The following is a 119,602-nucleotide window of genomic DNA, read 5'->3' as shown; positions in this document are numbered from 1 at the left end:
GATATTTCTGCGTCACAGCAGCCACAGTAATATTACAATAAACAACAATAATATTAAAAAAATAAACAATATAATAAAAAGGTAAGAAATAGAAATAGTCTCATATACACTGGATATACATAATATTGTACAATATTGTTATTGTTATTTCATATAATTACTGCTGTTATTAATTTATTGTTGTTAAATTGTTATTAGTATTAATTTGCCAGCCAACTCATTGACGTTCTCCTTCATATTTAAATTTCTTATTTCTAATGTTATTTTCTAATTTTATCTCCGAACAACATGAAGGCGTGTAGAAGGTTTATTGGAGAGCAACACGTCAGGTTGTCCTGTGGTCTGGTTCATCCACGCACAGGAATCAAAAATGTACGTTTAAAAAGACACGAATTGATGCCCGGGGGGAGGCGGCCATCTTTGCAGTCCATTAGCTTGTTGCACTTGGCTCGAGGCCGGGACTGTGACCCAAACTCTTTGGCTTCCGGCCAAAATAATCTGAGGCCGCACACAGGAGGCGCTGACCCTCCACTGGAAATGACCCGACTCAATGAAACTTCATGACATTGTTGTCAAAGCAGTTTGTCCAGGCATGAAATAACTGGTTTAAAATGAAATTCGATCTAAAACATCTTAATTTATGACACTGTTCGGTCCAAGATGAATGACAAATAGAAAGCAGGCTATATTCATCTTCTTACAGGGGTGCATGATGATCCATCTTCAGAGGTTGCCAATATATCTTGTAAATTAATCCAAAATGTCTAAAAAAATATTTTAAAAAGGCCAGTAAAACTAATGCACCAGTTTATAATAGATGGCGTGCTGCGTTTAAGGACCATAGTCGTTATTGATCAATATGCGCCAACATTAAAGGAGCACACAGTTTTGGACATTTCAAGTCTGAAATGTAATATTTACAATACTGATGAATAATATGTTTTGTTTTGTTTTTCCCATGACTGAATACTCCCCAGAACACTGTTTGAAGCCAGAGAGGTGGCAGGGTCCGCCACATGTAACAAAGTAAAACAGTATGAAACTGTGTTGTCCTCTAGATAAATTAGTTCAATTAATTTATTGATGACTAAAAATTTAAAAAGTCAATGAAGATCTTTCTCTTCAGATTGTGTTTTACTTTTTTTTTTTTTTTTTTTTAAAAAGGGGGGGGGGGCAAGATACTTTTACAACTTCAAAAACTGACGATAAACTAAGATAGAAATATTATTATATGCAATATTTAAGATTGTATAGATAAGATATTAACAACATCTGGTCATCTATCAATATCTCATCTTTGTGGAATGATGACGCATTTTCTCTTAAAACAAATCACTGAATAAGGATGGCCAAATGACAAACAAAGCAAATAACAAATTGATTCCTTGTTATTAAAAAAAAGCTCTTCAGCGTCCGTATATTCAACACCATGTCAATATAAAACAAAGCCAACATCACACGTAGAAAGCAGGCCTTCCATGTGGATTTATGTCAGCCATTTTCATCTGTTAACCATTTTTACGCTTTTAAGAGTGTGGTGGGGACATAAGTCTGTTGTTCCCAGCATGCATCACACCCACCATTTATGTTTCAGTAAACCTGAGGCTTGAGTTCACATAAGTATTAATGTTATTTCTATTGTTTGAAATCAGAAACGTGCACTTATAAACACATCGCTATGTGGCATAGCTTCTTCTGATCTGCGCTGTTATCGTGCATATATGTATTTCAGGGGGAATTAAATGCTGCCGGTTATGTGATGCGTTTAGCTGCATAAATAAACACGCGTGTTTTGCGGGTCCACAAGGGGTCGGTGTGGGAGATGAGATGACATCGACAGGTCACCTCTGAAAGCATCCATCAGGCGGTATAAAGCCTGCAGATACAGAGGTGGAATTGTGCTTCCACTCAGCTAAATAAATAAATGGATAAATAAAAATAGAAATAAATTAATACGTTATAGTTACGGGAATGTTCGAGTCACTCTCCACAGATAAATGTTGATTAAACTCCTCAGGGTGACGAAACTTTTCTTTCAAACATACAAATATAACGCCAGAACGCACATTTACATAATTTTTTACCTGTTTATATACAATTTTATATCTTTTTGTCATTATTCTAATTCATTAGTATCAGCTATAGTGGATCACTTTAGGTCATTAGGTCTTTGTTTTATGCAGCCTAGACAAATAATATTAATAATAAGGATATTATTATTATTATTATTATTATTATTATTATTATTATTATTAATGATAACAATAATAATAATAATAATAATAATAATAATAATCCTTCTGCTCTAAGCTCGGTTGAATCACTTCCCTCAGTCTTTGATTCATCCATCACTCTACAAGGACACGAGTCAACATCTTAACGTGATGTAATCAATCACTATCGATCCATCGGTTCGTTTGACCGGCTTGGCTTGTTTTCATGCTGCCATCTCGTCCTGGGTGAAGAGAGGAAGGAGGGAGGGAGGGGAGCTGTTGTTTAAAATCAGATCTGTGTCCTTTTGTTTAGTTCAAGTCCGCTTTCGTTTTTTGTTTTTTTTTCTCTCTCAAGATTTTTTCTTTTTTAAAGTCTCCAGCTCGATGGTTTTGGCTGGTTTGGTTACTTCCTCCTCCGTGTTTCAGCTGGATTCACCACCACAAGGCTTCAAGAACAAACGACTGTACACGACCAAAAAATAAAGAAATAAAAAATGACGACTTTAATGTAACAGTTGGCATTGATTTAATAAAATTCGCGTGATTTGGAATAAAACGAATCAAATCCGAATTAAGTTAAAAACTGATGTTTTAAAAACAGGCACCACAGGCTCAACAAGGCTGCTCTCCTTCCTGTTGTCACAACATGGTGCAACAACATTTACATTTAATTCATCTTCATTTTGGTGCCTAAATTCAAGCCCTTATTTTCAAAACGTAGTTGGAGAAAAGCTCTGTACAGAGGCTGGTAATTAGGTTTTATGCAGAATAAGTGCAAATAAAAACACTATAGCAGTGCTGCGAAACGAGTAAATCAGAGGATTGTGGGTAAAAACACAAGAATATCACGATTTTTTTGTGTTTGGTTTTTGGTTCAACCCGATTGGGTCCCTTTCTACACATTTGGGCCCTTCCATCACTCAAATTATGCAATCTATACCTCGGGGAATATAATTGTGAATCACGTGGACGTGACCGAGCGTGTGTGGGGGGTTTCGTTGAGAGGATGAGAAATTGGTCACTTCGTGTTGACCAACAGAGGTGACCACCGCAGGACAGAGAGAGGAGAGAGAGAGAGAAGCGGACACATAGAAGACAGAAGGACGCAGCAGCAGCAGTGAACACTGGGAGCAAACTGGCCCTCAAACATGGCAGAAGGTATGTTGGGAGCCTTTGTGGAAGTCATCTCTGGGAGTGGTTTTCTGGATGGGGCCGGGTGTCCTTGTATTGTTTTTTAGGTTTTTACAGAGGAGGGGGGGGGTTCTTCAGTTGAAAAAAAAAAATCGTCCCTGTGACCCCCCTCCTCACCCCCTCATTGTTTAGGGGGAATAGGTTGCCAGCCCCCTTTTGTTTACCTCCCCTCTCCCGCTTTCCCTCTCGCTGCGCAGTTTCTGCTTTTCACTGCATTTTGCATGAAAGTGGCGATCTGTGAGGATTACCCAGCTTGAGGGCAACACAGAGAGAGGAAAGAAGAGAGAGAGAGAAAAAAAAAGAAAAAGCGAAGAGGATACTGTAGCTTGGGTGGCTTGGCTGATTTTGACTCAAGGCACAAGTGAAGACATGGGCTCCGTTTCAAACCAGGAATTCCCAGGTGGAGTAACCAAAAAACAAGACGAAACTGACGTTTCGCTTTTTTCTTTCTTTTCTTTTTTAAATTAAGTTGTCTTGTGATGGAGTGTCTATCTGATTACAGGGAGCATTTTTTTTAAAGGGCATTGTTCACACACGTGATCCGTGTGCGCACCAACGCGTTAATTTAACTATCCTGCAACCTGCAAGATTATTTTTGCGCACAGGAAAGACGACACTGTGTTTATCTGTTTTTACAATAGCTCAGTCATGATTTCATCTCAGATTAAGCTGAACAGCCTCATCTCGTCGCTGCGTTCGTCTCATTGATCCATATTGATTGGTGATGCAGCAACGCGAGGAGAAAGTTTACACACCTAGTTGAAATTACGCACATTTTTGGATGCGTTTGTATGTTGTTTTAAAACCTTATCATCGTGTTGGCAGAAGTACGAACATGTTTTGTTTGTTTTGGGTTTTTTTTTTCTAATTGCGTACACTTTCCCCCCCCTTTCTTTCTCCGTGCAGGAGTGTGTAAGACCGAGGAGGATGAGGGACCGAGCACCGAGGAGGACTCGCAGGCTTTCCGCGGGGTCGGCGTGTGCAAATGGTTCAACGTCCGCATGGGCTTCGGCTTCCTGTCCATGACCAGCCGAGAGGGAGTGCCCCTGGACGAACCGGTTGATGTGTTCGTCCATCAGGTAGGACCGCTTTCCGCCCTGAGGGCAAACACCGATATGAAGCTACCTGAATAACTTGTGCAAAAGTGTCAAAAAGTGTGTAAAGAGTATCGAGTGGCCTATGTTTCCTCACCAGCCCACCTGTTTCTAATACAGCTTGATTAATTTAGGGGTTCCTCCCTCCAAGTCTTGGAAAGTACGCATGAATGTCTCAGTAACCTTTTATAAAACCCGAAAAAATACGATTTGCATTAAAGACTGCAAGAGCAACCCTCTATCAGCGGCTGTTGTTGTACACTAAATGAACATAGATACGAGCAGTTTGCACTGATCCAGGTTTGGGTGCCTTTTCTCTGGCAGCAGTGTGGTGGGTGTTTCTCCCTCAGGGGGAACACGTGTTGCAGCCAGAGGAAGAGCTGCGGGGCTCCCTCATGGCGGTGCTCAGAGGGACACTGATATCATTAATGTGATGGAGTGAGGTTAGAGCCAGCACATGTTTTCAGAAGACATGGATGTTTTTAAAATCATAGATAAGCTACAATATAGTGTGAGCTGCCTGAATAGAGGTCCTGTGAAAGAGGGGGGGAAAGAGTAATTGATCCCCTTCTGAAGCATCCCAAGAGAGATGTAGTTTACCTGGCATTAGAAAAGTTTTTTTTTTTTTTTAAATGATCCAAAAGGTTTGGGCTGACTTTAATGATTATTGATCTCTGGTTATGGTTAAAACACCCTCATTACACGAAAAATTCTGTGTTTTTTTGCCTTGGAAACCACTTTACTTGATGTACTTACACCAGGTTACCTGCATGTTGAACATGGTCACACGTGTTGCTGCATAATCATCTTTTACTTTTTCTCTTCACTTAAACAAAACTTCATTCACCTTCTCATGTACAACTGGTGGTGGTGGTGGGAGGTATGGGGGGGGGGTTAGCATTTCCCCCTCCTACTTTCTCAGTGAGTGCCTCCATTGCTGTCTGATAAGATAAAGACTTAACATGTGAATGAGAGGAGTCCCCGCTCGCTGCTCATTCACCTCAAGGTTCCTGTCATAAAGAGATTAAAGGCTCTTTGCTGTCTGCTCAACCCCCTCTGAGCGTGTGTGGGGCGCCGCGTTACACCGGCTTTGAAGAGGAAAGGGTTGGCTTGTGTTAGGTGAATGTCCTCGTCCACACCGTGCCACCACTCAGGTTTAACTTTATTTGCAAGCACTATACATCCATGAAGTCGGGTCTAATGTCCACATTTCATTCTTATAAGCCTCTACACTTGGTTGAGCTCTGAACGCTCGAGCAGCTCTTACTCATCTCTGTCTTTCAGTTGTTTTCTTTCTGCTCATGATGCTACAAATGGAGGGATTCCTTTGTTCCGAGCAGCCGTTGTAACCGAAATGTTGTTTGACTGTACACAGGAAGTTAGCGGCAGATTGGAAACCAGAAAATGAGTTTAACGGGGGACAGAAACAGTTTGGTGTTCCAGCACAGAGAGTAAAAAAAGAAATAATATAATGCAAACTGTCATCATACCAGGCTTTAACAAAATCAAATTCAGTTGGAGTGCAAGTTTGAATGGATTAGTTTTCATCTATTTAATTAATCACCATCTATTTTGATAGTCGATGATCCATTTAAATCAAATTCTCTAATTTCTGTTTCTTAAATGTGAATATTTTCAGGTTTCTTGACCCCTCTATGACAGTAAACTAAATATCTCAAACACGACATCTGAGGACATCCTCCTGGGCTTCATGAGACCAATTTTCTGACATTTTATATACTAAACAACTAATTCATCGATCAAGGTTAATCCACAGTGAAAGTTGTCGCAAGTTGCAGCCCTAATCCAGCATCCAACCCCTGGTACCAGGTCAAAGTTGCAACTCTTACATCATACTTCAATTTAATCCACAAGAAATGCTTAGCCAACAACTTATTTCCCTCCTCGTCCCTATAAAAAGGTAGACACACGCGTGTCAATGATGGATGTTTAGGGGTTATGGCACCGTAAAGGGCCTCAACCCTAAAATTAGTGGCCGCGTGTCAAGGAAAATTAACTCCCAGGGTCCTTTGGCCTTTGTGCAGGTGGACAATAGAGCCATACATCCGAATGAAGCACCCCTCGGCCGTGACCGAGCCCCTCTTTGTCTCAGCAGCGGTCCCGCTATTGTCCCTCGCTACTCTGATGTCTTTCTCTGCCTCGCATGGCTTCCAGACACATTCTGGGCAGCGTTTACAGTAGACCACGCTAATGACCCCTCAACATCAGGTCCTTGAAGCGAAAGGCCCCACCCGGGTCTGTACCTGTGTTTGCGTATACATGAGAGAGAGAGTGTATGTATGTGTGTGGATAACGTGATGTGGGGCATGTGGCTGCTGAGGGTCCGTTATGGGGGTGGGGAAGGTCACACATGGGAGAGGAAGTGGGTTAACGGTCACCAGGGCAGAGAGGCCTGATGGGATTGGGGCTCTGCGTACGTCCATGTTGCCACTCAAATGTCATGGCTCACCAAACCCTGTGTCGTTGCTGCTCAGGAGTGTGCGGCAGATGCTCAACGTGGCAGGATTAGAGAAGATGGTGCTTTTGTTTGTTGTTGTTGTCATTGCAGAAAGCGTTGCTAGTATTCATCCCACTGGTGCTACTGGCTGTTTTAATAATGAGTCCAACGTACACTTTGAGGGCTTAGCTTTCCTTCCTTTTTGGTTGATTGATCCAAAGCTGCGTCTTTGTGAATTACTACCTGTATTTTTTTAAATGATAACCTATCATGAGGGAGTCTCCTGTTGGCTTTTGTTTTCCAGCAGACCCCAGATTTTGCTTTGAGAAGCTCAGTTAGATACCTGGTGGTTTTGGCAAACACAGAGCGCAGACTGTTATTCATAATGCGCAGATAAATGGGGGAAAAAAAGGGATTAACCTCTATCAAAACAAACCTACATCACGGATCCGTCTTCCCTAAGCCAACAGTCTGCTATAGTTGTGATAAGTTAATCACACAGTCGCACCAAGGGAATTTTAGAAAGGGGGTTCCCATGTTGTGTTAGCCACTCACTAGGTTTTATTCATCAAAACCGCACCACACCTTCCCTTCCATCACCTGTCTGTCCTAGAGACGGAAATGTTTCTGGAAAGACGCCAGTATAAAGAAGAGCCTCCATGAAGGTCATGTCAAGGAGGTAAAAACGAGGTGGAGAAGTGTTTACTCTGAGCATATCTGAATCACCAGTTCCATTGTTTCCTCCACTGTTGATTAATTAAGCAAGCACGCCTCACAAATGTTTCCGTTCATCCGACACACCACAAAATGAAACCATCATGTTTCTTTCACAAAAACAGATGTCATGTATTCAAACACTGGAATCAAAGGGAGTTATCAATCATTAGCGCTTTACCTCAACTTTTATCTTGGACGTCTTTCTGCCAAACAACTATCCAAGGAATGTCACCCTGACCCCCCAACCTCCCAGAGAAGCCACGCTGCCTTCTCACCCCACCCCCAACCGTAGTACTAAGCCCTGCATCCTGCAGTTTAGGGTTAGTGGTGGTGGTCAGTGTGTTAGTGGAGCTTTGTGATGTGGGTGGGAAGAGGGGATGGGGTGGGGGCAGCGGTGTGGAATGCTGTTCCTCTGGAGGGGGGGATGGGTTGAAGGTTATCCTCGTCAGATTTACCACTCAAACACAGCAAAAAAAAAAAAAAAAAAGACAAAGCAGCCTCAAGGCATTAGTGGCTTTTATGCTGGGCAGTATGTATGCTGACTGATGGGTAGAGTGGGAACCGCAAGCTTTGTAGAGCTTGTTTGTTTATCAGGTGAGACATAATGATCAACTTAAAATTCCACATACCTGATAAGAGCTATCAGGCTCTGATGGTATCAAGCAGTGAAGAATAGAGGGGGCTTTCTCTCAAGGGTCAAAGTATCCACAAGCTCAGTGTGGAGGTGATTTGGTAACTGGTCGTGTATTATGGCAAGTTTTGGGAAATCAAATTTCATTACATATATCCATCTAATAATTATCTGCTGTCTGTGTGTGATGGGTACAAGAAAACATTCATTTATCCCTTTGTGGTTTTAGTCTTCCTGTCTTAATTATTAGGCCTTAAGTCAGGTTAAAACTGGAGTTCCCCAAACTCCAAACAGTAATTTTGACGTGGAACCCTCTCCCTATGTCGTCTTCCAGAGCAAGTTGCACATGGATGGCTTCCGCAGCCTGAAGGAGGGTGAGGCGGTTGAGTTTTCCTACAAGAAGTCATCGAAGGGCCTGGAGTCGCAGAGAGTTACTGGACCGGATGGCATCCACTGTGTGGGCAGCGAAAGGAGACCCAAAGGCAAGAAGGTCCAGAAGCGACGTTCAAAGGGTGATAGGTAAGCAGAAATGGACTGTGAAATAACGTGGAATACATATAAGTGTTGTTTTGGTGTAAAGCAAACTGTGGGAATCAGTGCAGTGCAAAAATTTTAGTGCAGAATTTCATTGTGGGGTTCAGGGTTTGTACAACATCTTGAAAGTTTGGATAATGAATTCCCATATATTTTTTGAAAATGCCTGACTGGTGTTTCATCTACTCAATTGATTATGTAAACCAAAAAACACTTTCAATATTTAATAAAGTGATATGGTCTTCATATTTGTTTGTCTCCTGGTGCTCACACAGGACGTGGAGCAAAGGGAACCAGAGCTAGATTGATTAAACATAGTATCAAAATATGAACACCTGGTGGACAATACAGATTGATTGTGTAGATGTGAAAGCATTCTTCCAACTTTATTTTCTGCAATGGGATTCATCGAATCAACTAGATGTGATGGTAAAGGCTTTGAGAGTCAGGAAAATTTGGGTAAGGTACCTTGAAAGTGCTTAAATGTGCTTGAATTTTACTCTTATAAAATCTGTAAGAATCTACAGAACACTTAAATGTTCAGAGATCATTGGTTTTCATTGGACAGTGGAAGATTATGCACCTTTTTACATTTAGGTGCCCAGAAGCTTTATTTTCAGTGGTCCACAAACGGTCACAGTGTCCACTTTGGAACACATGAACAATGATGTTTTAGTTGCTCCCCATTTTCCTTCCTCTTCCTTGATCCCAACCCCCACCTCAAGCACTAGCAAGGGTCACACCAGCAGGCTTGACGTGTGACCTGGATCAATAACTGTTTAAATCTGCTGGCCCCTGGTGAATTCACACCCACTGACTCCCTCTTCCTAAACCTCGATCTACCAATGTAATATGTAACTCCAAAGCCAAACTAATAACTACAGAAATCACAATGTGAAAAAGTTTGTAGGTAATTCTAACACCGTTTATGGTTACAAATGTTGCCAACTCAAAGTGATAGGAGCAGCCATGAGCATGGCATACTACTGCAAAAGCAACCTGAACCTGTACATAATCCTTTGAAAAGAGCTATTTCCTCAAGTTATTAACAATGAGCGAAAACTTAGCAATCTATCTGCAATTACATCTTTTTACTCAAACATCTCTTCAGAGGATGTTCTAGAGTTCCATGCCAAGGACCAATGTCCCTCCCTCCACAAAACAAGGACCAAGAGGGCCTTGATTTCTTTTTTGGTAATTCTTTGGATAGCAATATAGCGCGGGGTTAGAGGTGTATCAACTTCACCCTCCTGTCACTTGTGATTAGAGCCAGAGAGTAGTCAGTGTGAGAACAGAGATCATTACTGCCTCAAAGAGTCCTGGGAGGCCTGCTGTGGTTCAATAACTCTCCCTAGGCCACACTGATCCATTGATAAGATATCGTTCCCCTCAAGCGTATTCATTATGCAACACTGGATGGAGATTCATTGGGTTCGCACATGATTGATTGATCAGATTTATAACCAATAGTCAGATATCTTTAAGACAGGAGTGAGGAGTTTCATTCCAGTTGTTAGTTTCAGTCTTCATTTTATAGACCACCTTCTTGAGTGTGTGTGCATATATACGACTGAGGTTGGGGAAAAAGCTTCTGTCCATTTAATTGATAACAGATGTAAGAGCCTCGGCGAGGGGGTGAAAGGTCACCGTTGTCATAGCAACAGTGTATGAGTAAATGCAAGAAGGGTTGGGGGCTGGGATGGGATTGGAGGTTATAGAAGTGAGGAGAGGGGGGGCAGGGTTCAAAGGTCATTACTGCAGCTTTTTTAGACAAAGGGACCACTTCCCTTTCCCTCCTGATGGATGCTGATGTAGGGAGCTTCTGTGATGTGACGGTATAGACCTTGACACCACCCCAACGGCCACTGCCACAAAGCCAAACTGACCCCCGGGCAACCGCACTGTTCAAACCTCATCTGCCGCCACAATGGTGGCAGCGGGTCCGCTGTGGCACAGGCTGATCGCCCCACGCCCACCATCCATCTGTCTTACGCCCCTGCACGCGTGGCCATTCTATAGCTGATGTCCAAACAGAGGTGGCCGATGGCACCCCTTGATGGTTCCTGCTGATCCCTCACGGTGTGCATTTCTAGTTCAATGGCAATGAAAGGGATGTTTTACTTTGATACAATGGAGCGCAACGGGAAGTTTTTGGCAGTGACAAACTGACAAATAGCACAAGCTGTTCACGATACCCAGAGATAATGAGTCGTGGGCGATCTGAGGTTTAGATTGGGAATGATTTTGAGCATATCGACTATGTTTTTCTGGCAAAGTGCACAGACTGATGCATTAGATTGTTTGTTTCTTAATTATAATATTGAACATCAAATATTAACATGTAGATCTGTGCTACATGAACATACCAATTAAGAGATGACGCTAAGTAGCTTGTTATGTTTCTTTGACAAATTTGCTTTATGTGGCTCTTGGGTGAAGCACTGTAAAAAGTGTGAGTTGAAGCTAGCAACATGGAGGATAAGGAACTTTGGGAAAAGACCCATCTTCAATGCAGTATTGTCTTTTAATGGTACAAATGGAGAGATTTGGTATTTCAAATCTGGCTATAGTTGACAAGGCATTTCCAAATTGAGAGAAAAGGTTGCAGCTTGCGTCGGAAATGAAATTATGTAAATTGTGATATTATTTTTTGGGCAGATTGCTCACCCCCAGAGCCATGGTTACCATAACAATACAAGAACCATGGAAAATAGGAGCCCTCCAACGTAATTATTGCGTTTCTGTAGTCCACTTAACTTTACAGAAAGCCCTACTAGTGCAAAGGTTGATCAGAAGTTTATCTAACTTGTGGTTGTAATTTTTGACCATCTAAGAAGCACGGTATGTTCTGAGATGTTTTGACCTGGTGTGTTCTTCCAGAGAGCAATGTGGTTGGTGTGTGACCTGGAATGCCCTTCCTAGATGTATGACCAGAGGTAACCTAAGTATTCCAGGTGAAATGTTGCCATCTAGTGGCAAACAGATGCAATTTAAAACACCCTCAGCCTCTCAAATGTGCTTTGCTATCTAGGACTTCATTTGGATGTGTTTTCTTTGCCATTCATGACAATAACTGAAGAGTTTTGAATTTTTGACTATTTGCTGGACAAAAGAAGCAATTTGAAAGGGAACGTTGGGAAGAGCCTTTTCTTTTGTTATCAAAATCTACTCAACCTAAAAAATAGTTGGCTCTCTGGTGGCCAACCCAAAGTGTTTCACATTTGACGACCTGCAAATGAGACTCAATAATCAACTATCTTTCCCTAGAATTGTCTACTTAAGCTGTAACAATTTAGCAATACACAACACACAAAGGTAATGACCATTTGGTAAATATAATTGAGTGTCAAGCAGCTAAAGAGCCAGGTCTTTCCCTGAAGAGTACTTGCAGCCCCTCCAAAAAAATCAGTGACTGCAGACTGAAGGTTAAATCACATCTGACTGAATGTTCTCTACTCGTGTAGGTGCTACAACTGCGGAGGCCTGGACCACCATGCCAAGGAATGCAAACTACCACCCCAGCCAAAGAAGTGCCATTTCTGCCAGAGCATCGACCACATGGTTGCCAACTGCCCAATCAAAGCACAACAGTCCTCACCAGGTTCTCAGGGAAAACCGTCCCCCTCGAAAGGAGACGAGGAGGAGCACAGCCACTCGGCACCGCCTCCCGAGGCCTCTGATTAAACGAGAAATCGGGCAACACTGACGCCGGGGAAGCACAGAGGCCAATCATACTGCTTTGATGGAGAGATGGGACACACGAGCCCCTTCCTCCCGTTGAAGCTGCTTTGGGAACTACCTCAGGTTAAAAAAAAATTGCTCATGAAGAATGTTGCTGAAGTTTTTTGTTTGTTTGTTTTCATTTGGTGTAACACTCAGGAATACTGCTGTATTATTGCACTCAGGACGCTTTTTAAATGTTTGAATCACTGCTGTTCTTTCAGGGATATGAGATTGTAGTGAGCAATGCCATATCACGGATTATCTTGATGAGTTTTTGTAGGATCTGTGTTTTCTGTTCATGTGATACTTTGCCTCCCCTGTGGGCGATGTACCTCTGGCATTATTGCTTAATACTCAGTGCATTTAGTATAGAACTACACTTTTGCTGCCTTACCATTTAGACTCCTTCCTGACTGTTACACCTCACTATCCGACAAGACAGAGACGTGACAGTTGGTACCTCTGTAATGAATGTTAGTTTGCATAGATAGAATGGGGAACGGGAGGGAAAACACATGGGATGGGTTTTAGGATCGAGCTATACGGAATGTATTGGCATCTGCCAATATTGCAGTTGACCATCCAGTAATCCTGGGGCCAAATGAATGTCAGACCAGAAGTGATTTACAGCTTTTGGTCAGAGTTATTTTTTGTCATTTCATTATTTTGGGCCAGATGTTTTGCTGGCTGTCTACCTCATCAGTGCATATTTGGTCTGCTACGAAAACCGTCATTCTAACCATTGATGGAAACCAAATATTCTCAGAATACAGCTATGGAGATTGTGATTTGAATTAGTATTAAATCATCAAATCCTTTTTGCACTACAGTATTTCCACAGCATCACCGTTTAACAAGCACCACAGCTGGATGTGGTCGGGTGTGGTCTGTTGTTCTTGGGGTGTGTGGTGTATCATGGTACTTTAACTCCATGTTACATCACACATCTCCTCAGACTGCCGGAAAAACACATCGTCTGGCGGCGAAAACCAGATCATTTGAATGATTGTAGGAGAAGGCTGAACCTGGAGAGGGCAGCAAAACATTGTTTTCAGTCTGGTGCTAAAGAAGACCTCATTCAGACCAAATCAGGTGTTGCAGCCATTAGCTGAGAGAACACAATTGGAAGAATGTCATTGTTTTGGTCCTGGATAGTACCTAGTTTCCTGCAACAAAATTGGGGTAAACAACTCTTCAACTGTTGCAGTGTTTCAGGCACCAAATAACATTACAATAGAGCAATTCAGTGGACCTCTGACCCTTTGTTCAGGTGTCTTTTTTTGGTCTATATAACTGAATCTCTTTCAGCTAGACACTGTCACCAAATGTTTTTAAGAAAACGTGACAAACTTCCATTGCAAGTATCATAAGTGTGGGCTATATTTACAGTTTCATTTTATACATTTAAAGTGACTTGAACAACAATACTGTTGACCAGCCAGTCTGATTGCCAGCTTAAGTGATTGTCCACTATACAGTGACACTGTGTTCACCTGATTTGATCTGAATGGGACCTCGAGTTACTCTTTGACCTCACTGGCAGATGAAGTGTGAGGTCGGTCCACTTTCCATCGACAGAATATTCTCATTTTATTTTATGCTGTGTGAAATGCTGCTGCTTTATGATTACCTCAACCTGGATTTGACAGAATTCTAACCAACATGATACTAAAACCAATACAATGTACATCACCACCTATGATAAGATAATTGAATGAGTTGAGTCCAGCTAGCTCTCCTCTTGATACTTGAATAAAATGAGGCAGAATCAACTATGATGTTGCCGGTGGGAAGGGCTGGTGTTTTTGTTTATATCCACTGTGATCCATTTCTAGGTAGTTATTTAAGACATTACCTCCCTATAACCCCCAGTAGGGTGATAGTTCAGGAACACCAAGCCTGCACGGAGGAGCATGTAGAGCTAGCTAGCTAATCAGCATTTTACTCCCGTTTTACAGGAGAAGCTGACAAGACTTTGTCACCCAATTAATATATATGTAAAATTATTCTAAAGCCTTTTTTAAAAAAAATCATACTACTTATTTATTTTCATCCAAGAGTGCTGCCGCTTCCTCTTTCTGCTACTGCTGAAGCCTCTCAGCAATCAATGGTAGACATCATAAAACTGCCAAACATCACTCAAAACTCCATATGACTTGAGAATATATTTGGGTAAACCATTTTCACCATCAAGGTACGTGTATTACTTTGTACATATGTGCTCGATAAATCAGTCACTGTCCTTTTTAATTCAATGCAGTACGAATACAGTATAGATTACAACCCAGGGGTAACAATATACAGTACATACTGTACAGGTACAGAGTATTATGAGGACTGACGAAAACTGTGAGTTTGTTTTATTTTCTTTGCCTTGTATGATTTCTTTTAAATTTTGTTTTGTTATTCTTATCTATGCCAAAACCAATGCAATGTTACTCTGCACTAATCATGTGTAAGATGCATTAATCTTTTTTATATTCAGTTTAATCTCTTTTGAATATATGTTCCATATTTTATATTTTATATATATTTTTCTTTTTACATTTTCATATACCACACAGTCAGTTGCTGGTCGGAAAAAGAAATACCTCCACTCTTTGGCTCATCTCAGGAAATGCCAATCTGAAAACTCAGGGAATACTTCAGATTGATTTGAAGGAGTCGAGGAGTGATTACTCAACACAAATGAGGGACAGAATGCTCGTCAGCATGACGTGAAGCATAGGAGAAAGTAAAATGCAACGGTTGTTCTTTTTACTTTTGAGAAAAATACTAACATCAAGGCAAAAAAGGCGATGATTACAAATGATGTGAAACAATTAAGTTGAGATTTTCAAGCTTTTTGAATCATATACTTTGTCAACTTTCCATGCATCCAGCGTGATGTTGATCTTTATATTTTCTCCTCTTTGACATAGCTTGCCATGATATATGATGTGAAGAAAATGTTCCACTATTATTGTATTTTTTCCTCTATAATCGTTGTAGATGGGGACGTAGTAGAATATTGTTAAAAGGGACTGGGGCTAGTAGTATATAATCCGGGGGTTGTCTCATCTTAACACATGGCCGATACGTGGTGTTTCAGACTATCAATGCTTTTGACAAAACGAATGTGTCGCTGATGACTCAAATATTGTTTCACACTTTGCCGTCTGGTGGTGTTTATACAAGTTTAAAAGTTGCAGAAGCAAACACTGTTTTGATAAATTCCACTCAGGATATGAAAGGATGAAAATACTGTTAAAAAGTAAGTGCTCTGATTAGATAGGATGGATAACCTTTCTGTGTATTTTTTTATGGTGAATTTACCACACTGATTGCATTGCCAGTGTTGTTTCCTCTGACTTGAACATTTTCCTTTTCACTCCATTTAAAAAGGGAAAAACATGAATGATTTATGTTATCGATCTTTAAAATCCATTGGTTTTACTCAACTGTCAAACACTTCACTGGATTCTGATACCCACTATTTAGATAAAGGTTGAATGAAAAAGTGTTTGTCTTATAATGTTTGCAATATTCTGCTGTACTAGGTGATGTTTTCAAAGTATTATTTGGAATCTAAAGTCCATGGAAAACATTCTGATTGCAACAAACCTGTTCGACCCCTTCTGTGGTGTGTTATTGTGATACGATTGTCGGGTGCTAGACGGGTTAGAGAAGACCTGTAAGAATATGTGCTCAGGGTAAAATGAAGCACATTAAAGCATCATGTACATCACAGTTTGCTTTATGTGATGCATCTTGTTTGTGACCATCAGCCATTAAATTTGTGATGTTGTATCTGATCAGATAAATGGCTAGAGCTACTTCCAAAAAAAAATGTGCATTTATTACTGATGAATGTATCAATGTTGACTGCCATAAAACTACAAACATCTTGATCCGTCTTATCTTGATTTAATGACTGTAGTTTGTCATTGATGAGCAGCATGTAGGCTTTTCAAAGTATTACTGTGATTTCTATATGTAAAGTTCTGCTCCATTTCCTAGTAAATATGTCAATATTCATGTGTCTTTTTATTGTCTTCCTGCTCTCAGACAAAGATTGACCACGAAACATTACAACTGACCATTTTGTCCCTTTTTCTTAGGCCAATTACCTTCAAAATACAAGTTCAGTGTCGTGGAGAAAGAGTTTACAATCATAGCTGTAAAAAAGTGAAAGGGAAACCTGATGCACAGGGCCAAACATCTTCACTGGATTATTCAGACGATATTATCATAGGTGTATTATGAACACGCTATCAATATTTCACTTCTTGGTAACATGGTTGTGAATATCACAATAATGGCTCATTACAAAGGATACATATGGTAGCAGACACATGCTCTTCTAATACTTGTCAAAATATGGTTTCCTACTGTTAGATAAAAAATATCTCTAAAGTCCTAATAAGTTTATTTTAATATGTATTATTGAAGCCTTTTCTACAACTTATAAACTATTTATAAAGTGGGCTCGATTAGAAAATAGTTCCTAGAATGTTAATGGTATAGTTGGTCAAGGTGAAGTTAATTCTACATGAAGGCATAGTTTAAACGCTCAACAGCTATATGTTTTGAATGTAAATGAGTTACCTATAATGAATCTAAAATAACTAGTACATATAACATTTAAATCTTTACATATATTGCAGAAAAAATATCAGCATTGTAGCTCTGTTGATTAATTGATCACTCAATACAAAGAAAATGAATTGCTAACAGCTGGTAGGCTAATAGATTGCTATTTACTGTCAAACAGATTCTCAGAAGATTACCTGCCTTTTTTGTAAACTGGAAATCTTTGAATTCAGGACTAACAAAACAAGACAACTGTGAAGATGTAATTTTTAGACATTTCCTGATAAACAAATGAATCACTAATGAAATATATGTCATTGCAGTACTACTTAAGTTCAGGAAAGTGGAAGTACAGTACATATAAAGGACATTTATAGTCATGCTTTGTGTATGACTAAGAAAGAAAGGTGGTGTGAATGAGAAACAAAGAAGTTCACAAGCTCTCAAAATACTATGCAGTAAGATGAAATGAAATACCAAATGAACAATCAGTTCCTCTTTTCTCTGCCTAGTTACCCTGTGAAATGACACATTCTTTTGTGAAACCGAAAGTACACCGCTCAAAACGGGTGCATATATGCACGTGCAAGGGATGTTAATGATTATTGGTGTTAATGTCTTTAAGCAATTAATCGCTATTAAGAATTTAACCGATTAAAAATGTCTTAAGAGATGGGCACAAATACATCAAAAAGCATCTTAAAATACCAGATTATAGATACTTGTTTTACAAATATATCCAAATAAAACACAAAATACTGATATAAGATATTAATTGTAATTTAAAAAAATACAAAGACACATGTTACACAAACTGACCACATTTTAGTCATTTAATCGCTTCAGTATTGGTTGGATTTTGTTGTCAGTTGTTGAACAGTGACAGATGGGCGATTCGTGATTGAAATTGAAAATTATTTTTTTTATTATTTTGTGTCACTTCATTAAAAATTCAGTGACTTTACCTTTATTTGATCTGTTCTTTTAGAACAAATGAAGCCAACCATTATGTCACAGCAAACATAGATCATGTCAGTGGACAAAACAGTTTTTTAAAGGAAAAACGTTCAACATATTTCACGTTATTGACGATTAATCGATTATCGATTAAAGAAATTGCTTAAAAGTTGCATCCCTAAATGAAAGTCAAGTGAAATGAGTCATATATTTGGGGACACACAATAAAATTTCAGATATGTCACAGAATAAACAATCAAATGAAACACTAAAATATCCCTGATCCTCATGTTAAGGTGTACACATCACCATGGTTACAGCTTAAGGCTGCCACTTCCGGTATTCATCCGCCGGGGTCGCTGTTCTCTGTTTACGTTTCAATGACACAACCTCATGGGGTAAAATCCAACATGGCCGCACATAAGGAGGAACGCTTTCACAACTGTCACTTCAAATGACAAACTATCATCGAGTTGTGGTTTTGTTTTTTTATAATTTGAGGTTCAGTCCGGTGTCGCGATGTGGCTGCCGCTCAGCACAGTCTGTTTAAGAAGCCCGACGGTCCGCGGAAGGAGCGTCGTCGCTGCCCTTTTAAAATGTTCAAGGCACAGGGCTAATGCTAATGTTTCTCTCTTCAGTCATTCAGCTGGACTTCGAGCGCAGACATGCACAGCTCTTCGCTACAGAAAACACGGGGACCCTTCTCAAGTCGTCCAGTAAGAGTCCCAGTCTAAATGAACATGAAGTGTGTTGTGTCATTCATGTACTGTCTCAACGTTAAAGCTAAGAGAAGAGGCTAATCTTTAAAATAGGTCAACCGGACGTATGTTTGCCAACCCAACCGCTTAGTCTTTGCTCTTAAAGTAAGTTTTTCTTGCAAAACTAAAGAGACTGTTTCATAAACCGTATAAAGCATTAAACTCACCCTTTTGTTGCTTGTCAATTAAGTTTTCTTCTTCGTCTCATTATTTTGACGTTGCACGCTGTAATTGGCTGTTTACGGCTCATTAACGGCCACGTGTATTTTTTCGGTATTATATGCGAAAGGATATCAAGACTGTAGCCTATTTGGCTGGTTTTCCAAATGTAGCCTAAGTTTGGTTGAATGCGAACACCTCAATTTAAAAAATAGCACACAGCTTCTTCATTAAACTTATCTATTAAGCCATCTGGTACTGTGTTTTATATGTGCCAGAGTTAGCCCTGGTTCTCCGATTAACAGTCATCACCAACTTGTTGATACATTTTGATTAATTAGATACATACCTATATGTCATGGTATGTGGGTAAATTAGGTGTTTCTAAAATGTCCCACAGCCACATATTTCACATTCAACATGTCCAACCAACTGTTTAAAATCCAGAGGTAATCAATTTACTGCAATATTAAACAGACAAAAGGAATAAAGCCCCTCATTTGAACAAACATTTTTGCCAGAGAAGTTAGCCTTCACATTTGTTTTTTCTGGTTGCCAGGTTGGAGAATGTAGATCTGCCCCCCCTTGGTGCAAACGACGTTCTGGTAAAAATGCTGGCAGCTCCAATCAACCCATCTGACATCAACATGATTCAAGGTATTTGTTGTGTTAGTCACCTCCACACCAGAAAAACAACAGGAGCAAGATAGCCAGGAATACAGAATGTATTTCTTTGTAAGGCATGAAGATCAGCTGTTTATCTGACAGTGTTTTTTCAGGTACTTATGCAATCCTGCCTGATCTGCCAGCTGTTGGGGGCAATGAGGGAGTTGCTCAGGTTGTTGAGGTGGGCAGCCAGGTGAAGTCCCTCAAAACAGGAGGCTGGGTCATCCCAAAAGATGCTGGTCTAGGTAAACTACAGCTTGAATCACACAAATCATTCCATATTTATTTCTCTGAACATGAAACCTTACAGAGTTTGTGCCTTTGTGTGAGTAGGGACATGGAGGACAGAGGCAGTGCTAGCTGAGAACGATGTCATCTCACTGCCGAATGACATTCCCTTGCTGTCTGCTGCCACACTGGGGGTGAACCCCTGCACTGCCCTCAGGATGCTCTCTGACTTTGAGGATCTCAAACCAGGTAAGAATAATAATAATAATAAAGATGTTTTTTAGCAGGTATGTTTCAAATGACCACTTACAAACACAAAACATATGTGACTTACAGAAGAAGTCTTAACTCCAGTCAGTAAAAATTAAAGCTGCCTTTATCAGGTTTATGGCGTGAACTTGCGCTCATCAACAGAACTATACAAGCTGGATTGCGCGATGACACCACACCCAATTAAAGTGCCAATAAAATAAATATCTGAATGCAGATTTAATGACCCAGTATTCCTGCCTAAATGATCTCTGCTAACATGACATTCTGTGCAGTAATCTTAGCCATTGTGTGACAGTTTCCCCTGATCTGCTGTCCTTGCAGGTGATTCTGTGATCCAGAACGCAGCCAACAGTGGAGTCGGGCAGGCTGTTATACAGATTGCTGCTGCCAGAGGAATAAACAGTATCAACGTCATCAGAGACAGGTGAACTCTTCATTGGGTATTGTGGGTAAATAACTGACTGAGAATAAAAAGAAAACATTTGATTTGATTTGATTGATTGATTGATTGATTGATTGATTGATTTATTCCCAAAAGTGACAGCGGGAGAGAGTTTTGCATGCAAGAATTTATGACCGTAATGAACTTCTTAATTGTGTTTTCTTTTCAAAAGGCCGGAGTTCACACAGCTCAGTGATAGGCTGAAGGCCATCGGAGCAACTCATGTGATTAAAGAAGAGACACTGCGGCGACCTGAGATTAAGGAACTTTTCAAGGTCTGTGGGTCTCATGCTGGTTAAGAGATATGGTCATGTGGCTATAATCAATAAGGAGAGTCTCAAAATAACTTTTTTTTTTTTTTTTTAAAAAGATTTGTCCGAGGCCTAAACTGGCATTGAATGGAGTTGGAGGCAAGAGTGCAACGGAACTGCTCCGTCATCTGCAGTAAGAATACTGACTGATCTAATATCTGACACTGAAGAGAAATCTGATACTGAAATCACACGTTCCCACGTCTTCCAGGTCTGGAGGATCTATGGTGACATATGGAGGGATGGCCAAACAGCCAGTTACCATCCCTGTGGTAAGATGAAACCTCCTAATTTAACATTTCTCAGAGACAGTCTTTCTCTTAACACACCTAATAAACTCGTTCCCTCCAGAGCGCTCTCATTTTCAAGGACGTGAAGGTTCGGGGATTTTGGGTCACACAGTGGAAGAAAGATCACTCAAAAGGTGAGTCAGCCTGGACTCTTTAATACATCAAGAGACCCACATAAGTCTTTCATTATGAATTTAATGAGACTTTTCTCCTCAGATGAAAGGGCATTTAGAATAATGCTGGATGAGCTGTGCAACCTCATCAAACAGGGGAAGCTCACAGCTCCCGCCTGCACCGAAGTGAGCCTCCAAGACTACGGCAAAGCTCTGGACGCAGCCATGCAGCCTTTCACTTCCGCTAAACAGGTCCTGATCATGTGAATGCACTCATCGACTAATCACTACGCTGTCATGACCCAAGTGTACAAACTTTAATAAATGTGTCTTCACCGCTGGCTCAAAGTCCAGCACATGTCACGTTATGAGTTATGAGTTCACTGACAGTAATTAAAGGCTCATTAAATCTTTATATAACGATATGGGATAGCTGGAAGTCATTTAGAACCCAGATAATGCAGCTTTATCTGAAATCTTTAGTAACAGATTGAATTGTTCCTGTTAAGTTATATGAGTGCAATCGATGTGAATCAACAGATTTACTGTTGCGATAAAACTGGTATTCACAGTGCATTTATTCTTGCTGTTAAAATAGCATTCAGCTAATAAACGACTGCTTTAGACATTTCTGGTTTTATTACGTAGATACATTAGAATAGAAGGGAAAGCTTCAAGGAGAGAAACACTTAAGAGAAGTCTGAATTTGACCCAGAACATCACTTTTACATGCCATGTCCTTTTTCTCTCTTGAGCCACATGATTGCCACATAGTCTCTCTAATGACTGGAAATGAGATATTCAACCAGTACCAATAAACCACGTTAAAGAGGCCGCACCAATCACAAGATTGCTGAAGCCAAAGGTTGCTTTTTTTCCCCTGCTTAAGTACATCTAGTGCGTGACTCACTTAAATCATAGATATCATATAATTTAAAACGTGACTGTGAAATATTGTCATTTAAAAAAGAAATAATATTTACCACAATGCTTGTGACATTGAATGTCATTTTTTTTTTACCGATTGGCCAACACTAGACTTAAAGCCACAGAAAGGACAGGCAGCAACCCCCCAGAAATGGCAGCTGCCCCTGCCAGACACTTATTATACATGTCAAAGTCTACCTCTCTGGCTGCACACACGTGGTCAACACGGCAGTCACTGTCACACTTTGTCAGGTCATAGCTGACGGAGTTGAAGTCATAGTACTTCTGCAGGTAGCAGCCATCTTCAGCGATGCGCTCCAGAACCTGATGCATAGAGGCTGGGGAGGCGTCTGGTACTCTGAAGCTCTCTGTGAGGCGATACTCCTTCTCCCAGCGTCCCCGGGCTGCGTTTGCATGAGTGAGGTTAAGGTAATAGGTGACCACATCCTGAGTGTGTTCAAGCGTGTGGTTTAGAAAACAGAAACCAGAACAATAAAAGTGTTAAGCACTTTCAGGAGAATGTCACATCAAAATAAACCACATATAGCAGCTTAGAAAGGCTCCTTAACGTATCATAATAGAAATTAAACAAATTGGCCACGTCTTACTTTGACTAGGAGGGTTTGGGTGTCATATTCAAAGACACGGATCCCAGGGTTGTTGGCTCCGTCCTCGACTCCAGGAAGTGTTGTTTTCCACGGTGTGACACCTGGGCTGAGGAACATTGTACTGATAGGAGAGCCTATGGAAAACATCAGGTCTGATTATTACAGTATCATGTGTCTAAAGGTAATATTAGATAAGACAGGACACGGGGCATCAGCAGGTCCTTTTGAAAATCTGAAAATGTCTGAAAAGAGTTCAGTTTTATAGACATTAGTCCTATAAAAGTCCAATATGTTAGATTGGAAGTGTAACCGCTAACTGCAGCTATATGTAGCTGTTGTCAAAAATGAGTCAAACGCTTCTGTTGGACATTTCTGATGTTTCAAATGTTTAAACCTCCACATGGGACTGCATATATTTTTTTACACTTGCCCACGAGGCTTGAATGATTTGTCCAAAGATTACTCTGAGATTTGTCCAAACGTTACCTGGAAAAGGTCTTAAAAACTTTACAGTGTCTGATGACTGTAGCCACCTGGGACAGTCAGTTTAAACGTCACTGCACATCCCAGCCCAGAGTTTGAAAAATGAAAATAAATCAAGTAATTATCAAGTCACCAAGCTTTAGTAACAGCAGTAGTATTACGACAGTCTGGCCGTACCTGAGTTGTAGAACATTCTGAAGCTATCGGTGTGATGATGGCCAAAGAACTGTCCAAGTATGACTGAATGATGCTTCTGAATTAAATCCACGTATCGCTTGTTGAATGAAGGCGTGAACCACGGTTTACTTCTCTTCTTCTCAAAGAAACCTGGAGGAACATGGCCGATGATGTACACCTGGTGGGAAACCAATTTTGGAGTTAGCCAGCAGTTAGCAGCTCACGTGTTTGCAAGGCGTGGGTTAATTCGGGGCTGAAAAAGAGTGTCTGGTTGTGAAAGTTTTCCAGGAAATGATTACTAAGACAGGGGATGTAAACTGAAAGTATTCCTCTTGTTCACCCTGGTAACCAGTGTTAAAAAGAGGAACTAAGTATTCATCCTTGCAGTATTTCTCTGTAGCTTGCAGTTTAAACATGACAGCAAATTTTAAAAGAAGACGAGACGCTTTGCCTTTTCTTTGTTGTTGGCAGCCTCTGTCAGAACCTGGTCTGCCCAGCTAAACTGACCCGCTGGGTCCTCCAAACCATTGGTAAGCTTGTTCTGATCATAGTAGAGGTTTGTGTTGAGCACCAGCATCCTGAAGCCTGTTCGATTTAGCAGCTTTTCTGTGTAATATCCACCTGTGGAAAGAATACAATTGCAGAACATATATGAAACAAATTATAATTTGTGTATCATAAGCAATTTGTGTGTGTTTTACTGGTACTTAGAGAAGAAATTGTGTTGATATCAAAACAATGAATCTGAAAGTATCACAGGAGGCTCTGTCCACCTTTCTTAAATGTTTCTTGGGACTCTATATCCAGCCAGTCCTGCCACATTTCTGCTATCCGGTCATACATGTAGTTTGAGGCTGCAGGAAGCTGACTCTTTGGGTGGTAGTCATGGTTGCCCAGGGCAGAGTAAACTTTAATGTCTAAAGAAGGGAGGGAATGTAAATATGTCCTCATTAATATGAACAAATCAAAAAATACGGCAAATTCAACATTTCCATTGTTCTCTCCACCACTTACTTGGGAAAACCTGGTTGAGAATATGGGTGAGGTTGCTGATAATGTTGAGCACTTTCTCTTCTCCCAGATCCTCATTGGGCACATGTGGCGTGTCATCGCTGAGAAGCAAAACACATTAGGGGAGGAAGTGATGATTTCTCCGGCCCCAAAGTTAAACTTACTCATTAAAGCAAAGTAACAGTATAGGTACAGTCACTGTCATTTTAGTGGGACAATTAGTTCCAAGCTGTGTCCCTGACACATGATATCTCTTTTTAAACATTTGTTTTAAAACAATGATTATCAAGCAAGCATCTGTCTCTCTGATCATGGACTTGGGGCTGAAAAAGCCAGCATGGTTCATAAAAATTCTGCAGTCAGCCTAAAGCACATACCCTGTCCATACGATGAAGTCCGGGTCTGGTAGAATGTCCTTCATTGCATACACAGAGGAGTTAATAAGGTGCCAGGGCGAGTCACAGACATAGTCTCCAAACATCCCCGCATTGGCTGCAGGTCGTTTGCCGCTTGACGCGCACACAAGTTCAGCATCATCTGTCAGTTTGTATGTCGGGTCCCAGTGCTGATCCGTGATGTGCCAGAAGCTCCCTGGATAAAAAAAAAAAAAAAAAAAAAAAAAAAAGAAGGAAAGGAAAGGAAACGATGCGTAATTACGCACAGAAAGACATTAGTACACTACAGTATGGTGTTTTGAATACTTACCTGACAGCGCAGGAGCCTCTTTGAAAAGCAGATAAGAGAGTATCAGCCTGAGTGTGAACATGTCGAAGTCTTTGAAGAAAAGATACATCCGACAGAAGTCAGGTCCAGGTTTTAGAGGTAAGTCTATAAAGGGCAAAAGCGAGATAAGATACAGGTCTTCATGACGCGTCTTTGACCAGGAGGTTGTCCCTTTTTTTCCCTGCAGGTTCCCTCTGTTGTACAAATTTCAAATATAAAACAATGATTGACAGCCTGTTTGGTAGCCTACCATATGCAACACATAATAGAGAAGTCCAACAGTGCAATTTATTTAAGTAAAAGAAGAAGTAGACGACGTATTAACAGAGTTTTGGCAGCAGGCCCAAAACGCAAGTGCTGTAGAGTAAACAGGCTGTGGCAACACAACTCTGTAACACGTGGAAAGATTTCAAACAGAGATTGCAACCCTGTCATAGACAATATGAAGGCTATTAATAGATGACAGATTTGAGATTGCCAAAAAAGGCATCACCAATCCGGGTACTTGAGTGCCAAATCCCTCCATAATTGTTTTTATTTATTTATTATGATTGTTATTATTTAGATATAAAATCAGTTTAACCTACTATTACAGTTCACTAAATGTTTTCAACTACATTTCAATGTGGTATATCCTTGAATATAAAAAGGCAGAACAGGTGCGTATGCTGCCTTCGCGTGATGCTCGTACTTGCTGTAGAACAAGAGTAGATGATTGATTTCTTCAGAATTCCTGCAGGAAGCAATTTTCTTTCCACGCAGTTGAATTGTGACTGTATGATGTTAGTCAAGCAACACAACATTTAAAAAGTAGAAATTAGATGGCCATTTTAATAATTCCCTCATGTTTAAGATTGAGGATTATTCCTGCGGTTATTTTATAAATATACACTCATTCATATGCCTATTTGAGACATCGGGTGTGTGAGGATAACGACATTATCATAACATCCACGCAACAGCTGCCATGAATGCAGCATGGTGGGACATCTGTGCGCTTAATGTTTAACAGGACTTGAAGGCAGCAGCGGCCGGCTCTGGCCCGGAAGCTTTATGCCCTGATCAAAGCCTTTCAGGCACTATTTTTCTTTCTCCGCGAACCGCCCCTAATAAGCTTTATGAGCCTGTATTTTCGGTCAGTTGACACCAACTTATATGAATATGGCCATCGTTATGAGTTTGGGTCGCTAATTGTAGCGACAGGGGAGCACAGGTTGCCTGACAAGCGAAATTTAGGGCTTAAAAATCGTTTACACCCTGTGTAGCTTTCGCGGGACTTCTGTTACGCGCATGCGCCGTACATTGAGTTTAGCGCGCGGGAGTACACAAGGAAGAAGTGAAACGTTACAGTATAACTTGCGGCTGTTGTCTCTGTCTCGCTGTGTCATTCACATTTAAGGCTTTATTTTACTAACGTATCAACTAGGTGCCAACATGTGGAATCAGGGTGAGTTTAACATTCACGCTGTTGTGTTCGTGAAGTTGTCCCATCAGCGTGTTGACGTGTTGTGGCTGCCGCTAACGTTAGCTTGACTGCTGGCCTCTTTGTTGTTGTGTCTCTGATATTAGCGTCAGTTGGTGAAAATGTGTGTTTTAAACTGGTCAGCGTGGAGAACAAACGTCTCCTCATCGCAGCTGTCACTGTCTCTTTTTGCGTTTTCAGGAGGGTACAGTGAGTCGAGCATGGTTGGAGGTTACACTCAGTCTCCTGGAGGCTTTGCATCACCTTCATTATCCCAGGGAGGAGAGAAGAAAGGGGTTTGTACTTGATACTGATTTATATATAAATCACTGGACACCAAACATAGATGTAAAGCAAATACAGCTGAGTTAAACATCAGTCAGAAAAAAAAACATACTCATCTTATTCCCTCTTCCCTTTTCACACACGTGTGCAGGTATTTATGATTAACGTTACTGAGGTACAGGCTGACAGTTGGACAGTAAAGGCACAGCAGTCAACCAAATGTGTGTTTGTTTTGCAGAGGGCCCGCGCCAATCAGATTATCCCCTGCACAGTGTCACAGCTGATGTCTGCCTCCCAGGCTGATGAGGCCTTCAAAGTAGGAGATGTAGAGGTTGCCCAGGTAAGCTGAAGCAAAGTATGTCTTAGTAATGTCTAGTTATGAAATTGCACTTGGGCTTTAACTTATGCCTTTTGGAATTATTAGTTGGTCTACACATACTTTTTGTTTTTTTAAGAAGACATGACGGAAAATATGTTAGAAAGTGGTGACACTAATCACAACTTCCCTGATGTCTTTCCAATGGCCCGTTTTGTCTTAAACCCAAAGATTTGCAACTATGATCGAAAAGAAAAAGCACCAAAATTGAAATTTTGAAAGCTATAGTCTGCTGTCATTATTGTTTGGGGAAAAAAACTTTAATGATCAATCCAGTATAAATGTTCTTGCTGAGCTAAAATAACTTATTCAGATACTTGAGAGTTGAGCAACAGGGGAAAGAAATCAGCAACTGTTGCAATATTTGATTTGATACATCTTGGGTTCAATTAATCAGCTGCTCGTTACAGCACTAAATTGGGCATAATCTACAGGGGACTTTTATTGAGTTTTTGAGCAAGTCACAACTTCCCAGTGAATTTAGTCGTTGTCAGGCCTAAATATATGGGTATAAATACTTACCAGTTGCTCAACAGGGTGTTAACAATGACAAAGACCACAACGAAAAATGACAGTTGGCTACCGTGGGATTAAATAAAAAATTGCCCCAAAAACCAACAACTTGCATTGATTAACTATTTTTTTCCTGAAGAGAATGAAAAATATTAATTGTTTGATGCCACATGTGGGAACTTAAGACATGATACACTGTAGCACAATTGACACCGTTGTATTAACAATGTCACTGTTTTAATTCCTTGATCTCAAAGTTTGATAACACTTCATGTTTTGTTTAATAGGTAACCATTGTGGGTGTCATCAGGAGCACGGACAAATCCATGACCAACATCCAGTACAAGGTCGATGACATGACAGGTGCTCCCATGGACGTGAAGCAGTGGGTAGACACAGAGGTCAGTGAATGTGATTTCACCATTGCACAATCATTATCTATATAGTGCGCTGTTGTCAGTCACTAGTGAGAAAAGAAAAGATGCCTTTTAAAAAACAAACACATAATGCTAAAAACTATACAGAGAAGGCCACAGTGTTTGTGGTTTCCATTTATGGGTTGGATTATTTTTGCATGTACCATCATTTCACATAAAAGGCTGCAGTTATACTTACTGACCATAATTTCTGGTTGACGAAGAATATCACTTCTCAACCTCATGGTTATTATTAACCTTTTAGCCTTATTTTTTTTTTTCCCCTGCAGCAGGTGTTAAACACATTAGATCACAGATACAGTAGTTATGACAAACATCAGAAAATACAAAAGATACAGAAAAAGTTACTGAATAACTATCAACACATTTGTAATTATCTTATATCTGTTTTCTTTTCTTCTTCTTTTTAAATAATGTTGGTACTTTTGTAGCTATCAGATGCAGCTGTTGCATCGATTTAAACCTGCTGTATTGAAAAGTTGGATACTTTTGACAGCAGTAGTGCAGTATCTACAAACCATTGCAAGTATAGAGACACTCTTACAAGCATTAATTAAGAATGTAAGATAAAGATACAAATGTAACATGTATTAATTACTCCTTTTCAGAGGCAAAGTCATATCTTTATTTGCGAACACTGTTGTTTGTTTTTTTTAGGACCCCGGTGTTGACAGCACCGTCCTGCCTCCAGGTACATACGTCAAAGTCTCTGGCAATCTGCGATCATTTCAGGTGAGTTGACTGTCCTAAAAATCCTCTCCACACTACCCAGAAACAAAAAGAAATTTAGCGCTATGATCTTGGCAAGGTTGCATGACAATGTGCAATTGAAGTTGCTGGTAGATACGATGAAATAACATTTACATTTATAGCATTAACACAGAAACTTTTCTCCAAAGCAACTTGCGTACATTCATTCATACACTGATGGTGGTGGCTGCCATGCAGGGTGCCTACCAGCACGTGAGGAGCAGTTTTGGAATTCAGTATCTTGCCCAGGGACACTTCAACATACGGGAATCAAACCAGCGACCTTCCAATAACAAGACACTGGCTCAGCCCCTGAGCCACGACTGCGAACATGTTGTGCTCTGAATGTTTTGAATGTGTTATACAGATTTATAGCACATATGATTTGACCTGCCATTTGTCTGAATTGTACTTGTTCCATGTGACACTGACCAACATAGTTTTTGTTTTGTTGCTGAAAAATACACGTAATACTGAATGAGGAGGTTTTTGGAGAAATCTCACCCATGAAGTTCCTCTGTGCTTTCAGTAGCAGAATGACTGAGTGTGCTTGGGTTCTTTGTCTTCCTGTCTCAGAACCACAGATCTGTTGTAGCATTCAGCGTCAGGCCCCTGGAGGACATGAATGAAATCACCTCGCACATGCTGGAGGTTGTCCAAGCTCACATGGCACTCAGCAAACCTCAGAGCACGGTGAGAAATTTTTAAGCGTTAACCTCAGCAGCCTTTGAGCACGGAAGGCAAGTTTGCTACTAGCTCTGAGTGTATGACAAAAGAACTGACATTTGTCATGGTTCCTTCATGTGACACTGTTGTTGTGTTCCCGTAAAAGATTTCACATGTCTAAGTGTTAATGTTTTAGGATGTACTATGTGCCGTTACCAGTTCAATTTTGTTTCTATTTCAGTCTGGTGGTGTTGGGGGAGGAATGAGCAGTAACGTCACCTCCATGTCGCGGTCAGGCATGGATAACATGGGAGGGAGCTATGCAGGTGCTAACGACATGACTAACAATGGGTTAAGTGCCAACCAGAATCAGGTGAGCCAAAATATTCTATGATAAATAAATAGAATTTTATGGGAAAGGGGAATTCTGGGATTTTAAAACCCAGAACCCATATTTACGCATCTGGCTGTGTGCATGATTCATATTGGCAGCCACGACATAGCTGCAATGGCAGCGCATTCTGTGAGAATCATTTCCATAACACCAGAGACATAAAATAACAACCTCAGCCTGTCAATGATGAAACAAACACTTTTAGTGGACTTAATTTTGACAGTCAGAGTTGCCCCAATAGGTTACATTGCAGCTTTGTCAGCTGGACTGGTTCCAAAACTTTTGATAAGTATGAATAATTTATATAAACATGTAAATATAAGGCCCGAGTTTAAAAATACCAGGATTTGTGCTTTAATTTATGGACTTTACAATGAATTACATTTGAAAACTTTTCAACAAATGCAACAAAAAAAGCCATAATATTTATATTTAATATATTTTTTATATATAATATAACTTTTAAAATATGATTGTGGGCGACACATGAACCAGATCTAAAATTTGTCAGTGACCTTTCAAACCGAAAGTATTTTTTTCACATGTGCACAGACGAAGAGGCACCAAAAATGTCCACAGTCACATACTTCCTGTCCCTCCTCTCTATGAAATGAATTGGATGAAGAGAGCTTACCCAGAAAAAGTACTCATGGTTTTCATTTATAGTTTGAGTGTGTGTGTGCGCATGTTTTGATATTTCATTGTTCCTCTCTGAAGGTGCTGAGTTTGATAAGAAGCTGCCCAGACGCGCAGGGCATCAGTATCCAAGACCTGAAGCAGAGGCTCAGTGGCATAAGTCTGACTGTCATCAAGTAAGAGACATTTGGCTTCCAGTCCTTTCTGTAAACAAACATTTTTGTGGTTTTCATACATTTGGAGAGTACACCCTCCCCTCCCCATAAGCTGGAAAGCAGAACTTGAATTATTGATGTCATTGGATGAAATTTTTTGAGACAACTAAATTTGTGGTTTACATTGTGGTCTCAAAGAATCTGTGAGTGCAGCTCAAGAAGCGACAGAAACTCAGCCATGTAGAGCCAAGTGAGGTTCATATCCTTTTTATTTACGACTCATAATTTTGACATTAGCAGGCTTGACCACAGATATCCTAAGTGTTCACTCTTAGCTTAATATGTTTAAGATAATCTATTGCATGCTGCCTCAACTCAGAATTTAACTTCTTAAAGAACATTCTGCAACAAACACAACAGAATGAGTAGCCTTTGTGATCAGCAGAACCCTGTTAAACTGAACACTTTAGAGGAGGTCCCCCTTTCTCCTGTCAAAGATAGGAACCTTGTAGCTTTGTTTTCCCTACCCCAAAACTAAAGCTGAAATTAGCACAGGTTGTTTGAGGCCAGCAATCACAAGTATCCAAAGTCTGCACCGTCTAAATATGTGCATTAAGTCTAATAGGAACAACATTTTATATTAATAACTTTTGTTGATGTCATTTCCTTCTTTAATTTGTCTCTGTCAAGTTTTGCTCAGTGTAATAGTTCCTTCCGTTTGTGTCATTTTATAATAACTAAAGTGAGAAATTGTGACTCATTGTACAACAGTTAGTTCCGACCACGTAATTTGATTGGACAAGAGGTATTCCATGAGTGCTGATATAGAGTACAACCACACCAGGACTTTTTACAGACACATCACTCTGCTGTGCAGGCGTTCTAATTACCGTTAATTAATGTTACATCAGTTGCCAACATGTCAGCCAAGTCTCCCTTCCAGTTATGGAAATATTTGTTAATAATAATAGTTAATTAATAAATGATTAACTATATAAACAAATCATAATTTCTTGTGGTTTACTACTGTTAACTAATAAAATGCGCTTGTAGAACTGTTGTATAAAAGCAATGACCAAATCGCACCAGTGCATTTATACAGTTCAACTGTGCTCCCTCTCGTGTGATATTCATTAATTATCAAAACAGTTGGCATTTGGTTTTCTCACCATTGACCAATAACAGTGTCAGTTGTGTATCTGTCAAAGATAGTAAAAGTCAGATGTCTCAGACTGTGTAATAAGCTGGAAAATATTATCTGCATAGCTTGAGATTTATGTTAAAAGTGCAATAATAAGTGCTTTGAATTAACTATAAATATTTCTCTTTGTCCTCTTAACAGGCAAGCAGTGGAGTTTCTAAGCAATGAAGGTCACATCTTTTCCACCATCGACGAAGACCACTACAAATCTACAGACAATGATGATTAAACACCTTCACCTATCAAGCACCTTTGGAGTTACTTGTGTGTATTTACCCTGACACAAATTGTTAGTACAGGTTTTCTAACTGGAAACTTGTCTGACATTCGCAATTCCATAAGGCTGAGTAAAATCCTTTTCTCTTTTGGTAATGTGGTTCATGATAACTGAAAAGCGCATGGGTCAGTGTTCTGAGAACTTTGGTTCACACATCCTTTATTCCTGAGCTCACTTCTGCTTTGCAAGTCCCAGAGGTGTTGCCGTTTAAGAAGCTGTTGTTAGCAGTAAATACTGTTATTCTGTATCCGCCCTCTCTCTTTTGTAAAGCATTTTGTAATTTTAAACACTTTGAATTAGTCAATTTATTTCTGTCTATGTATCTTAAGTCTGCTAACATTAAAAGATTATACAAAACACAGTGGGGGTCATCTACCAGGATATCTTTTGTTTTTTTAATGTGCTCATAGACGAGGAACAAGTAATTTATTAAAATTTATTACGAGTGAAGACCAGAAATACTTCATGTACATGTGTGTTTGCACCTTTAGCTTCTAGATGCCACAGACTTAATATAGCATTTTCTCACTTCACAATAAATGTTTGTCTTCGCTTGACTGTGTCCATCTGTTGCAAACACAGTTGAGTTGGCCCTGATGCAGAAATGCAGGCACTATCTGTCTATAGGGTCCCAGGAATGGACATAGTAAAAAAAGGTATTAACAAAATATTAATAAGTTTAGCACAAAGTCCATTACAAGGCAAAATTACTTGCAGTATGTTTGTGATTGTGACAACGGTTACAACTTTAAAATAACTGGACATGGTTCACATAATCAACTTACACATCCTTAGACAAGAAAAGATGCAAAACCTACATTCATTTTTAGGAGAAAGCGGTCAATCCAAAGTACTCAGTTAAAAAGTAGTCTGCTAATTCAATGATAAATAAACTAAACACACGTATGTATAGTGTGACAAAACATTTGGCAACTTTTCATACTCTCAGATCATCAGTTTGCTGTGACAGCTGGAGGAAGTTCTGCTGCTGCTAGCACAAGTATTCTTGACCATGCAAGAAGCCAAATGTTGTCTTTGTGGTTTGGACTGTGCCAGTAAAGACTAGTTTGAGCTCTTTTTGTTTAGAGTTTCCATAAATGCTATAGGAGTTTGAGTTTGAGCCAGCAATTACTTTTTTGATGCATCTCAGGTCGTTTTTTTTTTTTTTTTTAAGGATGTTTACTGTATCATATTAGGCTACATAATGTAATTGCACGATAAAATGGTGTTGTAGAGAAAACTACAACCTACAGCCCCTGAAAACCACCATGAAGCTGGATCAACTATTTTGCTGACGAGTTTGAACAAAAAGTATAAAGGGACTGTCATATTTTAACAAAATACTACAACGACAAGTGCGACAAGGGTAGTATTTGTTCAATAGAAGTTTGAGGATACCGTATGAGGCACATATACAGGCACCTGCAGTCTGGCAGAGTAAAGTGGTCTTAGCGAAATGAATGGTTGGAGAGGTTTCGCTGACCACATGAGAAGCAGTGGTAATGATGTCACCCCTCCACGCTTTTGCCACAGTGTACATGAGCGTCTGATAAAAAACAAGGTGACAGGTTTATCAAAACGCACTTCTGTACTGTGTCACTACAGCCTTATATATGAGCAATATCTTGTCAGGGAATGTACAGTTGAATCATTTCCTATCTGACTTAAATATCTAACCAGTTTATTTCCAGCGTTAATTTTAATGCAGGAGCTCATGAACAGATTGTAAAAGTCTCACAATACCAGACTATGCCTATGTACGCCGGCATAACATTCAAGATGGGGGAGCTTAAAAAGAAGTGCAAGCTGTGTGAATTCAGTTCCCACCGCACGCATTTGATGCTGCAGCAGGACGTTACTTTCAGTAGAACATGACATTCTCTTGTGCTGCCTTCATCATCGTCAACAAAGTCTCGTCCACAGTCTCGTAGTCGTGTTCGCTGTCCTCATCTGCTTCAGCTTCACACAGTGGTGCTGCTGAGAAAGGAAGGGTTTGGTTTTATGTGTTAGAAATGTTCTAATTTTGCAATATTTTTCTTTTTTTTTTTAAATCAAGTTTTAAGTCAAAACAAGATCAACAAATAAAAGGCAGAAAACCCAGTGGTTCTATTTAAAGTGTCTCTACTTAAACAATGTTAAGATATCAGTCATAGGAAACTAATAATAATTGACATTGGGAAAATAATATGATGAAAAGATTGTAAACTAATAGTTTGTGTGTGTGTGTGTGTGTGTGTGTGTGTGTGTGTGTGTGTATAAAGGCTATGTAACTTAAAAATTTGGGGAACTGTTGTTTTTAGATTTTTTTGTTTGGCTCTATTTTCACTTGTGGATTAATACACATTTGGTGTTTCAGTAAGTATTTATAGCACGGGGGGGGGGATCGACTCAAAATTAACCACAGTGTTCACATTTATAGTAATGAAGAAATACATTGAAACTCGAACTTAATTGGTTCATTGTTCATTTTTGTCTTTTTTTTTGGTTGACAGTAACTATTTTAAGATTTTTGATATTTTGACATTTTTTCACATCAATGTTGTGACTGTTTCTGTGTATCTATATATGTAAAACGTAACAATCATAACAACAATAATATCATAAATACTTCTTACCGTCAACAAATCTAATGAAAAGACTGACTGTTTTTGTATGTGTGGACAAAGCCTGATACAGCTCACACCTTTGTGCCACTGAGCTCCATTTAAATGAATTTCGCTGCATTTCTTTATTACTACAAATATAGACATTTGGTTTATTTTGAGTCAATCCCACGCGTGCACACACACATACACACTGTCCTGGTGCTATAAATACTTACTTAAACACCAAACGTGCATTAATCCACAACTCAAAATAGTCCCCAAAAAAGCCCTATATGCATCTGCTTGAGTGACATTTCCTAAAAACTGCAGTGCCCCAGTTTTTAATAAATTACTTGGTCTTTTATTGATTAACTATTTGGGACTTTTTTTGGCAAATATTTACACAGGAAGTGGTATTAATTGGCTCGGTGCTGAGTGGCAGGGAGGGATATGGGGAAAGTGTTGCTGGTTTGGGGCTTTTCAGAGAATTTATTAGCAATGACGAAACTAGGTTAACAGAAGAACAATTCTCCAAATTTGTTGTCTGGTTAAAAAATCCACGTGATACACTTCTCAGAAAGAGCCTCACTTTTTTTCTTCGGCTCCTCCATTTTCACGTAGGTGTTTGGCAGGGCCTTGCCTGATGTCTTGTTGGCCCCTGAGGACTTTCGGGGTACAATCGGCGGAGGCTCGTCTTCTAAAATAGCCTGCATGATAAGACGAAGAGGAAGAAACGCTCAGCTCTATAACTGACTTCTACACCACAATAAAAAGAGGAAACTCTATATTTTTGCATACTTCAATACTTCTAGCTGGTTTGCGATTTCCTGAAAGTGATACTGTGAGAAAATACAGTCAGACTGTTTAACAGAGCCATGATGCAAATACATGTTCAAGTTCAAGTCCTAAGCAGCTCTGGGTAATACAAAGACATACTTACCGGAGGGGGAGGAGCCGGAGGCCTCTTTTTGCTATTTAAAGTCAGATCAGCTAACTTTTTGGTTGGGGCGTTCTTATCGGTTCGATGTTTGGATGTTTTCTTTGAGGCTTTTGAGGAGGATTTTTTGCAAGACGCCAAAGACAGGTTTCGCTTCGGTGGCCGGGGCGGAGGGGCTTCGTCTGAGCTCTCCAGCTTGCGGAATTCATAAAAGAACGTGTCGGTCACCTCAGTGACTCTGTCCAAGTGGCACTCGGGTGGTTCGCCACTGGGCCATGGCAGGGGGTCCGTGGTGAAAGCGACAGACATAGAGAGCCACCGGGTTGGGATCTCGAAACAGCGGTCTGACCTGTATGGAAAGCTCGCCTGGATGACGGGCTCTAACATAGCCGCCTCTATTCTGAGACATGCAAACCCAGCCAGCGGATCGCTCTCCACATCTGGATCACGGCTCACCACTTTCACATCGAGCGGCAAACTAAAGTCCTTCCCCAAGTCCCTGAGTCTGTACTTCTTCTTATCTTTCAGCACCTCACAAAAGTGACCCGGCATGTACAGAGGCAGGAGAACTTCCTGCCTCTCCTCGTCCTGCTTGACCTCCTCTTCGTCGTCGTCATCGTCCCCATCGTCCGGCTCCGGGAGACGATGACACAGAAGAGCCTCGACGGACTGCCTCTGCGCAGTGGGGCTCTCACAGGGCAACTCCATCCTTTCACAGCGAACAACCTCCAGTTGGTCCCCCACGCTGAGGCCAGGCAGGCCCTCCTCCTCGACCTCCTCGCAGTTCCTCGTCACGCTGACCTTCAGACCCGGCGCCTGCATTGACGCCACGTAGAGCTCGTACACTGAATTGAACTCTCTGGGCCGCCTCCGGAATCGCCCGCCGTATTGGTGAGAAACCAGGAAGTACTGCTGCGCCTTTCTGCTCTTCAAGCTGGACAATAAAATCATGGCGGAGGTTCCTCTCCTGTGGAAAACCAGCTGGCTCCTCTTACTAAGTTCTGGCAGCCAGCTGCACTTGAACGGAGAGCGAGAGTCTGGGCCCTCCAGGACGTTCACCACTGCAGGGAAGGATTCATCAGGCTGGGAGATGACCTCTGGCAGGCTGAGCGGGGTCACAAACTTCACATCCTGACAGAGCTCTGTGACATCCACCACATCCACCTCCAGGCTGGACGGAAACTTTAATATATTCTTCCTCACTGTACGAAAACATGAGAGCAGTGATGTTAGAAAATGGAGTAGAGGCACAAAATGAGAACCCTTGACAGAATTTTTAACAGTGTATTACCAGCGGAAAAAAAAAAATAGAAATCAATACAACAATGTAAAAATAGAACTCAGAACTAAAAGTACTTATGCAGAAAAATGGTCCCTGTGAGAGCTGAATTACACAATATCAGTGGCTCTCAAACAATTTCTGGCATGCTCACCTTCAGGAGCCAAAACAGTTCATGCCTACCCCACCCCACAAACTTTCTAAATCATCAGTAACAGTCCTGTTTTCTATTTTTCAGAAGGGCTGGGAATGTTTGGAATTGTACCAGAGCATTTCGACCTCATGAACCAGGGTCTGAATTAAGTCCAGGGTCATTATTTTGCTCCTCAAAAAGTTGCCCTCTCTTGAAAAATTCCAAGAAATCTGGGGACATCTCTGATTGGTCGGGTAATCACATCATTTTACTTCAGCCACCAGCCACTGGGTTATTTAAAGGAGCACTCTGTAGTTTTTGGGAAGGAAAATTTATGCCTAAACAAACTAAATAAACAAACTCTTCCTTTTCTTGGCTGAATAAACAAACTGACTTTAAAGGGCAACACGATTTCTTACTGTTTTACTTTATGTATATTTGGTGGACCCTGCCACCTTTCTAGCTTCAAAGTGTTGTGGGGACCTTATTTTCCTCTGAGAACAGCTTGTTTATTCAGTTATAAAGCAAAGAGATAAATATCCCCGAGTTTGTATTATTACCCTCATGAGGATTAATATTAAATATTCAAATTCTGAGTTTAAAATTCTCCAAAAACGTCAGAGTGCCGCTTTAATCTTTAACAACTCGTCATGTTTTTTTGTTTTGAGTGTGGGATCTTAATCTGCACACAAATAATAACTCCTTGTGGTTAACGTTCAGTATTTGCCTCTGAAATGTAGTGACGTGTGTATATATATTTTTAAAAAAGCCTAAACGGGAAACACATTTTCACACTGTTCACCCCCATACCAGTGGAAAGTCTGGTGATGTTTCACAGTCCACAAGACATTTCTGGAGCTGCTCAGCAAACCAGTGTTGCAGCATTCTCCCAAACAACTGGAGCAGATGAAAACAATGGCTCCAAGTGTCTGAAAGCAGGGTCCCACATTGATTTGAAAAGACTTCACTGACACCCTTTCGTAAGACAAAATCTTCACTGTAGCGTGCACCACGTCCGAGGTGGGTGCCCGAGCTTCTCACCACGGGTGGAAATATCTTTTTTTTTTTCTTTATTAATCGGGGATCTATATGAGCTGTATGAGATGTTTTTTCGCTCCAGAGATGCTTTGTGGACTCTGAAACTCTGAGTAGATAGTGGCTGCATTTTCATTTTTGGGTGAATTTATCCTTTAAGTACATAAAAATTACAGAACAGTACCTGAGTAAGTTAAAAGTCAAATTCCCTGGACATTTACACACAAATTACGGGGTAATCTAATTCTTAATTGTGTGTTAATATGTAAGAAGAATGACCATTTTAAAAGTAAGATGCAGATAACTTAAAACACTTTCAAAATCAAATTTTAAATGTAGGTTTTGCTCACAGTTCATGAGGGCGTTGACCTGGTGTATTGGACTGAGGACAAGTGGACGCTGACACTTGGTGGTGTTTTCGAAGCGAAATCTTCGACTGCGCAGGCCAGGAGAGGACATGATCTCCTGCAGCGTGTAGCACTCCTTGCTCTCACACTCAACAAAGTCCCCGCGTGTAGAAAGTGGGATTAACACCTCAGCAGAGACTTCCTGTTGTCCTTGAACGTGGCAGCGCACCCGATCCTCCTCGCCTTCACGCTGTTCTATGGAGAGCACTGTTAGAGCTTTCCCAGCCCCCAGCGTGACACTGTCAAAGGTCATCTTGGAGCGGCTGGTGAAAGTGAAGGGGAGGCAGGACTCCAGGCCCACGGGCCTCATGCTCATCATCTCCTCGACTGTGCTGAACGGCATCTCATCCGGAACAACCTTGAACAGACCTGAGAGACGGCAACAAGTTTCAGTGGTCAGCTATGAGGCGAGCTCAGCAGCTCACACCAGAGATTTTCTTGTCTACAGCTCAGACCAACCTGTGTGGTTGATGGGCAGCTCAAACTTGTCATTGTTGCTCAGGTCTTCGCAGCAAACTGACAGCAGCTCGAGGCCGATGACCTTTATGAGATCGCCAGTAGAGAAGCTCACTTCACTTCCAGATATTTCATACACTGAACCTAAAAGAGAAAGTAACAAAATAAAGCGTGTTGAGTAAAGAGGGAACAAAACACCAAGATCAACATTCAGCAATGATCAGACATGTGAAGCATAAATCAAATCAGCTCTCTATTCTCTGAACTGGAACACAATCTTACCAACTCAAATGCAAAGTACTTCTAAGTACAGTCTTATTCGGCCTCAATAACGTGTGATTTTGGATAAATACAGAAACCTTGACATGTAACGATCTGTATAACTGGAACACAATTTTCTGTACTGTACAAATAGACAAAATGGACACTTTATGGATACAAATGTAGGCGACAGACACAGAAACAATACAGACATCCAGACACGTAATCTCTCCAGATAACCTCCAGTCTCCTCAGCTCTGTCCTCATCTGCGCTCACAATCTCAGCTCGCAATGAATAAAGTCATAAAGGCCCACCTTGGAAGTACACTCCTGAGCACACTTGCAGAATTTTGGGCAGACAAGTGTCGTCCAACGATGCAATGAACTGCTGAAGGGGCAGAGCAGTCGCGACTGCCATCGCTGCTGCTTCCCTGAGCTGTGATCAAAAATGAGGGCAGACGACAAATGACAAGTGCAGCATAAATGGGGGATGCTTTGTGAGTCAGAAAACCACAAAACTGAATGAGGAAGTCACAGGAGCAGTTTGCACAATGCTTGCATTCACAGACTGAGGCCGAGCAATAAGACCCGAGCCTGGTTATTGTACCTAGAAGTTGTAAGAAAAAGACAGTGTCTGCGCAGAAGTTCTGCTGAGTGATTGCATCCGAAAGTCTTGATTTGCTATCACTCCAAGAAATCGATCAAGACACTTAGGTATATGCCTTTATAAGGAAATGTGTCACATTTTGCCCGTGTGTGAGTGAGAGTGTGAGTTTGTGCGGGAAGTGAAAATATTGCATTGTGCACACAACATTCCAGAGGGATTATAAACTCCTCTCTCAAAGGGACAAAAATCAATTATCCTGCAAAAATGTTTCAAAAATCTTGAAGATCCAAAAAAGCCCCATAGTCTTGATTTTGCATGTCGTGTAGACGGACAACTTTGTCTCCTTTGGTCCGGCCAAGCACAAAGTTTATTGCGTCACAAAATAACTGTGTGCAGCTCTGAATGTGGTATATCACACAGACAGACAACAACAATAATGTTTCATACTTAACAGGAAGGACAAACATTTTGCGCCTACAGGAAAGGGTTCCCTCTGCTCTTCCTCTTTAGTCGCTCTAACACCCTTCTCTCCAATCATATTCTCATCACAGTGGCCTTCAAAACCACGTGACACACTCTTCCTACAGGGCGTTTACCTTTCTTTTTTCTTTCACATGCAACGTATAAAGAGGCAGCACCCTCCCCTAACTTCCTTGTGCTGATCTGCACTGTCAAGTAAAACTAAGCGTCCTCCCACCTCTGTGACATGACAAGGCAGCCCCTCAGCTTCTCACAAAACCGCAAATCTTTCCAAATGAGCCCTGCAAAGGCCTACAAGACCCCGGCAACCCCCCGCCCAGTCTTTCCACGATCCAACTGGGTGATGAACATGTTGACTCATGATGAGAAAGTGTAAAAATCTGCTTTTCATGGCACCTCAGTAGGAGCAAGGCCCTCGCAAACAAATAGAAACCCCTGAGAATCTGTGCTGTTAGGGGTCACAACAGTCGCTCTCCACAACAACACGGACAAGATACATTTCAAAAACACTTTCTGACAAACTGAAGACTGGTGGATTTGGTTCACTCAGCTGCCAAAAAAAAAAAAAAAAGATAACGTATTTGAGGGGACCGGGGGTAATTTCAACAATATTGATTTTGATGTCATTACTCAAAAAACTCTTGAGCTATTTGGATACAGTTTGTATGTAGCTAACCTATCTGTGTGTTCTACTTGTTAACAGTCATCAAAAATGTCTACAAGCAACATTAGAGTCACAAGCAGAGGATTGTAACAACACCTATAATATTTTTTTTTTTTTACAAATACCAAGGACAACTATAAACATCCAAGAGTAGAGCTATAATTAAAAACAATGTAATCTCTGTCAAACTATTAATTCCAGTTAAAGTTTAAAGTTTCTTTGTAGAAATTTGCAGAGTTTATGAACTGTATAGTATGAGACATTGGTTGACCCATTTCTTGGACCTTTCTCGAGTTTCTTGGTTCTGTATCATTTCTGATTGTTGCATTGTTTAAAATCAGTACAAATTAAATGGCTTTAAACAGTCTGACACCAATGCTACACACTGAAGTGTGTTCACAGGTCTTGGAGTGTACTACTGCATGTGTGAAGGAAAGTTGCTACAGAAGTTGCGGAGTGTAATCTGAATAATGAACTCCTGCGATGCCGCTCAAGGGCCAAGTTGCCTTCTGGGTAATGTAAGCACCAGTTTTTGAAATCTAGCATTGCACTCCTACAACACTGTTTGACTCCGTATGGACAGATTAGAAACAAAGAATCAGAGATATCATCTGCTTTATTCCATCATTCTTCCTTTTCAAAATGGAGAGGTTACATTACCCACAATGCAACAGAGCCACTGAATGACATCACTTACAATAAATACATTTGTCACAAGAAAGAAACCAAAACATACTACCTTCACGGCCTCATCTGAGCGTCGCAGCTGCTATTTATCAAGGAAACTCTACATGCATAAGGGCCATGATTTAAGCTCAAAGTGGGAGTCATGCTATGTGGGGTGGAGTCTGAACAAATGAGTCTTGAGTATTTTGCGGATGATGCTTGTCATTTTATCAGATCAAATGCAACTTCCTCTAAATTCTACTGGGTTTCAATACTAAAGGCTGAAAGGGCCATTCAAAAATAAACAAATGGTTGAAAATATGCAGACTTTTAGCCAGAATGGAAGCATGTAAAGTTGAGACCACTGATGAAGATTTTAAAAACATGATGAATTGTCTTGGTGGCAACTGAAGCCTGCTCCCCAGACTGAGAGGCAAATGGTTTACCCCTGGATTATACCAAATATGACACATGATGACGAGAGTACATAGATGTTATAATCATCTGTGATGCCTCGACCTGCTTAGTTGTCCTCCTGGATCCGGACTATTCGCACAGGTTTGGTATGATTTACTTTAATCAGTGATTCTTACAATTAAATTTGTACACTATGATTTTGTTGTTCTGTTCTGTACATGCAACATCTATTGCATGCATGTCTGTCTGTCTGGCCTGGGAGAGGGATTCCGCCACCCCGGTTAAATGTTTTTTCTTTAATATGGAGAGTTTCTCCCCACTCGAACCGGGGGCCTAAGGACAGAGGATGTCTTTCAGCACACGGATCATAAAGCCCACCGAGGCAGTGCGACTGTGATTTTGGGCTATTTAGGTAAAACTGATTTGATTTGATTTGAGTTATCCTGCTGACTTGAAACACTGAAGGTGACAATTGTATCAAACAGACAGCAAATCAAAACTAGACAGATTTAAGGTGATTGAAAGGTTAAAAATACAGCAGAGCATTAAAACTACCCTCATACTTAAAACATTTTTTATCATCAAGTTATCATCACACACCATGTGCACACTGAGTTTAGCCAATGGGCACTAAGGTAACTTTGCAATTTCACCACAATCACAGGACATTTAGGTCAGATATGTGGGAGCTGAGGACACCTTGTGGTCTTTCAGGGAGCTCATTGTAGTTCTTGTTCGCTGTAAGTTGTTCGATGTTAGCAACTCGAGAGCATGATGAAGTTTGCACTATTTCAGTCAACGTGAGTGTTATAAAGGATTTTGCCACCTTCATTTGGGGGTGTGATTCTGATGTAGCTAACGCGTGAGGGTCGTAAGACTACAACTCCCACAAGCCCGAGGTGACGCTTACCCGACGTGCAGCGCGGCTTCGAGAAGATGAGGCAAGATGGCGACTAAAATAAGCAAAGAGAGTCCCCCTCCTTTTGATTGTCCATCATGGTGAGAAAACGCACATGTTAGAGTTGTAGCCGTGTGTTCGTAATGCAATGCCGGATGCAAATAAGCAATGCGACGTTCACCCATTTATATAATCACCTTTACTCGGAGAGAAACGTGCAGTTACTGTAGCTAACGTTCGCAACTAGCTAGCATGCTAACGCTAACCCCGTTAACGTTGCCATTAATTCACAGCCGCCCGTGGGGTGTTTTTCTGTTTTTTTTCCAGAAGATTCGTCACGTATTTAATTTTGAGTGTGCTGTTTACGAAGAGCAGGCCTTCAGTGATGTGGATAATCACTGCGAACATGTTTAGCCTATGTCTTGTTTTGTTAAAGCATCGCTCTTGACGAATGAAGTAAACGTTTCCATTTGCTGACTGTGGAGGTCCGTCCAAGCAGCACTGGTTTTTATGAATGACCCAATTCAGCAATATCAGAGAAACGAAGCAAGGATATTCGTTCGTCACTGGCGATGATAAAGTTTGCATGAATGCTCGAAATGTGGACTGTATGGATATTTACAACCTCACCAAACTGTTTTCTTTCAGGGCAGGCAAGCCGCCCCCGGGGCTCCATCTAGACGTGATGAAGGGAGACAAACTGATGGAGGTAACTGAAGGATTGGAAATGTTACTTTAGGGCACAGTGGCCTTACTGTATGCTCGTGTTGAAACATGTACTGGGTACTATTGTTGGGATATAAGCAAGTCAAACGCACCAGATACTAGCCTGACAGTCTACTTCGTCCCAGATGTCTTGCACACTGGGATTTTCTATGGCTGCATGGATTCAGACGGTGCAAGAACAGCATCAGCCCTGAGATTTAAGCTTTTCAGTGGGAAGCAACACTGTTGAGTTATGGCTCAGGGGCACAGAGGCATTGCAGACTGTTTGCAGACCATTTTTTTTTTTCACCAGTTGTTTCAATCGACAGGATTCACTGAAACTGTCTCTCCCTTTTTAGAAACTGATCATAGATGAAAAGAAGTACTACCTGTTCGGGAGGAACCCCGACTGGTGTGACTTCACCATCGACCATCAGTCATGCTCACGTGTCCACGCTGCCCTGGTCTACCACAAACATCTAAAAAGGGTCTTTCTCATAGACCTCAACAGCAGTAAGACATCACTCACAGTCACACCTGTATGCCTATTTTATGTTTAAAACCAATGACTGCAAAAGGTTGACACACAATGCTGTCAACCCACAATGAGTCGTTGTTTAATGAGTCAGTGAGGCACAAACTGCCAGTATTAGCTTCAACCATTTATTCTGGTTACGACAGAATGATTTTATGTCACCCACTGCCATTTTCGCACTAACAAGCTTTAGATAATTTGTAACTGTAAGCTACAAGTAATATCAATAGAAATAAAATGATAATCAATACTAAAGTCCAGAAGTGACTAACAATGTAAATTTACAGTAATAATAGCAAGTGGAATCATTTACTGTGTCTTAATGTATGCTTTGATAGGTTCGCTGAATGTTACAGCACTACATGCATTGCCACCAGGACTTAATCACATTTGATTCAGTTCCGTAACAATATAACACAACCTGTCCCAACATGTGCAAACCTCATTTGATTGTCATTGTTTTAGCACACGGTACTTTCCTCGGACACATCCGCTTGGAGGCACACAAGCCTCAGCAGGTTCCCATAGACTCTACAATATCGTTTGGGGCCTCGACGCGAACCTACACCATCAGAGAGAAACCGCAAACTCAAGGCACTGCTGGCACAGGAGACAGTAAAACAGGAGACGATGAGGAGCTGAAAGGACTGCTTGGGCTTCCAGAGGAGGAGACCGAACTTGAGGTTCATTTAGTTTCTTGATAACTGCTTACAGATATGTTTTTGTAGTTTAATATTTTGTTCTAATTCGCACAGATCATAAATTCCAATGCAAGAAATGCACTGTCAAAGTTTTTAGGAAAATAACTTTAATACAAGATCTAGTGATTACATGACTTATTAATGAACAAGTATTTGTGTAAACATTTCCTTCCGTTCTATGAACTGTTATTCTCCTGCTCATTCTGGTATATTATTGTGTTGTAAAGTAATAACATCTTCATATCAATGCAACCACATTTAACATATTTTTCTTTTGTCTATACCCTGCCAGAACCTGACAGAGTTCAACACAGCTCACAACAAGCGCATCTCCCTTCTCACCATTGAGGAGGGCAACCTGGAAATCCAGAGGCCTAAGAGGAAACGGAGGAACTCGAGGGTTACCTTCAATGAAGAGGACTCTATCATTAACCCAGGTACACTCCAAAGTCAAGGCAGTGTTACAGAAAAGTCAAACATCCATAGTGTAACAGAACTCTGTTGTTTTGACTGACTATGCCAAACCATGGTACATTTGTTGTCGATTGGTGTCATTTGTAAGTGGTTCAATTGTAATTACAGTATTCTTAAGTGAAAGTGCCACAGCATGTAATTGTGAAGGAAACAACCTGCACTCATCAATAATACTTGAATTTTGAATGCTTGCAGAGGACATAGACCCTTCAGTTGGACGCTTTAGAAATATGGTGCAGACCGCCGTTATCCCTATCAAGGTAAGCACTGATCATTTAATTCAAAAATGTCTCATTTATTTGCCATATTTCAGTCTACAAAGTGTTACTGTGTTGAGCAGTTTGGTTACAGTGCCATGTTTAAGTAAATTAATAAATGTTCCTGTGTGGCTCACTGTATTCTCAGAATAACCAAGAGTGTACTCATACAGTGTTGTTTAGAGCTTTGTTAATTAGTAGTGGGTTAGGTGTTTTGATATGTAGAGGTAGTTAAGGTGTAACATCAGCGGTTAAATGTATGACATGAAGTTAACAATCTTGTCATCCCTGCTGCAGAAACGCAGATCAGACGGCCAAAACACGTTGGGTCTTGACGACCTGACATCGAAACGCATGCATGGCTACAGCTTGAGCAGCGGTCTCTATGGGGACCTGCCGCCCACCAGTCATGAGAACCAGCCAACGGGAGCACCAGGAGGTGCTGCTATGCAGGGAGGGCTTCCCCTGCCTTTCCCAAATCCAGCACCAGAGGTGGACCTGGCCCCGGAGGCTCCCCAGCCCCCTGTCACCCTCAACCCCACCCCTGTCACGGCCCCCTATCTACCAGAGACCCACAACGAGCCACGCAAAAAGAAGTACGCCAAAGAAGCTTGGCCGGGCAAGAAACCCACCCCTTCACTGCTCATCTGATCGGTTTCGTAACACTGCTGACACTCAGGTTACCAGCAGATACATCAGGGACTGTGACCTGGCAGATGTGGAGTTACTCACTTCTCATTTTATTTTCTATTTGTTGCGTTACTCACTGTCATCACGAAAAGGCCCCACACGATTTCCCTTCAGTCTGCCGCAAGATATCATCTCTGTAACCAAGTAGCCAGAAAAGAGCAGAATCGTGTCGACTGCAAACTAAATACCAGTGAAGACTTGGCAGTGACAGGCTACATGGATATGAAGGGTCACTGAGTTATATTTTTGATGTGTTGGATGTAAGGTTTGATTTTTTTTTTCTTTTCTACTAAACATGTTTGAACATTTTTTTTCCACTCCTCTTAGTAATCTGATAACGCTGTTAAACAGATGGCAAAACAAGTACTTTTTATACGAGATATTTTAGTGTGAGAAGTTGGGGAAAGTCAGAGAATCGTAACATGAGGTCAGTTTCTATAAAAAAACACAGGGCTGCTTTTTATTTTGAAAAACCTATTGATATAATGTGAAGAAGTGTTATACTCACTGAAACATTTCTATTGCGTTGGTTAGACCAATATAACATCAACTGAAGTGTCTTGTACTACCCACAGGCCACTAGATGGTGACTTGTGCACAAAAGTTAAGAGACTTGTCTTGAGGTTTGACTGCAGACTGGCAGGTACCATTTTCTTTATGGCCTGTTGCACTAAAATGTTTAAGGCATCCCATGGAAGTGGTGCTGCAGTTATTCATTTGGATTCAACTGAAAATAAAAGCCATCTTCTCTGTCCAAACTGTGTTTATCATATATGTCTTTTCCCCAGTATATTGAATTATAATGGTTGGCCATTTTACAGTTTTCTATGTTGGAAATGAATAGGACTGTTAAGTGTGAGACACAATATGGCAGAACTGGAATGGCAACAGAGTGAGAAATACTAACTTTGCTACAAAATAAAACATTTGTAAAAACAGGAATGTTTGTTTCAGTATGTTTTAATGGTTACGTAGCTTGTTAACATTTTTTACACGCAACATAGTACAGTGAAGTTTATACAGAAACGTATATTGTTTAGATTTTGTTTGCCCCAGACTTGAGACATAGGAAACTGGCTTTACACCGCAGCAGAGAAACATGACAAGCCAGGTCAAATGAGAAATGAGCTGGCCTAACTTCTAATTGGTTGTGGTTGTGGTTAATCTGGCTCTGAAATCAAACACAGATGAGGTGTTAAAACTTTTACAAATTGAGCTGGTGACTTTTGACAATGTGGCCGTGTGGTATTTTGTAATCATATGACTGTAAATAAAAAATGAATTACTTTTGACTCATAACTTTTTGTACAGTTCTTTAACATGAACAATGCCCCTGCTTTGATATCATAACATTGTGGTGTGTTTATAGTATTACTGCATATGTGAAATATGTAGTTTGAAGCCTTTTGTGGCTCCATAGGAAACCACATGTACACTAATGCATTGTCTCCAGTTATGTCATTCAGTGGCTAAATTGCATTGAGGGAATATAGTGTAGTAATATAAAGAGTGTGAGTGATCCCTGGCTCAAGCAGTTGACCCCTTTTCAAACCCCAGTGCCTACATTACCCACAGTTACCCACTGACCAGAAACAGTTTTTCAGAAGACATGCAGCTTTCTCTGTATCCACACAAGGCTGTGCACTACTTTTCTACACAGGAGAAATGATTTCTAGGACCTCTTAACACGTTTGATGTGTGAAATTGGCAGTTACCCTTTAACTTCCCGTGATTCAACTTTATACATACTGCACATTCCAGTGACTTTTCAGGAGTAGAACACTGACTAGGTGTCTGTTTCCTAGCTGATTCCAAGCCGTACAGACAAACAGACACTTTCATCATAGATCAACATGGCTATTCACACAGCGGAAGAACACTTTACACTCAGAAATGAGGACACCTGAATACGTCATATTTGATCATTTATTTACAAATGAATGCAGGAAAATATTTTTTCCCCCAAACATTTCTTATTTATTAGAAACAGATTTAGTGCAACTGTTACCTGTTAAAGTATAAAGTGCAGAAATTTTTCAGTTTCATGAAAACCCTTTTTAAATGTGAGAACATGATCTTAAGTGCAATACAAATGCAACTTCTTTATCAGCAAGTCACTCAATATAATATCATCAGTATTTGTGATTCTATGACAGCGTGAAATATTGTCAGTGAAAGTACTCAAATTTTCCCATTACTGATATATTTTCCAGGTTAACAGCATTCCCTGTAGGCCTCCCTTTACATGTTTGGCTCGACAGATCTGATCTTGATGTGGATGCCGTTGAGTGAGCGCAGCACCAGTCTGGGAATGATCTTGGGTTTACAAGTGGGGTCCTCTATCAGCTCGTATCTCTTCAGTGTCAGGGCAGTCGCCACTTTTAACTCATTCATGGCAAAATTCTGGCCAATGCAGTTTCTGAGGAAGGAAACCATATGAATTAGCAGCATCGTGAGGATCATGACGATACGTTAAATGACTAAGTTAAAACAGAGGACAACAAGAGGACAACAACTCAGTACAAGAATTGACATAATATTAGAATAAAGTGGACAAGAACATATGTTAATTATTGTTATATATTTCTGCATCGTGAGGGAAGGAGATTATTTTATGCCAGCTTGCTTTTACACAGTTTTACAGCTGTTTTCAGTCTATGAAATAAAACGAGTTTCTTTTTTCCTTTTTTGCAAACTTCACTCAGATTTTACTCTTACTCAAAATCCACCATCGACATTAAAACTTTTCCGGGATTGTACGTCAGGTTCGCCGCCATCCCAAAATGTCTGTTTTTGAGGAGTTGGTAGGAGTATTTACTTTTTGGGGGATGTACTTTTTAAATTGGACAGATCCTAGATCGCACTGTTCTGCCCGTCTCATGTTTACTCTAACCACTAATAAATCATTTGGTGAACAAGGGCGCTGGTGCCATGTTAAACATTCACATGCAGTAAACAATTGTTGGTTAAATCAATAGTCGGCGAGTAGCTGTAAACTGAGAACCTTCTTTCCTAGTGTTTAGTGGGCTGGTCAGAGGGTATCAGGTGTATACAAACCTTGGCCCAGCAGAGAAGGGCACAAAAGCATGAGGTGACCTCCTGGAAGCATTCTCTGGCAGGAAACGCAGCGGGTCAAAGACCTATGTTGAGACCAAGTGGAAAAAACACTTAAGCCAGCGTGGCTCCAGCCAACCAGGACACACTACGATTATTAAATCAAGCACCAGTTTAATGACTATGTCACATCGATTATTTGACACATTTTACATAAAAGGTGTTGAGCCAGCATATCAAAGAGGGACACCATGCAGCGAGTGGGCACAGCTGATGCTCTCACTTCAGGAAAATTTGCTCAGAATGACATCTTGACTTACATCAGGGTTTTCCCAGACTGCTGCATTCCTGTGAACCCCATACACACTTGTTCCAACAAAACTTCCTACAAAAAAAACAACAAAAATAGAACGTGTGTTTAAGTTTCGGATTGTACAGATACCTTTATATATTTAAGTGTGATACAATTTGTGAAGGCACTGCTACAAACAAGCAACAGCCTGACTCCTGACCAGAGTTTCATTATGACATTGAACATTCATCACAACCCCACAACTTTGGGGATATGTGTGTGAAATTATGCAAAAGACATCTGGATTATCTTCATTTTATTCATAATGGGGCAGCCATAAAAAAAAAACAAAAACAAAAAAACATTGAGCCTTGGATGTAAATCTAACAATCTAACAATTTAATATAAGAGTTGAGTTAAACCCGCGAAACAGAATATAATGGTTCTGACACCATCAGACAAAATGCAATAAAATGGTTTTAACAACGTTAAAGCTTTTCAAAGGGAAACAGCCAGGTAAAATTGTAGGTCGCATGTTGTGCAAGACTGACATTGTTAAACCAAAACTAAGGCCACAGGTCAATTGAGTAAAATCAACTGAGACAAAAGTTAATATCTTATCTTTTACCGCTGGAAACCACTGCAAAACAATAATAACAAACCTGCTGGCAAAGTCCTTCCATCACAAAAGGTAATGGGCTTGGTGATTTTTCTGTTCATTCCTGGCACAGGTGGGTACAGACGGAGTGATTCTTTTATGCACATTGTAGTGTATGGAATCTTACTTAGATCCTCCCTTAAAATAAGACGGACACTTTGTGTTAGTTCTTGATATTCTAAAATAACACAGTGATGGCCTAAACAAGCTGGTGTGACTGACTCGCTGTGCAAATAACAATGTTTTCAACACGTAAGCCTACCACGCCATGGTGTCCTTGCCGTCTAAGGCTTGCATGATCTCTTCCCTGCACATCTTCTGGTGCTCTGGGTGGGCGGCCAGATTGTAGAAGATGAAAGAGAGGCCACTGGCTGTGGTGTCATGGCCCTCAAACATGAAGGTGTCCACTTCTGCTCGTATGTCTTCATCTGAGAGACCCTGCTGGTTCTCATCCTGAAAGAGAGATGAAGACAAAATGATTAAATAAACAAGGAATAAATAACTGATTGCTGAAGTGTCACTACTCCTACAAGTATGACTACTACAACAACGACTACAACTAAGAGAAAAATCTATTGTCTATTGTATTCGTAGAGCACTGAACTATAGAGCATAAAATACACAATAAAGATAATAGCTGTCTGGTTCATGTTGAGCATGGGACGTCTCACAGGTAACCCAGAATATCTACTACTTCACTAGGTCAAAGATGGAGTGGCAGAGACTAAGGAAATGAGAAAAGGAGGAGACTGGGACTAACTGGAAATCAGGCACTCATGTTTTGACTGACGAGATTTCATTAACATAACAGAGTTTCAGAGGAGATACTAGGTAGCGTATTGTGTCTTAATGAAAATTTTTACATTAACAGTTGTTGATGGTAACCAGTTAGTTTGCAAGTGTTTCTAATGTTTAAGTGGTAACATGGTAATGATCAGCCTTCTGAACAGGATGGAACAGACACTACTCACGAAACTGTAAAATTAGGCGAAACGTCGCTGTTTTCTTCTCAAATGTATTCAGAAACCTATTTTATCATACTGAATTTTTTTGTAGCCGCCCGCCACAACATCATTGGCCACCACATACTGTCTAAACACCTCTCTCATATACCTGTGGCACCCTGTTTCTCACACATAAACTTTGTCAGGCATGCTGCCCAAGTAAAGTCTAAAGTGTATTAAAAGCTGGCAAAGCATACCGGGGCCATTTTGTTTTTTAACCATGTGACAAAATGATACCATCCGTATCAATTAACTAGTGAACTCTCTCCCCTCGCTCTAACCCTCCGTACCTGTATCTGCTCTGATAATAGGGCCCCTTCTGTAAATGCAAACTGATCTCCTGTTTAACGTAGGCCTCCTTATGGTATTGTTCTGTTACCCTGTGGCTATCAATCTGTGGGAAACACTGACTGATATGCATAAAAGGTGCACACCAACATGCATGAGCACTATTACTCACACATGGCCAGCCTGGCTACTAAAAAAAGAGAACAGAGGGTCAGATTACGGCACAGATAGGCGTAGGAACAAGGCCACGACTTTCACAGCCCCACCCCTGCCTGGAGTCCTGTTTGAAGTCTTGCTGCAAAACCAGTTGCACTTAAGGGACAAATAAAGTTGAAATGGAAGTTTAAGTTGAGGACGCCTTTACTCAACCTACTTCTATTTACATAGAAAATAATTGTTTGCTATGAGATTTATGGTCAACATCTCATATGTAAGAACATTGCGTACTATCCTCGTGGGGAATAAATTAATGTGTGCCTTGCTATACTGACTTACCTTAATTAACATTTAATGCTGTCTTAACTTTATATGTGGTAAGAAAAAATTAACATGGACAGGCTTGTACGACTGCAGGAATGTTGAGGTAGGTCAGGCTGGGACAGCTCAGGGATGTTTGCAGTAAGCAGCTTTGTTCTATATTGCTGCTTCCTCATAAGAGGAAAAAAATCCTGAGTGTTGTCTTTGTATAACTAGCAATTGATATGCTGGACATGAGACAGTGCTCTTTGTTTCCCTTTGCACTGGGATTTCTCCACCTACGCATGTTTGCAGATTAAAGCCAAATCTCTAATACAAGCTTTATTATAGTTTTTTATTGTTCATCTGTGTTATTTTTCATTGCTTTTTTTTCAAATATATCATTTTTATTATTATACATGTCTGTGTGGTTATCCCTACTGTCCCTTTTGTCAGTGTGATGTTTTTAACCACATACTCTTGCCAAGAGAAGGATGTCCAGGAAGTCCAAGTTTCTCTTTGCCTGTATGCGGTCCAGCTCCTTCTCTTCCTTTAGTGCTTCTTTCCTTTTTCTTATGACTTCCCCTAAAAAAAAGACAAGATAATGAATGAGTATTTTTGGAGACTAACTCCTCACATACAACAACATGTAAGATATCGACTGTGTATACCAAAAGCTCAGTGCATGGCTGGGCTGTGGGTTGGATGTGAAAGATAATTTAGCAAATAGTTTAAGATTGACATTAATCAAAGTATATGCTCAGATCTTACTAGTGTGATTGTGAGTCACCGAGCATGCTTTTCTGAGCCTGTAGCCATGTGGGCTGAGGTAGAAAATGAGGTCACTGTGATATGGAAACGTCCTGAACCGCAAGTTGATCAGATTGCTGAGCTCATACACTGCTTTGATGTATGCATTTGTTCCACTGAAATGAGAATGTGGGAAAATTAATAACTACGTCTTCTCCGCTCACAATTCACACATCTGAAGTGGTACACAACTGTGAACATAATTATGAATGGTGGGAAAATATTTGTATGTGTGGACTCACCCCTCGGTCTGGCAGTTGCTGTCGTAGCTGAAGGCACACTTCAAGATGCTGTCCAGTGTCATGAGGCTCACGTGTTCAAACAACTCAAAGGACTTGTCGGTGTTTGCATAACGCTCCCACTTGTCCTGGCAACAGCAAGAGAACAGATGTGACTTCTCGGCAGGAGATGGAAAAAAAAAAACCTCCAATGCACTCGACACTAAAATATGTCATCTGGGTGACCAAAACCAAGATTTTTTTTAACTTTAACATCAATATCATGGTCTTTATTTTCTTATTATAAATTACGACTGTCACATCTAAACTGTAATTTACATACCAACATAGTTTTTGCAGAATCGGACATCAGTTTTATGTACGGTTTCAAAACATCATAGTGGAAACCTGGGGTGAGGAGCCTTCTGTGACGAAACCACTTCTGACCTTTCGACACCAATAAGCCATCCCCTGAACACAGAAACAGACCCCATGTGTTTGAGTAAAGCAGCTAACCAGCTATGCAATAAGCCAACATATGCTCTGGAAGATAGGGAAAGCAGTTTTACCAATCCAAGACTCAAGAAACCTATATGCAAGATCATCTTTGGGCTCTGTAAGGAAAGAAACAAACAATTTGTTACATTTATTTCTGAGATGTAAAAATGTAGTAAATGGGCCCATGAGACAGACACAGATAGACAGATTCTTATATGTTCATGCCACAGCAGCAGTACACAAATAAAACCAAACATTATAAAGAACAGTGCTTAAAATAAATAACTCTATTAAATATCAAAAACACACAAATACTATCATGAGTGTTCAAAGTAAATGTAAAGTATACAAAAAAAAACAGGACGGACAAAGATAAAAATAGTCGCTCACACACCTGCTGTTGCCAGTATGGCTTTCACGTAATCTGGATGGTGAATGTTGAGGATACAAACAAAGGGACCAAACCACAACGGGAAAGCATAAGGGTACTGCTCTGCCCATTTCAATAATGTGTCCAGGTCTGTCCCATCTTGTTTAAACTGAAAGAAAAATTAAAACAAGAAGTGTGACAAACACCTGTGCCTCCTGTTGTCTGCATGCTTTGCTACTCTAGTGTGCATTTACTGAAGTATTGTATTTCAGTACAATTTTGAGTTACTTTATCTTTACTTCAGTATCTCCATTTTCTGCTACTTTATACTCCACTTGTATTTCTTACTCCATGACATTTATATGATAACTTTAGTAACTAGTTACTTTATTATCGACAACCAGATTCTAAACAGTTGCAGGGACAGTGGATGGATTGTGTTCACCAGTTGTTGAATTTGTGTCAGGGAACTGGTTCTCAAGCACATCAAACACAACATCCCTGCCAGCCGGGACCCTCATGAGAATGCATTCAGAACAAACAGATCCAAAAAGGATGCCATATCCACTGCCCTCCACTCATTCTTCACACACCTTATAAATAACGAAAGCTTCATCAGGGTGCTGTTTGTTGACTTCAGGTCAGTATTTAATGCAATCTCACCCATGAAGCTGATTGGAAAGTTTAACCCTGTGGGCTTAAAACCACACCCTGCAACCAAATATTGGACTTACTCACAAGCAGAACACCACCACCAAGTTAGTGCTAAACACTGGAGCCCACCCAGGGCTGTGTGTAGTCTGTTATTGAGTATAAAGTCGACACCATCATCATCGGCTGCTTTGCAAAAAATGATGTTCATGCATGGCTCAGGACAGGAGGGCTCTGCAGCGGGTGATTGACACTGCTCAGAACTTCATTCACACCTACCTACCGAGCATCAGTGATATCGGTGAGGGGCGTAAAGGCAACACCCACCCCACAGCCACTTCGTGTTCAACCTGCTGTCATCCGACAAGAGATACAGAAGTGTCCGCTGCCACACCACCAGCCCAGCAGCTTCACTCCTCAAGCTGCTGGACTCCTACATTAATCCTCCAAATTCCACTTATGTTTGTTTTTGGATCCTTTTTCTGTAATGTACCTAAGAGGGACTCAAATTTTGTTTGGTAACCCTGGTGTTGTTATATGATAAATAAATTAGCCTTGTTAATTTTGTAAGTACATTTATTGCCAGACAGTTACTTTTGATGCTTAAGTACATTTAATATTTGATAGTTTATGACCTTAACCCGAGTGCTAATCATATTAGAGGTGTGGAAATGTCTCCATTATAAGATGCATCACGATGTGGACATGGAAGATTCTGCATCGATGCAGAGTGCATAATCGAGAGTCTGCAGCTCATGTTGATTGTTGATTGTACGGAATCAGCTGGACAATAAAGTTATGTTGCTGATTTGCTCCCATGCTTTGAATTGTGGGAAGACATTAGCCATATGTTATTTATGAAGGAGGGATCTCGGAGGAAGGCAGAGATCACCTGCGAAAGATAATACAAACTAATTTTTTTGAAACGAAGTGGACAAGGCTCAGGCTGAGCGTGACTTCTGCCTCACAACAATTATTAATCACATTAGCCATTTTCACCTGTAGCCAACGTCTGCAGCCACAAATGATAACAGCAAACCCAGCTAATCAGCCAAGATCTGAGGAGGTGCTGTCATCTCTGATGTCCAGCTCTGGGAGAGGTGTGTGCAGCAGAGTCAATAAAAGCCTTATCTTGAAGCTGCCATGTGAAAACAATAATATTGTAGATTACAACAAATGTCAAAGGCACTGCAGATGGATAAATGTTTAACTACTGAGGTACAGATATTGAAAAAGATGCAGTGATTATTGTGTAGACTGCTGTTGTCTGATTATTGGGAGGACTTTATGAATAAAAAGGGAGAATTTAAATGATGAAAAACTAGCCACATAAGGTAATATAATCACTGAGGATGCCATACAGTGAGATGCATCAAGAATCGTTTTGCATTTGAATTGTTGACAGCTGAATCGTAAATCGAATCGAATCGTCAGTTTTACCAAAGTAATACTTTAATTTGATGTCTCTACGTTTACTTGAGAATAACTTTTGGGTACTTTTTACAGTGCTTCTAATAAGCAGTTAGAAAGGAAGCATATCTGCTTACTTAAAAGTTGCAAAACCACAATGTACACACAACTGCAATTTGAAGTCGTACTTGACGTCTCCAGTAAACAGAATGGCTCTACAAAAAACAGCCAAATAAACTAGTGTCTAAAAACTCAAAGCAATCCGTTACTGGTCTATGAAAGTTATAAATAGTTCAATAAATACTTTTAAATGCGTATTAAACCCTTTATAAAGTGGAACAATAGGTCGTTACACTTTTGCACTTCATACTGCAACTACACTGTGCGGGCTTGTGTTTACTCGCTGCTTTGTTGACGGTCGCTAGAGAGACTGCAGACTGCATTACCTCGAAAACATGTCCAAAGAGCCAGTGTGAAGGTGGTGACGGAAAAGCTGCAAAGCCGCGGATCGTGTCCCTCTGTTTGACGAGCAGGGTGGTCAATTTGTAGACGACGGCCACGAGACAAAGTAAGGCAAACAAGTGATGCATGCGAGGCCAGCACGGCTGCAGTTTCGCCAAGGCTTCGGTGAACTCCATGACTGCGGTGCCTGTAACGGGGCCGGAGGAGAGAGCTGGAGAGAGGATTCCTGCTGGATGATCAACAGCGCAACTCAGCAAAGGCGCTCATGTGTGGAAGGCAGGAGCCCGGTTATGCGTATGACGTAATCGGCGCGGGGCGGAGAATCTGCCCGGTTCGGACGTGCTGCGCGTCCGACAAGTAGGCGGTGAAGAGGTCTTGTTAATTTTTTATTTTTTTTTCCAGTCAACAGACGGTCAGGATGTGACATTTAAAGTGACATGAAACTGTTTAATTTGAATAAAATGATGTGTGGGATTTTTTTTGATACATTAGAATATACAGTATGTGTTGTGAATGTGACAATGTATTTAAAATGTTTATATATAAGTATGTGTGTGATTTGGTTCTCAGTGTGAACAGTATACTACATTACAGAGCATACACAGGAGTGAGTACAAATTGTTTTGAATGAGAAATCATACACAAAACTCCCTGTCAAAAAAAAAAAGAAAAAAAAAATCACAATGTCAACATCTTGGCCAGAGACGACAGATGACCGTTTGAAAGAGGAGTAAAAGAATCCATCTATGTCAATCTGGAACGGCCATCTTTGAAAAGAGGAGGTGGCCCACGACAATACCTTTCAACCACCTACAATACAGTACAGAGCTCCCTCCCCAGACAGCTTAACAATCATTCACATCTGGGCTCACCTAGCCTTAGAAACCAACATGTAAGCGGGTCGGGTCAATGACCCGAAAGTGGTCTGAAACTCAGAGCTCACACATGACCTTAATGACTGTAAGGACACTCCCACACAAAGCCTGCAAACTCCCCTCCAGTTAGTTAGAAGTGAAGAAGCCTCTCAGTTGAGAGGTGAAACGTCTTTAAGAAACTGATTTATCTACAGTTGCCTATGATACAGCACTTACATTGACACACTTGTTACTGATGCACACGTGTTCAGTGTGCGCCATTTTGTACGTTAGTGATTCAAGATTTCAAGATTCATCCATTTGCTCCGAGGGAGATTTGTCTTGTACATACATCAAGAGACAGTACAAAACAATACAGTGTGTGCTAAACACACAACACCCCTCACCCTCACCATACCTCTGTCTTATGGCCTGATTTTAGGAGATTCACTGATATGGGAATGCATGAGCTTTTGTATCTACATTTATATAACATTTACATTTAGGGCATTTAGGAGACATTTTTGTCCAAAGCGACTTACAATAAGTACATCTGTCACAACAAAGAAACAACAACATATCACTTTCGATATAGAGTAAAAAAGAAAAACACAGAAACAATTTACAAGCCCTCATCTAAGTATAGTAGCTGCTATTCATCAAGGATACCTTAAGTGCATAAGTGCTATGATTTAATTGCAAAGGATAAGAACATACAAGTGTGTATATGTTTTTGTTTTTTTTGGTTCCTAAGGTCTGCTTGGGTAATGATGTTGCAATGCTGTTCATCAAGCTCAAGCTAGAATAGCACTGACTAGACCTAACATCCGCCCAACGCCCACCAGTCCCCTTTTGTACATCAACAAAAAACTGTAACAAGAAGAAGAAAAAAAACCCTTATCAGCATATAAATCAGAACCATCCTCGATTCAGGTTTCATGAAAATCCAAGTGGCACTTTTCGTGTAAACCTGCTGACTAACCAACCAACCAACAAAACAAATTAACATATAACCTCTTTGGTGGAAGTATCTACAATATGTATTTATTCAAATTCAGGACTGCGCAACAAGTCAAAATCAAAGCTCAAAAGAACGTTAAAATTGTACCGCATTAGTAAGCACGAGTAAGTGTTTTTGTGTGACTCACACATCGGAGTCATATTGTTCATGTCGTGTAAACTTTTGTTTCAGTTTCCAGACAGCGCGCTCCTTATCAGTGGTCTCTGTCAGAATGATCTTTGAACTTCCAGAGTGCTCAAATAAACCTCAAGAACAACACCTGCAGAGCATAAAACAATATTTCATGTAGAAAGCTGCCACTGCAAGAAACTCCAGTCACTTTTAAGCTTAGCTGCAACTATTAAATTTTTTGGTTTTACTCAAATAATTACCAAATATTCTCTTACAGTAGATGTATGAAAACCAGTGGGTACAAACTGACACTTTTGATATGAAAAACGACACTTGTTACTGTTGCGCATATTGTAATCCAACACCTATGCTAATGCAACGAGTAGAATAAAAGCCACCCAATCAGAAAAACAGTGTGGGTGAAAGCCACAGTAGATTTCCTCTGCACTGAGTGTTAGACCACTTTCGATGTGTCAGCTTGAACCTTGACGTTACACTCAGACTAAAACCCTGCGATGCGATTCAGAGCCTCTGATCTGTATTTTGAAGCGTACCCACTGAGGGGATGTTTCGATCGGTTCCTTATTTTCTTTATTTCAGCAGAAACGCAAGTGCTTTGAGAATGATGCAAAGAGGCTTTATTTTTCTACTGATTATATGGAACATACCAGTTTTTGCTGCAGGACACAGTAAGTAACTCAATGAATCATTGATATTACACTGCATTCACAATACACTTCTAGGGAGTTACTGTTGTATATCAATACATAATTCATATTGTAGAATTTCGAGCTACTATGAGTGTATAACATAATAAATGTATTTTGGCAGCCACAAATCACCTTCAAGTCATGCTGGGATGTCGAGCCGTGATACCATGTCAATGGAACAGAAGTGACTCAACCTCTTTGAAGTGGTTGTACAAGAAAGATGAATATAGCAAAAAAATCGATTTATTTGTTAAAGGTAAGAAAGGAGTACCACGCTATCATGAGCTTTTTCGGACCAGAATGACGGTGCTGTCCAACGGTTCCCTGCACATTCATCATCTAACAGATGAGGATCAAGGCATTTACTGGTGTGAAATTTGTTTTCAAGACGATTGTTCGGATAAACAGATCAAAACTATTCTGAGCAAAGGTCAGAGCAATTTTAATTGTCTTTGTTGTTCTCATAAAAACTGAAGTACCCACACACTTTGTATATTTAGTTCAATAATTTGTAAAAGTCCATCCTCAAACAAACAATACCTTTTTTTTTCAGCAATTCTGAAAGAAACTTATACAACAATCGACGTTGCTGCGGGCAGCAATTTTACTCATCCCTCCTGTCAAGGTCAATTGACGGAGTTAAAATGGACTTTTGAAGCACGTAACACGAATTCAATACAAAGACTGGAATCAGACATTGTGACTTCCAACAAATCTATACACATTGTAAATGTCGAAAGAGCAGATGCTGGGAAATATACGTGCTGGTCAAGTCGATGTGATGGACATTGGCAGAAGCTACTTACTATCAACTTGTGTGTATTTACAGGTAAGAAAAAAACACCACACACATAGAATGTCTTATGTCAAAAATTCAGCCCTGTAACTAGTGCCTGGCAATATATCAATATTATATTGTTATTTTGAGATGGCCTAAATGTTGTTTTTCCCTTGTTTTAAAACCTTGTAATTTTTTGAATGTACCAGACTGTTTCACTTGTTCCAGTACTTGACCCGCTTTGTCATTATATCCACATTACTAATGATGATTTATTGTTTACATTTTTTTCTTTTTGTTGTATTTTGTGGAAGTAATCCAGTAATCCATAAATACTGTTGAAATTGTGATATACTAAGGTTGTTTGTCGAAAAATGTGATATTTGATTTTGTCCACTGATTTTACCATTTATGAAGTGCTTTGGATGAAATTTCAAAATGTCAATATGTAGTGTACTCTATGACATGTATAAAAAAAATATTACAACATTATTTCAAGGCTGTATCACTGAACCCCAGGTGAAAAATTGTTGTTCCTTTTTTTGGCCCTTTTATAGTACACAGTGAGGAGTCCCCTGTTTCTTGTGATATGCTGTGTGACATGGATTTCAGTGACATCAAACCCAACGACGCATCAAATGTGAAGACAGAAACGAGGACGGTGACTGTAGATCAGTATGGGTCTTTAAACTGCAGCACAAAGCAGGTTTTTGATAGAAGCCATTCAGTTCACAGCACTCAACGACCATTAAAAGCTTTAAATACAACAACAGGTGGGTGAATTCGCCATAGCCTTCTTTAAGAGGCTCTTGACCTGAATTAAAGGCGTATCAATGCTTGTGTTTTTTTGTTTTTACAGATACACCTACAGAGCCTGGAAATCAAATTCTTATTTATGGAACAACTGCAGCAGCCCTTATGTGTCTTATTTTAATGGTACTTTTAATTTGCTTCCTTAGACCAAGATTGCGAGCAGGTAATGAAATGCAGCTCTTTGTCTTTTTAAACTTCCTGTTTAACGCTTGCTCAGTGGTCTCATGTTGGCTGTGGGTCCTGCCTGATTCTGTTTCTATTTCCATCTCTTTAAGCGTTTCCTATTCACCCGTGTTGCTGTGGCTTCAAAGGAACGGTAAGCAATATATGATGACGTAATACTGTCAACCATGCAGCAATAAAAGAAGAAGAAAAAAAAACGGTGCGTGTACGTTTTCTTGTTTGGTTGATGGCACTTCTTACTTCTTGCTGCAGGCAGAAGAGGAGACTTCAGTGATTTATTCATCGATTGTCATCAGGAGACCTGCCGAGAAAACAGACGTCCATATGACTTACACTGAATGTTTATATAGTGATTTGAAATTTGAGAAAAAAGGGTCTTAAATCAATGATGGTTCCCACCCCCACTCATCATATGATGAAGTAATTTATTACTCAAAAAAATGACTTCTCTGTGGTGGTGAAAATTGTTTGTGATTTCACCCACGCAGATCTCAAGGGAAAGTTTGAAGCATTGGATCTTTTCTGATTAGGAACTTTCCTATTTGAGTGAAGTGACCCATATGAGCTGTCTGCACAATAATAAAAAAAAAATGTACGTTATTAGTCTGTCTCTCCTTTTTTTTCTTTAGCCAACGAAACACATTCCTTTTAACTTCTGAAAATAGAGGGCACATTTCAGATGATCCAGAACAAAATATTGATATTGGTCCAGATGAACCTTGGGCTGGACAATTATTTTACATTCATGCACGTACTGTTGTATTTAACTACATTTTAAGGGTATATCGTGATTTATTTAAGGCTGCTTACACACTGTGCTGGAAAGCAACTCAGCCTATTCACTTAGTATTTCCATTTTATGATAATTTGCACTTCTACTTCACTGCCTCTTAGAGAGAAATGCTATACTTTATATTCCATTTGATTTATCTGAGAGTGGTAATGACTTTACAGTTTCAGATATTAACTATTATACCTATGATCACCTTCTCAAATATCATTGTTATTAAGATATACAAGACCACATGAAGTAGTCAAAATCATCTCCACCTCAAACAGCTACAACAAGGATTATGGCTCACATTTTAAACAGTAACAAGCAGCAGTAATAATTAAACAATAACGTACATGACAGATTTACGAACTGAAGAGCACTTTTACTTTGATTCTTTGAGAATGTGTTGGTGATAACTTCTGCATTTTAGGAAGATTTGGGATGCATCGCTTACACACTGTCTTACATGTGAATGCATCGTTAATGATAATGCCTACACACTGAAAGGGGGACGTTATAGTGTTACTATTTTACATTACCCACTTGGGGGGGAAAAAAATCGTGTGCAGGACTTTCATTTTGCATATGCAGCCAAGTTGAGTAATAACTAATTTTTCCATCACTCGCTGCCCATGAAAATAGCTGTGCTCGAGTCCAGCAGGTGGCTGTAATGCGCCTCAAAGTTGGATGCCAAACACCGCGAAGCGAACAAGAGAGAGAAATGTAGGATGCTTTTCGTTTGCCGGCTGTGCTCGTTCTTCCTCTAATAAATAACCCAGTAATTTGGTTTTCTTGGTTTTCTTTGAACCGGCTCTTTGTTCTCCCACATAGACTGGGTAGCACAGCTTAGCTTTCTCGTAGCTAACTAATGATATCAAACCGAGCTAGGTGTTAGCTAGCTAGCCGGCTGCATAGCTACCAGCGGTTTGTTGACTGAAAAAGCGAGTGAGGCCTACCGGATCCTCGGTCGTTACTGCGGAGGCTCTACCGACGACAGTGGACTGCTGCATTTTGATGTTCGGAGTGTTTCAGGTAATCAAGCGAGTCAGAGTTAGCGTTTGCTGTTAAACGAATTACGCTAGCTAGTTAGCTATCTCTACATTTACAGCTAGCTAGCTAACACCGGTCGCTAGGTAACGTGCTGTATTAAAACGTTGGTGACGGTTGAATGAAGACGCTGCCTCCGAGCCGTGGATGTAACGTTAAGCTAGCTAACACTATTTTCCTCCCCAGATATAAAAACCACTTAGTACCTGGGGAAAAGATGGAAGCTCCACCAGTTACAGTGATGCCTGTCACCGGGGGCACAATCAATATGATGGAATACCTGCTGCAAGGTAAGCTATGATAGAAACACCCACAGCTGATGAGATGAGATGTAACAATTAGACTCACCCATAAACAGATGGTGATGCCAGTGAAGGAATGTAACTAAATACATTTACTCAAGTACTGTACTTAAACGTGCAGTAGTTTTAGAGAAGAAATTCAAACTCTTCTGGATACAATGTCTTCCTCAAAACTACATGTTGCAATATTTAAGACACTTGTACTTAAGTTTTTTTCTATTATATTTTACTTTATACTCCAATGACACTGAATCTTGGAGGCAAATATTGTATTTTACTCCCCTATATGTATCTGATAACTTAAGTTACTTGTTACTTTGCAGATTGCATCCTGAATCAGAGCCAACGTAATACATTTTTGAATTAATTTATTTTTGTCAGCAATCACATAAAAGAAACACTTGTTCCTGGAATAAGAAAAGTGCTGACTGTCAGAGCTGATAATCTACATACATACATGCATACATACATGTAAATATACATTTAATTTACTTGTAGTTTTGAGACATCTATTACCAAAAAATAGTTATGGTACTTCATTACATTTACTATCAAATATTTTAATACTTTTATCTCAATTGATATTTTTATGAGTGAGTTTCACTTTTACCAAAGTCATATTTTGACATGATATTTTTATTTCTACTCCAGTATGACTTTTTGTACCAAGTGATACTAAGAAAAGTTGTGATGAGTAACAAGTTTTACAACACTACTATGGCATTGAAAAGGTGTGATAGAGAGATGTGATAAAATATGGCATTCCTGTCTTCTGAGAACAGTAATGTGGAATAGAGATGGGTGACAAAATAATGGGAATACCAACACAAAGTGCTGCAGTGAGCTGTTGGAGCACAAAAAGCTCCAAGAACAGCAATTTTGTTTTTTGGCATAAATATTCTCTGGAACTGTCATAGCAGGATGAACACTATTCTTTCAAAAGATATCTCTCGTCTGATATCTCAGGCATGAAATGATAGTCTGCCCACATTCATATAAATAAGGCAGAGAAGACATTAGAAAGTCATTAAAACGCAGCAATTCCCTATTACCATAAATTACAGTCTTACCATGGATTTGAATCAACACTTTTTATAACCTTCAGGCGGATGGGCTTTTTTTGCAGGACTGTTGTATTACAATGTTTTATGAGAGTGCAATATTGTCAGCATGGCAGGGGTCGCAAAAGATCTTAAATCTGCTGTGTTTGTTACAAAAGTCTATTTTCTATCTGTCTCAGCTTTAATGTTAGAGGTTTTGCAGTGTTCATAATGAAAGTGTATACTTGAATTACAGCTCTAAATAAAATATAGTATGTCGTCTAGATCAGTGCATCACATCGTTAACATGACCCTCATATATTCATGCACATTTTTCTCTCACTCTTTAATAATTCAGGCAGTGTGCTAGACCAGGCCCTGGAAAGCCTCTTGCATCGCCTTCGAGGTCTGTGTGACAACATGGAACCTGAGACCTTTACAGATCATGAATTGGTTTATCTTCTCAAGGGCCAACAAGGAAACCCTTTCATCCTGCGTGCCCGACGCTCCCTCTCCCACCCAACGTCTCCATGGCACCTACGCTACCTTGGCCAACCTGAAGTGGGAGACAAGAGTCGCCATGCTCTGGTGCGCAACTGTGTTGACGTGGCTGCTTCTCACAGCCTGCCAGAGTTTCTGAATGAGATGGGCTTCCGCATGGACCATGAATTTGTGGCCAATGGCCACATATTCCGCAAAGGTGCTATGAAAATTGTAGTGAGCAAGCTGTCGCGCATCCTTGTGCCGGGGAACACAGACAACACAGAACGGCTATCACTTTCGTACCTGGTGGAGCTGAGTGTGTTGGCTCCTGCTGGCCAGGACACTGTTTCGGAGGACATGCGCAGCTTTGCCGAGCAACTCAAACCCCTGGTTCACCTGGAGAAGATTGACCCCAGCAAACAGAGACATTGAATGACATCTTTGACTATGATGGACAAATTAGACTTCCATTTTTATACCATGTTTCCATTCTCCCTTTTTCATTAAATACATTGCAACTTTGACTTAAGTGCTACACTCCTGGTTGTTTGTTATTTTACGTGGTAATTGACTCTTGAGTGTCTACAAAATGTTACTGCATGAGTTTCCACCATAGCATGGTCACAAAAGTTTAGCCTTATTACAGTTTCACCAATGAATACAGCAGAGATGTGTTTAAAGTCATTGCTATTTAATATAAGTTATTAAATTCATCGTATATTCATAAGGGTGCACCTGCAGAAATCCTCTCCTGTGCAGTAGAGTTTGCTATGTGTAAAGAAGAAAAAATATTGCTGTGTTTGGAAATGAATAGAAGAAATGTAAGAAGATGGTGCCTGCAATGAGTGTAAAGCAGTAAAAGAATGCTTTGGTAAAATAAGTACTGCTAAAGTAATATTTTTGATAATAATAGGTTTTTTCCAACATGGTATTTACCGGACAGCCACATCATCATAACCACTGAGAAGTGAAGTGAATAACATTGATTTTATCAGAATGTAATGTTCTACTAGGAAGACTTGGGTTCCGGACTCTTTTGCGGATGCCCCTATATACGCACCAACCACCTAAATACCATTGCATACTAAGTTTACCCCCTCATGGCACAAGACTCCCTTATGCCAGGACAATGCGTCCTTCCTCACCTCAAAAACTGCCAACAGGAAGTGCAGTTGCCATGAGGAGGGGTGTTCTTGGCCTGCAAAGGTGTTTGGATGGATGGTGTGTCAAGAGGCATCCACACAAATGCCACGACTCAACGATTCACAGGTTTCTGTGTGTAGTTATTAAGATGGTGCCTGGAATTTTGTTTTCTTTATTTAAGATTTAAGCTGAGTTAAATTCTTTATTATGCTCTTAGATGAAAACCATTCCTCCACAGGGCAAAATGAAAGCCTCAAAAACAGTTTTACCTAATTATATATCAGTTCATATCAGCAACTGTTCTCAGAATGTTTATTGTCCGTACTAAGATGCTTACTTTAATCTGATTTGTGTTCTGTTTTTAAAACTGTTAGTTGTTTTTTCTTTTTTCTTTTTTTTAATTCATATGTTGAGTCTACAGCTTCTCATGAACATGCTCATTTTACTCCACTAGGGGTCTCTCTCGTTCTGTTGTTCAACTGGCCGTCTCTCCAGCCGAAACCCTACCTCAGATCATCTACAGGAGCTGTGGTTGCCATGGAAATAATTAGCTGTGAGATCTGCACATCTTTTCCCCCCACTCTAATTAGCTTTCTCAATTGCTTAATGATACATAGACCTGTGAAAGCCTTTCTTTCTTCCCCTCAACAAAAGCATTGATTTTCCCTCTCTTCCCCTCTCATTTCTACTGTTAACCCATTAGTGCCTCTTTCATGGGAACTTGAGCTGGGACTATTACACATGAAAGCCCTACAGCTGCCTCAGGTTCTTCGCTCCTCATGTTGTATTCCAAAATGGCCTGTTTGCTAGTGTGTCAACATTATGGCCAATCTGCTGCGGAGGCCGGAGTAACTAATGCACATCCTGTCAGTTATGATAATAATGTGGGCTATAAGACAAGAGTGCTTCTAATAATAACCCCACAGTGAGATGCATTCGCAGGGGTTTGCGATGTAAAGTGACCGCCTGCGTGTCTGGAGGGAGAGCTCGAGGGCAGATGGCTGTCTCTACATGTTGACCTACCTGCATATCAAGGGCTGATGAGGACAAGCTCGCTGAGGTGGAAAGGTGAGATGACATTGCTTCCACTTACATTTGCTACACCTTGAAATCCAGCCCACTGAACATTTGAATATATGTTATATTGACAAGCGGATTAGGGGTGGGTCGGTTAAGAATTTGATTATGAAAAGCGAGAAAGAACACCCCGCAATATGTTGATTGTGGTGAATCATCATTGTCAAGATAATCGCAAATTGAGATAATCGTGACTATCGTCACAGGAATTGATTGAATAAGGGTTTGCACATTGTACTCCACGTAAGTTAAATCAGCTAATAAAAATAAAAATACTAAAGATTTCAAACTAAAGAGTGACAGAGATTGAGTTACAACCATTTGTTTATCCTTTATTTGTGCGGGTCAACCTTATCATGTATTATTACTTATGTAAGATAATCTGTTTTTCACTCAAGAACTGTGTCCTTACTGTGATGGGATGAAAGATATTTGTTTCTGGACAAAATAAGTGATTCCAATAGATCTTTTTGTTGTTTATTTTATTTTGGAAAAGATTTAAGAAGATGATTATCTGAATAATACTGTGAATCGCACTTATGTCAGACAGGATAATCATATCATGAAGCTTTGTATCATCCTACAAGGGATTATTACCATTTATCTGTTTTATAGGCAAATCTGATCTGTGATCATATTGAGACAAACTTTATAGTACGCTACAAGTTTGCCTGTCAATGAGACCGGATTATCGGATAGAGACAGTTTTATGTTCCAGCAAACAGAGGCAGGCTACCGGCCCTTAGGACTAAAGCATGATGTTTCAGCTCTGAGTGAATTATGTATTAAAGAGGCAGATGCCTCGTTGCCCAAGGCTTTATGTGTCCAGCATGGATCCACTACAGTATGCTGGCTTTCTTCCACTTAAACTTGTGTTTAGCACGGTGCTCTTTGGTGATGAGCTGGACTCCCACTGCACCTCCACTCCGCATTGCCTGGAGAACAGAGGCATAGCTAGGCTAATCAGTGTCTTGGCATCAGGCCCTGCGCAGCTATTGTGCATGTAGCCAACCACTGACTTGCACAAGTGAGGGATTTAACTCGTTGCCAGAGGCAATATGATATTCTTCATGGTTTATTTCACAAAATTGAGAGTAGAGTGACAACCTCTTCCAGCACATGAATGCAAAAAAAAAATCTAGATAATTCTGTGAATGTGGATTTTAACAGGGGTTCAGGTTACAGTTTGTAAAAATGTGTTGAATGTGGGGTCATAAAAGCTGTATGTGTTTTGACAGCTGATCAATCCGTCAGTAGTTTTTGTTCTATTATTGTATCACTTATTTTAAATTACATTTTGACAATTTTAACATTCTGTGGTTTTAATTGTAAAAATTTCAAGACTTTTTTCGTATTCATTTCACTAATTAATCATTTTGTATGTAAAATATCTGAGACATCAAAAAACATGGACCTTACATATTCCCTGTACCCAGAGGAGGCAGTCACATTGCGTGTTGTTTTCTAACCAATTGCCTAAAACCCTCAAGATATCTTATTTAAAATTAGATGAATGAAGGAAATGCAGCAGATCCTCACATTTAAGCAAATGTTTTAGTTTCTTTGTTGATATCATACTTTAATAATTCCTCGATTATTCTGTAGACACCTGGTGAAATGGTAAAGTCCTAATGTACTAGTGTGTTCTAGCCTATACATGTAGTGCACAATCTCTTCCAAACACAGCTAACCTGACCACTCGCCCCCAGTGTCTTTTAAGCTATCGTTGACATCATCAGTTTATTATAATACAATAATGCTCCCTGCACTTTTGGATGTGAGAGCACCACGTGCTGATTTTCCTCTTCGGACTGTTTTGCTGTTCTGGGTCTTTAACTGTGAAATATAATTAATTGGCTAAGGCAGATAGTGTTAGTTAATCATATTTTGTTAGACCTCTGAAATGGGGATTGAAGCCATTACCTGCACATGCCTTTACTTTCCATTCCACAACACAGTCTTAATTAAAAGTCTTGGCAGCAATTGTCTTTGCCGCCTCTGAACATAATGTTCATAGTTGGCAGCGCAGATGCCAAGATGCCACAGAAAAGCTGGCTCTTGCTCGGGGCAGGAAGTCTCTAAGTCAGCCTACTTTGGGCCAGTGCCACGAAGGGGTGAAATCCAGCTTTCGCCTACTCAGGAACGTTCCCAGTACTTGGATTTGAGCCCTCTCCTTCATGTGTCATTGAGAGCCCATATGCTTGTTAGAGTGTGGGTTGTTTGCTGAGAGGGGAGGAAAAAAAAAAACCAGGGGAGGTGTCTTCCCAGACGAGCATCGATCTCCCAAGGGTGTTCTTGTGGCTTCTCCAGCTTCCTCTCGTCCTAATCCCACTGGGCAATGGGGCGCGGGGATAAGTTGCACAACATCATGAGGTTGCGAGGGATGTCTAAAGTGGCGGGGCCAAGGAAACGAGGATGGGCCCTGGCAGAAGTGGGTGGAAAAAATGTGTCCCTTTCCCCTATGTGAATGAAATTCTGGAGCATTTTTTTCCAGGGTGCAAATTGACAGGCACAAAGCTCTGCCTTGTTGTTGATGTGGTGCTCTGCCTTGCTTGTGGCTGGCTGAGGTGATTACTGCTGTGCAGAACATGCTGTTCCAGGATCAGCCACTCAGAGCCTGAAGCCAGCCACGCTGCCTCTGGAATGTCTGGTATGGGGGACAGCGTAGCAGTCAGCCTGGAAGGGACCGAACGCATACATAGCTTTTTAAACTGCTGCCTGGGCCTCCCACCTCTCCGCCTGTCTGAGTCCTCTCCTCCTCTTTCCTCTTGTCCCTCCGGAGATTCGGTCCTGCTGTGAGCCTCATCTGTCTTCTCGATGTTCACAATTACTTTTCTTTCACTTAATGTGTAATCAAGACACATTGTGTGATCTGGTGTCATCAAAATCCTGGCACTCAGGAGTGTGTGCTCAGGAGTAGCACCTTGCGTTCGAGACCAGAGGATGTGAAAGGGCTCGTCTCCCTCCAGCACTGGTTTGAGTTGTTTAAGTGACCAAAAGCTAATGAAAAATAACAAAAAACTCCCCATTAATCACTTGCATGGGACGGGCAGAGATTGCAGTCACACATTAACTATTGGGAACGTGGCATTTTAACCATCTGATCCCACTGATGCTCAGTCATCCCATGACACACGATGACGCATCCCTCCTGCATTTCAAGGGGTGCTATTTTTGACACAAATTTCTCAACATTAGTCATGTCTGAGCGCACGCTATGTGTGGCAACGTTGTGCAACTTATAAGTACAGCCTCCCTTCCATGCGCACTCTGTATGAAGAAGGCGGGGGACGCTCAGACAGCCACCTTGCTGCACAGGTGCTTGTTTTGGTGCTCACAGGCATGCGTCACTGTAAAATATGTCTTGAATTAGGTTTTCTGAGTTTTCGGGTCTCAGAGAATGCACGCCTCTGCGTTAGGAGACCGTTTATTATTCAGCTGTTGAATATTTTTGCCTGCAATGCATTCATACAAACCTGGCCTCATAGGTCATAGTGATTACCCATGGGCGGTTAAAAAACGCTCGCACGGAACGGCTGTCAGACTTCCGAATATTATCAGAAATTGTAGCTGCCTGCGTGTTCCTGCTCCTGTGAGTCTGTCTCTGTGTGTGAGCAAGTATGTAGAAGCAGGACTGCCTGTGAAAGTCCATGAATAAGTAATATTGTCCCCACAGCAACCATCAGCATAACAGGTGTGAATGTGCATAAAAATGTGAAGCGGACTCTTGCTGTAAAATCACTCGTGAGCTCAGCAAATCTTCGTGTTATGGATAAAGGTGAGGAAGTGAGGTACAGTGTGAGGACAGCATCCCATTTTTAAAAAAAAATGTTTTGCCTAAAAACAGCAGCTAATAGTTGCTTATTTCTAATAGGAAATAAAAAGCCAATGGGAATGGAGCACCTGTGACAGTGTGCCCGCCCTGCTGTCAGATTCCAGGAGGGGGTGGTGGGATGGAGGGGGCGGGATCCCCCCCTCGGTCAGTGTAGCAGAATTACGCACACAGGTCTGACCAGAGCTGAGTGTGTCAGAGCAGCGTGTCTTTGGCGTTCAGCCTCGGAAAATGCGATTTAATATGTTTTTCTTCTTCTTCTTTTTTTTTTCTTTCTAAAGTCTCTTCACTTTGGTTGGAGCGTGGAGCAGAGATGATTTTCCCATTCTGACCTCCGAAAAAGCCCCATTTCACCTCCCTCCTCCCGGATTAAAAATCTAGGGTTACCTAATCTCTCTTAATCTGAACTAAATCTGTCTAATCGGCATAGAAAATTACACTCACTGAGGTATAGCCCGAGAATAATCAGCAAGAGAGGTGAAAACCTCCTGCGCGCCGAGAGTTTCCTCCCTGGAGGGCGTTTTTTGGACGCTGCGCACAGACGCACAAAGACGGGTCAGACAATGTATTTTTAAAAGGCAACAACAACAACAACAAAACCCTTGTAGGGACTGTGCAGGAATTTCCCCCCTCTTCTCACTCTGTCTTGTTTCGTCGCGGCTGGACGTGGAGGCTGGCGCACAAAAGCGCCTTGTGACGCTCCGCCAGAGAGATTATTATGCAGAGTTTTGATTAAGAATTTGGGTTTGCGCTCCCTCCGTTCATATCAGAGAGGCTGGAGAGAGAGAGAGAGAGAGAGAGGAAGAGCATGAGAGAAGACAGAGAGAGAGAGAGAGAGAGAGAGAGAGAGAGAGAGAGAGAGAGAGAGAGTTCGGGATTTCGCTGTAATCATGTTCGGAGAGTAGGCTATTGATTTCGTGAGCGCACTCCAATTGGCAGCATCTCCACTACAGCGCCGGCGCGTCATCCTCGGTTCACATCGACGGAACGAGTTGTAAGCAAATGAGAACATGTGTGGGATCTGAGAGAGTGCGAGAAGGCGAGAAAGGGGGGATATAGAGGGGAGCGAGAGGAGGAGTGATAAAAAGCCAGTTTCATCAACCTGACAAGTGGATACGAAATTTTTTGATTGTCGGACTATATATATTTATATTTTCTCTCTCCCCCCCCCTCCCCACCTCCCTTTATATTTTCTCAGACTGGGAATTTATCGATTCGTCACATGCGCACGCCTCTTCATTATAATTGCAGACAGTTGGGTGCTGTTCAGGCTGAATGGACTTGAATGTGCCGCTGCCAGCTTAATCCGCGCAGACTGGAAGATTTAATAATTCACGGTAATCACGCATTATCGCCTCACTGGATGCTCTCTACACAGCCCTGGTGATTTTTTCCTCTCTCTCTCCCCCCTCCACACACACACACACACTCACACACCCCCTCTCTCTCTTCCTCATTCTTCCCGTTGTCTTCTGGAGGATTTATCGACGACCTGCTTTGCAGATATGCTCCTTATCTGAAATATCATCTGTTGCTGCAACTGGAATTTGAAAAAAAAAAGGGGGAAAGAAAAAGCCCCCATGACTGGCGCCGACACGCGTTCGAGACGGACCGTCTTCAGGTGATGAGGACTGTTGAATGAGAAGCTGTTGGTTTTTTTCTTTTCTTTTCCACTTCAGGTAAAATGGACGAAAAATTATTATTACTTTTATTACTTCTCTTATCTCTACACGCGAGGCTGTGATTTTTTTTCTTTCTTTTTTTTTTTTTCGCTTTGCGACCCCATCATGATCCTTCTACTCCGCTGATTTGCCTCTTATTGATTCGGACTGTGAGCGTAATAGCGGTATTACGAGGCGAAATTTCAGCGTGAATTTCACGTGAATTTTTCATTGAAGACAGCGGGACGCGGGGATCGTGGAGGTATTTCCCCTCCCCTCCGCTCTTCATTCGATTCCCCCACGTTCTTCAACTGAAGGGTAAATGTTGATGATGGAGGACGACGAATTGGACGCTCATCAGGTTGATTCGGATTTCGAGCCGCAGAGCCGGCCTCGCTCCTGCACCTGGCCGCTGCCTTGCCCGGAGGATTTCCCCGTCGGACACGAGGTCAGCGGGGGTCTTCCGCTGGCCAACATCAAGGTGGAACCGGAGGACGTCCCGGCTTGCAGAGCGGGGCTCGTGGGCGGAACGCCGGGAGAGCTGAAGCATCCAGCCGGCGCCCCGGCACCCACAGGCGCGACGCACCCATGCCTGGCTGGCGCGGCGCTCGATGTGACCGGACCGCTGCGCAAAGCCAAGTCCTCGCGGCGGAACGCGTGGGGGAACCAGTCCTACGCGGATCTCATTACCCGCGCCATTGAGAGCACCCCAGAAAAGAGACTCACGCTGTCACAGATATACGACTGGATGGTCCGCTATGTGCCCTATTTCAAGGATAAGGGCGACAGTAATAGCTCAGCTGGCTGGAAGGTAAGGAATAAAACACACCGGGCGGCACGATGACGTGTTAATCACAAACTGTCAAGTGATAATACTGAGTATAATTCTTTCTCCACTAAGCCCCTTTTCTGATTATATTTCCTCCAGCCCTTGTGCCATACACATGTCACTGAGGGATTCCGTGTCGGTTACGCATGAATGGTGCCATGCGTTATCTTGTCTTAGTTCATTACTGCCGTCAGTCATTCTAATAGATCATTGATGGCAGAATGTAATGGACTGGAGTGGAGTCACTCGTGCTGTTGCTCATCCAGCTGCAGAGAGCACCTCGCGGCAGTAGTGCATTTAAAAAAAAAAAATCCCTTTCACCAGGAACCACAGTGGGCTCCTGGTTCATCTCCACGTCCGCTGTGCATGAAAACGTGGCCGTGAAATTTTCACGCCAGTACACTTTTTTCCCCTCTCTTTCTTTCTCTCCCGCTTATCACCCCCCAGAAACACATCTGAGAATCAACAGAGGGACACTTGTAGGAGACCACAGGTCAGCTGTCCACAGTGTAAATATTCAGAGGGCTGTTCGCAACTGACCACAAGTCCGCCACCGCTGCCCGCCTGGCTGAGAGCCTAGAGTAACCTCCTGGACATCTGCCCGTATTATCAGCCCCTCCGCTCCCAGCCTCATCTTGTTTCCTATTCATTATGGCCATCTGAGGACGGCGCGAAAGGGGCAGGGGAGATTAGCAGGGGCAGCAGCAGTGCGTGCCCTCATGGTGCACCCATCGCTGAGCCGAGACCTTGAGAACTGTACATGTTATAGTTTGCATCATCACCATGGCGATGTGCGAGGAGGAGGTAGAGGGCTGCACAGCACGGTGGCTCTTTGTGGGTGCAGTGTCGGTCACCAGAACCCTTTTTGCTCGAAGGCTGCTCCTCCTGTCAGATCTGGGTCTGTAGGAAGGATATTTGTTTTTCACCGAAGTGAAAGGATTAAAGGTGGCTTCACCTTGGCCAGCCATAGCCTTTTCTCCAACTTAAACCCATTATTGAACAGACCCAGTTAATGCTCACTGCTGAATATATCCAATTAAATACTTACAGGAAGAATTATGGTGTTGGCAGGATCACAGGATTTTGACTCACCCAGAGCTATAGGCATGCCCTCCACGCAATCAGATTCAATTAAAGTCTCAAAATAATGGCACGTGCCCAAATGCAACGCGTTCCTATTCTTCATACATCTTTTGGAATCCGTCGGTAGTTAAAACTTGTTGCGTTTGCTGTTGCACAACCTCACACTCTGTCACCCCCCTTGTTGTCTCCTCAGTTGGCCTCATAATCACAAGCGCCTGACTGACACCTTAAGCCTGGCCCATTAAACTGAAACCTGCTAAGGTGTGTCTCCAGGTAAACTCTGTCTCATTTGGCCTCCACTTGCACCGGGAACCTTCGACCGCAGAGCCTCTTTATCTTTAGCGCACAAAGTCCCAGTCTTAGTCCCTGCTATTTATGAAACTGCAAATTAGGGGAGGTCGACAGCGGCAGTCTGAGGTCCTGGTGCTATTTAAGGCCACAGGCGAGACATGGGGCCCATTGCAGGTAATGACGGGGCATTAGATAAGTCGTTTAAAGGCAGGCAACCATGATGTCAGTAACGGGGCTGACCTGGTTTTTTGGTCAGAGACAGGATGGTGGATGTAAACATACACTTAGAAGTCACATGTGTAGTTTACAGGAACCGGACAAAGAGCGGATTGAAATACTGTCACCCGTAAACAAAGCAAATACGCCTGCATGCAGCCGTCCACCTGTGTAAATGTGTTCAACTTTTTAAAATGAACTTGGCTCGTCAAGCGAGAGTCCAATTTGAATCTGTGTGGTTTTGAATACTTTATGAATCCATGTGGAATATTTTTTTTTCTTTTTTTTTTTGGGAGTTGTGACAGCAGCTCCATAAATCTCTTTTGTTTTTGCATACTGTCGTGAGCAGATTTTGGATCGCATGGCACAAAATTTACATGCAAGTTATTTAATTAAGGGCAGTCAGGTCCAGTGTGGACACCTTTTTTAAAAAAAAAAAAAAACAAACAACACAAACATCAAGATGAAGAGGAAGATTGCATGTAAAGTCAGCTTTTAACAACGAGTCTGAGGAGGTTAATGTGAAGTCACACGGTCAGATCCAGTCCAGAATCATGCCCCCTCCCCCACTCACTGGGACTCCAAACAGGTGCACCCTCATACATGTAATTTAACAATCATATCAGGCAATTATATTTGACAGCAGCATTTGGAAAACACTACTTGTATCATCCACTGCATTTTCATCTCAATCAACAGCAATCGCGCACGAGCAGAGCATTTGATGCAAAACAGTCGGCTTTTGTCTGTTGTGACGGGAGGTGGTGGTGGGGGGGAATAAAAGAATTGCTGCTGATGAAATAATATGAAATTAAGTGTTATAGCATGGCAGTTTGTGGGGGAGTGGACGGGAGGGGAGGGGAGCGGGCGGACGGACAGGAGGCTTTGGGTTGGTGGTGGTGGGTGGACGACCAATGAAAGGCAAAGGCTCTTGAGACAGTTTGTCGAACCGGAGCGTGCGCCCCGGTTATTGGAAAAAAAAATGATCTCCAGTGGCAGACCATGTATTGTAAATGATGTTGCCATGACTGCTATTGGAAAGAGATGCAATGCTGGCTTGATGATGGGCACTAGACAGCCAATACACCGAGACAGTGCCATTAAGCTCCTATAAATACCTAATGGCTTCTGACTTCTAGGAAAGGCGGCAGTATTTCGAGGTCATGGCTCCCTAATCACCTCCTTACTAAAGAGAAGTTACGCAGAATTGTTGACTTGTGAACCGATTATGCTTTCCACGAGGGTGCTCGTCACTACTGTTTTTCTAGATTAGTGGCATCCTCACAATTAGTGGCCTTTATTTTCCAGTGGAGCTAATCTGATCCAACACAGAAACCTGCAGGGCACTGAACTAAACTTAGAGACTGATTCCTTTCTGGAGCCCTTTATGTTCGTCTGTGTGTATATAAATATATATATATATTATGATTGTGTTTTATATCTTTATGGCTAATTATATCTGAGCGCGAGCATCCACGGGTGCATGCTGCATTTGTGCGTGGGAGAAGCACATGTCAATTGCAACAAAGCATCAAGGGGGCTGCTAGTGTTGTGTGTGTCTTTGTGGGGGCTAGTGCAGGGGGGAGGGGCTGTCTGCTTCTATAGGCGTGTGTGTTTAGGCCCGCTGATTGGTCTGACAGCGTGTCACTGCAGAGAATGGTGCGTAGTCTCGCCTCCTGACTTCATAATGCCTCTAATGGTGGGGTTTGAAAGGGAACTTGGTGTCGGGATTGCCCTGTAGGCGCCCAGAAGTTCATTAACTTCAAGGGGTTAGATAATGCCGTTGTTGTGCCAGTGGGGGTCTCGCTTTATTGTATATGTCAGCATGGGTTGTTATGGGATACGAAAAAATCCATCATACAGCACCGCTTTTAGTGTGTTACGATAGAAATGTGCCTTCAAGATACCGCCACGCTATATTTTGTGTGTGTGGAGCTCCTCAGTTTTTACCCGCCTCGATGTCCAACGCCTACTCTTCTCCCCGCATGTGCTTACAGTGCAGGGATTTTTTTTTTTTTCCCCGGCGCTCGGGGCAGTCGGATGCCAGGGGATTGCGCGGCAGGTCGACGAGGGTGCCAGGCAGTCACTCAGACACTTTAATCCAAAGCGACTTGTCTGTTATTTATAAAGTGTCTTTAGGTAGCAGGGCCGCGTGGGGGCCAGCAGGGCAAAAGGTCACAGGGCTTTCCTTTATTGGCAGAAATCAGACAGGGCAGAAAGCTCAAAAAAAAAAAAAAAAAAAAAAAAGAGGGAGATGTGACAGTGACTGCAGAGAGAGAGAGGGAAAGACGAACCACTAGTGAGGAAATGAAGAGAGAAAGAAGAATGTCTCTGAATGTAGTCTTATCTCCTGTAAAAAAGCACATAACCCCTGTCTCCACAGGCAGTAGTATTTATAACAGCGCTGGATCATATCACTTTATCTAATTGATTTATAGGTAAGGAGACAGACAGACTCTCGTAATCCTGTCACAATGCACGGGCTCCAGCAGCTGTAGTGGAGAGACACTTGTCAAACATGAGGGATATGAATGTCAAATGTGCAGCAGGGAGTGTGTTTGACAGAGGCTTAGCACAAAGTGGAGGGACTCGAAACTTTTTTTCCTGGGCGCCGCCGAGTTGCACGCTCACGTCGCTCGAACGATGGTTGGGGGAGTCTGGAGAGAGACTGGAAACTATCCTAGACTTCAGCTGATTCATATTTTATCCTCCGTCTTGGCTCAGGGGAGCAGAGTAATTTGAGAGTGCGACAGACACACATGCGCACACACACTTGCACACTCAGAAAATGAGAGCATATGATGCATGCTGGACAGATTTATGGCGCTGGATTATGAGCACCTTACATCTCCCCTCGGCTCCTGCAAGCCGGAGCCAGGTTGGGTTCAGGCAGTATATTCAGGTTGAGTCGGGTATCTGATGCCAAGAAGCCTCGCTCTCGCTGCCTTTTTCCCTCCGCAGCCTGCAGGCAGCCGTGGCAGTTCATTTCTCACTGAAAATGATTAATGTACATGCAAATTACCAAAGCATGGGCACGCATTCAAATATGGGAGACAGCAATCAGCAGACAGTAATATGAAAAACAATATAATTTTTGCCTTTAATATTACTTCGCTCTCTCTTTATCACTCCATCTAGCAGACAGCTGTGCTATCTCCTCTTTAATCTCCCTGCCTTTCTCTTTTCGATCCATCCATCTAATAGACATTCTATACGTTGTTTTCTGTCTTAGTGGGTTTTGGCACGAGGGCCAATTGAGGTGAGGAGGGTTTCTCAAGGGAGCTGTGGCGTCAGGATTTTGAGGCTCTAGCAGTCGCCTGATCGAGACCTTGCCTTAAGCAGCGTGCCGCCCTCTTATCTAAGAGAAAAATCTCATATCTCACATTATCTCAGAGATAATAGGATAACAATGCTGGATTTTCCCCCAGCTCGACTCCTTCTCAACTACTGGGTCTTTTGGAGTGGAGCACAAGGGGGGATGAGACCGTCAAGTTCCCAATTCGACGGGGTTGAACTAATTTGGATGTTCTTCTCAGCTGAACTGAACCTCAGCTGTTGAAGCATTTCAGACCAAACCTATTACCCATGGCTCTGCGTCTTCACTTTATTTTTATTTTTTTTATTCCACAGCCGTTTGGTGACATTTCTCAGAATATTAAATGCTCCTTTCGGTTCATTTTTTTCCCCCCTAAACTGAAGACACATTGTGAAGCATGGAGAAATTGTCATTCTTTTTCCCATTGCACTATTTAGGGTGATGTTTTCCACTATTCCCTCTGGCTCATGCACACACATTTGCACGAAAAAGAATACACAACACACTCGTGCCTCCTCAAACCACCCATGGAGGAACACTCTGTTCTTGGGTGGGGTGAACCATTTTTTTTGGTGGGGGGGCTGGCCGAGAGAGGAAGCGACTTCTTTTGCGGTGCTGTGTTGCTGTCTTGATTTGTTTTGAAATGTGTCTGACTAGCGGCGATTGGCTCACACGGAAGGCGTGGCACTGTTTGGTAAACGCCTGCGGATCTTTTGGCAAAACTGTTCACAGCTGCAGGGACAGAATGCGGTTGTGAGTTTGCCTCTCTGAGGCTGTGTGAGTTTGATGTCATGGAGATTTGAAGGGGGGGTGTGCAGCCTGTAGTGTTGCACCAGTGCTGGGTGATTAGAACACATCTCTTTTCATTTCAAGGGAACTGGTTATGAAGTTTGTGAGGATTGGGCGGGGGGGGGGGGGCGCAGAAAGAGGTCTTCTTTCTGTTGAGGGGGTCTGTATGTCATGCTCGCAGTGCTGGACACACAGTGAGCTCTAGGCGTACGCACATTTCAATAAAATCAGAGTGAAAGTCACTGCGTTTCTCCTCAGTTGCCCTCCAGCCACATCCTATTGACACCAGTATCGCTCCTCCTAATAAAACCCTCATGTACTCTGCTATGTTGTAGTGGATTCGCTGAACGAGAACAGAGGGAGGGCTTATAGATCTTTGTCAGCCGAGTTAATTGTAGTATTACTCCCAGAATACATTCTTAGAATAAAACATTTTTCATTCATGACCATAAATACTTGCCAAAATGACTAATAGGCAATAAATGACTCATCATCTAATAACTGGCTCATAAAATGAAATACCTCAGCGCACTGTTTCCCAATGTCATGCGGTTAAGAAGATGCCCGTTGTTATTACACATGCTTGATCGGCAGAGTGAGCTGAATGGACAAGGACTCACACATCAGACGGGTTCTTCTAACGTGTGAGATATCTGCCAATGTGTAATGTGGAGGGACCTTATTCTAATACAGAGAAGAGTCTGTCAGTCTCAATCTGATGGCAGCGGCGGATGATCTCGTCACGGAGAAATGTTGTTTGTATTACAAATGCTGTAAATGGCTTTGGATATTCACTTCGGCGTGTGAATAAAAAGTGTTAGCCCTCTCGGTGGTGGTGGTGGTGCTGGAAAAAATTTTTGGTCTCCGTTTGTGGCAGCTAGCATGCTTGTTGCTCATCTGTGTCGCTGTGCATAATGTGTGATCGTCACTGTGTGTGTGTGTGTCTGTGTGTGTATATGTGTGTGTTTCTCAACCCTTTTTTTCCCTGCATCAGTGTACGAGTGTGTGTCTGTGTGTGTGTGTGTGTGTGTGCATGTGGGTGTGTTGGGGGGGTTGATGGGCTCAGTGGGAGCCCGGGTCCCGGGGGAACAGCTCTCGTTAATAATTCAGACGAGGCTCATTATCAAGGCAGCGCAGATTTCTCCCTGATTCCACCTTAATTGCAGGCAGGCTGCTCCACTCAGGCAGGCGGTAGTCACGCTGGGTCGACTCTCTCTGTCTTTTCCTCCACCACTACAGGGCCTGCTCTGCTCTGCTCTGCTCTGCTCTGCTCTGCTCTGCTCTGCTCTGTTCTGCTCCGTCTCCAGTGCTCACCCCTATCACAGCGAGACGGCCCTCGGGCTAGCCACATTAGCGCACACCTTTAATAGCCGTAACATACTATGAACATGCCATTTTATTTATATGTGAAGACGTGCCTCATATACTTCTGATTAGATGCAGACCGCGCAGTGTTCGGGCAACACTATGGAATGTTTTGTTATGTTTATGCTGACAAGGACGCAGCGTGCAGGAGGATCTGGTAGGTTGCAGAGCTGAAACAACAAGTAGATAAGTAGATGGTTAGATAGTAGATGGTTTAGTACGGCCTGTCAATCCGAATCAGAAACAGAAATAAATTCATTGCCAAGAAGGAATTTACACAAATGAGGAATTTGTCTTGGTAAACAAGGTGCATACATTGAGACAATAAACAAACATTGACTATTATATATACAATATACAATATAAACAATATAAACAGAGACATAACTTTATTTCCATGTTTAACATAATTTCATGCCACTGACATGATAATAAAAAGCATAATAATGCAAGTTGCTATATCCCAGACTAATTATCACGATATATGATATTATCGACTTCAGGTGTCAGGGTTTGTTGATAAAAAGTGATTATAGTATTTAATTTTTTATGTTAATTAGGAGTATAAATAGTTTGAATACTAATTAGGACTGAGAGGTTGAAACACATACAACACTTTTATATAACAAAATAAATGTAGAAAGGAATCAATCCTAAAGTAGAACTTTAGTTTAGAATAGCCTACAGTATTACAGCTAGTCTGCCTGGTTTCCTTCCCTCTTAACTCTAGAGGGCCAGCTAATGCTTTAATAAATCAAAATTATAAATGAAAATACGGCCAGAACAGTTAAAGAATCACACAGCTGTTCAATATATTTGATATTGTGAAAAGTATTGCATGTGGTGGCAAATATTGTGATATTCAATAATATCTAATATCGGCCCCAGCCTGATTAAGACATTAGAAGCAGAATGCTAAGAAAATATAAATGCTCCATATTAGATGAAATAGGACCACATGTTCAAAATGACCTATCAGGGGAGCGAAAGTCTCGCGACTCGTTATTCTGACATCCTGTAAACATAACGACCGATATGGAGAACAGCATAAATGGTCGAAATTATGTGCACATATTGATAATTGTGAGTGTGTGAATTGTGAGTTAAGATATGTACAATAAGTCATAACATAGTTATCGTGACAGGCCAACCATCAGTTGATCAGTGTAATCATCAACAATTTCGATAACTGATGACTTCCAGTCAGGTGTGAAGTTTTCCTTCTTGTCTTGGTTCGCTATCATTCATAAATTGAATGCTTTTACATTTTTAGACTGCTGTTTGGAGAAAAACGAGCCATTTCAGGACGCCATAATCACAGCCTTCTGACATTTTATTGTAAAACAAACAAAAAAAAAACATAATAACAACCTCCATTCATAAGGAAATAAAAAGAATAATGAAAGTGATCATTAGCTGCTACCCTTGTAGGTGATATGATTTACGGTTCATTGTGATTGAAGTACCATTTGTGTACTTACAGCTCCATATGAAACATCAGCCATATAATGCCCCATGATGATGCGCACTACACGATGCCCTAATGTGTTTTGCTTTGGTTATACGCGTTGTGAAATATTATAATGGCGGGTTTATCCTTGAAATAGCCTATAGCAAATTATCATACTGATGACACTGTAGAACGTGTGCTGCCATGATTGATATCAGGCTACAATAACACTCCTCTTCATGCCCATCTATAGGCTTATGTAATGCATCTTGTCTTTATAATTTACACTGACTGATGGGTTTCCATTCAGTCCATTCAGTGAAGCCCCGCCGAGAGAGCAGCATAATGGGCCTGATCTTGTCATACATGTATATGAATATTTCAAATCAAGTCATTGTAACTAGATGGGGGCTTTAGATAAACAACACAGATGCTTCTTCCTCTTTGCTCTCGCTGCAAGATGAAGTGCGCTCCGAGCTGTATTTCTCTCCCGGCCACAAAATGCGCTTCCCACAAATCATGGCGCCCATATTTCCTAATTCAATTTTTCTCCTCGTCGGATATCTCTTCCTGTATGCAAGGGGATTGATGGTCGTATGCACGTGCATGTGTGTAAATGTGTGTGTTTACCCGCACGCAACTTGCCACGTCTGTCCCTGAGAAAAGAGATGATGTATGCTGAGCTAAACGCTGTATTTCACGACGCTCCATCTCCGGACCCTTCCTGGCAGCCACGTGCCAGGTCCCTCGCTCGTCTCCCGCCCTGTCCATCAAAGCCTCCTGTCACGAGCCGGTGCTTTGTGGGAGGGGAAAGGAGAGCGTGTAAGGGCCGTCGATCAGTTTACCTGAGCTTGGCGGTCCCCGGCAAGTGATGGAAGGAGCCGCCTCACAAAGGGAAACGTAGTTAACGTTGACTGATCGGAGCAGGTGGATAGGAAAAAAAAAAAAAGAGAAGGAGGCCAGCGTCCCGAGAGTTATGTTTCAAGAAAGATGCTTGTTATGCTAATGGCTGGTGAATATGCTGCGGCTGAGCCATGTGCCCGCAGCTGATGGATGGGGTTCTGGAGGTCACCTCGGGTAGCAGGCTGCCGGTCAGGAACCCGGCGCGGGCGCCCTACTGAGCTGTAATGCCTGCTCACCTGAGCTGAAAAGAGGAAGCTGACCTTGGAGAGAAAAATCTCCTCGCATGTGCGGTTCTGCCTGAGCTCGTATGTGTAAAACAAGCCATGTGTGAGCTAATCTGTGTGGGAGCCAGCATATGTGTGGGGAGGTTACAGGATTGGGGCGAGGTTGTCAGGGTTATGAGGTGACTGTGGGACCAGCTGGGATTGGGGGGGGCGGGTTTTGTGTGTTTCAGGGCGGTATGGGGGGGGCGGTGGAGAATTCTTCCCTCCCCAATTGGATTTGTATGTCAGTGGCATGAATCTGGGTCAGGACACTGGGTCCGGTGTTTAGTATGCTGACCGTGTGAGGTCTGAACTCCGAGTCTGCTCATAGCCCTGAATGAACCCAGCACGTCTGCCTCGCTGTCTCCTCTCCCCCCTTTCTCTCTCTCTCTCGCTCTCTCTCTCTCTCTCTCTCTCTTTCTCTTGGACCCTTTTCTTTTTTTCTCATCTCTCGTCTCTTCCCCCCTTTTTTCTCCTTCGTCTCCGCTCTGCGCCCAGAGCCTTTTTTTCTATCCCCTCCTCTGTCCCCTCCTCTTTTTTTTTTCCTTTTCCGTACCCCAGGCTTTTTTTCCCCTCTTTTTCGTACCCTTCCTTCTCGTGCTCTCTTTTTCACTGTCAGTCACTCACGGCCTTCTCTTCTCTCCTCACTTGTTCTATTTCACACTCTCAGTCCTCCCCACAAAGTAGCCTTTTTATCACTCATTTCCCTCTTCCCTCGCTCATGTCTCCTGCTCCTTTCATGTGCTTTTGAAATCCCCTTTTCATCTTTAGCTCTCTCTCCCTCTCTCTCTCTCGCCTGCTCTCTCCCTCACACACACACACACACACACACACTGCACTGGCTCATTCAGTCATTCTTTTATTATCCCAAAACTAAAGTGATAAATGGCTCTCTTTCTTCTCCGTAAATGTCACTCGGGGAATTGTCTCTGCTCATTGATTGACTGGAGAAGAGGGCTGGCCACACATGCACATGCGCCAATCGCGCACACGTGCACGCAGGCTAAGAAAGAGAAAAGCCGGTGGAAGAAGAAGAAGGGGAGGAGAGGAAAAGGGAAATGATCTATCATTAGAAGTGCGGCTTGGCTGGGACTGCAGCCGTCAGGGTTGACATCTGGCCCTCACAGGTCCAGTTTTCTCTCCGAGGCCGATGCATCATTTGAAGAACTTGCGCGGCTGGTTTATAATGAAGCATCAATTCTCAACAGGACTTGGCATTCACAGGAGTGCTGGGAAGCTGGAGCTCAACGAGGGATCAATCACAGTTAAACAATCAGAGCTGGCAGGCCGGGCCGGTCTCGGCATTCTTTTTCTTTCTAAAGTGACGTGACGCAGAATGCATAAGTGTTATTCCCAGTTTTATCGCTTGGCTGTAGCTTATCCTTAACTGTCAGAAAAAAGTGCCAGCCAAGGAAATATGCATCGGATCCATTATTCAGACCAGACAGTTGGTGTGTGTGTGTGTGTGTGTGCACGCGTGTGTGTGTAAGTAAACAGGGGTTAATAATGCTCAGTCATTTTCTTAATGTCTCATTCACCCTGCCTCAGGCGCCGGAGCTTGATAAAGGTCAAGACTACTGGTGGTTACATGTCGTCTCCCCTTATTTCATCCTCTTCACTGCACAGCAGGGAAGGAGGGAGGGGAGGCAGAAAGGGAAGTCCAAGGCCAGCCAACGACAACGCTGATCCGTGTGTCTTCATTCTTAGAACGAGGGTAAAGAGATTTAATAGGGAGACAGTGAGGGGGAGAGGACGGGGGTGGGAGACGGCTGGCTCCGTCAATGAAGAGGGGATGAAAATATTAAATTGATAGAGAGAGACGCAGATAGAGAGCGGAGTGAGGAAAATGGAGAGGGAGAGAAAGGAGAGCTAGAATAGTAGAGAGTAGATTATAGGGCTTCCAAGCAGGACTGGAAGCCAGACTTGGCTGCACTTCAGCTACACTCTGCACACTTCAGCTCAAGTGTGCGTCCATTAGTGCACTCCCATTGCACTCAGAGAGCCGTGCACTCTGAGATGCAACACAGGCGTGCACACATGCTGCACACACACACACCCCAATACATTTCTTATACGCTCTTCATACATGTGAAGCCCCCACAGACATGCAGCACGGTTAGCTTACAGTAGCGTTGCCCTCACACACATTTACCCAAAAAAGCTACATTGACCTAGTCTCGCTCCGTCCCTCTCTCTCTCCCTCTCTCACTTTCTCTCTCTCACACACACACACACACATTCACAATCTCTTCACTAGCCACCAGATTGCTTCCCGTCAAAATAAATAATTAAATGCCTGCAATAACAGCTTCCGAAAAAAGATCCCTCAATTAGTGCAAAATGGGTAAATGGCGTAGGGGTAGGGGCTGCGGGGGGAGTGGTATTTCGGGAACACACACACACACACACACATACACACACAAATACACACAATCTATTACATAAGACAAGTCATGACCCAAGAAGGGTTTTTATGCAGTTGTGCAACGGTAATTTGCCCCCCTCCCCTTTAGCAATCAGCTTAGTGAAGTCTTTTCTCAAATCCTTACAAGTGATCCATGCCCAAAGAGCGGCCAGAGAGAGATCTAGATGAGTGGAGCGAAGGTGCAAGGGGGGCAGCTGAGGGGATGATGCTGGGGTCAAGGCTGTGTGTGTAAAGAGTGAGAGAGTGTGTGTGTGTTCAGGGAGCTGTCTTTGTACAATTCCAGGGCCGTGTGTCTGGAATGGTGATTAGGAAAAGGTTGTAATTCATGCAAGGGAATTTGTGTGTGTGTGTGTGTGTGTGTGTGTGTGTGTGTGTGTGTGTGTGTGTGTGTGTGTGTGTGTGTGTGTGTGTGTGCGCGAGGCAGAGAAAGACATGTGGGGCTGAACGCTGATGTGCCTGTAGAGAGAGGTGTGCGTGTGTTAGCAGAGGATGTGTGATAAAGGTGTGATGTTACCTGGCTGCGATGAGAGAGAGTGGAAACTGGAGGATAGATGGGTGTTTAATGGAGCGGTCGGGAGCTTTTCCAGCCCGCCTGACCACCGAGGTCGGTAATTACTTCGGATTCGCCAAATCCCCTCATGGAAATAAAAGCATGATTCAGCTTCTAAATAGGCTGCAACTAATTATTATTTACATTACTTGCTTTAGATATGGATTATGTTAATTAATAAATTAATCGTTAAGTGTATAAAATGAAGTGCTAGGCCCGGTTCAAGCATCTGAAGATTAAGGGGTCTTCTTTAAATTGCTTATTTTGTCAAATTTTATTCTGTCTCATTTAAGTTAAAAGTGTGGAAAACAAGCTTCAAGACCATATTCTCACGGCGGCCATTTTTCTGACGTTATGCTCACAGTGGCTCAAATATCGTGCGGCTGTGTTCAAAGTGTCGGGTTGTGTAAAAGCAGGAAATCAAACAAACAGTGTCATGTCATCGCTTCCTGATCAATCAGCAACAATGGAGAATAAAAATCAAGAGAGACGTCAGGCCGTATTTCCAGGTACAACAACATATTTGATAACCCATTAGCCTCCAGGGGACATTAGCAGTCAACTACCTCCTCGCTCACATTACTGTTTGTTGGTGTTACACAATATCATTTAGTAAATATGAAAGTAAAACACACTGGGTCAAATTAAGTAAGGTTAGCTAGGAAGTGGTTGAATGCGAATGACTCATCAAATATGTTTTATTTACCTTGAAGTATGGCCCAGTATCCCTCCAGATTTCCACTATCTGTCCTATATTTAATTGCTGATTGATTGCCTTTATGTGACATGAAACCTGGAACACAGCAGCGTGACACTGTCCTGGTATTAAAGCTTTCCACCCCGAGCGTGATGTCGGAGGAAAATGGCCGCCGTGGGAATATGGTCTACAGCAAACCCCCTGGGCAAGAGCGGCAGAAAACTTTTGTAGTGGCCAAACCATGTGATTGAAACATCACGTTATGCATTAGGGACAAAAAATACAGTTTTCCCTTCAGTGTACAGTGAGAAAGAAGCGACTATAAAAATGGAAGAGCTGTGAGAAAAAAATCGGAAATCAGAAGTTAGCTGGCTCAGTCGGCGGAAGTCTGTAGTGCGCAAAACTCTTTAGGCCACACGGCACGGAGATGTAGGTAACTGTGGGTTAGTGTTTTAGCGTTAGGGAATTTGAGCGATTTTGGCTTCATGCACCACTTTAATAAGAATGAATGGGGCTCCGTCTCCAACACTGTATCCAGATCATAATGTCACATCCTCGGCAGAGGATCCTACAGTTACAGATCTTCTGTGGATCACATAATTAACCTATCATTCTTGTCATTTCTAATTATTTTAACAATATATTTGATTTTACAGTCCAATCTTACGTTTGATATGCAGCTTTTTGGAAGACGAAGGCCTCTGTGGCCTCGTTCGCCTCGTAGCTGTCACACCATCCGCTGCTGCACCTGATCCGTCACGTGTTCCTTGCGCAATGCTCACATGCCGTTTTTTTTTTTTTTTTTTCTTTTTTTCATTTTCTGACTCCGTGCCATCCGTAAACCTTCAATCTTTCAGCAGAGCTGGCTTTGGGCCAGATCGTATTGTTGTCATCACCAGGGCAATAACGTTAAACTACGCTCACAGCAGGTGCCAAAAAGCAAGCTCACAAATGTTTCACTGGGACAAATGTATTACAGAATAGGCCTAATCTGTGTGTGATAAATGCTACGTCAGGACAGCAAACAGATGGATCCCTGGACCTGGAAAACCCACTGAGTAAGCAAACGGGGGGGGGGGGGACTTAGCGCTTGTGCTAAGGCAGCTAGCATTGTGGAGGCTGTTCTGTTAAATGTCAGGCATGTTGATTCTAGTATTCAGCGCAGGGCCTCGCAGCGCAGGTCACAGACCTGGAGGGATACAGGAGGGATCAGAGGGATCACTCCGAATAAAGAGAGTAAGTTAGTGAAAGCAGTGGCGGTGGAATGGCTAATCGACGAGAAGCGTGCCGACACAAAGTGTGAGACAAATGGACGGATTCATGGGCAGACGTACAAATGAATGAACTGATGGTTGAAGGGCCGGCACGAACGACCGCAGGTGATGAAGTGCCGAGACGGGGGCGAGGGAGGGAGGGAGCGAGCGAAAAGAGCTGAATGTCTCACATGTGTAGAACAGTTGTTTCACCTTGCTTGCGGTTAAGAGTAGGTCAACTAGCAGTGATGCTTAGTGCGAAGAAGAGGAGCGACGCAGAGTGGGTGAAAATGGGAGCAATGGGCTGTAATGGAAAGATGTACGCGAAGAAGGGAAAAGCAGGATGGATAAATCTGGAGCTGGGGATATGAAAAGCCGCAAAGCACCATGCTTAAGTGAGGGCATGGCTTGAGAGATGCGGGGAGGGACGGAGAGGGTCAATCAGAGATGCAGAAGGAAAGGGGGTTGGGTTGGATGGATGGAGGGAGAGTGACAGAGGGGAGAAAATGACAGGGGAGGGGGCAGGCGATGGGGTCTCTGCGGTGGGGCGGTTGCGTGACTGAGAGGAAAGTGCACCGCTGTGTGTGTAATGCTCTCAAGACGGATATTAAGACGCACCGCCCGACTCGCGCTGCCCCTCTCTCTCCCCCGTTCCTCCTTCACTCTCCTCCATTCTGCTCCCTCTCTCGCTCCCTCCGTGTCCACTAATGATCCTCGCGTCCTGCCACACTGCCAGGCTGAGTGATGCCCACTGACAGTCGCACTCAGGCGGAAACGCTGCAGCCCCCCCCCCCTTTCCAGGAGTGCAGTGACACACACACACACACACACACACACACACACACATATAAGATACAGAGGTGTAGCACTTTCTCACATACATGTATCAGCTCATGCAAAGCTGCTGACAGATGTCTGTGTGTGTGTGTATGTATGAGAGAGAGAGAGAGAGAGAGAGAGAGTATGCGACCATCAACCACAGACAGACAGACACACACACACACACACACACACACACACACAGAACCCTTCACAGTCACGCACTTACAGTAAATATGCCTCCATCCAGCTGCATCTGTCTTCAGGAATTTTTATGTGATGGATAGATGTGGGCCATCGAGGTAATCACAGGGTACAGCTCGCTCGATAATGATGCTACCAGTCTCTGTTTTGGCCTGTGAGCCCGATCACAAATGACTTTAGTAACAGCGGACGCCGCAACAATGACGAGACGGTACAGAACATAGGGGCAGCGCAGAAATGTTCATTTGGTTTTTCTGCAGGTACGGCATTGAAAGTTGCAGATTAGTCATTTGACATGATGCATATGTAATCTCACTTTATTTTGCAATTCAGATGACATAATTAGACAAAAGGGGATAAATGCGTTGAAGCGTTCCGAGTTAAATCGTGAATCTCTCTTGAACTCAACCTCTTAAAGTGCATCGAGCATTTGCCAATGCAGTCCATTCTCAAAGGTTAATTCCCCTCTCAGTGGTTTCCCTCCATCACGCCTGGAGTGTGTTGGCAGCAGAGGCAGGAACGCTCAGGAAAAGTAGCTCGTGGTGCTGCTAGCTTTTTTTAAGTCTGTGGCGAGGGGCCCAAATGCACAGGGGCATCCTATGGAGGTGGCCTTTGTAGGTAAGAAATAAAAGTCTTTTTTTTAGACATATATGTTAAGCCTCCTTTATATTTAACGCCTTTTGACTGATACCGAGGGAGGAATACAGTGGTTCCAACGCCTCGGAACATAAACTGAGAAGATAGGGTGTGAAGAACGTCCAGAATGTGATAAATTAATGTTAAGACACTTCTTTAGAAACATTTTTCAAAAATTCAAAGAAATGCTTTGTTCTCGTTCGTTGCATACGAAACGTTAACATGGATCCTCTTGATGTCAGGGCAGTTGTGGGAGTCCGAGAAGGTGTCCTGGCTGAACCTACCTAGATGCTAACGCCAACATGGAGTTAGCGCTGCAGCTGTTGTTTATGAGTTAAATGATCGCATTGTTTCCACAGTGGCTGCAAAAATGACATGGTTAACTTTTTCTTTTGTAACTTTTAACTTTGGTTACTTTGTATTTATGAACATTTCTCACATCGTCCACATTCTAGAAACTGGGGACAAAAAAGGCAAGTAAGCGTCAGGAAAAAAACAAAAGCAATATTAAACACAAGGTCGAGGGACAAAATGTGCTAAATGTATTTTAAAAACAAATGCTAGACATGGTACAACATTTATGAGAGATTTATCTGATTTGCTAAATGAACACACACTGCTTCTTTTTCTACCAATTCGTTTAAAGTCCAAAAGGCGTCTTTAACAATATCAACAAAGAGGCCAGCAGTGGGGCAGTTTCCCTCGTTTTTGACGGCCTTTGAACTTGCAGCCAGCGAGATATTTAGGAGGTAGCCATCATCTTAACTTGGCCCGTCAACATGGTTAACTTTTAAAACTCAAAAAGACAGCAGAACTTAAAAACCGAAGCGACATATTAACTACACGTCCGTTTAAGTATCTATAAAATTACAGTGTAGCATCTTTGACAGCTGAGTGCATGGTGCTCACAGCCCAACTAAAATGTGTGGTATGCGTTATGTTGTGTGATGTACATCGGTGTCACACTTTAAATTTAGCTGCAGTCACAAGATGATTTGTTAAGTTTCTCAACCCGTCGCCTACATATGTGACTAATTGAATGAATGCTCCAAATAGAAATGATCAATATGATGATTTTGTCTGGCATGTTGTACAGAATATGAGGTAGAGCTGCGATGATTAATCAATTAGTTGTCAACTATTAAATTAATTGGCAACTGTTTTAATAATCAGATGGTTGCTTTGAGTTATTTTCCAAGAAAGAAAGCAAAAATTCTATAAATTTCAGCTTAAATGTGAATAATTTCTGGTTTCTTTGCTCGACTATGACAGGAAACTGAGGATCTTTGGGGTTGCTGATGAAACAGGTTACTTACAGACGTCATCTCAGACATCTCTCACCATTTTCTGACATTTTATAGACCAAGCAACTAATTGATTATTCAAGAGAATGACGGACAGATTAATCGACAGTGAAAATAACCGTTAGTTGCAGCCCTGACTTGGGGAACACCTAGTTATGTTTTATGTTGATAGAAATGGTGCTTGTGTGTGAAATCCTGCTCTGTCCGCCATATAGAGGCTAATAGCTTTCCATTACTTCCCATTAAAAAAAAAATTCCCACCACCGGCCCTCCCTCCAGTCGCTTTCCATTCCCGTGCTTTTCCCGCCATAATCCAACCGATCCGAGCAGAGGCCCCGATCCTGACTGCCGAGGAGAGGTTAGGAATTAGGTCACAGCATCTCACTCCTCTAATTAGATGCTGTGAGTGTATGCATGTCTGTGCATGTGCACGTGTGTGTATGTGTGTCTGGGTATGCGTCTGCACGCCGGGTGCTCTTAATCCGTACGCGGCCTCAAGAGTCTTGGGAAGACGCGTTAACCCGCATTTCTTGTTACCCCTCCACATGCTATGAGGAGTTTTCTGACGTCAGTGCTTGAATTGATGATGAGGAGGACAGTTGGCGATGAGGATGCCGAGGCGGAGAGGTTTTCCCCAGGAGTAAAAAAGAGCGGGTCAGATTCGGCCATAAAAGATGCATGTGAGGCATTAACATTCCCGAAGAACAAGCTCCACTTCAGAGGGGCGCGCTGGCCTACACGGCCCGGTGTCACGGGCAGGTTAGCATTCACTTAGGGCTCAAACCATCAGCGAGATGTATCTCCCGACTTCTCGGTGGGAGTAAATGGCATTTAAGGTGAAAGAGCTCTTCACCTCGCTCTCGGGAGCCGTGCTGATTTGTTCCATCCTCTTTTTTCCAGAGATGTATCCACGCAGGGGGGCAGGTCGAGGAGAGACCTACCTCTGCCTCTGCAGTTTTAATGTCCGCCCGTGTTTTTCTGTTCATCTCAGGACGTGTGCGTGCGCGTTGACATGACAAAGAAATCGACTTGTTCATAAAAAAAAAGCCTGTGTGAGTCATTTGGAAGTTTTTTTCTACCCACTGAAACATACTGTTGCAGCAGCTCAGTGGGGTGTGTGCGAAGAGGGCAAGGGGGTAAACAATCGGCATACACTGGGAGGAGAGATGATGAGAATGAGGGATCATAGAGATTCTTCTTTTTTTTTTATGTGTGAGTGTGTGTGTGTGTGTGCAGGCATGTGGGCATGAGCCAGAGCGTGTGTGTGTGTGTGTGTGTGTGTGTGTGTGTGTGTGTGTGGGAGATGGAGTATAAGAAAGAGAGAGTAGCGCGGGGTTAGTCTTAATTAAGTTTTCAGGAGGCTCTTAAAAGGTCATGGCACGCCTCGGCACCCCCTCCCCACCACCTCCACCACGCCCCGCCGAAAATTTCACTTTCCCCCCTTTCCCTTTCCCTTTCCCCTCCCTCCCGTCCTCCTCTCCCTGCCTCACCTCCCCATCGCGATCCATCCAGTCATCAGCCCCCCATCTGTGCACATTAGCCATTCATGAACACACTCATTAGGGTGGGAGTTTGAAGCGATTGTGTTCACTAGTCGGCGGCTGGAGCGTGGCGATTAATATTTCAGCGTCTCCCGTCGAGGAGCTGAGAGCAAGTTTGGCCCTCTTAGGCTAAAGAGTGAGAGAGAGTGAGAGAGAAAGAGAGAGAGAGAGTGCCTTCCCCCTCCCTCTCTCCCCCCTCAACCCCAACAAACCTTCCTCCTCCTCCCCCCCTTCCCCTCTCCGACTCCACAACTTACAGTACGTTGCCCCCCTATTTCCATTTATTGCACACACAATGATGATTTGGATACACATTTTTGCCCACGCACACACACACACACATACACACAGAGAGGAGACCCTAACTCAAACTGACTTAATTGGGCTCTTTTTTGTTGCAGGAAACAGGGGAGAGAGGAGGAGGGAGCGAGGAGGCAGGGGGGAAAGGGGGGTAAATCCTGTCTTTTCTTGTCCCCCCGTCTCCGCCTCACTCCTCTCAGTCGGGCCGGAGTGCCTATCTCTCGCTCGCCTTCATTTTCTCTCGTTATGAGCTCTGCGCCCGAATTGGTCAGGCTCGAGTCTGAGGTCGGAGAGGTTGAGGCGGGCGGTGGGCGGTATTCTTTACTGCATATAACCACAGCGAGCTCGTTCAGGACGGATCGATACTCTCCCTCGTTCGCACTGTACGCCGCTACTTGGAAGAAAAATTTAAGGCAGCCAGGAGCGTCGGGGGTTATCAGGCAGTCAATATTTGAAGCACTGCTCCTGAATACAGAAACCACTTTGACCCCACGGTTGAGATCTCTCCTCCCTTGATTTTCGCAAGCATCCTGCTTCTGAGGGGCCCGTATCCACACCGACGTAGATGAATTTTGAAACATGTTTTTCTGTTTGGCAGCGCTTTTGATCAGCAACAGTTGACAGTTGGAATCTTAAAAAAAAGAGGGGAAAAAACGGAAAAGATGGATTGTTCTGTAAATGTGGACGTAGTTGTTGGTTCATTGTCGCGCGTGTGCGCTGTCGTGAATCCTGATGGCAAAAAGCACACACTAACACTGACATTTGTAAGTGGGTTGAGTGTGTTCTGTCAAAAAGACCTGTTTAAAAATGATCTCAAAGTGCCACCGTGGAGTGAAACTTTCAACAGAGTCAGATTTTTCAGATTTAACAACGTTGTGGACCGTCTGAGTGACGCGGTCACTGAAGCCCCTTTTGTCCTTGATCTCATTCATATGTCTGAGGCTATGTACACTGATACATTTATGGATTTAAAAACTGATTATTTTTCTGTTTCGTCCCTCCATCCGATTCAAAGTGAGATTCTCTACACCTTAAAGCTTTTTTTTTTTTCCCCCAGAGTGGATGAATCAAAAAAAGCTGTATTGGATGCTCATAAAAGCCCCAGTGGTACTTCGTGGGCTGTCACATTAAGATGATAGATTGTACCAACCAGTTACATACATTGACAATTAAATGTCACATAAATGAAAAAAAAAAAAAAAAAGAAACCTGAAAAACAAGAATACAACTAATAATCACAGAGACGGTTGCGGGCTAAGAGGTTTTGGCTGTGTTTTTGAAAAAGCTTGAAAAGTTGTCAATCATGTGCTGAGTGTTTTCGACAGCTCTTCCAACAGGTAGCATTTATAGCCATCATTCACAAACAAAATCACTATTTTATTTGTACAGTCTGACAACAGAAACTGAAAGATATGACAGCGACGACGTCCATAGTGTGTGTTGAAACAAAAAAATAATGGATCGTAGGAAGTCAGAGGTGGCTGCTACCCCGCTGATACCAAGTTGAGCATCCGACTGTTTTTGTTTTTTTTTTTTAATTTATTATTAACCGTCCGTCTATTAGGTTTTGTGCACAGCAGATTTTAAAATGATAAATTCACCCACAACTGAAAAGTCATTATCTTGAGTTTTGGTAGTTCACAAAACATTTCTGGAGCTTCACAGCGAAAAAGCGAGTTGCAGCAGTCTCCGAAACATCTGAAGTAGTTAGGGACTTATTTTAAACCATAAAAAAAACCACCCCCCTCCCCCCCTGCAAAAAAAAACATCAAATGGATCCATACAGCTCATCTGGCGAAATCTCAGCCTCCAAGTATCCCAGAGGTCAAAAGCTGATTTGAAAAGATGTTACATTTTACACCCTCGATCATGGCTGAGCTAACGCTTTCAGTTTTACCAGCAAAAGTGAACATTTTGGAATGAAGAAGAGTGTAAATAATGTTTTTTTCAAATCAATCCGTGATCTCGGGGCTTATGGTTTTCACGTTTTAAAAAGAGCACCCATCTACTTCAGTTGTTTCTAAGAATGCTGCAACTCTGTTTTGCCGCGAAGCTCCAAAAAAATGTTTCGTGGAGTGCAAAAACTTCACCCGACATCCCAGCTGAAAACGGCTTACTTTGAAATATTTTGGTGAACTTAACCTTGAAGAAAGACAACCTGAAAACATGTTAACAGCATGTTTACATTTGTGTGCTTTACTGTGGAAATGTCATGAGGGAAAGAGAAAAAGGTAAAATAGTGTGTTTTAAAATAACCTCGCAGGGTTATTGGTTGCGTTTGTGTACTTTGTTGTGCGGCCTCATTGTCCACAGGGAAAACATATGCGCCTTATTTTGTGTGTGTTTGGCTGCACGGCGCTATTCTACGGTCTGAAGGATAGAGGCTGTTGCTGAAGGTCAAGGTTGGTTCGGAAGAGGAGGTTACAGAGAGAAATGCCTCCATACAGCCTTTAACTACCTCGGCTTCTGTTGTTCACATCCAAGCAGGCCTCCACATTCAAGACCCTCTCCAACTCTCCTTTGTTCCCCCATCCTCTTTTTGTTCTTCACCCACCTCTGCCCTCTCGACCCTCCCCCCGCAGATACACTAGACACCCCCCCTCCCCTCCCCTGCCCTCCGCTGCTTTTAATTCTAAGCATGCCATTCACCATCTTCCTCTCCGCATAGGTTTGCAAATAAGTGGGAGTCTATGGGCTGTGCGTGAGTAAGTGGAAGTCTGCAGGCTGAAGTGTTGCATGTGGGGTAGGCATTCATGGGGAGCACACTGATGGCTAATGAAGTTCCTCTGCACCTCGTAGCCCTATTAAACCGCTGCCCCCTACCTCTACCCACTTCACCCCCCACCTCCCGCTTCTCCCCGAGGGAGAGAGTTGGCAGGGAGCGAGCCGGCTGCTATGGCAACAACAAGGAACCCTCCCTCTCCCACAGGTCTCCTTAGCAACTGGTAGCTTGGCATTGCGGTAATGAGTGTGCCCGGTGTGCCAGGCTTTGTGTCATGTTGGCATGTGTGTGAGAGAGTGTGCGCATAGGTGTGCGTGCGTGTGTGTGTTTGACCATGCATGTGTGGTTGTTTGGTGCAGTTTGCCAATTTAGGTGAGAGTTAAAAATGTGTGATGACAAAGAGACGGGGAGCCACTACTTGGTGCCGGTCCAACAGAAAAAAAAATTGTGAGGCTTATTTTATTAAAACGTTACCGAAACTGGCACTTGACTGTACCCACTTATGTGTCCTGTGTCTGTGTTCTGCAGATGTGCGACTGTGTTCCAGTGCGATTTTTTTTTCCAGCGCCCTGATTGCAGTCATTTTTTTCCCTACTGTAAAATTGAAGCAATTAAAGGGACGATCGGATGAATTTTGCATGCCATGTGCATGGCTGCCTATGAGTTTCCTGCTCTGCTGAAATTAAATTAAACGCTGAGAATGATGTTTATTAAAGTGTGATCAGAGGTGTGCACTGACCTTTAGAATGTGGGAAATGAGATTCTCATTGTTATGAATGAGATTATGTAGAGGCCGAGTGTGGAAAAAAAAAAAAAAAAGCCTGGGCCTGCATTGATTTCATTGTTGGCCGTCAGTTTCTTTGTACATAGCAGAGGGGAGGTTTCAATATAATCAAATCCACACTGTGCCTGTTGGCTATTAAATGGACTGATACACAAATATAGACACACAGGCGCTCACATAAATGCAGATTGACTTGTGCAAGCTTTGCACGCACACACATATCTCGCAGATCTTGTAAAAAAAAAAAAAAAACAAACTGTAAAAGCCTCTCCAGAAACGTGCTGGTCTTTAACAAAAGCATGGCAAGCCCAGTGGAAAATGTTAGTTTGCTCCCTAGACGAGGTGTGAAGTGCGAGCAGGCGGCCGGCCCCACAGGTGGCCCAGCCCAAACACCTGTTGTGTGAATTCTCAGTGGGAGGGCGTGAGCTCTGCCTACCTTGCGGGTCCCGGTGGAAAAACCACACCTATGCGAGATGGTGACACGTGCTCACTCGTGTGCCCACAGCCACTCCGAGGCTCCCCCCGTTTTGTGCGTGGGCGTCAGACGTGATGCCCAGATTGTGTCCCCTTTGTGCCCACCGGAAACACTCAGCTGTCCCTGGCATCAGGCGAGCGGATTTTCCGATCCCCTATCCGGGTCTCAGATGCTCTACTAATCTGTCAGCATCTATTTTTACCCACCAAAGCTGCGGCAGCCCTTCTCTATCCCACACCCTGCCACCCCAATGCCAACCATTCCCTTGGCGCCGGGGCGGGCACCGCTGATGACTCGCCAGCCATTGGATGCAATTAGTGCACAGTCAGGCAGGAATCCCCTACCAACTGCATTACACCCCTCTCCACAGCCACTTCCTGATCTGAGGCTACCAGACACACTACCGCACACTTGCTTTCCATTTTAAGCCTTTTTATAAATGGCACTCCTGCAGTGTTGTGGAATAATAGGGTCGGATACAGAGCACCTTTCACAGTGCTCGAATCACTCTACTGTGCAAACTCGGTCTATTCAAGTACAGTGACAGCCAAGGGAATGCACATTTGAATTGCACCTGTTCAGATTTGGCGTTGAGATTAAGTGAAAGTTCTGTTTCTAATAGGACCGGCTATCGGTGTAAAGTCCCTCAGTTGCTCAGGCTCATTTTAGCCTTTTCTGAAATGATCCTATTAAATAAAATAATAATAAAAGCCTGAACTTTTTGCTGTTTTTCCTGTGAATCGTATTTATTCATCAAGAAATTACAAATGCTGCCAATCCTCGGAGACCCCACAGTGATACACCGAGATAGATGCGATTCCTAATCCCAGGTTTATTTCGTCGCCAACAAGGGCTGTAATGTGCCTTGCATGCCAATGCAGTCGTGACCACTGCTGTGGAGGCGATGATGGCATGTGGCAGAGAAGTAACTGTTTCTCACCTCCTAATAAAAGAGACTCCTTTTTAATCTTTTCAATTTGATTGCATTCCAAAAACAGGCCTGTCTGCCCATCTGTCTCTCTTAAAGAAGCCTCCTAAAGGGATTTTAATCATCTGACTCTGGGCTTCTCAGGCAAATAGCTACATCTCTCTCTCGCGCGCGCGCGCTCGCACACACACACACACACACACACACACACACACACACACACACACACTCTCTCTCTCTCTCTTTCTCTCTCTCTCGCTCTCTTTCTCTCTCCCCATCTTTCTCACACACATATACACACACAAACAATTTCCAATTTTCTTCCTTGTACTCGCTGTCATAGTCTCACTTGTCTTCTCTCACTCGGTGATACACCATATCGTCTCAGCTCCATTGTGCCGTATCTGTGCAGCCATTAGGCCCTTCAGTCCCTCTTCAAGTCCCCCTCAGACACATAAAATTCCCCCAACCCTGTCCCTATTAATCCACATGGCTCTAAATTCTTTATTTCCCTTCAAAGGGACAACGCGAGCCGTGACATCAATCATGGAAAGCGAATATTTAGCCGGCGCTAATTTCCACCAATAGCCTGGAGACAGGCTTAGCTGACAAAACTCATTCCTGTGCTGAACAAAACTGCTTGTGTTGAAACCTCCCCTCCCCCTGATCCCTCCTGCCTTCTGCACAGGCAAAAAAACAGCATCACAATAAACACAGTTAGTGCTTCTGTTACTCCCCCTTGATTTAGGCTTATCAAAATGAATGTGCACCGTAGAGGGATACCCTTTGACAATACATAATGGCTCCATTCTGCATGAAATGGTTTGGTAATACCAGTCGAGTGTGGCAAACGGCTTTACCCGGTGCCACTACAAGAACAGCTGCTGTGTTCTTAGCTGGGCAAGCGCACCACGCTGCTTCACCCTTGAGGTTGTTTGAATCGGGTGAGTGGTTTCTTTTTGCTGGTTCCCAGACCCCACTCACAGCCCTCAGTTCCTCACTCAGTTCTGTTTGAATGAGTGCGCATTGGCCACAAGATGGGTCTTATAAACCGTTTGACCTGTTTCCTCGCCCCTCCATGTGTGAGCATGTGTGTGGGTGTGTGAGCGGGTAAAAAAAAAAAAAAAAAAACCCTGAGTGGGTTCTGAAGGGGGGGACTAATGGAGGGGGATGGGGTGAGTAGGGGGCATTTTGAGGGCATCTCTTTGTGTGGCTTGGAGGGGCCCCTTGTGGTACCTCCATATTCCCACCCCTACCCCTACTCCTACCCCTCCACCTCCTGCTGTACCCCCCCAGCACAGCTGTCCCCATGCCAGTCAGGTTATCCCAGATGAACCATTGGGCTCGTCATAACACCCCCTACCCCCATTCTACATCGAATCCCAATTTAACATCTGACTGACATCTTGGGAGTGGCAACAGAGGGACGCATCGGGCAACAAGCCAATGTGGGCAGAGTGGTGGTTAGACGTTGTGTGGGGATATGGTATATTGAGCACCCATACTGGCCTTGTAATACAGGTGGATTGTGTGGTTAGTCAGACCTTGATGTGTGCTAAGCCTCTGCAGTGATAGCCATTAAATGCCATTGATTCCCAACCCCTAAATAGGCCTCTCCAGTCCCTGAATCAAACTGAGTTTGCATGGCAGAAGGGTGGGGGAACATTAGAGCAATTGATTGGTATTGTAAGATTTACAAGAGCCAGATAAATGGTTCTTAAAGAGGTTATTATGGATGAGTACCAGGAACGTGTTTTCTGCTCATCAACAAATATTGAGCCATAATCTGTTGGACCAGGCTCACACTAGAAATGTCTGTGTCTGCCTGGCTGGAACACCTCATTTCCTTCCTTGAGCCAAATGAAAACCCTCTTACTGCTTAGTCCACCTGTGTGTTCATGGAAAAAAAGTGTCAACATGTCAGATTTGTTGAAGAGGGCCTAAGCTTTTAATCTGAGGACAAAGAGTGCTATGCTGCAGCTTGCTAGCTATTGTCTAAATATCTAAATCAGCTATCAGGATTTTTAGGCCTTAATGAGAGTTGAACCCAAGCTGATTGCTTTCCTGCGGCCAAGAGAACCGTGTTCACCTTAATTGACTTTGATTGCTCCATAAACTATTACCTTTATCCTCTTACACTTTATGGCCAAATTAACCCCTTTCAGCCTGATTTAGTGTCTCTAGAGGATGAAGCTGGATGTCCCTGATAACAAAACAATGAAGTCACACCTCTGCTTATGACTCTGTCTGTTCTTTTCAGCATTACGGGTCCAGGCAGTGCATCTCTCTGTATAAGCCCAGCCACTGGTTCATTCATTATTTAGAGCCCTCTCCACTCAGCCCATTGTATTAAAGGGGGTATGATTTGAATAGGAAGCAGCTTCCTGGACCCAGGCGTGTGATGTGTGTGTTCCTCTCTGTCATTGTATGTTTCTGTGGGCTTCATCTGTCTGGCTCAGCAAGCCAGGGGGCTGAAAGAGAATTTCCATTTTATGAATATTTAATACATAATAAAGTTTTCAATTTTATTCTATTCAACCCGTAGGGGTAAAAATGTGGCGACGCCAACCCTCAAGGACAGAGTGCAGAGTAAAGGTAGTTGATTCGATAGAGGCATCAAGAGTACGGTTAACATCAGTTTACTGCCTCAGAAATCATCTACTAAAAATGCACACACGCAAACATTAAGAGTAGTTCAACATTACATATAACCTACATCCTATAAAGGTTTTATGGTGTCCTTAATTCACACAGCTCAAACTTCCTTTATGCTGTATAACTATTGGATCATAGCATATCCAGGCTGCCCGCTGTGGCTGCGGTGACCTGGCATGGCTCTGTGTGAGACACCCAGCTGGGAGTGCCCCTGAATCAACTTGGGATTAGCCCAGGATTGTCTGGGATTACTCGGGGATGGAGGGGGATTAGCAGTGACTGCTTGTTTCGGGGGCGTGAGGGCCATAGGCTGGCCAAATTGCCCCTGACTCAGACTTAGGGAACAGGAGGCGGACAGAACCACACCCACAGTTGAACCACCTGCAACCTGAGCTATTCTTAGATTCTAAAACACACACACACAAACACACACAGGAACAGGAAGACAGGGAAAAACATGTGGTGGAAAACTACACGACAGGAAGCCATCAGCTAGCGATGATGATGCCATGGCTGGCCACTGTCCGAAATCTCTCAAATCTCTCTAGCAGGTGGATTCATCAGATAAAGAGGGTTTGGGATGATGACAAATCCCTCCAAGTTCAATGGGGCTGCTCTTCCCTCATACAGGGATAAATCGCGATTGGAATCAGACAGGTCACACAGAGTTTCAGCATGAAGTGGTTCAGCTCTCTGAAAGATGCCCCATTTTTAACCGGCCGTGGTGGAATGGCATGAAAGCTTACATATGTTTTAATTCAGGCATGCTCAGGACTTGATCGGGATGGTTTGGAGTGGTATGATAGGTGGATGATCCAGCCAGGGTGAGACAGGGAGTTGGCGCGGCACGTAGAGAAGCCGTCAGAAGCAGGGAGCGGGCATCCCCTGCGGACCTGCACTGCTGAGATGAAAGGCTGTTTAGTGTTGGAGCAGCAGCATCAAACAACCGCCTCCTCTTGCATCCTTTCCCCCATCCCCCATCCCCCTCCATCGCTCTCTCTCACTCTCTTGACTCTCACCACAATATGATATAGTTCTGCTGTTGCACGTTTACCCGGTTGCCATGGTTACCCAATGCCGGAGGTGTCACAGTGAGATAACCCAAGGAGGCATTCACAGATCACCTGAATTCAGTTCGCCTGCCATTTATGTATTCTCCGCCGCAATTTGATTTATTTGTTTCCCTGCCGTGCAATTCAGTGTGAATACAAATAATCTGCAACATAATGGAGATGGTGAAGGTGTGACTACCCCTCAATCTGAATCTATCTATTGTACCAGTATATTCCTAAACCGCAGGAGGTGCTTTTGATTTGATATTTTCCTGCTTGAGCATCAAAATGCCTCATGCACAACAAAGAGCCGGATTGCAACGACAGACTCTGTTGCACATCAGAAACCATCAGCATTCAGATGTAAATGATAATACCATAAAAAAGTATATCCTTGGAATGACTGAGTCACTGACTGTAAATGCCTGTGTAGAGGATAATTGGAAAGTAATTTGTGACACACTGTACAACTGAAGGCATAGAGATTGGAAGCGTAAGGGGAAAAGGACTGTTGTATGCAAAGTTGTGTTTGAAATAAGGAAAAGAAAAATCTGAAAATATGTAGCACTGTGTGACAATAGAAAAAGCGGGCTCATGATGCAGACAGAACACGGGAGGGGAAGGCAGATAGGCAGTGAAGGTAGATGTCGGAGGGTGGGATACATCCATTAGCCTTCCTTGCTCCCGGCTCAATCTTGCGATACATCCCCCCATTCAAACTACGAGAGCGAAGGAGACAGGGCTGGCACTAAGCCAGACTGGCACCGACTTCAAACATACAGTACGCCCAACCACAGCAGCTTACATCAGCCCGGCTGAAAGGAGCAGTAGAGGAGGACAGATGGATTGACGGAAATGAAAGTGGGAGGATTGACGTGCATAAGGAGAGTGTCTTAAAACTGAGTTTCAGGTCGTTTCAGGTTGGATGACGCTAACGGGGTCTTGCTCCGTGCCAGCTGTAGCCATCCTCGGGACATGTTTGTGTTTCTGAATTTGCTCTCAGTTTTATGACTTTGGTTGACACTGATTGCACAGAGGGCCGTGTATCTACTCTCTATCTAATAATAGACATAGAAGCGACCTGATAATTTGCCGTATTATTTCTGTGACTCAGCATGTACAGATGGAATGATTTATAAGCAGTTGTGACAGCTGTGGTTTGTGATCAAGTTTGTCAGCATTGTTGGTTCTTATGTTTGATGTCAAACATTCTTATTTTCCTCTGAAACATTTTATGAATCTTATGCAAATTTCACTAATTTAAAGCATTCCTTTCCTTGTTTGTGTACACATAATAAGCAATGTGTATATATTACAATTTAATTTGGTGCTTCTCTCATCATGTGTCTCTCTCATCTCTCTGCAGAACTCAATCCGACACAACCTATCCCTCCACACACGTTTTATCAGGGTGCAGAATGAGGGAACAGGAAAGAGTTCTTGGTGGATGCTAAACCCAGATGGTGGCAAGATGGGCAAAACCCCCCGCCGGCGAGCAGTCTCCATGGACAACAGCACTAAATATCTAAAAAGCAAAGGTCGCATCAGAGGGAAAAGGGTTGGCCGTCCTGGGATAGGAGCTGGGTCTGCTGTAGTGGGGCTTCAGGGCTCCCCTGACCATGGCAGCCCACCAAGGAAAGGCCACCCAGGATCTGGAGGTGCATCTGGTACAGATGGAGAGTTTGATGCTTGGACAGACCTTCATTCCAGGGCCAGTTCGTCAGCCTCTACCCTGAGTGGACGTCTGTCACCTATCCTTGCAGAGGGAGAGCCAGAGGAACCAGAGGAGGGTGGCCTGTCCTGTTCCACCTCTCCCCACCTGTACCCCTCACCGACCAGTGCCCGCTCTCCATCCATGGGGACAGGGAATCGCTGTCCTCCCTTGGAGCAGCTGCCTCAGCTTGCTAACCTGACAGGTGCCATCAGTCTAGATGAGCAATTGATGGAGGATAGTTATCATCACCATCACCCATCACAACAGCACCAACAGCATCCAGCTGTTGGCAGACATAAGCACCAAACACCTGTCTACCACTACAGCTCTGGAGTGAAGGGACAGAGCCCCTATGGGACTGGAGTCTACAGTGCAACAAGCATGGGGATGTTGTGCCACCACTCACCCATGCAGACCATTCAGGAGAACAAGCCAGCCAGTTTCTCTGGAACCATGCGGGCGTACTCCAGCACCAATGCCCTGCAGAGTCTGCTAACAGGGGGTCCAGCTGGGCAGCCATACTGTTCCAAGGACATGATGCTGGGACAGGAGAGGGAAAGCCATCCATTGATGGGTCAAACTAGTAATGGAGTAGGCTCCAACCATCACAGCCACCTCCCTGGCCACCACAATGGCCACAGCCACAGCCACAATGGACCTCTTAGTCACAGCTCAGCTCATAGCCATAACAGAACTCACAGCCATACTCATAATCACAACAATGTAACCAACCACAACCACAGCTCACCTCACAGCCTCGCCCACAACGGTCACAACCTCAGCCAGAGCCATAACCACACACCGCCCCGGGCTGCGGCCCTGACCCCTCGCGGCAACAGCAATCAGCTCCACACCTACAACCACAAAGCTCCCTACCTGTACAGCCCCCCATCACACGCCCACCTCCCAGCCTCCACCACCCTGCCCCCAAACCCAGCAGGTATGCTTGGCATGCCTCAGGACTCCTGCCATGTGGCCACCGCCCCACACCCCCGTCACAACCATTACCCTGACCCACAACACCAAGGCATGACTAACGGACCATACCACCACAGCCAGGGCATAGGGAATGGTAATGTTGGTAGCAACTACCACAGCTATCACCAACCTCATCCTCATGAGAGACTACCAGCTGACCTGGACATTGACATGTTCCACGGAAGCTTGGACTGTGATGTGGAGTCCATCCTCCTCCAAGACATTATGGACTCTGGGGAGGAGATGGACTTTAACTTTGACTGCTCCCTAGCCCAGGGGGTGGGCATCGGCATGGGTATGGGCATGGGTGTGACCATGGGCATGGGGATGGGAATGAGCGGTCTGGCTGGTCCTCAGCAAGCTCACAGCAACCAGAGCTGGGTGCCTGGCTGAAGCCTGAAACAACACATCCTACCCTCTTAAAAGAACTACCCTACCCATGAAGCACTGTGCTCAACTGTGACATTCCTGACTTGACGCAGAGACTATAGGACCAACACTCCCGTCTCTCTTTGTTGTCTTGACAATTCTTCTGTCGCCCTATCCTTTTTTGATTTCCCCTCCCCTCCGATAGATCTAGTTCATGTCACATTAGGTTTTTCTTCATATCAGCTATACTGTGATGACAATCTCTCAGCTGTGCTAGCCCAACATCGCTTCTCATCTACCATGAGAACTGAACTCTCAATGCACTTTATTGCAAGTGGGTCACATCTTGCAGTGTACCGTGTTCTCAGAGCAGCTCAGGCAGAGCTTGGCATGTTTTGTAAGGTGGCTGTAGTGCTTGACGGCAACAAATGAGGAAATCACAAGCTCCGTTGGTAAAGTGTCAGATCTTGGCAGTGAATTTAAATTAGACTCCTTTTCTCATATGCTGTCATTGTCATGCTGCAGACAGTAATTTGTGCAACCAAAAAAAAAAAAAATCTACAGTTGCTTTATGATTAGATCCTTGATTTTCAAATTAGTTTTTCATATAACCTTCAACATTGCCTGTTCTTTATCACTCACCTCAAGTTAAAGATATTATAAAATACATTTAACATTCAAAAAACATTCAATTTAAGAGGTTTTGACACAGGTCTGAATGCATTAATACAACATGTTTACAAACCTAATTCCAGAAAAGTTTTGTAAAACATACATGAAAGCAGAGGGCAACAATTTCAAGTGTTATGGATTGAGGATTCCACTTTCACACTCAATCCTGATACTATTACCTGCAACCAGTTAATCTGTTTACCTGTGAAGAGTTCCAAATAGGTGTTTCTTACATTCCACAACTTTTATCAGTCTTTGCTCCTATTGCAGCTTGTTTGGTGCTAGAATCAAATTCAGATTGAGCATAATCTTACAAAAATAAATTGAGCTGATAAAGTCAAATATTAAATATATTGTCTTTGTACTGCTTTCAATAAAGTACATCTTGTTCCATTTTTTATCTGAATTGGGGTTGTAAATAATGGTCTCAAACCAGTTTTAATGATAATGACATTCACATGTTCATCGGATCCAATCATCCATCATCTTGCATCAGCAGCCCCGTTATTTACAGCTTCATGCATTCAGTCCTTGGCACTTTGACCTTTATCTTGGATGCACTGTTTTTTTTAACGCCCTTTTGCCATTGGTTTCGAGAGTGTTGTCACTACATCGCTAAATGGATTCTATCATTACTGGCTCACAAGCAATTTGGTGAATTAAAATGCTGTATCACCTTGTCTCACCTGGGGTTCTCGTGCCAGTTTCTCTCTCTCTCTCCTCAAAGTCTCTCCTTCTCTCTGCCTGCCAGTGGAGACAAAGTGACCATTCCTCACACCGAGCCATTAATGTGGCTTGATTGAAATTCAGCATCTTGCTTTTAATCTCCAAAGTGATGCGGCAGCGATGCGTCATTATTGAGAATCTAACGCATCGTCCTCCCATCTCTCACCTCGGCCGCCCAGGCCGCCGCTCGCCTCTCCGACTTAATGTGCCAAGAAAGCGAGACAAAACTGTGATTAACGCCAAGTCACTCTGCCTGCTGTCCTGCTCTGAGAAGGGGCCAATGTCACTGTCCGCTTGCCTGCTCACAGAGGGTACACACAAAGGAAAAGATGGAGACAAGGATAGAACAAAAAGTCTGTTGTTACGGTGGGATCAATCATTAGCCTCAGTTTCCATGCTCTTTGGGTGTGTGTGTCTGAAAACAGGTAGTGTATTCGTATTGTAAATCATCTGCATTATCTGTATTTTGTGTTCCCCTGTTCCCATGTTTTCAGTGCTTATACCCTGAGCTTCAAAAATACTCAAACAGGTGCAAAGGGAGCGATTTAAGGAGAAAACAATCAGCCAATCTGAGTGGCATGAGCCTATGTCAAACAGGGTTGTAACGCCCCATCGCCATCCACATCCACTTTTCGTGTGTTTATTCTGTTGTCTTGTAGTTGTTGTTGTATTGTTGAAAATTCTAAGGACCAACGAGGACAGCGCTGAAATATCCATGTTGTAAGGATGGAATTCAATGGTGAAATGATGTTGGTTGTGCAGTTTTGACCTTCCCCTGCTCCAATCCCGTGCACCCCTCCCACATGTGCTCTGCTCAACTGTCTCTGTGTTTTGTGAGTGGGGAAGTCTGAAGCTTGTTTCTCACTGGCCTTGGGAGAGAAAAAAAGAGGACACCCCTATTCTCTAGTTCCCTCAAGGAGACTCTGTGCTTGGCCTGTGCCAAGTGCGGCACACACAAAGAGAAAGAAGGGAGGGTTGAGGGTGGGGTTGGGGTTATTATTACAGCCAAAGGTCAAGCACGGCACAGACTATCAGACCCATAATTGAGGTAAATACCTTTTATTTCAGGGCCTTTAGCTGCGCTGGTTCCAGTTAATCTCCATGCGGAAAATGCGCAGAAATTTTCTAAGCAAATGGGTCTCACAAAGCAGTTACGTTATAACCTATGCTACAGACATTTAGCAAAGCCCTGCTATTGGAAAGAGAGCTATATATGATGTCTAATTTTCATATATTTATTTATGAAAGAGATTGGTCTTTGTCACACCTAAATGTGGTAGTTGTTTGAGTCAACTCCTATCCCCTTCCTCTTTTTTTCTCTGTTTTTTAAGATGTCACCCTCCCTTTGCCCCTTTTACTGACTTTTATTTTGTACAAAATCTATATATTAAGAATATTGTATAATAGTTTTTAAAAATCTCAAAATAATAATAACAGTTTTGTTGTCTATTTCTTTTTTAAGAGAATGTATCTCATCATCTGGTGACTGTTAAATAAATGAAATTAAAAGAAACACTGCCTCGTCCCTGTCTTTGCTGGTAGCACTTTATATTGGAGCTATGGAGCCAAAGACTAAACGGTTATAATGATGGCACACATTTAAAAATTGCAACAGGACAATCAAAAAAATCACAAAGAAATCTTGGAAGCCAAAACTGATAATTACTTAATTGAAATACTGTAATTCAGCCTCATTAAGATTTTTTTTTTTTTACGTAGTAACTATGAATTGTGTAGTAACAAATGTGTAAAATAAATGTTCTTATTGGATTGTATGCTAATATTACCAATTTTGTCTTCTAGGACTTTTCACATGATTTTGAGGGTGTTACACTCACAGTACAATATTCTAAAAATGATGAACCAGTATTACCTCATGATTATCAGCTTATTACCTCATGATTATCAGCTTATTACCTCATGATTATCAGCTTATTACCTCATGATTATCAGGTAATTAACTCAGATTATCAGCCGATTAGCATTAGCAGGTCACTCTATTGTACTGTTACTACATTATTTTTGCCTCATTGCTATCTTTAAATGCCCATTATTGTCCTTTGTGTTTTGGCCACTTATTTCTGTTTCATGAAAACCTACCTTTTTTCTCACAAGTGAAACGCAACTCCATTCACACACGCCGACAAGCGCCTACCCTCCGTTGGCAGGCGCGTTTGACCAGGACACCAAGTTGCCGCGTGGGAGGGAGAGAGAGAGTGGGCCGCATGAATGAAAAATGAGAAAGAAATGAGAAAACTACACATATGTTGGGAATCATCACTTGTTGGAGAGGCTGCATGAGAGCGAAATTAGAATGATTTTTTTTCTCTGTGTTTGTCGTTGCAAGAGAGAGAGAGAGAGAGAGAGAGAGAGACAGACAGAAAGATGGTTCCTGGCAGACAGACAAAACAATGATAGACAGACAGCCAAAGTTGCCAGGATTGGAGTAATAGGTGTGTGTGTGTGTGTGTGTGTGTGTGTGTGTGTGTGTGTCATAAGGCTTGTTATGGCCCATGAAGCGATATAGGTTGGCCACAGCTGTCCCGGTCCCATTGGAGGCGTTTTCACAAGAGGCGTGTGCAGCACTACAGCGCCATACTGCCAGGCCCCAGGGGAGCCCCCTCCTCTGTGCTCAGTCAGACATTTGCACATGCACAGACACACACAAATACATTTGAAAGTACCACAAATTCACACATTCACACAAAGATGCACAAAGCCTGGTTATGAAACCGTACGCACCAACACACTCCCTCAAACAGACATTTCTCACTTAGATGTACAGTTTTAATTGACTCCACTTGGCAGAGCCTCTCTGCAGGGAGAGAAGTGAGGAGTGGAGGGAAAGAGAAACATATAGGTGTAGTGTCTGTGTGTAAGGCAGCATACTTTTAACGCTTAAAGATGCCTGACACCAAAAGCGAATGAGCAAAAACCTTTTTTTCGGGGTTTTCCGGTGAGCTCAAACACAGTCCGGTAACTTCACGAGATGTCTCATCATTTCAAAATGAGACCAAACTGTGTGTGAGTGAGTGTAATTGAGGCTGAGAGCCTGGCGTATGGCCAAAGTCTCACTCTTGTCGGCCGATCTCCGGAGAGAGACAGAGGTTGAGGTAGACAGGAAGGCAGTCCAGTCCAGGTGCTGTGCCTCGGGGAGGGTCTGCTCTTCTGTTCCTCATTATCAGAGTGAGACAGAGAGAGAGGGAGAATCTGTGTTACAGTGTCATTATTCATCCACTCAAGCATCTGGGAGCAGGTCCTTGCTTACTTGGCCCAGCGATATCGTTGCACAGACCGCCCTTGGAGCTAGGGACTGGCTGGGGACACCGCTAACTGCTAACAGACAGACCCACCCAGGCGAGGCTCCAGGGTACTGATGTCCTTGAGTGCTTGTGAGGATTCAGCATTTCTCGCTTTCCGGGCCAGGCTGCGAAGTGAAAAACTGCCATATCTCCGAAATTCAATTGTTCATTGAAATGATTAATTCACCAATGTGGAAGGGTGGAGCGTGATGTAATGCCTCCAGAACGAGTGTCAAGACTTTTCTCAGCTACTGCAGCCACTGTTACAAAAAAAACAACAACAACCTAATAATAATCATACTGCCAATAACAGATGTTAAGTTTCATGGTGTATTTTAAAAAGCAGAATCCAACAGGTTTCAGTTGTGTTTATGCTCTGTCCAAAACTGAAGCGAAGTAAGACGACTGAAGGTCACCAAAACATTGAAAAAGATTGAAAAATCGAGCACAATACTTGTATCTGCCACTGAACTGAGGCCAAGAGCAGTCTTTGTGTTTTCTTTCCAAAATTATTTTTGAAAGATATAATTTAGCCCAAACCTCGAGCGCTGTAAAAAGCACTTAAGAGACGGGCACAGTTCAAGGGATCAAGTGTTTGAGACTTGTTTTATTAATGGGTTGCTGATATATTGAAGGTTGAACAAGCACTAAAGAAAATGAGGCCGTTCTCTCATGAAAACTGACAGCAGACACTCAAAAACAACATATCAGAGGGTTTTTTTATGATCGAGTGACAATGGTTCATGTTGAGATTTTCCAAATAATACTTCAGATTCCCCCCTAATTTGAAAGATGTTGATCGGTCATTATGTAACACTATATGCTTGTAGCGTGTCTTCTATTTCTTTCTTTCTTTTTTTTTGCTCTCCAAAGCAGCAACAGCATCGAGTGTGGTAGTCAAAAGAAGAGGTGTTAAAATGGTCAACAACCTCCTTGGGGTCGAGCCGAGGCACAGGGGTAGTGTTAGAAGAGGTTGTCAGACAGGCCTCTGAGAGTTTCCTGCTGAAAGCGGAGCTAAAAGCTGCAGGACATCGTGCACGGGGAGACCGGCACAATTTAAGACGGTGGCAAAGTTACAAACTGGACCTGGACAAATAGAGGGATTTCTTCCGGATGCAACAATTCGCAGGGAAATTCAAAGCAATAATAAAATTAATAGCACGGCAAAGTGTAAAATATTATTTTTAATACAATGCACTGCAGCTACTCAGGCTTGACAGAAAGCGCACTTTAGTTTTAAGGCTCTATAAACTACACCACAGAGAGGCCTTTGCATCACTTCACATACCTTGAATTTCCCTCGCATTGATGTAAACAAACCTTAAGAGCGTCGGCAAACATTAATAACTTGGTCTCAGTTGCTGTGTGCAGTTAGATCCTGTATTAAAAAGGCCTGTCAGTCTGTCTGGGAGTGATGGGAGTTTTCAGTCCTGTGTTTTTTGGTAGCGAGGAGACTCCTTTCTTTATTCATTCGCCTTACATCCCCCCCGCCAAAAGAAAAGTGAGCTGGCATATCTCATGAGCTAATTCTTGAATGACGCTGTCTAGCTGTCTCATAATGGATGTTTTGGGATATCAGTGCATCAGTCATGCAATCAACTATTTCTTGTCCGCTCTGGCTGAAAAATAGATGGAATATATTAGCGAGTTAAATTAAAGCTTGTTATTTTGAAACAAGTCTAATAATCTGGTGCTTATGGGGCTTGATTTAATATTTACAGTATTTGGCTTTTAGATCTTACCCTTCCAAAAACCAGATCTTTGTGACATTCTTAACTTCGTGTTTCATAGTGCAGTGAGCTCTTTGTGAGCGTACTTTGTAGCTGCCAGAAGGAAAAGATGTCTGTCTTCCAAAGTTTGGATTCAACCCAGCCACCACCCACAGTAAAACAAGGCAAACAAATGAGAAAATCAACGGTGGCCGGAGTCTTCAGGTGCAATCCCAGAAGGCAAAACGCTCAAGGCCCACAGCCTCCACCTTTTCTGGAGCGTCCCTGAACAAGACAATGAATCCCTACATCCGGGGTCTCTTTCCAGCTTTGACTTACCTTTTGGGGGGTGGATAGGCCTGCTGTTGGTTGATTGATTGAGCATACGCAAGAATCTCAGTCACGAGAGATGCCCAACTGTTACTTTCAGGCTGAGGCACACCGTAAAGCAATATAACCTCATGACATCTGCCTCAGGACGGAGTTGCAAGAGCTATTCATGAATGTGTCCCTGACTTTGTCTTCGAAGTCCTTCTCAAGTTCAAAGTTACTGCTTTCAAACTCTTCTCTGCACCACTGACCCTTCAGTGTATTAGCTGGTAAAGATACGCCCTCGGTGCCAATCAGCTATGTAAGCATGATGTCATACTGTATGCCTACAATGGCCCGTCTTCCCAAAACAGCCAGTCTATATATTGAAGTTGATATATACGTAAATGTATGTGTTGAATTCATACTCCTCACGACAAATCATGGGCAGCATAGTTGTCTTTCAGAAAGACAAATCCACCCATCAAACAGCCCGCAGTTCATCTTGGGACGCGATGGGCCGCGAAAGGAGGCAACAGTTGGATCCTTTACGGAACGGGAAAGGCAGGTTGCATTCCTCTGCCGCATTCCAACTAGGCTTTGAAATTGGACGGCCTCGTTGCACCGCTGCGAGGCATTTTGGTCTTCAAACGCAGCCTTGGAAAGGATGCAGCCCCTATAACTGAGACGCAGCTTTAAACATTAACCGTGGCCGGCTCTCCCTCTCTCTCTTCGAATCATTTTTTGGAAAACTTACATTGTGACTAAGCAAACTGCACCTAAGAACAGCTGTTCCAACTAGCTTAGAATAATACTAATAATGGCAACTGGAGGTTTAAAGCTATCGCCAACCCAGCTGAAAATAACACAGATTGCATAATCAAGTCAGTTGTCCCTTGAGCGTCCACTGGCGCTGAGTTTTTGTTTTTTTTTTCCGATTAAAAGAAAATGACCTACAAGGAAATCCTCCTATTGCACTCCTTCGCGCCTTATTAAACCAATCACTGTCCTTAATGACTCCATTCCCCCACCCTCCCCTCCCCTCCCACCTCCACCCTCTTGTCCCCATTTCACCCTCTTCCAGCGCAGACAGACAAGACGGATCTAATCAGATCTTTTTCTCTCCTCATCCGCCAGTGATCCACTCATCAAGAGTGGGAGACGAAGCAACGTTGTGTGTTTGTGTGCATGTGAAGGGAGGGAGGGAGGGAGGAAGGGGGGAGGGTGGGAGTGCGACCTAAAGCGGTGATGACACAATTAATGTCAAATTAATGTTCCTCCTGAGCGTCGACATCACCTCACCTCCCTCTTGTATCTCTCCCCACCCTCACCTCACTACCTCGGTCCTCCCCTCCTCCTCCACCTTTATTTCCACCCAACACACACATCCGGCCTCGCCTGCCTGCCTCACCCATCCCTCCCTCCCTCCCTCCCTGTTCTCCTCCTATCTTACCAGCACGCAGCCTAATCTCACACATGGGGGAGCTCATCTCAGCATTGTTCTACTGTGCAGCAACTAGCTTAGCTCGCTAGCACACAGAGAACGACGTGGAGTGCTAATAGGGAGTGGGAGGGGGAGGGAGGGATGGAGGGGGGGAAGGGTAGCGGAGCGGGGGCCTGATTGGTGTCTCTAATTACGGCTTGATACTAAAGAGTAATTAATGAGTTTGTGGCTGATGGCAGCAGCTTTGGAGCGTCAGACTCGATCGCAGGAGATAAGAGCTGTTTGTGCCGAGGCCATGCAGGGTCCCACGGGACCGGCATACATACAGGCTCACAGAAAACATATACGCACACATGAATACACTGAGTACGCTTACTATTATTATAACTGTTTCGCCTTTCATCTTTTTCATGAAGTAGACCGCCGAGGTGAATTCAGGTAAAGACGGATGAATCTCATTATTTCCTTTATTGAACCAATCACCAAGGAGGAAAGGAGGATAACAGATAATGTGTTAAAATATTTTCATATTTTCTGGCCATTTTCTGGTACAACCGCTTTTATTTTGTAATTTCTCATGTTTTACATGGTTTTTTAATATATAAGCGTGAGCAACGTCGCACACATCCAGTTTAAAATGCAGTTAAGTGGCTTACATTGTGCACTCAGTGTTAAGGCAGAACAACCTCTTGATTGTCAGTTTAAAGCAACATTATGCTGAAACTGTGGTTGTCTGAGATCTGCCCCCCCCCCAAACCCCACAGTTTCTGAGTGCAACACCGCGGTCATAAATACAAATCCACTGACAGTTTGTCAGACACAATCTAGGTGCTATCTACAAACAAAACAATGTTGTGTGTTGAAAAACTTGTATCATGTCTGTAACACTGCGATCCTCTGAAGTCACACTGGGCAGAAACAAGTGACAGAGACACCATTCACCCTGTTACAAGATACTGCACCATCACAGTGATGTTGAAGCTGTTATGTTGAGGTAAAAGAGTTTACATAGTGTTGCTTTAAATGTGTTGGGACTGAAAAAAACACACTGGAATCAACCTGTAAAATACCCACCAAGACATGTCCTCAGTGTCCTTAGCGGTAACTTGAACCATGAACACAGTTCACATCCTGTCTTGTCTGTGATTCTTGACTTCACAACACATCACATATATCATGCTGAACCGTTTTTTTTTTTTCTTTTAAACTCACACGTCACATCATGAATTCACCGTATGTGTGAGCACGTTTTAAAGCCGTCTTGCACAGGGCCGCCGACAGGAAGGGAACACTGGGTCAGTTGCCCCAGGCCCTGGGTCTGACTCTTAAAATAATCTTCTGGGTGGGCCTTCAGAGATCATCTTGCTCTAGGCAAGAGCAAGTCTACGGGCGGCCCTGCTGTTGGATGTTCCTACCGTAGGCAAAACATGGTCATGTGCCCTCCATGGTGGCTCAATGTGTGAGACAAGGCGATAACAGGAGAAAGTGTGATGCAGTGATATATAAGCTACCCTGCATGCTAGAAAATGATTTGGCCTATATGCTTTTAAATGGTTAAATAGTTTATACGTACATATAATAAAACAAGCGTAACCAGGGTTTGGAACCATAAATGCATCGCAACATTCATGCACACATCTGTTGTCCTTATTTGCCCTCAGACAGTTGGAGTCCGCCACTGCTCACAGCTACAAGTCAGAGACATACTATGGCAGCCTGCAACAAGATTCCCAAGCCCGGTCCAGCACTCACTCACGTATTTGTCCTGGCTTGGTCTGCCACCTGTGGAGGGCAGTTTTTTGAGCTTCTGTGCTTTAGACTTGCTTTGATTCCATCACCTGACATTTTTTTTTTTTTTTTTTTTGCCTCAAGGCACTCTGAGTCTTTACTTTACAATGTAGAGATTAGTTCTCCTGTGCGGAAACACTGCGGGAAACAGTTTTTTTTACATGTGAGGGGATAAAAATCCAGGTGTCATCAGAGTAAAATCAAAGCTTTTCTTTTTTAGGTCAAAATCTCTAATGTACCAAATCGATGAGCCTTGTGATTAGTGGTCTTGAGAGACAGATGAGGAGAAATAACGAGAGAAGGAAAAGATGGGAAAGGGAAATACAAAAGCTTGAAGGACGGAGGAGGAGGATGTGTGTGTGCCTGCAACTGTGTGTGTGTGTGTGTGTGTGTGTGTGTGTGTGTGTGTTTGGCGTTGTGTGACCGCGAGAGAGGCTGTGTGAAAGAGAGGGAGGGAGAGAGAGAGAGAGAGAGAGAGAGAGAGAGAGAGAGAGAGAGACAGCGTGCTGAGGAGTGTCTCTAAAACAGGGGCAGCTGTAGTGCAGTTAATGAGGCCTGCAGTCGAAAGCTCAGTGTGTGAGCACATCGCGCGCGTGTGTGTGTGTCTGGGAGAGAAGAGATCGAGAGACAGTAAATGTGTGTGTTTTCAAGTGAGCGAGGTGAGTTACCCACTGTGCAGTCTTGCTTGACCCTCAGTAAGCCTGTCACCTGGAACCAACGGGCCTCAGAGAGAGGAGAGAGAGAGAGCGGGAGGGAGGGAGGGCGGCGGGATGAAACAGAGACAGTGAGGAAGAGTTTTTTTTTTTATTTTGAAAAAGGAGGCGCCTCTCACTCAGCCGAATAACTGTAGCAGACTTTCAGCATGGCTGCTAACAAGCCCTCTGTCTCTCTCTCTCTCCTCTTGCCTCTCTCTCTCTCTCTCTCTCTCTCTCTCTGCTTCCTTTCATTTGTCTCTCTCTCGTTACCCCTCCATTTCTTGGCCCTCTCCGGAGTGGCACTAATGAACAGAGTGTGTGCGTGCGGCGGCCAGGTTACCATAAGAGATGCCTCACAAGAGCCCCTGATTATAAAACCCATGTAAAGAGACAAAGAGACGGGGGAGAGAAAAGGCCTCTAGTGAGACAAGCTCCAGCTTTTCACGGCTCACCCCCACGGGGGAGTGGAGCTGTCAGGCGATATGAAAGTCCGCTGCACTCATGGTAGCATGCTAGGCTAGCCGCTAACAGCTGCCTCCCTCGGTGGCTCCTTAATGGACTTTTTGTGAGAGGCGGTCGCTATAACAACAAAGCGGCACCGAAAAATAAACCTCTTATTGAGCCATTTCGGGCTAAAATTTAGACCTTTAGTTCTTTTTTTTTTTTTTTTCTTTAAAGTAGTTGGGAATAAGGAACGGCACGTATTCACTGGCTTCAGTGAAATCACGTGTTGCTTACTCTCAAGCAGATCTGTTCAAACTTTGGCAGAAAATACTGTCTTCATGTGAGAGGTGAAGTGTTTTCTGTCCACCTACAGTACTTGTATCTCAAGAGCTATCCCTTTTCAATAATGTCATGTTTAACCCATATATAAGCATGAGAATCTGAGAATCCGTCCTATCGCTGAGACGCACCATCTAAAATCTTAAATATATGTTTTTATACATTATGTTCATGTCTATGTCAAACATGATTGACTTATAAGCCCCTTCAATTGTCAGTATCAGTACAATTATCTGACCTGAGTCCTATATTGGTGTACAAACCATTGGAGGTAAATGTATCAGATGTTTTTTTGGTATCCGTTTGTACCTTTTGTGCGCAGTGTCTCTGTATATTTCTGTGTGTTTATTACAAGCCCTGTTTTCAAAAAAGATGTGGTATATATGTAAATACGTAAAATGATGATTGCAAGGTTTGCTACGACTGTGCCGACACCAATCAGCACCCGGGACTGAGGGAAGAGCTGTGATTTCAAAACTGTCACCCGGCAAATAAAAGTCCATCAGACAGGAACTTTGTTATGCGGGGGATGTCCCTCTTTTCCAGCAACAAAAAAATGATGTTGTCGGTGTAAAATAGTCAGCTTTGGAGGTGTTGATCACCGATTTTCCGAAGCTCTGGATAGAGGCAGGCTCACTGGTGGGCTAAGCTAGGCTAATCACCTCCATGTTTCACCTTTGGGGTGAAGCCGATATCGATCACGCGCTCTGGAAGAAAGCAAATCAGACTCAATCTATTCTGATGGACTAATCGGATTTCCCAAATGTCACACTACTCCTTCAAACAAGTGGCGATTTGCTCCCAGCGCAGTCGGAATATTTCTGCCTGTTTCTGATGCAGATCAATTTGTTTCAACTACTTTTTGAAATAGCAGTGACTTCAGCTGGCGGCCCTCGAACGATTATCATATAAACTGCTCAATAAGGTGGAGGAGTATAACTTGAAATGGGAGCAGCACCACTCTTATATATATCAAGCGGCTGATGGTGGTTCCAGCTCTTAAAAAAAAACGGCAAACGACTGACAAAGAATGTGAATAAGTGAGGGTTTAGCTTTGAAAAAAAAAATATACTGGTTATCAGGCTGTAAACTCTGAGAATTTCATGCGTCACTGTCACACTGTTTTATTGTTCTTTATTTTACTGTATGCATAGATAATGGATTTATCTTCCTTCTTTTCCTGTTTAACCTCTTCTTCCTTCTCTTGGTTTATTTCTTAATTGCCTGTATTTGTCTTTGTCTTGGATGCTTGTATTCATCATGGCATCCATCTTATTCTGGTACTCCGTGTCAACTTGTTACAGCCGATTGTTATTAAATGTTGTGAAAACAATGAAATATTAGTGAACAAAAAAGTTTTTTAAAAAAGAAGATAAATAGCAGCGACTTGCCTTTATGGCTTCAAATTACAGATGGATATTTCTGGAAAATTCTTCATACAGCGTGAGGAAAATCAAGATTTTGAAAGTAAAATTCACTTGCTATGGTGGAGAATTTGGCCACGTGGCCTCACGAGGGAGCAGACGCAGCTATCTATCAAGCTTCCTTTGTGGATCTGGTGGCAGTATGTTTTCTATTTGTACAATATCGAAGCCTCGTGGGCTAATGGAGACGAGAGTGGAGATGGATGCTGGGAAACATGTGTAACCGAGTACTTCTGATGACTTTGCCAGTGGAGAGGTCTCACCAGAACAACAGAGGTCCCCCCGGTGTTAGCAGAGGTCCCTGTGGCGGAGCTCCGCCACGGGGCTGCCTATCAGTAAAACTAAAAGGGGGCTCTGCAGTATGATGGTGGGATTTGGAGGGCAGATTTTTTATTTATTTTTTTGTCAGCCTGTGAGTAGAGCCCTAACAGGCAATCACAGTGGAGGAGGGTGTGTGTAAGGGCATCCATCATAATATTGTCTGCCCAAGGGCCAGTTTCTCACACACTCGAATTACAGAGATAGCACTGACAGTAACACACACTGTCACTCGGACATGTTTGTGCACGACACACACAAGCAACACACACTCACCCCCACCCCGCCACCCAACACACCAAATGCAGCTCTGCCAGTGAACCCCTCCGACACACACACGCGGCCATGCCAGTTGCCTTCCCATGCCGCTTCTCCTAGACACACACTCTCCTCTCTCTCCACACACACACACACAAACCTTGCCTCTTGCTATCCCCGCAGCAGCAACAGCAGCAGCAGCAGTAGGCAGGCGTGCAGACATGGTACAGTGTGTAGTACAGTGCAGAGTGGTGGTGGTGGTGATTCTTTGCTGAGAGGAGCGGTCCAGTCTAGACGGAGGCGATAGACATCTCATTAGGCTCTCGCTCGCTCTCCCTCCTCTACAGCACCCGCCGGCGAGCAGCCTGTCCTCACTCTGAGGGCCGGGGTAGAGAGGAGAGGAGGGAGGAAGACGACGGAGGAGAAGCGAAGGTGGGGGACATGCAGGGAGAGAAGAGGCAGAGATGAAATGAGAAGGATAAGGGGAGGGAGTGAAGGAGGGGAAAATTAGACAATGATGATAGCAATAATAGTCTTGATCCTCCAGGAAGCCCACTCCCAGAGGCTCCCTCTTTCTCTCCCTCTCCCTCTCTCTCTCTCCCTCTCTCTCATGCTCCTTCTCTCCTCCAGTCCCTCGGCCTCCCTCCCTCCTATCTTCCCTCCTGCTGCTGTTTCACTCTTAATTAATTTCTCACTACTCACCAGAGCCCAGAGCTGCAGCTCTCCTCAGCTGGCCTCCGAGACTGCTCTCAGATCAGCGCTTGCCGCTGCCTCACAGCCACAGAAGCTCATCTCAGCCCGCACCGCGTATGGCTTCAAATCAGTGCTGAAGGTAGGCCTTTCGCCGTGACTTTGCCATGAGGTATGGATTTGCACTTAGATCAGTTTCACTTGCTTAAGTCACTGCTGGGCTATCTGGTCTGTCAGTCCATTAGGCTTTACGGGGGTCAGATGATATGCACTTCGGTAGTGCGGCAAAGTCAAATGGCCTCCGCTCAAACACACTTTATTTTTTCTCCTTAAAATGCAAAGAAGTGTGTGACTTTTATAAACTAGCCCTGTCGTCTGACTGCCTCTTTCAGTGCTCGTCCAAAGAAATTAAACCATAGAAACAACCTTGAACAAACTGCTTAACAAACCGGCTTTCAACCACTTTCACACGTGTCATTCAGACTTCCTGATCACTGCTGCACATGTGCGACTGAGAGTGAGAGAGATGAGATAAGAAACAAGACGTCTCACTCCTTTACAACTTCCATCATCAGCTCTGTAAAAGCAATGAGCCTAAATTGAGAACATTATGTAAAATGTTGATTGTCTTGTGGATGTATGAGAGGTATATAATCTGCTTTCTTTCTTACTTCTCCCTGTTTACTTCTTTATCATGAACTTGGCACACACGAAGAAGAAAAACACCAGGAAGACTTGCCTCCTGGCAACAGCAAAGATCCTATTTTTAGCGAGTGTAACTGAGTTTACGTGCCATTTTTGTTTTAAAAGTGGCATTAGTTCTTAGTATAAATCTGATTTATTACAATGTGGATCCTGTTCATATATATGAAAATTTAAATTGAAGATTTTTAGTAAAGCATGGTTTGAATTAAGTTCCACCTCATATTTAGCATCCAAGGTAGTATTTGTCAGTTGTTGTAGCTGTTTTCTCT

The 119,602-nt window shown here is 42.7% G+C and overlaps 10 protein-coding genes and 1 non-coding gene across 17 annotated transcripts; 8 read left to right on the top strand and 3 right to left on the bottom strand.

The window, feature by feature from the left end:
* The first annotated feature begins 3,224 nt into the window (after positions 1–3,224).
* On the top strand, positions 3,225–16,576 carry si:ch1073-284b18.2 (protein lin-28 homolog A). Of its 3 annotated transcripts, none has more exons than XM_037073037.1 (4): positions 3,225–3,371; positions 4,311–4,483; positions 8,639–8,823; positions 12,303–16,576. In XM_037073037.1, the coding sequence occupies exons 1-4, from the start codon at positions 3,362–3,364 to the stop codon at positions 12,520–12,522; spliced, it is 588 nt and encodes a 195-aa protein (XP_036928932.1). In that variant the 5' UTR covers positions 3,225–3,361; the 3' UTR covers positions 12,523–16,576. The 3 variants fall into 3 exon arrangements, with proteins under 3 accessions (XP_036928932.1, XP_036928930.1, XP_036928933.1); XM_037073035.1 differs by lacking the exon at positions 3,225–3,371 and adding an exon at positions 3,570–3,804; XM_037073038.1 differs by lacking the exon at positions 3,225–3,371 and adding an exon at positions 3,887–4,193.
* A 1,829-nt stretch (positions 16,577–18,405) lies between these two features.
* On the top strand, positions 18,406–21,956 carry mecr (mitochondrial trans-2-enoyl-CoA reductase). Its single transcript, XM_037073030.1, has 10 exons — positions 18,406–18,806; positions 19,567–19,664; positions 19,787–19,918; positions 20,007–20,150; positions 20,496–20,598; positions 20,789–20,891; positions 20,987–21,060; positions 21,139–21,199; positions 21,279–21,351; positions 21,434–21,956. Exons 1-10 carry the CDS (start codon positions 18,610–18,612, stop codon positions 21,595–21,597), a joined length of 1,149 nt encoding a protein of 382 aa, XP_036928925.1. The 5' UTR covers positions 18,406–18,609; the 3' UTR covers positions 21,598–21,956.
* A 383-nt stretch (positions 21,957–22,339) lies between these two features.
* On the bottom strand, positions 22,340–27,137 carry smpdl3b (sphingomyelin phosphodiesterase acid like 3B). The gene is made up of 9 exons (XM_037073025.1): positions 27,119–27,137; positions 25,242–25,364; positions 24,914–25,127; positions 24,540–24,637; positions 24,299–24,442; positions 23,977–24,146; positions 23,526–23,703; positions 22,866–22,999; positions 22,340–22,704 (listed from the first exon to the last, which is right to left on the bottom strand). The coding sequence occupies exons 1-9, from the start codon at positions 27,120–27,122 to the stop codon at positions 22,348–22,350; spliced, it is 1,422 nt and encodes a 473-aa protein (XP_036928920.1). The 5' UTR covers positions 27,123–27,137; the 3' UTR covers positions 22,340–22,347.
* rpa2 (replication protein A2) lies at positions 26,545–32,772 on the top strand. Its single transcript, XM_037073032.1, has 9 exons — positions 26,545–26,706; positions 26,923–27,017; positions 27,245–27,346; positions 28,183–28,296; positions 28,990–29,064; positions 29,659–29,775; positions 29,990–30,121; positions 30,860–30,954; positions 32,276–32,772. The coding sequence occupies exons 1-9, from the start codon at positions 26,694–26,696 to the stop codon at positions 32,361–32,363; spliced, it is 831 nt and encodes a 276-aa protein (XP_036928927.1). The 5' UTR covers positions 26,545–26,693; the 3' UTR covers positions 32,364–32,772.
* Positions 32,773–32,833: 61 nt separating this feature from the next.
* On the bottom strand, positions 32,834–43,924 carry themis2 (thymocyte selection associated family member 2). 3 transcript variants are annotated; one of them, XM_037073022.1, is made up of 7 exons: positions 43,862–43,924; positions 39,820–39,940; positions 39,247–39,387; positions 38,731–39,156; positions 35,937–37,135; positions 35,586–35,703; positions 32,834–34,388 (listed from the first exon to the last, which is right to left on the bottom strand). In XM_037073022.1, exons 1-7 carry the CDS (start codon positions 43,910–43,912, stop codon positions 34,273–34,275), a joined length of 2,172 nt encoding a protein of 723 aa, XP_036928917.1. In that variant the 5' UTR covers positions 43,913–43,924; the 3' UTR covers positions 32,834–34,272. The 3 variants fall into 3 exon arrangements, with proteins under 3 accessions (XP_036928917.1, XP_036928915.1, XP_036928916.1); XM_037073020.1 differs by lacking the exon at positions 43,862–43,924 and adding an exon at positions 40,590–40,917; XM_037073021.1 differs by lacking the exon at positions 43,862–43,924 and adding an exon at positions 40,590–40,917 and having other exon boundaries at positions 32,834–34,385.
* Positions 43,200–47,897, top strand: ppp1r8b (protein phosphatase 1, regulatory subunit 8b). Its single transcript, XM_037073031.1, has 7 exons — positions 43,200–43,337; positions 43,885–43,945; positions 44,301–44,454; positions 44,942–45,159; positions 45,470–45,614; positions 45,847–45,911; positions 46,206–47,897. The coding sequence occupies exons 1-7, from the start codon at positions 43,285–43,287 to the stop codon at positions 46,557–46,559; spliced, it is 1,050 nt and encodes a 349-aa protein (XP_036928926.1). The 5' UTR covers positions 43,200–43,284; the 3' UTR covers positions 46,560–47,897.
* LOC119006867 lies at positions 44,049–44,213 on the top strand. Its single transcript, XR_005070919.1, has one exon.
* A 609-nt stretch (positions 47,898–48,506) lies between the features above and the next one.
* On the bottom strand, positions 48,507–63,108 carry LOC119005426 (cytochrome P450 4A6). Of its 2 annotated transcripts, none has more exons than XM_037073024.1 (12): positions 62,971–63,108; positions 61,480–61,540; positions 53,948–53,992; positions 53,722–53,849; positions 53,403–53,527; positions 53,122–53,276; positions 52,829–52,935; positions 50,865–51,055; positions 50,607–50,740; positions 49,973–50,037; positions 49,656–49,738; positions 48,507–49,017 (listed from the first exon to the last, which is right to left on the bottom strand). In XM_037073024.1, the coding sequence occupies exons 2-12, from the start codon at positions 61,520–61,522 to the stop codon at positions 48,840–48,842; spliced, it is 1,254 nt and encodes a 417-aa protein (XP_036928919.1). In that variant the 5' UTR covers positions 61,523–61,540; positions 62,971–63,108; the 3' UTR covers positions 48,507–48,839. The 2 variants fall into 2 exon arrangements, with proteins under 2 accessions (XP_036928919.1, XP_036928918.1); XM_037073023.1 differs by lacking the exons at positions 61,480–61,540; positions 62,971–63,108 and adding exons at positions 54,271–54,415; positions 56,754–57,041.
* Positions 58,921–61,830, top strand: LOC119005429. 2 transcript variants are annotated; one of them, XM_037073029.1, is made up of 7 exons: positions 58,921–59,444; positions 59,587–59,895; positions 60,019–60,294; positions 60,801–61,016; positions 61,103–61,219; positions 61,332–61,372; positions 61,492–61,830. In XM_037073029.1, exons 1-7 carry the CDS (start codon positions 59,321–59,323, stop codon positions 61,618–61,620), a joined length of 1,212 nt encoding a protein of 403 aa, XP_036928924.1. In that variant the 5' UTR covers positions 58,921–59,320; the 3' UTR covers positions 61,621–61,830. The 2 variants fall into 2 exon arrangements, with proteins under 2 accessions (XP_036928924.1, XP_036928922.1); XM_037073027.1 differs by having other exon boundaries at positions 58,928–59,444; positions 61,103–61,372.
* med18 (mediator of RNA polymerase II transcription, subunit 18 homolog (yeast)) lies at positions 62,651–65,766 on the top strand. Its single transcript, XM_037073034.1, has 3 exons — positions 62,651–63,046; positions 63,248–63,351; positions 64,762–65,766. Exons 2-3 carry the CDS (start codon positions 63,279–63,281, stop codon positions 65,316–65,318), a joined length of 630 nt encoding a protein of 209 aa, XP_036928929.1. The 5' UTR covers positions 62,651–63,046; positions 63,248–63,278; the 3' UTR covers positions 65,319–65,766.
* Positions 65,767–71,884: 6,118 nt separating this feature from the next.
* Positions 71,885–105,580, top strand: LOC119005424 (forkhead box protein O3-like). The gene is made up of 2 exons (XM_037073018.1): positions 71,885–73,410; positions 102,816–105,580. The coding sequence occupies exons 1-2, from the start codon at positions 72,922–72,924 to the stop codon at positions 104,532–104,534; spliced, it is 2,208 nt and encodes a 735-aa protein (XP_036928913.1). The 5' UTR covers positions 71,885–72,921; the 3' UTR covers positions 104,535–105,580.
* The last annotated feature ends 14,022 nt before the right edge of the window (positions 105,581–119,602 follow it).

The sequence above is a fragment of the Acanthopagrus latus genome, chromosome 17, assembly GCF_904848185.1.
Source record: "Acanthopagrus latus isolate v.2019 chromosome 17, fAcaLat1.1, whole genome shotgun sequence".
NCBI lineage: Eukaryota > Metazoa > Chordata > Actinopteri > Spariformes > Sparidae > Acanthopagrus > Acanthopagrus latus.
The sequence above is the reverse complement of the archived record's forward strand: the minus strand, read 5'-3'. Positions and strand labels throughout refer to the sequence as shown.

Coding starts and splice junctions, on each gene's coding strand:
- LOC119005426 (XM_037073023.1), bottom strand. CDS start 56,945: ATGGAGTTCACCGAAGCCTTGGCGAAACTGCAGCCGTGCTGGCCTCGC. Junction 51,056..52,828: donor ACATCCTTCTCTTGGCAAGA/GTATGTGGTTAA, acceptor TCTCTCTTTCAG/GATGAGAACCAGCAGGGTCT. Junction 49,739..49,972: donor CAGTCTGGGAAAACCCTGAT/GTAAGTCAAGAT, acceptor GTCTCAACATAG/GTCTTTGACCCGCTGCGTTT.
- si:ch1073-284b18.2 (XM_037073035.1), top strand. CDS start 3,774: ATGGGCTCCGTTTCAAACCAGGAATTCCCAG. Junction 3,805..4,310: donor TTCAAACCAGGAATTCCCAG/GTGGAGTAACCA, acceptor TTCTCCGTGCAG/GAGTGTGTAAGACCGAGGAG. Junction 8,824..12,302: donor CGACGTTCAAAGGGTGATAG/GTAAGCAGAAAT, acceptor CTACTCGTGTAG/GTGCTACAACTGCGGAGGCC.
- smpdl3b (XM_037073025.1), bottom strand. Junction 24,638..24,913: donor GACTTCATCGTATGGACAGG/GTATGTGCTTTA, acceptor TTTGCTTCTCAG/CGATGACACGCCACATGTGC. Junction 24,147..24,298: donor CCAAGAAACATTTAAGAAAG/GTGGACAGAGCC, acceptor TTCTTTCCACAG/GTGGATATTACACAGAAAAG.
- LOC119005429 (XM_037073027.1), top strand. CDS start 59,321: ATGTTTCGATCGGTTCCTTATTTTCTTTATTTCAGCAGAAACGCAAGT. Junction 60,295..60,800: donor CAACTTGTGTGTATTTACAG/GTAAGAAAAAAA, acceptor GCCCTTTTATAG/TACACAGTGAGGAGTCCCCT. Junction 61,017..61,102: donor AGCTTTAAATACAACAACAG/GTGGGTGAATTC, acceptor TTGTTTTTACAG/ATACACCTACAGAGCCTGGA.
- ppp1r8b (XM_037073031.1), top strand. CDS start 43,285: ATGGCGACTAAAATAAGCAAAGAGAGTCCCCCTCCTTTTGATTGTCCA. Junction 43,946..44,300: donor AGGGAGACAAACTGATGGAG/GTAACTGAAGGA, acceptor CTCCCTTTTTAG/AAACTGATCATAGATGAAAA. Junction 45,160..45,469: donor AGGAGGAGACCGAACTTGAG/GTTCATTTAGTT, acceptor ATACCCTGCCAG/AACCTGACAGAGTTCAACAC.
- rpa2 (XM_037073032.1), top strand. Junction 29,065..29,658: donor GCAATCTGCGATCATTTCAG/GTGAGTTGACTG, acceptor TTCCTGTCTCAG/AACCACAGATCTGTTGTAGC. Junction 30,122..30,859: donor TAAGTGCCAACCAGAATCAG/GTGAGCCAAAAT, acceptor TCCTCTCTGAAG/GTGCTGAGTTTGATAAGAAG.
- mecr (XM_037073030.1), top strand. CDS start 18,610: ATGTGGCTGCCGCTCAGCACAGTCTGTTTAAGAAGCCCGACGGTCCGC. Junction 19,919..20,006: donor CCCAAAAGATGCTGGTCTAG/GTAAACTACAGC, acceptor TTGTGTGAGTAG/GGACATGGAGGACAGAGGCA. Junction 21,352..21,433: donor GAAGAAAGATCACTCAAAAG/GTGAGTCAGCCT, acceptor TTTTCTCCTCAG/ATGAAAGGGCATTTAGAATA.
- LOC119005424 (XM_037073018.1), top strand. CDS start 72,922: ATGTTGATGATGGAGGACGACGAATTGGACGCTCATCAGGTTGATTCG. Junction 73,411..102,815: donor ATAGCTCAGCTGGCTGGAAG/GTAAGGAATAAA, acceptor ATCTCTCTGCAG/AACTCAATCCGACACAACCT.
- med18 (XM_037073034.1), top strand. CDS start 63,279: ATGGAAGCTCCACCAGTTACAGTGATGCCTGTCACCGGGGGCACAATC. Junction 63,352..64,761: donor GATGGAATACCTGCTGCAAG/GTAAGCTATGAT, acceptor TTAATAATTCAG/GCAGTGTGCTAGACCAGGCC.
- themis2 (XM_037073020.1), bottom strand. CDS start 40,649: ATGATTGGAGAGAAGGGTGTTAGAGCGACTAAAGAGGAAGAGCAGAGG. Junction 39,941..40,589: donor AGCAGAGGGAACCCTTTCCT/GTAGGCGCAAAA, acceptor TTTTGATCACAG/CTCAGGGAAGCAGCAGCGAT. Junction 35,704..35,936: donor CTCCGGCTCCTCCCCCTCCG/GTAAGTATGTCT, acceptor CTTATCATGCAG/GCTATTTTAGAAGACGAGCC.